Raw genomic sequence first — 140,192 nt, 5'->3', positions numbered from 1 at the left:
TTGACTGTATATGTTTAGTCAAGTAATCAACTTAAACTATGAGAGCGCATACTCATTCCTGTCTTTTCATTACCTGTCCATCAGTATCACTGCCTCTTAAGTTAGGACCTCACTCACTCTAACTCAGTTTTCAATAAAGGCGCTGAGAGAAATCAAATAAGCAGCAGTCTCACTTTCCCCTGAGTTTCTCCCCCCATAGATGGATCAGACAAAAAGGGCATGGAGCGGAATACTAAGTCAGATGCTAGCAGGACGGGTTTGTGCGGGAGAGCTCGAGACACATCACCCAAATGAGCTGTCAGCTTTTCACGCGCTCCGCTTCAGCGGCCACCTCTGAATGAAGAACATTCTTCAATCTGCCAAATTGATGAGAGTGGTGCTCACCAAAACCTAATTTGTTAAGCCCTTTTAAGATCCCCCAACGAGGTTATATCCAATACTCTAATCTATATATCTATCTTTCTCATATACGTTAATTAACCTATCAAGGAATGTGGTAGGTTCACACAGCCCTGTGTGAATAATTTAATTACATATTCATCTTTTAATTATATAATTACCAGTGTAACTGGGGGAAATCTGACATAGATTCTTTAGTAAGTTCAGCTTTTGTGCAGTGTAGTTGAGAACAGTGTTTACGACACTGTGGATTAGCAGCTAGTTTGCACATCTGGACAAACACATTCAGGCCCCAAGGCCGGGGGTGGAGTGGGGGGGCTGGTTGTGTCTCATTTTGGCACATTAAAGGCAAGCTGTGCACAGCAGCCAGATAATGAGAGTACACATGCAGCCTGATCTCCCTCAGGTCCTGTCTGTTTCTGTGATAATCAAATAGACCTCTGCCTTCTGTGTGCGTATGTGTGATACATTTGAGTGTGAGACACCAAACCAGGTGATCCGTCATGCTGTCTTAAGACAGTGTATGGAGATTAATGGAGAAGCAGAAGGGAACACCAGGCGAGGTTGAGTCATGGGCGTGAATTTGACTTATTTTTTACATTTGTTTTTCAAACCCAGACTGACTGTCTGCACTGTCATTTTACAAGTAATAAAACCAGATCCATATTTTCAGACAGCGTATATCTGGTATATATACATTGATTGCCACTTAAGTGTCAACACAATGCCAACAGACATTAGACAGTAGCTACGGTAAAACTGGATTGACAAAACAATTTGAAATCAAGTCTGACTGTTCAGATTAAAAGGCATTTACAAACATTGTATACCACATGTTTATGTAGTTCGGATTTCTAATAGTTTCTGTGTTTGTGTTTTTCTATGTATTTATTTATTGCTGTTTAGTCTACACACAACTTTTTTAATCAAAAAATTTTAGTTTGATAAACCAAAACAATCCGATTTTTGCTGCCTGTTTCAACAAAGCCTAATATCTTCGAAAAATGGATTATGTTTTCAGTGGAGTGCTAGCCTATTTTGCCTTTTTTTATTAATACAAACCTATCGATTTGTTTCAGAAGACATTAATTGATCGACTGGAGTTGAGTGGTTTACTTTTATGCTGCCTAAATATGACTTTTGGACCATCAAACAGCCAGCAGCCTCATGGCACCTGTTTGCTTGCATTGTATGGACAAACTAAGCTAAAAACTGCTTATAAAAATCTTTACTTTAGAAGGAAAGTCATACACATCTGGGATCTGGGGCTTAAAGGTAAGTAAATCATGAGAGAATTTAAATTTTTGGGTGAACTAACCCTTGAAATTGATTACATTGATTTCTGATCCCCCCCCCCCCAGCCTCTCTCTCTCTCTCTCTCTCTCTCTCTATCCACCATATAGCCATGGTTTCATATGGGCAATAATATTCTAATTCTAAGAATTAACAAGTTCTTGTGAATTTAACTTTGATCATGGAGGCATTTTGGTCAGTGTGAGTGCTCCGATATGTTCACCTGGGGTGCTCATGGGAGACTTGGGTTCGTGTCCAGCCTGGGTTGTGTTCCCATCCCATTCCCCTCTCTCTCTCCTTGATTTTCTGTCTTCCTCTATTGTTGTGTCTATCAAGAGAATGTGCAAAAAAAAAAAAAAAAAAAAAAAAAAAAAGACTAGACACTGATAGATTTAGGTAGATGTGTAATTACTACAGACACCTTTATTGCACAAAATGCATCCTTAGGGTGCCTACACACTAGAATTTGTGCTGCTTTGGAGAATGCTTTGAATACATCGATTTCTATAGGGATGTGGGTCATTACGACGTACGGGAAAAGCAAATTGTAGCATTTGTGAAAGAGATGCTCTTCCACTCTTCTAGGCTACGGTATACTTTGTTTTTTCGTGTGATGTTCCGTCTCACACATGGTTGAGAGCTCAGCCTTTCAAAGTATACTCTAATACAACCCAGTGTGCTGAATTCCAGATGAGCGCCACCATGCGGCGATTGTTCATGACCCAAAAATGGCCAATGCTGTGTCTCTGACGTCACATCCCTTTTGATCTCCGGCTAGTGAGATACTTCATTTGCAGAGAAGTAAGTAAAATTACACAGTTTTGGTCTCCATAATGTTAGGGTTTGGTTAAGGGTTACAGTTAGGGTTTAGATAAAATCAAGTTAAAGGGATTGTTCCCCCAAAAATGAAAATTCTTTCATCATTTACTCACCCTCATGCGATCCCAGGTGCGTATGACTTTCTTTCTTCAGCAGAACACATTTGAAGAAAAATAGAAAAATATCTTTGCTCAGTAGGTCCTTAAAATGCAAGTGGATGGTGATCTGACCTTTGAAGCTCCAAAAATCACAGACAATCACCATAAACGCCATCCATATGACTCCGCTGGTTAAACCAATGTCTTCTAAAGCGAAACAATCGCTTTTGGTTTGAAAAAGATCACTTTTTAACTATAAATTATCGCTTCCGGTCACCAGCAATAAGCACGTACAAATTACACATTTTACGTGTCATACGTGTTATTTTTTAACGTGCATTTTAATTTATGAGTAATCAGGTACTCGTTTTTTGTGGGTTAGAGTACTCGACTACAAAATTACTCGAAAATGCCCATTCCTACCTCCTATTCGACGATTTCACTATTCTGATCTTACAAATTCCTATCCATTTAACACACCATCAGAGCTTCCACTTGTGTGTAGGAACTCTTAATAGATAGGAAAATGGGACAATGTAAAGAAAATAACACTAGATGAGGATAGTACATTTTATATAAATCAAAATTATTCCAAACACATCTTAACCTTTTGCATCACCTATATTGTCTCAACCTAAATTGCAAGAAAAACCACAGAAGAACTGATGATTATGAAATATGAAAATAATTTACATGTTTGTTTTATCATCACCAAAAATAGAGTTGTCTCATCCAGTCTGTTATTCAGATGTGTTTTGGATCTCTACACCTAAACTTTAGTTTTGCCATTATTATACCCTTTATTATGGAAAATAATAAAGGAGAAAGAAAACTGAACTTCAAATAGACAAAGTGGTTAAAATAATGACCCAATTCATCTGTTCTGATAGGGTCGCGTGAGGCCAGAAGGGGAAAAAAAAAACAATGCTAAATACAAATATAAATTGCAACTAATATAATTGTGCATTATTAAAATAGTTAATTACAGTTGTTATTATTAAATTGTTTAATTTCTATACACATTTTACAATCGTATTTAATCAAACTACACAATGATCACTAAGACTTTATAGATATTACAGTATCATTTTTTGTTAATGCATGATTTCCTGTAAAGCTGCTTTGAAACGATGTGTTGTGAAAAGCGCTATACAAATAAAAATGACGACTTGACTTAGCTAAATATATAGGCTTTTAAAAGGGGTTAGAAAGCACTTCTCATTTCTTTTGTTGCTGATGTCAAAAGCTGCTAATCCAATCAAATTCTATAGTATTTTGGCTCAAATTCATGTGTCTCTTTGTAGAAGCTAGACAAATTAGGTAGATGCCAACATGGACAGGTTGCTTGACATCCCCTCTTCCGCAAGGCATAAACAAAACTATGCAAAAAAAATAAAAAAATAAAAAATAAATTGTGACTCAGACTAGATTAGATACAGGTTCACTTGCAATAAGGACAAATGTGCAGACCACAATGTATTTTGTTGTTGTTGTTTTTTTTTTTTTTTTTTTTTTTTTTTTTTTTAAGCTAATAATGGCAAAGCTTTTTTGTTTGTTTGTTTTTGTTGACTTTTCTTTACGATAAAAACAAAATTAGGTACTGTATTGATCGCTACTTGATGTCCAGTGTAAATTCTGTGTCCTGAAGTAAAACCAGTTGAGGACCACTGGTTTAAAGGACAGCTTACGCTACAGTATCTTCCTGTCTTCAGTAAATTATTGATGTTCCAGGTTTTCTGCATTTGCTTACTTACATAACTGCTGCAAGTGGTGCGCACAAACACACCACACATCAATGACATGTTCCCATAGAACACACACATACACATACTTCATGCTGTCTATTCTGGCCATCTCACATCCCTGTTAAGTTACAATAACACCCAAAAACTCACTTATGATAGTCACTTATGAATTCTCCAAATATGGATGCATGACACATTATATGCATTCACTTTAATTTACACTGTACGAGAAACCACTTTGTAGGACTTTAATGCCGCTGATAGCATCTATAACCTTTTAAAATAGTTATGATATTGAATTAGGGTAATATAGGGCTTTGGTATTAATGTGGGACATCTTAGTGCAAAAAAAAAAAAAAAAAAAAATTCCCATATTACTCTAATGTAGCCTACTACTTTTCTCTTATCTGAGTTACAGTAATTTCAGCACTGGCCTATTCATATCAGACTATGAATTATGCATGGATTTTTAAGGCTGCCTAGCAAAAATTATGCTGTCTCACTAGAACCGCCACATGGAATTTTCTATGCTCTAAATGACCAAAAGACTTGCGTCACATTCTAATAGCATTTTATACTTTTACTTTTGTTTGTATGCTTGTGATTGGTCACCCACAATGGTTTTAAATTGCTCTCACCCTGATAGTACACGTACTTCACCCAGATGTCTATTTGATGTGTATACATTTGGAGGATTTATTTTTTAGGTTGTTTGCTCATCTGTAAGATGTCTATAAGACATTTCCTCTTTAATGTTATTAAGGCATTCATCAGATGTCTTTGAGATGTATTTGATTTAAAATGTTTGTAAATCTAATCTTTTTAAGATGTTTAGCAGATGTTAATTAGAATGCAATGCTTTCTAAATGAAACGCTCTTAAACAGACATTTCTGAGACATATGTGTGCTATCTGGGCAGAGTTCACTGTCACCATGTTGTTACTCTGCAGAATCGGCTCCAGGGTGCCCCCAGCCTGCTAATGCTGACACTGCAGCAGCAGCTCAGTGAGTTGAGGGTGGATACAGGACTCGCATGTGAGCAGAATACAGAGGAGGATTTGGACAGTCCCAGTGCATCTAGTTCAGGTATTCCAGGAGAGCAAAAATAATGTTTTCTCAGTATTGTTTTGAAAAATTTCACAGTTCTGGATAGTTATTCCTATGCACAGAATTTCTGCACTACATGAAAAAATCTAATAGCAAATAATTATTTTAACCGATATGATGGCCAATATTCTAAATATTCTGTATGTTACAATGTATTGTACCTCTTTTGTGTTAAATAACAGAGCTCAGACTAAAGGCCAAGACACAACTTAAGGAAAGTACGTCAACGCAGATGCTTCTAGCTACGCAAGCTCGATTTCATGCGTTATTGCATTTCAGAATGTATCAGAACACAATTCATAACACAACGCAAGCATGTGTTGCAATTTCAACATTGCCATGAGTAAGTTAAAGTCTATATATTTATAGCAACTTACCTGAATAATAACATCTAATTTAATGGCACAGAGATTCTATCTCTGTTCTAACTCTATCGCCCCCTTGAGTATTGAGGTTTGTAACACAAGAAGGCATGTTAACCGCGCGTTGGCCAAGCGCTCGAATCTGCGTATGTGTATTTGAATAAAGTATGTTTCTGAAATTATTCTAATGCATGGTAGAAATTATGGATAGGTGTTTAGTACTTTTATAACCTTGCATAAAAAAGATGAGTTTAACCTAGTTTAACCCTACATTATTTGCTTCCAATATGGGCCTAATCAGACTGGGCTGAATTAAAAAAATGACTGATCGTGATATGGTCATCATCGATATATTGTGCCTCCCCAGTTTTGTCTGGAGCTGGTGTTTGTGTTAGGATGTGTGTTGCCATGCAACAGTATATTGTAATTGCTGGCTAATTGCTGTTTATGAATGTGTGCAAAGCATACATCCAAATGAATGTTAGAATGAAGGCTACAATAATTGAAAAAACAACCTTTTAAAAAATCCAACTTACCTTCTCTAAGGGTTTTACGACCAGAGTGAGAGTCTGTCTCCACTGCATACCTGTTCCATGCCAAACCTTGCAGTCTCCTTTCACAGGCCCAGATCAATGGGTGAGTGTGTCCTGTAATCATACCCTACACCAGGGCTCTTCAACTACTTTCTTGCGGGGGCCAGATTATCCAGATGAAAACTTTGCGGGGCCAACATTTTTTTCAGTATTCATCTTAGCTAGCACTTTCATTGCAAGTAACATGTTACTTAAAAAACACCTATAATACTGTGCATTTATTCATATTAAAATAGTCACAGGGTATACTGCATTTTAAATTATATTTTTTTTAAGGTCTGGTCATAAATTCCTTCATAAGATCCGGCTGAAAAATAAACATAACTTATACTCTTAACTGACAAATAATTTTTGATCAACTTTACTTTGAAAAAATAAAATAAAATAATAATAATCTTAGCGCTATTGTTGACAAATTATGAAAACCGAGGAGAAACATATGAAAACAATGGTCATATAGACATGTCATGTTTACTTAAGAATGCATTTAAATTCAGTTTTCTTTTTGGGAAAATTCTAAAAATAAATCTAAAAAAAATCTATTTTTATGGTGTGAAAATGTACAACATGCATCAAATGGTTGCTGATATACATAAATGTATATGACCAAAATGGTAAGCACTAACAATTAGCTCTATTTTGAAAAATGAATAAAACCATTCACTACCATTTACTACAGAAACCGTACTCTCCTCTGCCATGTTGACTCCTCCTATCTCGGAAACTCGGGTATCAAAATTATCTCTGAGTTTCCCAGTCATAATTATGACTTGAGGGGTCGTTCATGTGTAACTTCCGAGTGGGAAACTCGTATTTATGATAATTCCGATAGCACTTAAAGGCAGCATAATACCAGATGTAAACGGGGTCTCTGTTATGATTATGTCCTTAGCCATGTACACACTGTTTTAGGAGTAAAAATAATATTAAATGTGGGAGCGAATCCCCTAAAATTGTCACTGTATGTGTATGAAATACAGGAGTCAGTCCTGGACAACGTAAACAAGAAGCATGCGTGCAAGTTTAACTGTTTGGTGTTCACTATTTTTGACCAAAGTAATATTAGGAGACAAATTATCACCTCACAGTTTTTTTCCACTCGATAGTCTATTCTTTCATTTTCTCTATAAAGTATCATCCTTTTCTGATTCTGATATTCAGTGAAGAAAATTATTCTTGCAAATATTGAGTGCACACAATAGCCAGTGCAGGAGCCAGAAATGTGTGTAGAGTTGGTGCTGTTCGTGATTGAGAGGGCTGACTCACAGCTGTATAGACCAAATAAAATCAGGACCTTTGCAGGTTCAGCTTCACGTATCACTGTTTTTATGAGCACTACCGACACTGAACTGATGAGACACACCACATTCAAGAACAGTGAATAAAAGTGAACTTTTCAGCACATTCTCTTTGGACGTTCAGTTTTCATAATCGATTTCTCTTTTGTTGCCTAATATGTGCCCATGTACTGATAACATTTCTGTAACAACTGCGGTGATCTTTTTTTACATCTGTAGATTTGACCGCACTCCACACAACTAAGAAATTTATATAAATACATTTGTTTGAAAAAGACGCAATCAAAGCGGTCGCAAGATCGCACTCTACACGGTGCAATCCACGTTTAGCAAAGCAGAGTAACAAAACTATCGCCAGAAAAGTTTAAACAGTCTGGACAACTTATGATGGCTGAATGCTGTTGCACATGCCAGTGAGCGCTGTTAAACCAAAGTCTTTCTAGCAAGTCAGTCCACTGGCAGCCATCTTTGGAACGCTTCCGGGAGGCTATTTCCAGTCATGCCAGTGCAGCTCCTATATACTTGAATGAGGGAACACCAAAAGCTCAAAGACAGTTGGTTAAGATTACGATCAAAGAACATATTTCAAATCAGCAGTAAAATCTGACAATGCTGGTATCATAAATTGTGCTTCTTTACCTCATATTACCCTAAACATTTTCCCAATTTTCCCGGCTTGTATAGCTATTACGCATACACGTTCTCGAGATGATTGACAGGTGATGTCTGTATGTAAAAGGTGATTGGCTCTTTTACCTGTAAGGCAGGACTTCCTTTCAACATCTGATGATTGTTGTGTGCTAGAGCATTTTGGTTGTGTGTTCCAGTTTCTCCCATTCATTTTAATAGCAGTGTCCCGTCTCTGCTAAAAAGTCTCTGGTTAAACTCACCGTTAATTGTTGAGGCTCAGCCTGCGAATGCTGAGTTTTGCACAGAGAGCGCTCTGGTATTTCAGATGGTGAGGCAATTTTTATCAACAATCAGTCAGAGGGCCAGGCAAAGATGATTGATTAACACAGTTGACTAACCCTGCCCTACACCCACCATCTGTTTATACTCTATCAGTTCATTCATTCTTACCCTCAATACTATGAATTATTTATTATTATTATTATTATAATTATTATTGCTAAGGCAAACATTACTAATGCTTATTCTTAGGGTTAGGGATTTTAAAAAATTCCAAAGACATATATTGAAACTCACATTTAAGCAATGTTTAGAATTAACTCTATTTCTCAAATATGCTTCTAATAAGAGTTATTTGCCCCCATGTGTTGACAGATGCCTACATGCTGGACTGGGAGGTTCATATGGAGCCCCCAATACATGTCACCCTCCCCCGCTCATTTTCTGCCCCATACCCCACTCTAGAGGGTATTGCTGAGGGAATAGAGGAAGAGGAGGAGGAAGAAAGCTATCAGTGGACTACAGATCAGATGGTGGCAGTAGGGTCAATGGCTAATGGTAATGGAAAACTTACGCCTAAGATTAGCATCACTACTGATGCTGAGGCAGACCCTACAGAGAAGATAGATGATGGCCCAATGGCAGAAGACATCCAGCAGGCCATGCGTACAGAGGCGTACATCCTGGGTCTCCTGCAGCATCGACACCTTAGATCTACACCAGAACTGGACTCTGATCCCAATCAGTGGCAACACTTACACACACACCCACCCAGTTACCCTAACTGTCCAGACCTTCCACTTGATCAACCAGAATGGCAGAATTGGGCAGCTCTCTCAGAGGAAGAGAATGAGAGGGAAGCTCAGGGGGGATATTACAGGAACCTTACTAATGTCCAAATTGGACCAACTTCCATGAGCATTGAGGAGCCAGAATCCTCTTTAGAAATTGATCAGTATAGAGTTGCAGAAGTACCCACCAGCAACGATGAGTTGGACTCACCTCTGCATCAACGTAGTTACCTTGAACACAACCCCACAAAGCCACAATACATTCACACCTGCTGCAATCATACCTGCACATCTATGTCATCAACTCCAGAGTCTTGTGAGCAACACCAGCCCCTCACTTCTCAAGAGTGGACTCTTCTTCGGCCCCTAGTCAGAAGGGGTTCAGAAGAAAGGTGGACATCCACAGGACACGAACACACCAAGACAACCAGCCACTCTCGGTCAGAGAACAGTGGCCTCTCTCCAGGAAGGGCCACCCAACCTGAGCACAAATACTTTACAGTGGGACGAGACATGGGCAGTCACCGCAGTAAAAAAGTTTACCCATCGAGTCAGCGCCTCTGGGTCTCCTCGTCAGATCTCAGTCAAGAGGAGGAGGAGGGAATATCTAGAGAGGAGGCTTGTGAGCTCAGACATAACCGTTTACCTGTTCACAGCCTCAAACACGCCTGTGTTAAGTTCAAGGAGCAGGACCATAGGTTTGGGAAGGGGTTGGAGGCAGGTATTGCACCAACCGATGATTCAAACTCCAGTCTAAGTGAGAGTTTCTCCCCAGGGACCAGTTCGGTGTCTAGTGACTCAGATGAGAGTGGAGGGCTGGTCTGGCCACAGCAGTTGCCCCCTCGTTTGCCTCCTCCCTCCTCCTCACAGAACCCTTCCAATGCTGTGGTCAAGATTAAAGCCTCGCATGCACTCAAAAAGAAGATCATGCGTTTTCGCTCAGGCTCGCTCAAACTTATGACCACTGTCTGAGTCTGGCAACCCCATGTAGATCAGGTTAAAGAAAATCTCTGCCCTTTTCTTGGCACATGCTGACATTTTTTTGTATTACATTTTTTACAGCTTTATAAGAGTGCTCGATCTTATTTGAAGGAGTTGTGCACCACCATTCATCAAAAACTTTAGGGTTAGCATTTGTTCACATCATTATGTTACTTTAAGTTATGATTTGTTGCCCAACCTCAACTCTGACCCCGTTTACACCTGGTGTTAAGATGTGTTTCGGGTGATCCTATCACAGGTGGTAAGCGACCCTTTAAGCAACCAGGTCTAAACAGCGATTTGTCTCACCTGACCACATGTGATCGGATCACCCGAGATGCATCTAATGCTGCCTTCATGTGCTATCAGTATTATCATACTTCCCACTTCTGAAGTAGTTATTATGAGTACGTCGAGTTCAAGTGCTTTGTTGTCGGAAAAAACGTTCATTCATATGTTTCTTTTATTTTGGCACCATAAAAAGTATTACTCCGCTTGCTGACGATAATGGAATTTTGATCAAATACAATCTATTTTTATGGTGTGAAAATGTACAACATGCATCAAATGGTTGCTGATATACATAAATGAATATGACCAAAATGGTAAGCGCTAACAATTAGCTCTATTTTGAAAAATGAATAAAACCATTCACTACCATTCACTACAGAAACTGTACTCTCCTCTGCCATGTTGAAAGTTTAGGACTCCAGCCATCTTGGAAACTCGGGTATCAAAATTATCTCTGAGTTTCCCAGTAATAATTATGACTTGAGGGGTCGTTCATGTGCAACTTCCGAGTGGGAAACTCGTATTTATGATAATTCCGATAGCACTTAAAGGCAGCATAATACCAGATGTAAACGGGGTCAAATCATATAAAATCAAATCCCTTTATTGTCACTCAACCATATACACAAGTGCAACAGAGGGTGAAAGTCTTGGGGGCAGTTCCAAGCAACATAGCAGTATGACAATTACAATAAACATCTGATTTACACATAACACAGTTTTCACAATATACAGTATACACAAAATAAGAAGACTGCATACAATAAAAATACACTGACCCCCCCCCCCCCCACACACACACACACCACCCCATGTAATCAATGGAAATAAATATGAAGTGGTGTGCTGACATTCAGCTGTCGGTTGATAGTCAGTTGCCATTGTGTTATTAAGAGAAGTATAAAATGTGAGTCCAATCTGAGGCTAATAAAGTGCAGTGCTGATATATGTATCGTGAGCGATCAAGAGTTCAAAATCAGATTGCTTGGGGAAAGAAGCTGTCATGAAGTCAGCCTGTGTGGGTAGTGATGCTGCGATACCGCCTGCTTGATGGTAGCAGTGAGAGCAGCCCATGGCTCAGGTGGCTGGAGTCTCTGATGATCCTCCGAGCTTTTTTCACACACCGCCTGGTATAGATATCCTGGAGGGAGGGAAGCTCACCTCCGATGATTTGTCTGGCAGTTCGCACCACCTTTTCAGGGCTTTGCAGTTGAGGGCGGTGCTGTTGCCATACCAGGCAGTGATGCAACCAGTCAGGATGCTCTCTACAGTGCTGGTGTAGAACCATGTGAGGATGTGGTGGTTCATTCCAAACTTCTTAGCCATCTCAGGAAGAAGAGGCGCTGGTGAGCCTTCTTCACAACGGCCTCAGTGTGGATGGACCATGTGAGTTCCTCAGTGATGTGGACACCGAGGAACTTGAAGCTGCTGACTCTCTCCACCGGTGCTCCATTGATGGTGATGGGGCTGTGTTCTCTGTCTTTTCTCCTGAAGTCCACAACAAGCTCCTTGGTCTTACTGATGTTGAGGGAGAGGTTGTGCTCCTGACACCAGAGTGTCAGAGTGTGCACCTCCTCTCTGTAGGCTGTTTCATCATTGTCAGTGATCAGAGCTACCACCGTCGTATCATCACATTCCCTGTGGGGCTCCAGTGTTGAAGGTCAGTGATGAGGAGATGTTGCTGCCCATTCTAACCACCTGGCGTCTGCTTGACAGGAAGTCCAGGATCCAGCTGCACAGCGAGCTGTTTAAGCCCAGAGCCCGGAGTTTCACATCAAGCTTGGAAGGCACTATGGTGTTGAATACTGAGCTGTAGTCTACAAACAGCATTCTCACATATGTGTTCCTTTTTTCCAGGTGGGAGAGAGCAGTGTGTCGTGTAGATGCAATGGCATCATCAGTGGAGCGGTTGTTGCAGTAAGCAAACTGCAGTCCAGTGAGGCATGCAGCACAGAGCAGATGTAATCTCTGATTAGCCTCTCAAAGCATTTGCTGATGATGGGGGTCAGAGCAACAGGATGCCAGTCATTTAAGCAATTGATTTTGGATTGTTTTAGTACAGGCACAATGGTGGACATTTTAAAGCATGTGGGGACCACAGACAAGGAGAGGGAAAGGTTGAAAATGTCCATAAAAACACCAACCAGATGACGTGGCCCAGAATGCTGTCTGGACCCGCGGCTTTACGGATATTCACCCGTCGGATTGGATCGGGTTACGTCCGCTACAGAGACGGAGAGTGAACTAACCTCTGTAGCTTTGGCTGCGGGAGCTCTCTCCATGAGGGCAGTGTCGTTTCCCTTGAAACGAGCATGAAAAGTATTAAGCTTATCCGGGAGAAAGGCAGCGGTGTTCACAGCGGAGTTTTTATTCCCTTTGAAGTCTGTGATGATATTAATTCCCTGCCACATGTTTCTAGAGTCGGTGTTGAACTGTCCTTCAATCTTGTCCCTGTACTGGCGTTTGGCTGCTCTGATAGTTTTGCGGAGGGCATAACTGGCTTGTTTACGCTCCTCCGCGTTCCCGGAATTAAAAGCGGAGGTCCACGCATTAAGTGCCGCACGAATATCGCTATTAATCCACGGTTTCTGGATAGGGTAAATCCGTATTGTTTTGGTCAGCACTACATCATCTATGCACTTCCTGATGACACATGTTACGGTATCAGCGTAGACCTCGATGTCTTCCTCAGAGGCGGACCGGAACATCTCCCAGTCCACGTGATGAAAACAGTCCTGTAGCATAGAATCTGACTGGTCCGACCAGCACTGGATCGTTCTGAGGGCAGGTGCTTCCTGTTTCAGTCTCTGTTATGATTATGTCCTTAGCCACGTACACAATGTTTTAGGAGTAAAAACAATTAAATGCGGGAGCGAATCCCCTAAAATTATCACTGTATGTGTATGAAATACAGGAGTCAGTCCAGAACAACGTAAACATGAAGCATGCTTGCAAGTTTAACTGTTTGGTGTTCACTATTTTTGACCAAAGTAATATTAGGAGACAAATTATCACCTTACAGTTTTTTCCAAGAGAGGTGCAGCTTTTTGTTTTTAATAATTAACAAACTTAAGCTTTAACAGTGTGCTCTCTTTGGGACGTAATATATGCACACAGAGATGGTGAGAGAAATTATGTTGGAGAGAGTCAGACTAGAGTCTAGTCACATTTTCCTTTGCACAGTGAAATTATGTTGGCGAAATACAGTAATTTCCATGGGAATCCGTGCAGTCAGGTTTTTCTCCTGATGGACTTCTGATGGTGAAGAATTTCATTTTAAATTGCAAGTTTAAACATTGAAACTTTTGAGCGTTGACCAATAGGAAGTTATGTCAGAAGTGACGTCTGCGTGTGTGCTTTGTAAATCGCTTTCACTGAATAATATGAATTGGCAAATACTTATAAACTGAATAAATAAACTGGGAAATAACAATGAATGAGGAAATAATTTAAGCGATGAGTTTCTTTATAACTTTACTCTCCCAGATTATAAAGTGCAGCATAAAAAAGGCTGCTTGACAAGTATTTTTTGGGGGGGTTTACAAAAACCTTAACATGCGCCCATGCCTCCTTCACCTGCAGAGTTACGCAGTGCAAAGATCAATGTGACCGTGCCCTCAGAAAGGAAATGATGGCCGTATTTGGCCACACTGTATACATGGCCTAATTGTCCAATGGGAATATGGCTTTTAAATTATATTAAACTACTTCCTTCAACCATTAGATCTGCTCCTAAATCTCTTTCTTTTACTTTTCTTATTAAGCAAACTAATTTTTTAGCTTTCTTTTTTCTCTTTAATGACTACACAGAACTAATACCTGAATTAAACCATTTTAACACTGCCCTGCTGCTGATGCTGTCGCATGTTGTCCACAGTTAAATACAGAATGGGAAGTCAGGTCCACAGATATATACGAATGCACATCTTTTTGCCTTGTTTACGTCTCTTAACAGGCAAACAGTAAATTACTGTTAGTAAATTAGGTGCCCTCACCGAGCTAATTAAAGCATAAAAGGTGTCACCTGGATTTAATTCTCGTAAGGGCAGCATTTTAAAGAGGAAAATTTACACAGATCAACTCACACACATATATGACAGGATTGCTAGGGTAATTGAGGCATGCTTATTAGTACTATGTACCACTTTGCCTGCTATGTCCTAGGTGATCACATGGGGTGTCTAATGATGTTAGAATTAGACAAGACTGAAGTCCGCTTGAATAATTCATATTTTATAGCATGATTGTTCAAACACATTTGTAGTGTCCCAACTGCAATTTTTTGACATGTATAGTTACTAATTAGTATTTATACTTTGATTAAAAAATATATATCATGTAGGTTCTACATTAGCACCACCTAGTGCATTGGAGGACAGAAATATTTGATTTTCTTGCTGCTGCACAGCACATTGATAGCACTGGTAAGGGTGCTTTACCTGGCTGTGCCTGACATGTGAAGTGGACACACCTGTAAATATTTCCAGTGTAAAGTATATCTTATAAACTGCCTTGCCTGCATGTAATATTTCACCACCTTTGATCTCTCTGCTGCAGTGTATTTTAGTGATTATGTTATAATCTTTGAAAATGTTTCTGTTCATTGCGTGTTGTTATAAACTCCTTTGAACTCATTCATGTGCATGTTTTTCTTTATATATATAATCTGGGGAATCCAGCTTATATCTGCATAGTAAACATGGATTTCTGTGAAAATTAATGTCCTGTATCTATAGGTGACAAAACATATGTGACAGCAAGAGTTTTCACCTGGGTGTTCATGGCCCCTGGGGGTTAACCCTTATGTTGTGTTCCTGTCATTTTTAACCGGATTACTTTTTCTTTATTTTTTCTTACAAAATTTTTGTTTTACTGAATCCAGTGGTTCTCAAATTTATTTGGTCACACCCCTTTTGAAACATCAAAACCTTTTTGTCTATGTTATATGTATGTTTCAGGAAGTAATAAGGAATAACCTGACAAAAAGACACTCCTGTTTATTAAATTTATTTGTGTCAGTGGGAATTTCATACACTGATACTCCGAGTTTGGCCTCTGAGTGAATCAAATTTGCTCATTGCATTCTACTAATTGAACCCTTTCCAGCGATATATAACATGGCTATCTCATCTTTTTTATGGTTCTACCAACTCTGAATATATTTGTTGTGATATTGACATTTACAATTACAAAACCTTTCATAATTACTAAAAAGAAGTTGATAAAAAGATCTAATGCAATATTGTATGATAATATATGGAATATGAGAGATTTATAAACAATCTTAGTGGGCCGGGCATTTTTGAAAGATATAATATATATATATATATATATATATATATATATATATATATATATATATATATATATATATATATGGGGTGGAAATAGTGCTGAAAAATTATACTCAAGTAGAAGTACTGTTACTTCCCAAAAAATGTAGTGTGAGTAGTGTAAAAGTACCTGTCCAAAAAACTACTCAAGTAAGAGTAAAAGAGTAGCTCATTTAAAAGTACTCATGAGTAGTGAGTATTGAGTACAGAGTTGCAAAATCTATGCCCCATTATAATGAACACTGTATGCTGCAGTTTCAAAATGTAGCACACATACTGTAATTTACATTTCCTTTTATGGCTGTTTGCCAGAAAGAATAAAAAATATAGGTATTTTATAGGTGTTTTTGACTGCCAACTTTTAACTATCTATGATAAGTACTTTGTACTTCCTTCGCCAGTTGAGGAAGTTCAACCTGCCACAGGCGCTGCTGATACAGTTTTACTAAGCAGTCACTGAGTCTGTCCTCTGCACTTCAATAACTGTCTGGTTTGGTTCAGCTATGAAATCGGATATCAGGAGACTACAAAGGACAGTTTGGACTGCTGAGAGGATTATTGGTTGCCCCCTGCCCTCCCTTCAAGAACTATACACTTCCAGAGTGAGGAAAAAGGCATGAAAAATCACCCTGCCCACTACCTTTTTGAACTGTTGCCTTCTGGCCGACGCTTCAGAGCTCTGAGCACCAGAACCGTCAGGCACAGAAACAGTTTTTTCCCTCAGGCTATCCATCTCATGAACAGTTAAAACTGCCCCATTGGGCAGTAATTAATGTGCAATATACAGCTTAGTATTTTTATATTATCCAACACATCCTACCTCTTCTGCCATTACATTCCCTTGCACTGTAAATAACCGATTTGTATTTAGATTTGCACTACGTATATGTATGTGTGTGTGTGTGTGTGTGTGTGTGTATATATATATATATATATATATATATATATATATATATATATATATATATATTGTCTATTGTGTATTCTTTATATACTTTCTTTTCTTTTCAATATTTATTTATTTTTTATTACATTTTTAAATATTTTTTAAAAGTCTTGTAGCTGTTTTGTATTGTTGTGTACTGGAAGCTCCTGTCACCAACACAAATTCCTTGTATGTGTAAGCATACTTGGCAATAAAGCTCATTCTGATTCTGATTCTGATAAACACTACATGAATCTGATTCCAAAATATAAAAATAAAAGGGCGACATGATTACAGAAATTAAAAGATGAAAAAGTTATTTTCAATACACTGATCACCATTTTTTTGTTTTTTTGTTTTTTTTTGCAATTAAAATTTTTATTGATTCATAAGTTAACACAAAGACAAAACAATATATATATATATATATATATATATATATATATATATATATATATATATATATATATAATGAATAAATCACTTTTAACATTAAACCCCCACTATAACCCTTCCCCCTACCAATCCCCCCCCCCCCCCCCCACAAACACCCCTGCGGTCAATAGAATATAGACACACACACATAAATAAACACAAAACAAAGAAAATACAATAATCAAGTATAATTAAAAACTAAACTCTAAATTACTCTCTCCACTGCCCCTCCTTGAGAGTCCCCCAAAAACGATAAATAATTGCCCCATTTCTTATTGAAAAAATTCTTAACTCCCATCATTCTGCTCGACCCCTCCTCGAAGGCAGCCACCCTCCCCATCTCCGCACACCACTCTGGGAATGAGGGTGCTCCATCTGACTTCCTTCCCCTTAAAATAACCTGCCTACCAATCATCACACTGGTCAAAACCCAATTTTTTATGTACTTATCCTCCCAAAATACAGAGTCTGGGGCAGAATGAGATATGAGTGTTCAACACATCACATACAAAACTTTGCACCTTACACCAAAATTCCTGGATCTTAGACTTTCAGAGTTTTCTGCTTTAATGTTTTATTTTGGCCACTAGAGGCCCTCATTGTATTTCTTTTCAGTTTCCCGCCATTTTATCGTGTTATTGTTTTCACCTGTGCCTGGTTCTGGACTGTGTATTTAAGTTGTTCACTTCCTTTGTTTCTTTGCTTGGTTATTGATGTTCCTAGCCAGTTGCTGCTGTAAGTTTGCTGTAGTTCCAAGTACTAAACTTTGTAAGCCTTTGTAAGTTTTTTGGAGATTATTTTTCCTCCTTTCAGATCCTTTTCTGGACTAAAGATTTTTCTATTTTTTGTGATTGTCAGTAAGAAATTGCTTTTTGTACACTCTTGCTATTGTTGTTAAACTCTTCTGAGTTCTTTTAAGAGCGTGTTTGACTAATGGCTTCAACTCCCTTCTGTGGCTCAGTGGTAGAAATTAAGACTCTTGCGCCAGAGACCCAAATTCGATTCCCGGCTCTGACAATGACACCCCCAAAAACATGGGTGGTGTCTCCATCTTCTGAATGGCATTGCCAGCAGGTTTGTGTGTCCTTAAGGCCAAGCTTATACAGTTTAGAAGGGGTTCAATAAAATCTATGTAAAATCTTAAGTTGCATAATTCACACCCTTGGATCTCTAGATGCAGACTTGATGTTTTTTAGAATCCTAGCCCACACTCCCTCCTCCAATAACAAATGTAAGTCTTCCTCCCATAATCTTTTGAGAGAATTTAAAGCTCTGTCCCCCAGACTCTGAATTAGCAGGGAGTAATACACTGATGCCTCATGACCCTTCCCAAAAGCAGCAATCACCACTCCCAGAGTATCTGCTGCTCTAGGGGGGTGTGTGCTACTCCCAAAAACAGTGCAGAGCAGGTGGTGCAGCTGTAAATACTTATATAATTTAGATCTGGGAATCCCAAAATGTTGAATCAAATTTTCAAAAGATCTCAATACTCCATTCTAATATAGGTCACCGAGTGTATTAACCCCCCTCACAATCCAATCTGACCAACAGAAAGGGGACTTATTAATACATAGTTTAGGGTTAAGCCATATGATCGAGGCTACGTTAAAATAAATATCCGAGTTAAAAACTCTGGACACTTTTGTCCATATCGAGTATAAATGCAAGATAACGGGGTCTGACTTAACTTCGGTTAGTTTGATCGAAAGGCTTTGCAATGGTGAAATAGGGGCAAGAACTTCCTTTTTAATACAAAACCAGGGAGGGGCTCTCTCAGGTGGAAGCGACCAATGAGCCAAATTTCTGAGACCGAATGCATTATAATAAAACAAAATCTTGGGTAGGCCTAACCCACCTTTGTCAGTCGGCCTATGTATCTTATTGAAATTTAACCTGGGACGCTTACCATTCCAAATGAAGGACTTTGCTCTGCTATCAAATTGCTAAAATAAGAGAGGGAAAGATTGTAACAGGTAGTTGAATTTTGGAATACAGTTCATTTTAATAACATTAACCTTCCCAATCATAGATAAATGTAATGAAGCCCACCTGCCCACATCATTTGAAAATCTTTTAATTAAGGGATCAAAATTAACTCTGACTAAATCAGACAGATTTGCTGGGAATAAAATACCAAAATACTTAATGCCAGCTAGAAGGCCGTTACTGGACAGTACGCTGTCAGAGTCAAAGCTTCGGATTTAGACCAATTGACTTTGTATCCTGAGAACTTGGAAAAGGAATGAATAATTCTGTGGAGGCAAGGCATAGATCTAGTAGCGTCAGAGACGAATAATAAAATAGCATCTGTGTAAAGCAGCAGCTTATGCACCAAACCTCCCACCATCACCCCTGGAAAATCATCCTCCTTTCTTATCGCGGCTGCTAATGTTCCAGGGCAAGACAGAACAATAATGGGGAAAGAGGGCAACCCTGCCGAGTGCCCTTATTCAAAGTAAAATAATCTGAAATTAATCCATTTGTGTGTACTGCTGCTACAGGTTGTCTATAAAGTAACTTAATCCAACCAATAAATGTATTCCTGAACCTATACATTTCCAAAATCTTAAAAAGATAATCCCATTCTACCATATCAAACACCTTTTCGGCATCAAGTGAGATGGCAGTGACCAGAGACTGCTCATTCGTTACTGACCACATAATATTGATGAAACGCCTAATGTTATCAGAAGAACTACGGCCCCGAATAAACCCCACCTGATCTATATGTATAAGATATGTCATAACTTTACTTAATCTGTTAGCCAAAAATTTTGCCAAAATTTTTGCGTCTAGCTGGATCAGGGAAATTGGACGGTAACTTTTACACTTGCTTGAATCTTTGTCCTTTTTGAGAATCAGACTGATCCGGGCTTATGTCATGGTTGGGGGAAGCTTTCCATTCTTTAATGATTCCGTATAAACTTCTAACAAAAGTGGAGCCAATTCTGTAGCATAAGCTCTAAAAAATGTAGCCGCAAAACCATCTGCCTTGCCTGTAGGTAAGGTCTTAATTACCTCGTCAAGCTCCTCCAAGGTTATCTCAGAATCAAGATAATTTTTTTGCTCAGTCGTCAATTTAGGGAGTTCTAATGGTTCCACAAATTGTCTAAAATCCTCATCAGAAGACGTGGAACTATAAAAATCAAGATAGAACTCTTTAAAGACATTATTAATATCAATGGCCAAAGTAAAAATTTCACCACCAGCAGATTTCACTGAGGGAATGGTAGAAAAAGATTTATATATCTAGCCAAAAGCTTCCCTGCTTTGTCCCCCAACTCAAAGTATGACTGTCTTGCCCTGAATACCCAAAACTCCACTTTCCGCGACAAAATAGTATTATATCTGTATTTCAATCAGGTCAATTCTCTGAGGCCATCAGATGACATTCGGCGCTTCAGCTCTGCCTCTGCACTTTTAATATTCCCTTCCAACTCCACAAGTTCTCGTGCTTTGGATTTTTTGGTAAATGAGGCATACTGTATGATCCAAACCCTAAGAACCACCTTAAGTGCCTCCCAAGCCACGCCCACAGAAGATACTGAGGACCAGTTGGTCTCCATATAAACACTGATTTCAGTCTTTAACATTTGTTGGAAATCAGGATTTCGCCAACTATGATTTCTTTTTCTCCGTATGTGGCAACACCTCTAAACTCACCAGGGCGTGATCTGAGACTAAGATGTTTCCAGTTGAGCAATCCACAACAGATGAAATGAGGGACTTAGATATATAAAAAAAATCTATTCTAGAATAAATCTTATGGACTGATGAATAAAATGTATAGTCTCTACCAGATGGGTTCAAAAGTCGCCAAATATCTGCAAGACCAAGATTTTTACACATCCTGTGAAGCGTCAGTGTTGCTCTAGGGGGCTTACACACTTTTGCTTCGCTATGATCAAGGACTGAGTCCATCAAAAGATTAAACTCTCCTCCCAATATTATATCATGAGGGGTGCCAGTGAAAGAAAGGCCTGTTTCCCTCAGCAGATCTGCGAGATGGGATTCTGTGAGCTCGCTCGATTTCCAGCTTATGGCCTGTTATGTCGAGCAGACTCGGGAAGAGCTCGTCTAGGAATTTTACCATAACTCTGCCTTCTGCATGCTCAGGAATTCCAACACATTGTTTCTTCGGTTCCTATTTTTGAGATCTTCCAGTTTTTCCAAAAAAATGTCCATGTCTATTTTGGTTGCGAGCGGATTAGCAGATAATTCCCTTTCCGATGACTCCAGATAATCAACCCATTTCTCAACATCTGCCACTCTTGTAACCAACTCAGAGAATTTTGTTTCCATTGCCGTAATCGATTGACGTATTACAGCGAGATCCTCCAAATCAGCAACAACCTTCATCAGCATCACCGACATGTTGGACAGTTGACGCTGAATATCCCTCCGGCCACGCCGTCCAAATCGAGTCGCCGGTCTGCAGGCCCATCAGTGGTTTCATCTTGAGCACGTAAGTGTCTTTTTATATCTCCAGAGCCTGATAATTTTGACTTCTTTGCCATGTTTACCTCAAAGAGCAAATAAGTAACTGGGTGTATTGGATCTCCCCGGATTATAACATGAAAATAATAAAAAAATTATCACTTGGACTGTCATGTCCCGCACAATAGAGGAGGTAGAGCGTGCGTGGAAAAAGTTGTTTGGTACAGGGGCTACACAGGGGCTTAAAAAGGAATAATTTACCCAAAAATGAAAATTCTCTCATCATTTACACACACTCAAGCCATCCCGGATGTATATTACTTTTTTCTTCTGCAGAACACAAATTAAGATTTTTAGAAGAATATCTCAGCTCTTTTGGTCCATACAATGCAAGTGAATCGTGCCACAAGCTCCACAAATCACATAAATCAGCATCTTTATAAAGGCTAAGCATAATTTTAAATTATTTTATCATCTATACTTTCCTGGTAATTTATTATACCAATTAACACACTCTATATCAGGGGTCGGTATTATTAAAAAATGAACAATATTTAAAAAAATATTATTATTAACAATGCCACTGTTTGATTCTATTACATGAATACTTTTAAAGCTACTAAAGTTATTCAGCCAAACGCAGTGAGGGGTTTTCTCGTTTTCTTGTTATTGTTGTTTGATTCTTAATGATATACTAGACAGTGGTCTTTTCGGTTACACTTCAAGTCAGACGTTTTGGTACAAATACTCTTTTTGTACCACTGTTTATGTTCACTTTAGACATAAACGACTGCGTTTACATTAATGCCTCACTAAGACGGGCATTGGCGGAATTATAAAGTGTATTTGACCGTTTAGGTGCGTTCCCGCAATAGCGCTCTCGGAACACATACACATGTAAAGCGTACAAACATAAGCTGCCTATCAGTCAAACAGTGCACAGCTACAGACACCAGGAAATAAAAAGTCAGTCTTTTATATTTTATCTAGATCAACCAACCAGTGGTGCTCTTGCCATCGCGATCGACGTAATGAACACCACTGGTCTAGAACATAGACTAAGTACAGAAAATACTCAAAAGTTTATCATCGATATCGAGGACATCTCTCTCTTTTTTTCTCCCGATAAACATCGAGATCGTTTTATCACCCAGCCCTATTGATAACATTACGTTAATCTCTCACAGCAACCCAATAATCTCAGTGATAGCTAAATTACAGGCTACGCTATACACACATAGAATCTTGTAAGCAGAGGTATGAAATTTACCTCAATATGTTTCTTCAAATTAGAGGCAGAATTAATGCTGATATCTGGCTTGAGCAAGCTAAACTTTCATGACACGATCAAGCAATTGGCCTTTTTCACTGCGAAAATCCCTTTCAGGTGCGGCCGTGAATGTCCAGGTGTTGAACTGTGCTTGAGGCATCCTCCACATCCATAAAAGTTGGAGCCCAATCTATACAGCTGCCGTTCAAGTTTTTGTGTGATTGATTGTGACTGGAGTGATTTGACGGGAGTCATGAGACTCTCCGTAGCTAGTCACGTTGATGGATAACAATAAAATCAGGACAGTGTAGTAGTGAACACAGAGGCAGGAAAAATAGCACAGTGAAAGTACAGTTACAGCACTTAAAATGTACTCAAGTAAATTTAAAAGTATGCCATTTTTAAACTACTTAAAATACAATTCCTTGGAAAAACTACTTAATTACAGTAACGTGAGTATTTTTAATTCATTACTATACACTGTGTGTATATATATATATATAAATTCAATGTATATTTCTAGATGTGATTAACGTTTTATATTGCTTTATTGTAAAAATAAAAATGAGTTCAATCAACCTCTTAAATCATTTTTGATTGATTTGATTGCTTCTATAGACCAGGACCTGGTTAAGCTAGTACACTGAGCTACTAGTTCAACATAAGTTTAGCAAAATTTAATAATATTTGTCTAATGTTATTAATGGAAGTTACTGTAAAGTGGTAAAATCTTTTTTATATTGGCGGTCCCATGGTTGGCTCTTAGCTGAGAGTCTGAGTTGGGGGGCCCTTGGTCCTGGGCAGAATGAAAAGTGGACACAATGCCACACACAAATGTCACCCTTTCTAAATAGAAATAATTATTCCTGAGTCATCATAAGGGCCCTGCCTAGTTACATGAATGTGTACTAGAAACAACACTAAATCTCCAAATGGGTGTTTCAAAATCTAAACTTTGTTGTGTTTATTTGATACAAAAATGCAAAATGATAAAAACAAACATCAAATGTAGATTATATCCACAAGTGAATTTTGATAAGCAGTCAGATTTGAATGGTTAAGTCCTTAGTTGCCATAGACTGCTGTTATATTTAGCCTCTAAATATATTTATATTTATACCTCTAAATGCAAGTGCAATTTGAAATTTAATTTAAAGGATTAAAGTCCATATGGGTATTTGCCAATGAGCTTTGGAGAATTTTAACATCAACAACAGAAACTAATGCTCCTGATGCTGTAATAGGGCCTTAAGTGGTTTCTAAAATAAACCTTTAACACTTAATGAATACAGAACAAGTGGATTCAATTTCTTTCTGGAGAATTCTGTCAGAAAAAAAATAAATATTTGTCACACACACACACAGTAATTTTTATGATGTATTAATGCACATTTTGTACCAGTGTTTCCTGCAGATTACTGTTTTTGTGAAATCTTAATCTTAAATAGGTTAAAATAGCTCTTGATTCATTTCTGAAAATAACAGTAACTTAAATTCAGTGAGTGAGTCAAATGTTTATTCAGTAAACTTTCTGACTGATTCAGTGCGATTTTTTAAGACTGATTAAAACCAGTAACTTGCGAGTCTTTTAAAATACTCGGTTCAAAGAACTGTGAATCAGACAACACTGGTCATGCTGTCTTTGCGTGCATTCTGCGAGGACAACTCAATAGAAAGACATTTGATTTTGTGCTACATGGCTTTTTTAATCTCAATGCATTCATTTTAAACTTCTATATTACAGCTCTTGTCAAATTTCTTTACAAAACAATTAAATTTGCTGTTGATTAAATAGTGGCGGAGCACTGCTGCTGGAAAGTGGTGCAGGAAACACTTTTTTACAACCCTGATTCTGAGATCGCAACAAAAAAGGAGAGGACGAGCATAGTTGCGAAAAGTAACAGTTTATTTAGACAAAACACATGATGATAAATTTTTTTTTTAAAAATGGGACATATTGCTTGAGCAAGAATGGCCAGGTAGACGGACACAAGTGATGTGAGTTGAATGGAGCCCAAAGAGGAATGAGACTCAACAAGTGCTTTTCCACCATCGGGCCAAACGGTCTGAGCACGATGAGGAACCGTTCCAAGGGAAAAAGCATTCCTAAAAACTGGATTATGTGATTGGCCTCCATAGCACACTCATGCCAATCTTAACCTCTTTTGTCAACACCAACAGACATGTTTGCTACATATATTCTGATCCCACAGTGGAAAAAGAAATGGTAACCGTGCCAACTAGCCCGGAACAGCATGGTTTTGCAATGAGAACCATTCGGCCCGATGGTGGAAAAGCAGCTAATGACTATGGGCAAGGAAGTGGGTTAAATAGGCTGGGAATCCTGCATGCTGGTATTCTCAATTATACTTCAGCCCAGCATTCAACTGCAAACACAACACACATTATAGAAAAAAAAATAAAAAGAAGCTGGTAGCGGACTGATAGAGACATAACACTGCTTTGCACTAGTGCCTGGTGTTTTTGGAAAATTAGTAACAGAAAGAAATGGACTTGTAGTTCTAATATAGAGTCATGGCATTTACGGCTTAATGTTTCTGGAACTGAGTGTCCTTAAAGCAAAGATGTCAGCATCAAGGTCGCACACTTTCAGGATTAAAATGCACTAACTGATCAACCGGCAATTAAATGAATGGGAATGCTAAAACACTGATCTCCCCAGGTATATTAGAACTTCTTGTTTGCATCCACTTGTCTTGGCAAGGTTTCACAGGGGCTTCAAATTAATCCTGCCAGTGTTGCCATCTATGGTTGTCTTACTGCTTGCAGTAAAACTCATTCCACTCTCTGGTGCCTCGGAAGCAAAGTGGAGCACACTACGCAGCGAGCTGATCAGATTTTCCTTAAAACCACGTCCAAGACATACGTAGAGCAGAGGATTGAGGCAGCTGTTAATGTATGCCAAGCAGAGTGCCAACACATGGGCTAGATGCAGGTTGGCTTGATGAAAGCTTCCTGATTTGTGGTGTGTAAGCAATTGAAGAAGATCGACGATGTGTATAGGAATCCAGCAAATGAAGAAGCTTATCACCAAAATAAGGATTACACGCAGCGTGCGGGCAGATTTATCATTGCCTTTTTTCCCACGCCCATATCTTGTTGTCTGGAACACCTTCCAATGGCTGACACAGATTATCAAGAAAGGTAGCAGAAAAGACAGAAAAAAACGGACAAGGGTCACAGCCCAAGCGCGACCATGGCTATTGACACTAACACACTGTGTTTTGTGTGTGTCTTTATTTTCTTTTTGCTCCATATAGGCAAACTGAGGAGAGCTTCCTATGAGTGCCAGAATCCAAACCACCAAACAGGTCAACCTGGCTGGCCTCAGATGCCTCCGGTTCTGGCACCACACAGGTTTTGTTACCAGTAGAAAGCGGTCTAAGCTGATCACGACCAGGAGCAGAACACTGCAGTACATCATCATGTAGAACAGACCGTGTAGTACTTTGCATGCCAGTGGACCAAACGGCCAGTGCATGTCCTGGGCAAGTGGTACCATCAGCAGTGGCAGGGATAAGCAACACAACAGATCTGCAATAGCCAGATTCAGAAACCACTGTGCATTTACAGAGCTGGGCATTCGGAATGCAGTAACCCACACCACGAGTCCATTGCCGGGGACACCTATCAGGAAGACAATGCCATAGCAAATCAGAGCGATCCAGTGGCGAGGACCTATCACAGGCAAAAGTTCTTCAGGGAACGGTATAGGGGTGCAGTTTTCATTCCCATCACAGTCAGTATAATTATAATCTTCATAACCACTTTCATTCATTTTAGCTGTGAAATGTAAAAGAGAGAGAGAGAAATTACATTAAAACTGCATAAAACTGTCAAAGCAGAGTGATATGTTATATAACTAGTTTTATATTTTATGGAGTCAAACACTGCAACATCAACTTTGTTGACAACCAATTGTGAGGACATTGCATTATAATAAATAGACATCTTTCACAAAGTTATGTGATTTCAAGGCATAAAAACCTCTTTTAAGCTTAAATTTAACCTTATAATGCATAAAGACTATTTTGGTACTGTTAAGATTAAGAATCTATGAAAAATTTACCAAAAAATTACCTCTAAGACTTTGTGGTTCAGTAGTTGCCTCCTACACCAAATGGAATATTCAGGTCTTTAGAAATAGCTTGTTTTTAATTGCCTCTCTTGAAGTATTTTCATCTCAGCCAGGAAATGATTGCAAAATGCTGTGTGACAAGCCTTTTCCTTAACAATGTTGTGTAAGCACTTTTTGCATGATGTTTGATGCCTCAAACTTTTTGGCTACGCTGAATTTTTTTTTTTTTTAAACTAAATAATGTACTACGTGTGGTAACATCTAAATTAACTGGTTTAATTCAAGTCAAAAATATTTAAGATCAATCTAAATACATTTGGTTGTTGTTTAGAGTTAGATCTGGTAGAAATTGCTCCTTATGGTATCATTTGCAGGTTACCACTATTTATAGTGTATCCAGCTACTGTATTTGTATGTGTAGATACTGGCCTTCTCAATTAATTTCACATTCTTACATTAAATTGTTATTGGATAATGGACATAAACTTAGAGACTTGTGACACAGAATTATAAACTATAAACTGATTTTAAGTAAATATATTAATGCATTTTGCTTTTTAATTAAATGCCTGACATTTTGTAATTATCATTGTGGAAAAACACTGTATGAATGTACAGTACATATTGTGAAAAGAGATGTGCTTCAAGGATTTAATTTTTTGTAGTTTTGTAACACCTAAAATAAAGTAAAATTTTAAAAGGTTAGTGTTGGGTGTACAAAATAATTAGATACAGTTACCGAATTACTTTTATCAAAAAGTTGTGTAATATACTACATTTTAAATGCTTGTAATCAGATGAGATTTACTGACTTTCAATTACGTAAAAGGGATAGTTCACCCAAAAATGATTATATTTCATTATTCACGTACCCTGATGCCATCCCAGATGTGTATGACTGTCTTTCTTCAGAACACAAATGAAGATTTTTAGCAGAACACAGAGCACTGTCAGGTCTTTATAATGGATGCACACGGGTGCCACGACTTTGACGGTCCAAATGTCAATTTAGGCAGCATAAAAGTAATCCATGAGAGTCCAGTCGATCAATTAATGTTTTCTGAAGTGAATTGATAATTATGTAAGAAACAAGTCGATAATTAAAACGTTTTTAACTTTAAATCAGCACTTCCATCCAGGACTCTGATGCTGCTTGAAATGGTCGAACTCTTGCATGACATTCGTTCTTCTGTTGTAAATAAGCGCTGCTTCCGAATTCTACCGTGAACTTGCCGGCGTGCTTATGTCACGTGACGGCTACATGATGCGTCAGCTGCTGGCAGGAAGAGCTTTTTAAAAGTTAATAACTTTTTAATTATCTATTTATTTTTTACACAAACATATCGATTTGCTTCAGAAGACATTCATTGATCAACTGGAGTTGTGTGGATTACTTTTATGCTGCCTAAATATGACTTTTGGACCATCAAAGTGCTGGCACCCATGGACATCCATCATAAGGACCTGACAGAGCTCTATCTTTTAAAAATCTTCATTTGTGTTCTGCTGAAGAGAGAGAGAGTCATACACATCTGGGATGGCATCAGGGAATGTGAATAATGAGAGAATTTTCATTTTTGGGTGAACTATTCCTTTAATTACTTTCACACACATCTTTTTTTAAATAACATTATGTAGAATACTTTAAAAAAATGAATTACTGTATGTTAATATGTACGTCTTTTTGTGTTTCTGTGCCAGCTCAGTCATTGTAAGGGAGAAACGAGTGTATGACTTGTGTGCAACAATGAACGAGGAAACAGACATTTTGAATGAATTGAGCAGAAAAAAAAAAACGTTTCTGTTAAAAGTGTTTAGAAAGTAACTTAAAAGTAGTTATTTACATGATTACTTTTCCGATTAAGAATTCAGTAATCTGATTACAGTTTGAGAAGTAATTAGTAATGTTTAGTGGATTACTTTCTTTGAGTAACTGTAACAGTATAAGGATGAGCAAGGATGAGGCGGGAACTGGCTGAACAGTCAACATATAATGATATAAATGAACTTAAAACAACAAAACATAAGGACACAGACACACATGCAGTGCGGCTGTGTGCATCTCTCTCTCTCTCGAACCAGCGCCTCCGGCTCCCCTTTACCTCGCTCTCCCACTGATCAGCTGATTCAGCGTCGGCCCGGCCACGCCCTCTTCCTCATCACACTCCTTCCCTGCCCGATTCAGACTGGGGCACCACTGGACTGACTTACTCCCCTCCACCTCTGGAGGGGAGATGCTGCCCTTCCGGCCACTCTGGCAGCCGGTGGTCCATCGGCCTCCTGGGAACCTGGGGGAGAGGCGAGAGGAGGCGTGGGGAGAGGGAAAGGGCGAGCGGAGACACAGAGAGAGAGAGAGAGAGAGAGAGAATAATTTGCTCGCCGGCTCCTGGACGTGCTGTCGCCCGGTCCTCAACCGCTCCTCCACCCTCTGGCAGACTCCAGCTCGCTCCTCCCCTGGTGGACGGCAGTGAGTCCTCCTGCCCTGGTGAATGGAACTGCTCCTGCCCTTCTTCGGTGGACAGCGGTGGTTTCTCCGGCTCTCGGCGGCCGGCAGCGACTCCCTCCATCCCCAGGCAGACGGCCGTGGCTGCTCCCCTGCTCCATTTTACTCAGTGATACACTGAAGTCTATATCATGATGTCTTACAGCTTGTTTAGCTATCTGATCAACTTCCTCATTTCCTTCTACCCCCATGTGAGTAGGTACCCATAAAAAGGAAATGACTGTTCTTAACTGATGTATCCTATACAGACTTTGAAGTATATCTAATAAAATATCCTGCCTTGAAGATGATTTTCCACATTTTAAACTTGATAGAGCTGAGTATGAGTCAGGATATACCACCACTTCAACTGGATGGACCTCTTCAACCTAATGAAGAGCCATTATGATAGCAAGCATTTCCGTAGTGCAAACTGATAGATGATTTGATGTCCTTTTTTCTATTTTGTACTTGAAATATGGTATGTACACTGCTGCAGCTGTATTGCCTGAATCAGGATCTTTAAATCCATCTGTGTATATTTGAATTGTTGAGAAAAATTTCTGGTCCAAATACTGATGCACTATTGTATCTTTTGAAACTTGTCTGTTTTTTTGTCAATTATTCTGTCTAGCACCTGAAAGTCAATTGTTGGCATTAGGAAAAGCCATGGAGGTGTTACTGACAAGACAACAGTTGGACTAACTTTGATATTACTTATTCCTATTTGTTCGGCCTCCTTATTTGCTTTCCATCCAAAGCTATTCAGGTTCATATACTCATATTCCCAACAGTTCTCAAGAACTCTTTTGACTGGATGTGATTCTAACTGTCCTTTTATAGAAATCCAATATGCCATTTCCAGCTTGATTGGCATCTCACCCATTTCCACTTGTATTGCTGATATTGGGGATGTTTTAAATGCACCACAGCAAATTCTCAATGCTTGGGATTGTATAACATTTACCTTATAATTTACCTTATGATACTGTGGATGTTCCGTGGAAAGGAGGAGGCGGGAGGCATGTTGCTCTACTCACAGGTTAGGTTTTTTTAATGACCACGCTGCTCTCAACTTTACAATAATAACTTCCGTGTTAGAATAACAATCTCTGCAACTTAACTATAATGAACTCTTAGCTTCACAAACATAACTCTGGGGACCCAGGCTCTCTCTCTCTCTCGTCTGCTGGCGGTGTGGCTCTTTTATGCCGCTCTCCCCGTGCTCACTGTAATTAGAGACAGGTGTTAGAAATAATCTAGCTCAGGTGCAAGCGCCCTTACCGCTCTCTCTCTCCGGAGAGATGCTTGATCACGCCACCGCTGTCACACATCCCCACCGCCTGACTCGGGCCGGGGGAGGCATCCGGCCTGCCTACTACTCCCCCCCCCCCCCCCCGTTTCTGGAAAGGAAATCGGCGGCAGCCATCTGCGCCCCCGGTCTGTGGACCACATTTAAATGGCTGAAGAGCCAGATACCAACGGGTGATCCGCGCGTTGGTATCCTTCATGCGGTGGAGCCATTGGAGTGGGGCGTGATCCGAGCAGAGGGTGAAGGCCCACCCCAACAAGTAGTATCAGAGAGTGAGGATCGCCCACTTGATGGCAAGACATTCTTTTTCTACGGTGCTGTACTTAATTTCCCTCAGTGAGAGTTTGCGGCTTATGTACAGCACCAGGCGCTCCTCCCCCTCCACCACCTGTGAGAGCACGGCCCCCAGCCCTCTGTCTGATGCATTTGTCTGTAAAACAAAAGGGAGAGAGAAATCGGGTGAATGTAAAAGCGGCCCCCCGCAAAGTGCGGCTTTAACTTGCGTGAACGCCTGCTGACACTGCTCCGTCCACTGGACCGGGTCTGGAGCTCCCTTTTTAGTGAGATCAGTCAGCGGGCTAGTGACGTCCAAATAGTTAGGTACGAATCTTCTATAATAGCCGGCCAGCCCCAGGAACTGTCTCGCCCCCTTTTTGGTCTTGGGCCTCAGGCAGGTCGCAATCGCCGCTGTCTTATCAATTTGGGGACGCACCTGCCCTTGGCCAAAGTGGAACCCCAGATACCGTACCTCCACCCGCCCAATCGCACACTTCTTTGGGTTTGCTGTGAGTCTAGCTCGGCGCAGCGATCTCAGAACTGCCCTCAGATGTTGCATGTGCCGCTGCCAATCATTGCTGTAAATGATGATGTCATCTAAATAGGCAGCGGCGTAAGCTGAATGCGGTCTGAGAATTCGGTCCATGAGACGCTGAAACGTAGCCGGAGCCCTGAACAAACCGAACAGATGTGTCACAAACTGGTGTAATCCAAACGGTGTGGAGAAGGCGGTTTTTTCACGGGAAATTAGTGTCAAGGGGATCTGCCAATAATCCTGCGTCAAATCCAATGTCGAATAAAATCGAGCAGTGCCCAACCGATCGAGCAACTCATCAACACGAGGCATTAGATATGCATCAAATTTAGACACCGCGTTGACTTTCCTATAATCCACACAGAACCGTACAGACCCATCGCTCTTAGGCACTAGAACCACTGGGCTGGACCAATCACTGTGGGATTCTTCAATTACCCCCATTTTGAGCATTGCGTCCAATTCTTCCCGAACGATTTTCTTTTTGTGTTCGGGTAATCGGTAGGGGCAGCTACGTACCACGACCCCCGGCTTGGTCTCGATGTGGTGGTGAATGAGGTTTGTACGACCCAGTAGAGGAGAGAACACATCCGCAAATTCCTGTTGCAACCTGGCAACCTCTGCGTGTTGGCTCGGTGAGAGGTGGTCTCCGCAAGTGACCGGGGTGAACTGTTTATGTTTTGAATTCATCTCTGGTCCGAGCTCCAACTTCTCTGGAATTACCGTAGCCAAAGTCACAGGGACCACCTCCCTCCACAATTTCAGGAGGTTGAGGTGGTATATTTGATGTGTGCCCCCTCTATCAGTTTGTTTAACCTCATAATCAAGATCCTCTACTCGTCGTGTGACCTCAAAGGGCCCTTGCCACTTGGCGAGTAATTTAGAGCTCGATGTGGGAAGTAATACAAGCACTTTATCTCCCAGTGCAAATTCCCTTAGCTGAGTTCCCCTGTCATACATTCGGCGCTGTCGTTCTTGAGCTTAGAGCAAATTCTCCTGTGTTAGTTGTCCCAAAGTGTGGAGTTTAGCTCTAAGATCAAGAACATATTGAATTTCATTCTTACTATTTGAAGGTCCCTCCTCCCAGGCCTCTCGCAATAGATCTAGCACACCGCATGGGCGTCGCCCATACAGCAACTCAAATGGGGAGAAGCCAGTGGAGGCTTGCGGGACCTCTCGTACTGCGAATAACAGGGGATCCAGCCATTTATCCCAATTTCTAGCATCGTCGTGCACAAACTTACAAATCATGTTTTTAAGGGTTTTATTAAATCGTTCCACCAGGCCATCTGTTTGAGGATGGTACACGCTGGTGCAAATCGATTTAATGCTCAATAATTCGTACAGCTCGCGTAGTGTCCGTGACATAAATCGTCCGTGACGATTGTGCCTTGATCGGTGAGGATTTCTTTCGGAATCCCCACCTGGGAGATTATTTTGAAGAGTGCCTCCACAACACTGCATGCTGAGATGTTGCGAAGAAGCACTGCTTCCGGATATCGTGTTGCATAATCCACTAGGACCAAAACAAAGCAATGTCCGCGTGTCGACCGTTCTAATGGCCCAACAAGGTCCATTCCAATTCTTTCAAAGGGGACCTCGATCAACGGAAGAGAGCGCAATGGCGCTTTTGGGGTGGCCAGTGGGTTAACCGGCTGACATTCGCGGCATGCCGCACACCACCTGCGGACATCGCCGCCAATGCCCGGCCAATAGAAGCGGGCTATTAGACGGTTCAGTGTTTTCCTTTCTCCTAAGTGACCCGCCATGGGATTATAATGAGCGGTCTGGAATACCATTTCCCGATGGCTTTGTGGTATCAAAAGTTGGGTTGTATCTTCTTTAGTCTGAGCATCCTGTGTCACTCTATACAACCGCTCATTTATAATTGCAAAATAGGGGTATGAAAGGGTGATGTCCGGCTGGAGTAGTTAACCATCGATGACTCTCACTTGGTCGAAGGCATGTTTGAGGGTTTCGTCTCGTGACTGCTCCAAAGGGAAATCTCCCTCGGAATTCCCTGAGAAGGGGAGGGGCGGCAGCCTCTCCCCCTCTCTCGTCATTATGACGTGGAGCTGTTGAGGACGGCCCCGGCTCCGCCTCCCCTGCCAGAGCATTGCACATTGCACATCTCCCTAATTTATTGCAGGACCCATCCGCACAAATTCCCTTCAATAAATCTCTAAATTCAGGCCAATCCGTCCCCAAAATCAGTGGATGGGTGAGGCGGGAACTAACCGTGGCCTCCACTCTATGCTTTTCCCCCCGGAATTTAATAGTCAGAGTCACCAAAGGATACTTGTGAATATCCCCGTGCACACACTTCACCCTCACCGTTTTAGCTGTGCCCAAAGCCTCGGGTTGAACCAAGCGTTGGTGGATAGTGGTTTGATTACACCAACGCTTGGTGAGTACCCCCCTTGACACTTACCTGTAGCCGGTACGCTCCGGCCCAGTCGGGGGCAGCCTGCGGGAGGTCGGAGACCCGTACTACCATCCCCAGCTCAATCAGAGGACACTGATCCCGGCAACGGTGTGTGGGTGTCCGGGGTTATGGCTGGGGACGCCTCCTGGCTGAGGAGGCTCTGGATCGCCTGCTGGTCCTCTGCTTGAGCGCGTAGGAGCTCCACAAACCGGCTATCTTGATCTTGCCGGAGCTCAAGCAGGGTTTGCTGGTGGTTCCGATGTAGGCCAGCGAGGGCTTGGAGGATCTCAGCCAACTGGGAGGACTCTACGGGGCGACTTCCATCCATCTTCAACCAAAAATATTTCCAGTGTTTCAGCACCAGTGTGGATGTTCCGTGGAAAGGAGGAGGCGGGAGGCAGGTTGCTCTACTCACAGGTTAGAATAACAATCTCTGCAACTTAACTATAATAAACTGTTAGCTTCACAAACATAACTCTGGGGACCCAGACTCTCTCTCTCTCTCTCGTCTGCTGGCGGTGTAGCTCTTTTATGCCGCTCTCCACGTGCTCACTGTAATTAGAGACAGGTGTTAGACATAATCTAGCTCAGGTGCAAGTGCCCTTACCGCTTTCTCTCTCTCTCCGGAGAGACGCTTGACCATGCCCCCGCTGTCACAGATACCAATGATTTGCATGCTGAGCCATACACCATACTTCCATAATCTATTCCATAATCTGGTTTTCTTCATTTTTGAGAAACACACCACTTTGGTCTTTTCCACTGACAGCTTAAAACTCCAATTATTTGCCCAGTCCTCTACTTCTTTAATTGCTGTCTCCATCCTTTTCACCACATGTTACATTTCGTCCTCTTTTCCATAAGGCACTGTCATCAGAATATAATGATTTTCCTATTCCTAGATCAACTTTTATAACTAGGGCTGAAACAATTAGTCGACGTTATCGCCAATGTTGACAAAAATTGTTGTTGTCGAATAGTCGTTTGATCTCATTTAACGTAACAAGAGATCAGATATTAAACTAATGATGGTGCACGAGAGCAGCACTGCAGCTCGCACCTGACTGAGGAGAGGAAGAAAACACAGCTTACAGTCCAGATGCACTCCAAACTTTCCAAACAGCTTCAGGTGATGTAGATCGCAAAGTATGAGGAAATTATATAAAATAACTAAATACAGAAGTATAGGCCATTGTGAAATACAGCAGAGCTGTCTTTAAAGGAAACACCTCGTTATATCTTTAATGCATCATTTATTCAAGTTCAAATAATAAGGAAGCAGGTCATGTAAATAAGTATAAACTCTGAAACTGGCATATCTCTGTGCAGTCAGCGCCACTTCTATGAGTCGCATGAAGTGACCCGATCTAAGGGGGAGAGATTGAAACTACACCCGGCTGGTGTACACTCTGGCGCAGGCATGCTCATCCCTCGCACACGCTGGCTCCAGTTAGATTATAACGTGATGGCTCGCCACAAAGTGAATCATAATACATATGTGTTGCGGTGTGCATCTTATTGTGAAGAAAATCTGCAATATGCAGCTCTATTAAGAAGAGAGAATTTGTTTTTTGAGAGTTAAAGATGGATCGATGTGAACAAAAAGGTGAGAGGGTGGTCTTCGCTCATTGTCTACACTGCAACTAAATACTTTTTTGATTTGTTGTTGTTTTGGCTTGTTTTCCAATATAAATATCTAAAACTCCTTTAAAATAAGGTACATTTACAATTGACAATTTGTTGTCTGAGAATGTTGAATATAATATTAAAAAACATTTCTCTCCCCTTTTCTCCCCAATTTGGAATGCCCAATTCCCAATGCGCTCTAAGTCCTCGTGGTGGCGTAGTGACTCGCCTCAATCCGGGTGGCGGAGGACGAATCTCAGTTGCCTCCACGTCTGTGACCATCAATCCGCGCATCTTATCACGTGGCTTGTTGAGCACGTTGCTGCGGAGATGTAGCGCGTGTGGAGACCCACGCTATTCTCCGTGGCATCCACGCACAACTCGCCACACACCCCACCGAGAGCGAGAACCACACATTATAGCGACCACGAGGAGGTTACCCCATGTGACTCTACCCTCCCTAGCAAGTGGGCCAATTTGGTTGCTTAGGAGACCTGGCTGGAGTCACTCAGCACACCCTGAATTTGAACCTGCGACTCCAGGGTTGATAGTCAGCGTCAATACTCACTGAGCTACCCAGGCCCCCAAATATAATATTAAATATTTTAATATTTTAAAATATCTAAAAATCCTTAAAACAAGATACATTTACCTGAAGCAACATATAATATATTTAGACTTGCTTTCAGAGAATAGATCTTGAATATAAGTATATTTTGACTTTACTGCACTGGCAGATGAATAAACAAGTGAAAAATACACATATATACAAAATTCACTTACATTCAAGATACATTCTCTGAAAGCAAGTCTAAATATATTATATGTTGTTTCTCAGGTAAATGTATCTTTTTTTTTTTTTTTTAAGGATTTTTAGATATTTTTGAATGGAAAACAAGACAAAACACTTGATTACAATATGATTTTTTGCAGTGATTTTTTTTTTTTACTGAATTAAACTTTATAAAAAGTCATTTTTTTTCCCCCTTTAATTCAATGAATGTCATTTAGAGGTATTTTTAAAAGATGATTTTGTCCACTTTATTATTAGTAAGCACATTTATTACAACCTTTTAAGTCAAGGTACAAGCTGAATAGTCGGTTTAGAGCTAATGATTAATCGTTGCAATAATCGACTGAATAGTCGAATAATCGTTCTAATTATCGTTAGATTAGTTGATTATCAAAATAACCGTTAGTTGCAGCCCTAGTTATAACAGAAAAATACAGGAACATCCACTGACAATGTTTTGCTTTCAAACAGCACATAATTAGACATTAAAGTGAGACATAATGTGCTTTTTAAAGTGATCCTCTGAATCTACTGGTAAAAAGGCTATAAACTAACCTATGAGAGATGCAAACTGTGTTTAATGAGCAATGTGAGCTACTATTTCACAAAAGTAAAATGTATATTTTCATGATGGCGCAGGTTTCTATTGCTCTTTTCTCTCTAGTATAAAGGTCAGTTGAATATCATCCTGTGTTGATGACAACATTCAGATCACAGTCAGAGTATGGGCCCCTTAGTTCATTTCATGAAGTGCCTCTTAATCAGATATGTCAGCAGGGTTTAAAAGGTCGTGGTCTATGGTTAGGCCCTGAGAAGAGGAAAGTGTTCAGTGGGCTTCAGTTCAGAGCAGGAGCACTCACCGGTGGTAGAGTTGGGGTGTTGTCTCTAAAGTCATCTGTTTGAAGGTCTGCAGAAAGACAATACAGTAAATTGATAGATAAAGAGATTGAAACTAGATAAATTTTGTATAGAACATTGTAGAAATACCTAATAGTGAAGTGATCTGCTGGTGGTTTTCAATGACAGACATCTCTTCCTCTTTTGTGTTTGCATTACATTGGTACTTGTTTGAGGCTAGTCTGTTAGCCTCACATGATTGAAGAAACCTCAGTGTGAAATTTCAACATGTTTGTGCCACAACCTGAGTCATCTCTTCCTTTTCATCATCTCTGTTACTCAAAACCAATGAACTGCCATTATTAACAAATAAGCACAAAATGTGGGTGAGCATAGATATAATAACAGAGAATTCACTGAGAGCAATACATTTATAGAACATGTACAAGAGGCAAATTTAGAAAAATAGTGTGGCCTTTGGAGACATGAAACATTAGGGGCAGATTTATGGGTATGTAAGCAAAAATTCATTTTCTATGTATTATTGTCATATTTAACCTCAACTGTAGTTTCTAGCTTCTTTCCCATCTGTGTTGTTGCATTACTATGTGCTAGATGTAAGACTTCTAAGAGATACTGGACTAACTGTACCAGACATAGCCATCTCCAAACTTGATTGATCGTCTCAGCTTGGGTAAACACTTAGAAGTGAGGTGGCATAGGCCAGAATATCAGTAAGCCACAAGGTCAACCTGACATAGTGACATAATATGCGTTTATGCGGAAAAAAGTAACCAGTCAGAGTCTTAAATGGATGGTGAGTCAGGGGGTGCACCAGTCTTCCTCAAAGCAAAGTGCTTACAAGATACCAGATAGATACTGTACAATTATTTTTCTAGAGGAAGAATTATTCACTGGATTAAGTAAAATTTTCCAAGTTTGTTCAAGGTGCATAGCAGCAAGTAAACTAGATATCCACAAGCAATATAAAACTGTATAATCCGCTTTGTTGTCTGAGTTATATCTGGGAAACAGTCTGCATATATTACTTTCGAATAGACAGAAGTTGTGGTTACCTTAAAGTCTACACACATTTCCAGTAATTTCTTTGGTGTTTTCCTTTTCCTTTTTTTATATATTTTTTTTTACATCAGACTATTTTTGATATTAACTATTGCAGATAAACCTGACCCTAAACAGTAGGGATGTCATAAAATACTGATATATTGATTATTGATCGGCATGCTATTTTATCGATATATTTTTGAGTCATCGACATATATTAAAATTAGCCTACATTTAAATAAGATGCCTAATTTGCGTGCTTTCCAATTCACTCAGTTGGCCTTTTGTTTAACAGTCTGGCATAACAACATTGTGAAGAGGGTGATATAACATTTACTAAAGCCAGTCAGGGGTGGGAAAGGCACAGGTATTTCACACACACACGACGAATTAATGCGGCGCAGCAGATGGCAGTCCAGTTACGAAGGTTTTTGTACTTCAAGAATGAACACAGTGATGTTGATGAGTTTGCAGGTTAGTGTATGAAACTGGTGTAACTGTGTAAACTGAACGATTAGAATGGCGACGTTTATTACGAGCAGCCCTATTTATTTCTGAAAAAAACTTCCTATATATATAGATAATCATCTTCAGAAAATTGGACAGAGCTGTACAAACAACAGCAAAATAAGTGATAAAAAGAGAAGATTTCAATATACAATCCCCATAAAACAAACACCGTACCCAGCAGGACACTATATCAGCAGCAATGTGATACTAAACATGCCAAGTCATTTTTATTTGTATAGCACTTTTCACAATACATATAGTTTAAAAGCAGCTTTACAGACCCTTTAGACAGACCCAATGAAGCTTTACATGTCCTTTTGGTGTGAAATTGGCAGTGATGGGCAGTAGTGAAGCTATTAGCTTGACTAAATTTCTGAGTAGCGAGGTGGTAGCTTCTCAAGTTTTTAAATCAAGTAGCTTTTCATTAGAGAAGCTATATTTTTGATTAGGTAGCACATAGCTTTGACAAAAGCTACACCATACATCACATCGGTGTTTACTATTGCTAGTTTTGAATCAGAACTAAAGATGTCCGACTCACAAATGAATCACTCATCTGAGTCAGTTCTTTACAATTAATTATAACGTTATAACAAAGTGGTCTGAATCGGTTCACGTTTAAATCTGAATGACTCAGAAAGCTCACGCTTGTGCTGCTGAATCACTTGGTGCGCGCTCTCACTTGCCAACACAAAATATTTTAAAATATGGAAAATAAATATAATGCTGGTTGCAGTGAATCTACAATCAATGGAATCCAAACCTGCAAATGCCAGTGCCTCGTTTGCCAGTGATGAAGAAGGTATTAAGTTCAACATGTGTACAGCTTGAATGGCACTGAAGGTAAAGATTTTACCACTAAAAGAGTATCAAAAGACTTAGTAGCCTACACGAAAACACATCAAAAAAGTACCATGGCATTACCAAGTTTTTTGGACATGTACCATTACCTGGGAGCACCATGTTAATACAGTGGTATATGAATAATGTAGTCATGTAGTGAAGTACCATAGTAGTTAATAATGAAGCACCATGTACATTCAATTTTATATGAATGTGGTAATCATATATCAAATTACCATGGTAGTACAATGGTATTCTTTGAAGTACTTTGAAGCACCATGTTAATACAGAATAGTACATAAATATGGTAATTGTATCTCAAAGTACCATGGTATTACCATCAGATATCCAATTTCAATTGCCCAGATGTGCTCACACACACATAATGAATTTGACCTCTGATCAGAAGCTTCCAGTACATACGGAAATACCATATAAGATGAATAGTATATGTACAGAATTTTTATACAGGAATGTGTAAAGGAAATTATGCTCAAATGGGTATGGGTTTTTGGAAATTTGTAGAACACATAGAAATGAAATGAAAATAAAGTTTCTAAGGAGCATAGCAGTAAAGTGTAGAACAGCAAAGTGGAGCAAATGTATATGCAGATTTAACTGTCGATACCCTTGTAGTCGACCACTGTCAGGTTCTTTCTCCTGAATAATTTCACTTTCCTACTTATGATTTAACTAAATCCTTCACATCCATTTCTGGTTGAAGCTGCTGCCTCGACGGCCTATTTTTTTATTGTGATAATCATACCTTTTCGCATAAAACTGTGATTTTTGTTTTTTTGTTAATCTCCCAATTTTGCAACATTTCCTAAGACTATGACTTTATTCTTAAAACATAACTACTTTAATCTTGTAATGCTATGAATTTAATCTCGTAATTTTGACTTTTATCTCAAAATATTACTACTTTTATCTTGTAATTTTATGACTTTATTCTCAAAACTTCATGGCTTTATTTTTGTATAAGGCCTATTATGACATTATTCTCAAAAGATTATAAATGTATATATGAATTTTATTTTTCTAATTTTCATAATGTATTATAATGTGTAATGTAATGTGTGTGTTATGGGAATGGTTATCTTATCAATTTCCCCTACAATATCAGTTGAGACACTTGCATGAATTGAAATAAAATGGATGGCTGAATGGAGGAAATAAATGCACAAAGGCAGAAACTTGGATAAGATAAACACACAAACATAGAAGCAACAGGAAGGATGGGTGGGTGGATTAGTTTAGCTGAAAGGGCAGTCTGTCCCCTTTTTTTCTGTTCAAGAAATTCATCCATGGCCTGGGCGTCTAGTTCCCCCATCCCTCTGTTTCATTAGGAAATTGGGAGAAAACAATTAAAAGCTTGGTAAAGCAATGCAACAGTTACAGCAACTACTCATGCATGGGTTTGTGTGTGTGATCTACAGTATTGCAATACTAAGCTGCCCATCACATAAAACACAAGGACAGCTGTTGCACATTTAATGTTGTCAGTTAAATTTTCCAATGAAATGAGAATGACACTCTTATCCAAATAAAATTTTAGAAATACAAGGCAGTGTTCTTGAACAATGTGAAGAAACAAGGCTTTCCGTTTGGTGCACATAGGATTTGCTAATAGCAGCTGCTCCCCAATGACCTGTGAGTAATCGTTGTGAAAAAAAAAAAAAAAAGCATTATGCAACAGGAAACGTTTCAAGCAGTGGTATACTTCATAGTTGTCACTTGACTTGTTGCATGTTAGTGGTGTTCAGTTATCATCTCAGAAATAAATATGTTTATTTTGCATTTTTATTTCAATTTTGTGTAAGAATGTCTTAACTTTAGTCTTCAAATAAAGAGAGATGTTAAAAAAATGGTAACACATTAAAATAAGGTTCCATTAATCAACAGTTAATGCATTAAGTATCATGAACTAACAATTAACAATATATTTTTACAGCATGTATTAATCTTCATTAATGCATAAAGATACAATTGTTCATTGTAAGTTCATGTTAGTTCATAGTGCATTAACTAATGTTAACATATATGCTTTTTAATTTAAAAAATGTATTACTATATTTTAAAATTAACATTAAACAAGATTAATAAATGTTGTAAAATATAGTTCATTGTCAGTTCATTAACTAATGTTAACACATGGAACCTCATTGAAAAGTGTAACCAAAACAATTATGATAAAATGATGATAGTTAATTTGTCACACTAGAAATGTTTTGAGTTGAGCACATTGCATTGCGGGATATAGTATGCTGTACAGTGCTCTTTTTGTATACTGGTCATTTTTGCAAATGTGGTAGATCAGCAAGGTATTCCATGCAAACAGAAAATTTGCATCCTCTGTTAAGTATACAAACTATATTCTGAAGAAATATCCAGTGGCGGAGCTAGGGGGTGGCCAGGGGTGGCCGTGGCCACCATGGACCGAAGCCTGGCTATGTCCCTCCTGTTCCAAATCTGTTTATTTTCTCCCAGAGGGGCTGGGCAAGGATTAAAGGTTCCTGTAGATCTGTTAACAAAATTAACAAATGCCTCTTTTTTTACATCCTGTCCCTATGAAGAGAGTTTGTCTGAAACAGGAAAGTGATGAAATGAACATTCAGATTTCTCTGAAAGCTGCAGCCTGCAGATGGTTTATGCTTTATTTTTCTATCAAAATGAAAGAGTAACAGGAATTAACACCCACTGAGGTGTGGGCTGATGTATATCTTAATATTAGCTTTACCTCACACTTTTGCCTTTCTAACTGGGCCATGAAGAGACCATATGACATTTGTATAATGTACAGTCAGTCTGAATGGGGTTTATTTAGCTAGAATGACCAGCTGGCTGTACATTAACCTGTTATTACATGGCTTATCACCAAATAAATAAATACATTAAAATTTTGATTTGAATTTGAATGATATATGTCAGAGGAAAGAGAATGCAGTTGCAAAATGTTTGAAGTACAGTATCTTAATAATTAATAAAGAGATATACTGTTATTTAAGGAAGTTCAGACTGCAATTAAAAGCCTACACTATTCTCACTTCTTTAAATCAGTTCTTTAAAAGAACTAAGCACTGAATTAATTTTAGTAATACAACCAAGACAAGGTCTCTATGACGACAGCTACCTGGCAGTATTTGTGTAATCCAGCCAACCCCTCCTGCTGTCAGTGGTAAATCATTTACAAGCAAACGAATCAGATTTATCTCAGGCACGAGGCAGCAGTTACTCGTGCTATAGACAGCTTGGCGCATAGATTGAGGATATAGACAGGTGCCAGTGGGAATCATCTAAGCTGCAATGAAAAGGGTGTGTTTATCTGGAAGCTTGTATGTGATGTTTGCATCTCTTTGCCAGCAGGTGGTTTGTAACACACCTTAGGCTATTGCCTGTGCACACTTGCACAAAGGCATAAAGGCATTTGCACAATTTTTGGCGTACTTACACGACGTCATCCTGAGAAACAACTTGCTATATGTGGCCTCCAGGAGGCGCCATGCACACACACTTCTGTGATTAAGAAAGTGATTGATTAATTTCATGTCTAATTTTTAAATCCTAGAGGGTCTTGCGCAAGCTATCCTAATCAAAGGGCTCAGATGATGGCTGATGTATCAAAAAATTGCATTTTATTTATAGTACACTTTAAAAAAATTACATATCTATATAAAATGCATGAAGGACTATGAGCAAATACACAACACTCAACCTCAAGTGTTACAGCTTTTTCATTTCACACCATATATTTAAATTCTCACACAGTAAGATATTGATCACATCACATAGTTACCCAAAAAGAACTAGACACACTGCAAACAAAACCAACCCCCAACACACTTGTACACTTGGTTGTCTTGATATGAAGTATTGCACTTTGCCCAATATATATATATATATATATATATATATATATATATATATATATATATATATATATATATATATATGCGATACTCTCAGATATAATTAATAATACAAAACAAACAAACAAATACAATGATCAAGTGCCCCTTCCCCTTTTCTAGTAGTATACCCGCTCGGCGCTAAGCTGGACACCTTAACAAAAACACAAATGGTGGTAAGGCACACATCATTAAATCTTTCTAAATCAAATAAACACCAACAACAAATAATAATAAGATAAACAGTAGCTGTACCTATAGTCAACATGGGTTTTCAGGACAGGTGGTTGAGACCCCATACTTTTTTGGCAGACTTCACATGGTTGATGTATTTCCCATGAGCCAACCTGTATGTTTCATGAGGAAGTCGAACATGGCCTGACTACCTTTATTCAGTCAGCAGAGGTAGTGAGCCACCCTGTCCCTGGGTTGGCTGACGTATTTGCCTAAGTTAGCACCTTCAGAGCATGAGGAAGCTAAGGCCCTGTTGAAGAAATACAGTTTAGTTTTCAGTCAAAGTGATGGAGACTTAGGCTGTACCAACTTGATAGAACGTAAGATCACCTTGGTAGATGAGATCCCCTTGGTAGATGAGATACCTGTTCGCCAATGTTATCTGTGACTTCCTCCATCCCAGTATGATCATGTGAAGGCCCACATTCAAGAATTGTTAGAACAGGAAGTAGTATGGGTGAGTTGTATTCCTTAAACCTCACCCATCGTGGTGGTCCAGAAGAAGGATGGGTCTATCCGCCTGTGCGTTGACTATCGTCAACTAAATGTAAAAATTAGGAAAGATGCGTTTCCCGTGCCACATATTGAGGAATCCTTAGATGATCTTACCGGTGCTTGTCTTTTCTCTACATTATACTTTGCCAGTGGCTATAACCAGGTGCCTGTAGCTGAGAAGGACCAAACCAAGACCGCTTTCTGTACACCTTTTGTCCTATTCAAGTTCCAGAGGATACTCTTTGGCCTTTTTAATGCACCAGGGACATTCCAGTGGCTGATGGAGAGAATCTTTGGGGACCAGCAGTTCCACTCTCTCCTCTTGTATCTGGATGATGTGGTTGTCTTTTTGTCATCTTTTTGGGATCATCTTGTGTGGTTAGAGCTGGTCTTACACGGGTTGCAGCAACATGGCCTGAAGTTTAAACTCCATAAATGTAATTTCTTTCAGCCAGAGGTGAAGTAGCTTGGGCATGACATTTCCGCATCTGGGGTTGCGATTGACCCTGAGAAGATCAGTGCTGTTAAGGAGTGGAAGATACCATCTACGGTCACAGAACTGTGTTCTTTTTTTGGGCTTTGCCTCATATTATCGGAGGTTTGTGGAGGATTTTGTTAAGTATGCAGCCCCTCTAAACAAGTTAGAGCAAATTTGCAGCCCTCTAAAAAAATTACACTCCAGACTCAGTGGCTTTTTGGGTGATTATTGGGATTGGAGTTGTGAACAGGCTTTTAATGGCCTTAGGGAGAAGTTAGTTGGTGTCCCAGTCTTGGGGTATGTGGATTTTACCAGACCATTCGTCATTGAAGTGGATGCTAGTAATCTGGGTGAGTGGGGTCCAGAGTGATTTTTCCAGCCTTTTCCTCACTCTGGAAGTGTACAGTTCTTGAAGGGAGGGCAGGGGTAACCAATAATCTGCTCAACAGTGCTGTTTAGAATGGTGAGAATTGGTGGGTCAGTGTTGGTGTGTTCCTCCTAAAGTCCACTATCATCTCCACTGTTTTTAGTATGCTTAGCTCCAGGTTGTTTTGACTGCACCAATGAGCCAGCCGTTCAACCTCCCTTCTGTTTACAGACTCATCGTCATCTTGGATGAGGCCGATGACAGTAGTGTCGTCTGCAAACTTCAGGAGCTTGACAGAGGGATCCTTGGCAGTGCAGTCATTTGTATACAGGGAGAAGAGTAGTGGGGAGAGCACACATCCATGGGGGGCACCAGTGCTGATCGTACATGTGCTGGAAGTGAATTTCCTCTGATTCACTAGCTGCTGTCTGTCCATCAGATTAATTTTAGTAAAAAAACTGTGACAGATTCACATGTGCAGCCTTTGTATGTCACATATCTCGTCATGTCTCTATGATGACAGCTGCCTGACAGTAGTGGTGTAATCCAGCCTACCCCTCCTATCGTAAGTGGTAAGTCATTAGCAAGCTAACAGAACAGATTTCTCTCAGGCATGAGGCAGCAGCTACTCATGCTATTGACAGGTTAGTGCATAGAATGAGGATATAGACAGGTACAAATGGGAATCTTCTAAGCTGCAATGAAGAGGGTGTTCAGCAGACAAACTACTCAGCCAAGAAACTATAGCTGCTTGCACTTAAATGGGCCATAACGGAAAAGTTCAGAGATTATCTCAAAACATATCCACTCGGAACAAGGATGCAATTTTGAGAGGGAGTTGCTTAAGTGTATTTGCCAGTTGTATGGAATTGAGAAGTTGCATAAAAGCTCTTACCATCCAGAAGGTAATGGGCAATGTGAACACTTCAACCAGACCCTACATGACTTGTTATGCACCCTACTTTCGGAAAAGGAGATGGCCCCAACATTTGCCTCTGTTACTTTTTGCCTACAATACGTCAGTACACCAGTCTACAGGATTCTCCCCATATGAGTGGTGGTGGCATAGTGGACTAAAGCACATAACTGGTAATCAGAAGGCTGCCGGTTTGATCCCCACAGCCAACACCATTGTGTCTTTGAGCAAGGCACTTAGCTCCAGGGGGATTGTCCCTGTAATAAGTACACTGTAAGTTGCTTTGGATAAAAGCGTCTGCCAAATGCATAAATGTAAATATGAACTAATGTTTGGAAGAAAGCCACTTGTTCTTGTTGACTCACTTTTGGGAACAACAGAGGATACAGTATCAGGTGGGACAGTAAATGATTGGGTTCAGAAACATCATAGACATTTAACATCAGTCTACCTCCAAGCACGAACCCAACTGGAGGCAGCAGCAGCTTACCAAGAACAACAGCATTCTGTTCCCTTACCCATTCTGCCTACAGGTTAATTGGTGTATCATTGAAGCCATCCACTTGGCCATCATAAAATCCAGGATCAGTGGGAGTCAGTTGTTTATGAAGTGCTTAGATGAAGTTGGTGTGCTCTATAAGATAAGCCCAGGGGTCAGTCTGGCCCAGAGAAGAATATCCATTGACAAGAGCTGTGTCCACTACCTATCTACCCATGTCCCCTGTGCCTCCCTATGGCTTATTTGGAGTCAAGTTCGGAAATGTCTTTGGAGAGGATGGCAGCTGACCCTGACCTCGGTATACATTCACCCTCATCAAGTGAACAACTATCTGACTAGCTTGTTCAATCAAGTTATGACTGTGCTGGACGTACAGGTGTGGTATTGCCTTGAGAGAGGATCAAGTACAAGTTCTAGGATTAGGAGAAGGCCCTGTGATACGAAGGACTGCTATTCTAACTACAGGCCAACATTCTAACCTTTTTCATCTTCCCCGTACGACAGCGGGGAAATTGGAGGGTGGGGAGGGGGCTGCAGCTTAAATAAAATTATATTTTTATTTAAAGTACACTTTTAAAAAATTAAAAAGGCATGAAGGATTATGAGCAAATACACAACACTCAACCTCAAGTGTTACAGCTTTTTCAGTTCACACCATATATTTAAATTATCACACAGTAAGATAGTGATCACATCACAACACACAGTTACCTAAAAAGAACTTGACACCCTGCAACCAAAACCAACCCCCCCAACACACTTGTACATTTATTTGTCTTGATATGAAGTTAAATATCCTAACAAAACAAAACAAAACAAAACATAAATTTAGTGATACTCTCAGATTTAATTAATAAAACAAAACAAAAAAAATACAATGATCAAGCACCCCTTCCACTTTTCTAGTAGTACACCCGCTCGGCGCTAGGCTGGATGCCTTAACAAAAACACAAATGCTGGTAAGGCACATGTCATTGAATCTTTCTAAAACAAATAAACACCAACAACAAATAATAATAGGAACAGTGGCTGTACGCTCTCTCCCTAAAAACTGGTGGAAAAATTGTAAGGTCAGGCTTAGTTATAAAATAAACTTCACAGGGGTATTCATTCCTGAACTGCGAATGATGCATTTTGATGTAATTAGGGATCGTTGACCTCTCCGTCCCATGCCACTTTACAGCTACACAAAGGCAGCAGATGGTCAAACAAAAATAGACACAGACCCAAAATCAGTATACACAGTCATTATTAAAACCTGACAATACACATAATACTAAACTCCCTACCTGCAACTGTTTGGCTGCAAGCTTCAATCGATTGCAACCATGATGGCCAAATTCAAGCTTCAGAAGGCTTACATTAATGCTGGTTTCAAACACAGACCACTCTATGAGCCATAATTCAGAAGAACAAACAGATACGACATCTGAAACAGACAAGTACAATGTAGAAAAGTGCCACTTACTAAAAATTCCAAAAGCTTTTCAAAAAGCAACATATCAAAACCTACCATGTTTTCATTCCCCCATGCTGCGCTGGTATGCTGAATTGGCTTGTCACTCTATCAATTATGTCAGGCTTCATAAACAGTGAAACTAAAGTCGTGTTCAAAGGCATCTAATAAGTTCTAATGCCCTGCAAGTGGTTTTAATGTTGTGGCTGATCGGTACAACGATCACCCACAACATTAAAACCACCTGCTTAATATTGTGTAGGTCCCCCTCGTGCTGGCAAAACAGTGCCAGCCCGCATCTCAGAATAGCATTCTAAGATGCTATTCTTCTCACCACAATTGTACAGAGCGGTTATCTGAGTAACCATAGACTTTGTCAGTTCGAACCAGTTTGGCCATTCTCCGTTGACCTCTCTCATCAACAAGGCATTTCCATCCACAGAACTGCCCCTCACTGGATGTGTTTTGTTTTTGGCACCATTCTGAGTAAATTCTAGAAACTGTTGTGTGTGAAAATCCCAGGAGATCAGCAGTTACAGAAATACTCAAACCAGCCCATCTGGCACCAACAGTCATCCATGCGATCATCTAATCAGCCAATCATGTGGCAGCAGTGCAGTGCATAAAATAATACAGATACGGGTCAGGTTAATGTTCACATCAACCATCAGAATGGGAAAAAATGTGATCTCAGTGATTTGGACTGTGGCATGCTTGTTGGTGCCAGATGGTCTGGTTTGAGTATTTCTGTAACTGCTATTTATATACACTGGTGGCCAAAAGTTTGGAATAATGTACAGATTTTGCTCTTATGGAAAGAAATGGGTACTTTTATTCAACAAAGTGGCATTCAGCTCATCACAATGTATAGTCAGGACATTAATAACATGAAAAATTACTATTACAGTTTGAAAAAAAAAAAAAACTGTAAAGAGTTCTCATCAAAAAATCCTCTATGTGCAGCAATGAGAGCTTTGCAGACCCTTGGCATTCTAGCTGCCAGTTTATCCAGATATTCAGGTGACATTTCACCACACACTTCCTGTAGCACTTGCCATAGATGTGGCTGTTTTGTCAGGCACTTCTCACGCACCTTACAGTCTAGCTGATCCCACAGAAGCTCAGTGGGTTTAAGATCCATAACACTCTTTTCCAATTATCTGTTGTCCAATGTCTCTTTTTTGACCACTCTAGCCTTTTCTTTTTGTTTTTCTGTTTCAAAAGTGGCTTTTTCTTTGCAATTCTTCCCATAAGGCCTGCACCCCTGAGTCTTCTCTTTACTCTTGTACATGAATATGGTGTTGAGCGGGTTGAATTCAATGAAGCTGTCAGCTGAGGACATGTGAGGCATCTATTTCTCAAACTAGAGCCTCTGATGTACTTATCCTCTTATTTAGTTGTACATCTGGCCTTCTACATCTCTTTCTGTCCTTGTTAGAGCCAGTTGTCCTATGTCTTTGAAGACTGTAGTGTACACCTTTGTATGAAATCTTCAAGCATTGTATAGCCTTCATTCCTCAAAACAATGATTGACTGATGAGTTTCTAGAGAAAGCTGTTTCCTTTTTGCCATTTCTGACCTAATATTGACCTTAAGACATGCCAGTCTATTGCATACTGTGGCAGCTCAAAAACAAACACAATGTTATGCTTCATTTAACAAACCAAATAGCTTTCAACTGTGTTTGATATAATGGCAAGTGATTTTCTAGTACTAGATTAGCAATTTAGCATTTTTACTCAAGAATAAGGTATTGGAGTGATGGCTGCTGGAAATGGGGCCTGTCTAGATTTGATCAAAAATGACTTTTTTCAAATAGTGATGGTGCTGTTTTTTACATCAGTAATTTCCTGACTATACATTGTGATCAGTTGAATGCCACTTTGGTGAATTAAAGTACCAATTTCCTTCTGAAACAGCAAAATCTGTACATTATTGGCTACCAGTGTATGTGTGTATATATATATATATATATATATATATATATATATATATATATATATATATATATATATATACAGGTGCATCTCAATAAATTAGAATGTCATGGAAAAGTTCATTTATTTCAGTAATTCAACTCAAATTGTGAAACTCGTGTATTAAATAAATTCAATGCACATAGACTGAAGTAGTTTAAGTCTTTGGTTCTTTTAACTGTGATGATTTTGGCTCACATTTAACAAAAACCCACCAATTCACTATCTCAAAAAATTAGAATATGGTGACATGCCAATCAGCTAATCAACTCAAAACACCTGCAAAGTTTTCCTGAGCCTTCAAAATGGTCTCTCAGTTTGGTTCACTAGGCTACACAATCTGCTGATCTGACAGTTGTCCAGAAGACAATCATTGACACCCTTCACAACGAGGGTAAGCCACAAACATTCATTGCCAAAGAAGCTGGCTGTTCACAGAGTGCTGTATCCAAGCATGTTAACAGAAAGTTGAGTGGAAGGGAAAAGTGTGGAAGAAAAAGATGCACACCAACCGAGAGAACCGCAGCCTTATGAGGATTGTCAAGCAAAATCGATTCAAGAATTTGGGTGAACTTCACAAGGAATGGACTGAGGCTGGGGTCAAGGCATCAAGAGCCACCACACACAGACGTGTCAAGGAATTTGGCTACAGTTGTCATATTCCTCTTGTTAAGCCACTCCTGAACCACAGACAATGTCAGAGGCATCTTACCTGGGCTAAGGAGAAGAAGAACTGGACTGTTGCCCAGTGGTCCAAAGTCCTCTTTTCAGATGAGAGCAAGTTTTGTATTTCATTTGGAAACCAAGGTCCTAGAGTCTGGAGGAAGGGTGGAGAAGCTCATAGCCCAAGTTGCTTGAAGTCCAGTGTTAAGTTTCCACAGTCTGTGATGATTTGGGGTGCAATGTCATCTGCTGGTGTTGGTCCATTGTGTTTTTTGAAAACCAAAGTCACTGCACCCGTTTACCAAGCATTTTGGAGCACTTCATGCTTCCTTCTGCTGACCAGCTTTTTAAAGATGCTGATTTCATTTTCCAGCAGGATTTGGCACCTGCCCACACTGCCAAAAGCACCAAAAGTTGGTTAAATGACCATGGTGTTGGTGTGCTTGACTGGCCAGCAAACTCACCAGACCTGAACCCCATAGAGAATCTATGGGGTATTGTCAAGAGGAAAATGAGAAACAAGAGACCAAAAAATGCAGATGAGCTGAAGGCCACTGTCAAAGAAACCTGGGCTTCCAAACCACCTCAGCAGTGCCACAAACTGATCACCTCCATGCCATGCCGAATTGAGGCAGTAATTAAAGCAAAAGGAGCCCCTACCAAGTATTGAGTACATATACAGTAAATGAACATACTTTCCAGAAGGCCAAGAATTCACTAAAAATGTTTTTTTTTATTGGTCTTATGATGTATTCTAATTTTTTGAGATAGTGAATTGGTGGGTTTTTGTTAAATGTGAGCCAAAATCATCACAATTAAAAGAACCAAAGACTTAAACTACTTCAGTCTGTGTGCATTGAATTTATTTAATACACGAGTTTCACAATTTTAGTTGAATTACTGAAATAAATTAACTTTTCCACGACATTCTAATTTATTGAGATGCACCTGTATAATATATTAGGGGTCGCAACCTTTTTGACATGGAGTGCCATTTTATATTTTCCTGGTCAATGGCTGTGCCGACAATCCCCATGTTTACTCATGCGATTAACAGAAAGTGAAGCGCTACCTGCTCGTGATGTGCAAATGGTTTGCACACGCTTCACGAGTCTGTTGGGTATACTGCAGTCTCGTCACATTTTAACTTTTTGTTTAGCCTCACATTCAGCTCATTAAAACATACTGCGTGATCATGAGGAATGATTATATCAAGATGTAGATAGTCTAGGCTTATTCCTCTCTCGCTGTTGCTGGCATGCCAGTGGCTGTCTTCTTCCGAAAGTCGCATTTCTCGGCAGCATACGTCATCGAGGCTGTCTCATTTCAGAAAAGCGAGTAGGACACTTCGAATGCAGCCTTCGAATGCAACCTTCTTTCACGAGAATGCGGAGGATGCATGAGGTGTATCCTTTGTGGGCACTCACAACCCACAATTCTTTGCTTCAACGGAAATGTCTAAAAAAAAATAACACCAATTTGCCCATAAATATGATGTTAAAATACAAGGAATGTTAATTCTGAAGTTGAAGTACCTCAGTAGATGGGTGCAGAGTATATAATATGTATTATTATATTAATATATAATTAAAATAAAGTATTAGACTAAAAGTACACCTGTAAAATCTTTTTTCTTTTCTCTTTACATCTTTATTACTCTCCTAAAATGTACCTCATACATTCCCTTCTAAAGGGACTTTGTTACCATCTCACTCGAAGCGCTCGCGTTTGTTAAAGAGTGGCGTGCTGTCATAGCAACCATGTTACGTTCCGTTTCCATTTGTCCTATGAAGGCCGTCACGTTTAAACAAGATTTGTTTAAAGGAGGATGCTCGGTATACTGCAGCCTTCAAAGGATGTGTCCTACCTAGCACGCAGCCTTCGAAACTAGACACCTAGTGATTACCCCTCCACGTGCCAATGCTGGCATGCGTGCCATAGGTTGCCGACCCCTGTACTATATAAACAGTATAATCACTAAAATCACTATCAATGCATGATCATGATTAATTTTTCTGTAGCTCAGTTGTGTATGGTGCCAATAATGCCAAGGTTATTGCTTTGATACTCAGGGTATATATACTGTATTGATACTATGTATACTCGAAGCTCCTGTCACCAAGACAAATTCTGTGTATGTATAAGCATACTTGGCAATAAAGCTCATTCTGATTCTGATGTATGCGAGGAAGACTGACCCCTTCTCAAATCACTTCACACGCATTCAACAAAATTAGTGACAATACACACAAGAACCAATGTGTGTGATTTCTTCCTTGTCAGGGGCCGGTTGCACAGCTATACATAAGTTACAACTTAGCCTAGTTGTGGCGTAAATGGGCACTAAGTCACAGTTTACGTACTACTAAATATTTGAGCGTTGCACCATTAAACTTAGGTAGGACGTAACCCTACGTATCAACTAAATATTTATGGAAGCCTCTGACCAGGAGTAAAGGTTGGAATAAAAAAGCAAACTGATATTTAATTACATCAATGAGCTCATGTTTTGCGTGACAGGCATCAATCATTTCGACATACATGATGTTTACATTTATGAGAGAGAGAAAAAACTTACTTTTAAGCTGCTCTTCAGCATGAAACCGTTCTAACAGTGCAGTTTTCAGGGTGCATCGCCCGGTGTAAAGTTTCAACACATTCAAAATATATATGATATTAAAATGAATAAATGTCTATTTTTCCAGCCTGTTGTATTAGTATTTATTTATGTCCCCTTATTTATTTGAGATACAGTTCCTATATTGTTATTTACACAGGGCAAATATACTATTTATTAAATCTACTTTTATTACGTATCGTATTTTAATGGGGATATAATTTATTACAGTTGACAGTTACGTGAGCAAACCAAGTTTGAACATCAATCATAACAAGATCAAATTGAAGTTCACAGATTTTTAACACTTCTGTGTACAAATGTGAAGGCTTTTTTTTTTTTTTAAAGAATAACAAATTTACAAACACAAAAGGCATTAACAAACAATGTTAACCATTTACAGTTCTCAAAAGGCAGACATAGTTAACAATTATAATACGTGACAGCAATGTTTAAATTAAATATAAAGTAATAGAAAAAAACAAACAAAAAAAAACATATTGAGAGATACATTTTTGCAAAGGGGTATCAAAAAGCTATAGGGTACTTAACTCGTTGAAAAAGTTGGCTACTGTAATAGCTTTTTCATTTGAAAGGGTACCAAGAGATGTGGCAACTGCTTTAAGTTCATTAACAAAGTAAGGAAAGGAAGGAGGGGTTTTTAAAAATCTGCATTTGTGAATAAAGTATTTAGCAAGTTCAAAAAGGTTATTCATCAAATAGTGTTGTGAACAATCTTTCTTAAGTACACCAAACTTAATTTGTTTGTATTCAAGAGGATTTACACATGTAATAATACTTGACATTTTACTATATAATTGGGACCAAAATCGCTTGGAGTAATTACAATCAAAAAAGATATGCTTAGTGGTTTCAATATCAGTTTCACAAAATTGACAAGTGTTTTCTCCAATATCAAACTTTGATTTAAGGAATTCTTTAGATGGGTATATGTCATTCATTATTTTGAAATGAAGTTCTTTCACTTTAGGGAGACTTGGAAAAGTAAGATAATTCAGTCTCATTTCCTTCATCTCTTTCGGGTTAATATCTTTGAAAATATAGTGACGTTTAATTCGATTTGGATTAAATCTACCAATGAAAATACTTCTAATATATTTGTTGTTACACTTATGATCTCTAATAGACAAATTACCCAGACAAAGAGATGGGAGAGCGAATGTCACAGAATAGTGTGAAAGAATCCCTTTTATCAGTAGTATCATGTTTTTTGGTATGGCATTTATAACTGTATAAAATTCTTTAGGGTGACATACAAATCCATGTTTTGAACAAAAATCTTTGTAATTGAACACATTACCATAATTGTCCATCATATCCAACAGGGAATAAATATTATATTGAACCCAGTTTTCATAAAATAAAGACTTGTTATGGTGTACAATGAAGCGATTGTTCCAAATACAAGTTTTATGTGGACTAAAATTGTGAGAAAATGCTAATTTCCAATAAAGGAGAACCTGCTGATGGAATGCAGATAATTTAAGAGGCAATTTGGACAACTCAAAGTCACATTTAATCAAAAATTCCAAGCCACCTACTTTCCCAAATATTGAAGAGGAGACCGTAAACCATAGGCTGTTTGTATTACAAAGAAATGATCTTAACCATTGAGTTTTTAAAACACTATTCATTATCTCTAAGTCAATAACATTTAATCCGCCTTCTTCGTAACTATGAACTAAATCATTTTTTTTGATATAGTGATGCTTATTTTTCCAAATAAAGTTCAATATTGCAGTGTTACATTCTTTTACTAAGTGAGGTGGAATAGCTAAGGAGGAGGCTGGATAAACAAACCTAGAAAGTAATTCCATTTTAGTTAACAAGATTCTTCCATAAATTGAGATATCTCTTTGTATCCAAAAATTAAGAATATTTTTTGCTTTTAAAAGATTGTTTGCAAAATTTTCTTGGATGTTTTGATTGCTATCTCTAGTAATAGTTATCCCCAAATATTTTACAGATTTCTTTATTGGTATATTACATAAAGAGTCTAATTCACTATCATGAATTGCAATTAACTCACATTTATTTATGTTTAAGTATAGACCTGATGCCTTGGAGAACAGATTAATTAATTGGATAACTTTTACAATTTGATGTTGGTCCCTTAAAAAAATCACCGTATCATCAGCTAATTGGCTAATACCAATCTGTCTTCCAAATACATTCAATTTATCAAAGTTACTGTTTTTATTTATCAAGACAGCGAGCATTTCTACTGCTAAGATAAATAGAAGAGGGGAAATGGGACATCCTTGTCTAATTCCTCGAGAAATATTAAATCTTTGGGACGTCCCAAATGAAAGTGAGATAGAACTTTATATCTTTATATAACATTTTTATAAAAGAAATAAATTTACTGCCAAAACCGAATTTTTCAAGAGTGTAAAATATGAAATTATGTTCAATTGTATCAGATGCTTTTCTAAAATCTAAAAAAAGAATATAGCCGTCATCCTCAATCCATTCATGATAGTCTAAAATATCTAGAATTAATCTGATATTATTATGTATTGATCTGCCTTTCAGGAAACCAGACTGCGATTCACTAATTACCTGGTTTAATTTATTCTTGAGTCTATCGGAAAATATATGAGCTAGAATTTTGTAGTCACAGTTAAGTAGAGTGATGGGGCGAAAGTTATCTATATGTCGTGTGTCTTTACCTGGTTTAGGGATAAGAATAATTAAACCTTGTTTCATAGTTGAAGATAGTGAATTATTTTGGATACACTCAGAAAAGGCTTTAAATAATAGTTCTCTCAAATCTTCCCTAAAGAATTTATAGAATTCGGAAGTGAGGCCATCAGGGCCTGGAGATTTCCCTGAACGTAATTTATTTATTGCTTTATCTACTTCCTCTATTTTGATATCAGCCTCACATAAGTCTCTAGTTTCCTGGTCTAACTGTGGTATGCTAGTGTGTATACTGTCAAAAAAAATATTACAGTCTGATCCAGAGAAGGATGAGCTATATAAAGAACTATAGAATTGAAAAATTTCTGAGGAAATAATTTTAGGGCTGGTATTTATCTCTCCATTTACGTAAAGAGAATTTATAGCATTTTTTTCTTGTCGCTTTTTTCAAGCCTACAATAATAATTATTACTTTTTTCCCCTTTCTCTATCCATCTTGCTCTTGATCTCACATACGCTCCTTTAGCTTTTTGAGTATATAATTCATCAATTTTGGATTGTAAAGATAGAATTTGTAACTTAGTTTCATTGTCCATTTCACTTTTATTACATAAATAATTTAATTCTCTTGTTAATTCTAACTCCAATTTTGCTCTGGCCTTACTTAAATTTTTACTAAATTGTATAGAAAACTCTCGAATCTTGTGTTTTAAATATTCCCATTTACTTATGAATGACATAAGGTCTTTACACGGTGCCACATTTTTAATTAGGGATTTAATTTGCAAGCAAAAGTCTTTATGTTTTAATAAATTAGCATTGAATTTCCAGTAACCCTTGTTACGTAATTCTCTTTTGCCCGAGTAGAAGGATACAGAGATACAACAGTGATCTGTTAAAGGTGCTGCGGATATTGAGATATCTTCAATAAAATCAATTAGGTTAGATGAGGTTAACCAATAATCAATTCTTGATTTAGAAGTACCATTATGTTTGAACCAGGAAAATTGTTTAAGATTTGGATTCCCAGCCCTCCAAGAATCTACTACATTATTTTTCAAACAAAAGTTAAGAAGGTTAAGATTGGGGTGAGAGGCATCAAATTTAGGTGGAAAGCGATCTATCGCTTCATCCATAACCATGTTGAAATCCTTCATTCCGATGACTCTGAGGTTCCATCTTCTTTTATAGCGTTCGAGCTCCGACGTGCGGCTTATCAGATCTGCGTGTGATGTGCTAATAGAGGAGAGTTGTTTGTCGAACAAGTTTAATTTTGTTTTACAGTCCTTTATTTCCGTCGCATTAAATTCCACGGATCTTGTCAGGTTAACGATAATTAAACTGTTCTCATTGATCTTGCACTCAATGCTGCTTAATTTCCCATCTAGTAGATCAAATCTGGCAACTAAAGTTTCCAGGAGAGCTGCATTGGAAATCTCGGAGCTCTCGTCACCTTTCTGCTTCTTAGCTAAGGTTTTGGTTGGGGTATTCTGCGAGGGAGAAGATTCTTTGCGTTTCTCTTTGTGATCGTTGTAGTCGATTTCCATGGCATATTCATGCTCAGCAAGAGTACCCGAAGTTTTTGTAGCCACCACTTTGTGTCCTGGAATAACTATTTTCGGATGATTAGAAGCTTTTTTTGCTGACATTATCCATATACTCACTGATACGCGATAAATGGGATTATAAAAGGCTGAATATTAAGAAAAACTTAAAGGTTTGCTGGAGAGCTGAGAAAACTACATGTGCTTAGCCCGCCATCTTGTTGCCTCCCACAAATGTGAAGGCTGCTTATTGGATCAATACAGGTAAACCTCATATTATACGACTACGCATTACTTTACGGAGAGCTTACGACCTACTAGTTAAGTCTTGCCTTAAGAACAGGTAGTGCAACCAAATTAAGCACTGACTTAGTTACAAACTAGTAGTTACTAAGCCCTTAGTGTGAATTTTACGTCCTAACTTACGTGAGAACTTACGCACAGCTGGTGCAACCCTACCCAGGTGCGCTCACAGCTGCTCTTATGCAAACAAAGATGTCTCACTCGCACCAGTTTCAAATGGGGGAAACAATGAATTGATACTTAAATTTAGGCCTGTTCCTCACAACACTATTCAATGGCTTCAGCAGAATTTAAATATAAGGTACGAGTGATATGATTGACTTTTTTGAGATGGGTGTGAGTACGCGCGCAGCAATTTTCTGAAAGAGAAGTGCGCAGGAGCGGTCGATCGTCTGGCGGAGAGTGTGTCCCGCGACTGCTATCTGCCATTCAATAACTTATAACGTGTAGAGAAGGGCAGTTGGTGGACCTTTTGGTCTGGGCTTAGGCATGTACTCAGGGACACCACGTGACGGCTTTGGTCTCAGGTACATTTTTATTTCAGTGGTTATTAGAGTTTTTCAAAATTATTAATCAGGGGTAAATTATTGTCCAAAAGTCTGCTTACAAAACAGCGTGAAGATGGCACTGTCACGGGGTACCTGTTACGTTTCTCCGCGCTGGCTTGGATAGGCCAATCACAGTCATTTATTTTTACTGCAAGTTTACTGGGCAGGGTTGTACCACCTGTTCGTAAGGTCTCACTTAAGTTGAGACGTAAAGTTCACACTAAGGGCTTAGTAACTAATAGTTAGTTTGTAACTAAGTCAGTGCTTAATTTGGTTGCACCACCTGTTCTTAAGGCAAGACTTAACTAGTAGGTCATAGGTTATTATGCATAGTCGCATAATATGACATTTACCTGTATCGATCCAATAAGAAGCCTTCAAATTTGTACACAGAAGTGTTAAACAGCCGTGAATTTCAGTTTGTTCTGGTTACGGTTGATGTTCAAACCTGGTTTGCTCATGTAACTGTCAGCTATAATAAATTATATCCCGATTAAAATACGATAAGTAATAAAACAAGATTTAATTAATGATATATTTAGCCTATGTAAATAACAGTATTTAATAACTGCATCTAAAATGAATAAAGTGCAATAAATAAATAAATACTAATACAACAAGCTGGAAAAATAGACATATATTCCTTTTAATATCTATTTCGTATGTTGAAATTTGACACCGGGCGGCTTACACAGGAAAGTGCACCGTTAGATCGGTGCAACGCTCAAATATTTAGTAGTGCGTAAATTGTGACTTAGTGCCCATTTACGCCACAACTAGGCTAAGTTGTAACGTACGTATAGCAGGTGCAACCGGTCCCTGGAGTTTAAAAATGCTTTTAAAGATACTGCTGAGGTGGATTTCCATTCACAGGAATGAATTCTTGCAATTATTAGTTTTTTATAAAAATATATAGCCAGTGAAAAATGTCTCCAATTTTGCAATTTTTTCATGCCCGGGAGTTTGTCCTGTAGCAGTATCAATTTTTGTTATTTTTGTATGTATTGAAAGTATATTGGTATAATTAAAATGTTTAATGTATTTATGTAACACAAAGCATGCATTAAATAACAGAACAATGTTGTCATTATGACAAATGTTCAATGAAGTGTAACTCTTCATTTAGTTTTCGTAGTATTTTTAAATAAAACTTTTGTGAAATAAAGTCGAAAGACAATGCCGTTTGTCTTGTATATTTCAATAATTTTCGATTGCATATTTATTTATTTTTTTGGGGTGGGGCAAAGTTTCAAAGAGAACCACTTGATTATGGGATGGCATTTGAATCACTGTATATTTTTTATACTGTTTACTTATTAAAAGCATTATTGTAACAATATATTTTACAGTAAATGATATGTATTGTCTTTTTTTAATTATATAATTTTCCACTTACAGTTAACCAATCAAAAGGTTTTTCACTAAAGCTTTTTTCAGTCTTTTTCCAGTAAAATTTTTAAATATTTAAATCTTTTTTTACAGTGCAGGAAAAGGAGTTTTACAAACACGCCATAAATCCATCATGCTTACCGCATCTTAGTGTATAAAGGCATAATGTTGTACATACACTTGAGTGTTTATCCCCAAGAACGAATACATCATTTAAACATAAGCCATCTGTTTATGCATACAAACATGCATACAGTAGATCACATGGAGTCCTACCATTCTGTGGGAAGACAATCATCCTCTTGTGTGGTGCAAAACTCCACGCTGGCCATGCCTGGTATAATAAAAGGGAGCAGAGGGCGGAAGCTCCCACATCTCTGCCCCTCCGCAGGCCCCATGGGGAGGCAATGTCCTTCCAGTGCGATACCTGGTCAGAGTGCAGGGCACAATAAAAGCCTGAAGTCTGATGTATGTAACTGCAATGGGTTAATGCTGGGTGCGATAGGAAAGATACTGCAAGGTGATACTCCAATCGAGCACTGACATAACACACCACTGTCCGTCAAACTGCCATGTCACTATACATTTTTTTCCATTCCTTACTGCCTAACTTCCCTCCCTTCCCTCTCTCTCTCCTCTCCCCCCGAGCAGAGGAGAAGGGCTTTAGAGAAGAGCTGGATTAGTGTCTGTGTTGATTAATATGGCAGGGCTTGTAACATCAGAACAATGAGTTGTTGGGTGGTGAAGTCAACACACCTGGCACAGGCAGGCACCAGGTGTGCACTCACTACTGCATGGTACTGGCATCTTATATCGGCTCGATCCTGCCTGTATGTTTAAAATGGGGGTCACCTGGCATGCTTAAACATGCATTACACTCTTTGTGGCCTTCTAATAGCCAAAAACAACTGTCTCGCGGAAGTTGATTTGGACAATTCTGGGAATTAAGATGAATTCAGGTAGGGAATTCAGGAGTAGATATATATAGCATGAGATAGGGCATTTGTCCGTACACTTACACTGATGGAGGGTAAGACAATGTGCAACTAATCAAAAACACACTGTTCAAAATCATGGCCAGTTCTATGGTCACTGGAAATTTGGGGCTTAGCCCAAGACTCTGTGTATATGTAATGGGGCCATCCTTTGATTACATATCGGAATATAATACACTTTATAATAAAAGTTTAAATGTTACATCCGTGATGTGCATTTATATAGTGAATCTTTTAATATTACTGAAACTAAAACTAAAAGGTCCTACTAACTTTTGTCTCAGCCTCAGATATGCTCAAAGATCAGAAGTTTGAACACTATGTACTTTTTAACGTGTTTAAAAAACAAACACTACTTTGTCCCTTTTGACTTTTTGTAGTTCAACGCACAGCCTATTAATGATTCATTGGGTGTTTTAAGTTAGTTTAGAAGATGATATCAGACTGTAAATAGGCTAAATAAAAAGTTACTCTTTGTTATCAGGGTTATATATCTAAATATTTGTTACAGTACTTACTCCATCTGGATGAATCAACTCAACACAGTTTTAAATATCTCACCAAGAAAGGCATTTTAACCATTCACACTAAAATACACAGCCGCAACTGTGAGTTGTGAGTGCTCTTCTTGCATGCATGCACATACACATGAGTGATGGAAAGCAGCCACCAACAAGACAGCACATGTCGGTATTTGGTGTTATCGATACTGTAGAAAGACTGGTATCATTAATGTATATATCACTTAATATCAAAATATATTTATATTAAGTACCAACTTTAGATACCAAAGCATTGGTACTTTTAATTTCCCTACAAGATGATAAAAATATTCAGAGCTTTACTGAAGACATTCAGGGCTTAAGCCCCAGTAGCCCACCTCTAGCACCACTCATGATCATAATCAACCTACTGCAGGGGCGTAGCAATCATTTCAAAAGTGAGGGGGAAAGAACGATTAGCGCAAGATGAACATAAATATATAAGATATACTTTTAAGGCTCTCAATCGATTAAAATGTTTTATTGAATTGATTGCATGATTGACTAGTGAATTTTAACTTTTGAATTGATACATTTAGACATTTGCTGTATGAAAGACACAGCGTAAACACATTTGCCCTGTGAAAAAGTACGAGGGATGAACTTTGGTTTTATTGAAAGTGAGGAGGACATGTCTCCCGCATTCCCCAGCGTATTGTACACACATAACCTACTGTCATTTTAAGACCTTCAGACATTAACCTGGTTCCCTAACCTGGAAAGGGTCACACTATGTCTGAGATTTAGAGTATAACAAATTTAATATGAAATTGCAATAGAGGTATACTTAGCTCACAACATTGTCTAGATGTCAAAAATTGTCTTTGACTCTTGATACAAATGTATAATATTACAAATAATGCAATTTCAGTGCTGAGTAATATAAAGACAAATATTAGCAGTAGTCAGACAACCCTTCTCTTTAATCAGAAATGCTATGCAACTTCCTTTGTAGATTCAGCATGCAACCTAAACAGCAGCAGTTGCAGACCTAACCAGAAATAGAAAGACCATTAGTTTACTTCTGGAGGTGGAGGAAGTCTGTAATTGCAGATATAGTATAATGAATCACTGTAAATTATGATAAAATGGAATTTTCCAGGAGCTTGCTTTAAGTAATGATGGCTTACTGTGAATATAAAATTTCTACAATGGCTTCTGAAACTGAAAACTATTGATTTTAAATTATGCTGCATCCAAGCCACCAAGTGTCCATGTAAAGGCCTGTTCACACCAAATCCGTGATGATTTTGTGAGACAAATGTCTGAAGGAAGGTTTATTCATATTGAGTCCGTCAAAAAATGAAACTAAAAACTATTTCATTCATGTACAATAGGTGGCGCTATTGCGGTGCTTTTATTATACCAGCCTCCTGTCCACGCTCTTCTACGGAGCCCCTAAAGGGCCATGGGATGTGGAAAAAAATTTGTGGTGTTCCCCCGAGAATTTTTGCGTGCACTCACAAAACTTTTGCATTTCCCCGAGAAACTACAGTGCATCCGGAAAGTATTCACAGCGCTTCACTTTTTCCACATTTTGTTATGTTACAGCCTTATTCCAAAATTGATTAAATTCATTATTTTCCTCAAAATTCTACAAACAATACCCCATAATGACAATGTGAAAGAAGTTTCTTTGAAATCTTTGCAAATTTATTAAAAATAAAAAACGATGTACATCACATGTACATAATTATTCACAGCCTTTGCTCAATACTTTGTTGAAGCCCCTTTGGCACCAATTACAGCCTCAAGTCTTTTGAGTAAGATGCTACAAGCTTGGCAAACCTATTTTTGGGCAGTTTCTCCCATTCTTCTTTGCAGGACCTCTCAAGCTCCATCAGGTTGGATGGGGAGCGTCGGTGCACAGCCATTTTCAGATCTCTCCAGAGATGTTCAATCGGGTTCAAGTCTGTACTCTGGCTGGGCCACTCAAGGACATTCACAGAGTTGTCCCGGAGCCATTTCTTTGTTATGTTGGCTGTGTGCTTAGGGTCGTTGTCCTGTTGGAAGATGAACCTTCGCCCCAGTCTGAGGTCCAGAGCGCTCTGGAGCACGTTTTCATCAAGGATGTCTCTGTACATTTCTGCATTCATCTTTCCCTCGATCCTGACTAGTCTCCCAGTTCCTGCCGCTGAAAAACATCCCCACAGCATGATGCTGCCACCACCATGCTTCACTGTAGGGATGGTATTGGCCAGGTGATGAGCGGTGCCTGGTTTCCTCCAGACATGACACTTGCCATTCAGGCCAAAGAGTTCAATCTTTGTTTCTCATGGTCTGAGAGTCCTTCAGGTGCCTTCTGGCAAACTCCAGGCGGGCTGTCATGTGCCTTTTACTGAGGAGTGGCTTCCGTCTGGCCACTCTACCATACAGGCCTGATTGGTGGAGTGCTGCAGAGATGGTTGTTCTTCTGGAAGGTTCTCCTCTCTCCACAGAGAAATGCTGGAGCTCTGTCAGAGTGACCATCAGGTTCTTGGTCACCTCCCTGACTAAGGCCCTTCTCCCCCGATCGCTCAGTTTGGCCAGGCGGCCAGCTCTAGGAAGAGTCCTGGTGGTTCCAAACTTCTTCCATTTATGGATGATGGAGGCCACTGTGCTCATTGGGACCTTCAGTGCTGCAGAAATTTTTCTGTACCCTTCCCCAGATCTGTACAATACAATCACAATACAATCCTGTCTCGGAGGTCTACAGACAATTCTTTGGACTTCATGGCTTGGTTTGTGCTCTGACATGCACTGTTAACTGTGGCACCTTAGATAGACAGGTGTGAGCCTTTCCAAATCATGTCCAATCAACTGAATTTACCACAGGTGGACTCCAATCAAGTTGTAGAAACATCTCAAGTATGATCAGTGGAAACAGGATGCACCTGAGCTCAATTTTGAGTGTCATGGCAAAGGCTGTGAATACTTATGTACATGTGATTTTTTTTTTTCTTTTTTTTTTTTTTAATAAATTTGCAAAGATTTCAAACAAACTTCTTTCACATTGTCATTATGGGGTATTGTTTGTAGAATTTTGAGGAATATAATGAATTTAATCCATTTTGGAATAAGGCTGTAACATAACAAAATGTGGAAAAAGTGAAGCGCTGTGAATACTTTCTAGATGCACTGTATGTATTCTCTCTCAAATTATTTTGCGTTCTCTCGCAAAACTTTGCGTCCCCTCACAAATTATTTTCCGTTCTCTTGCAAAACTTGTGCTCTCGTAAATGCATTTCTGCTCCTGAATGCTCTGCAGGCTATTGCAATTATGAAAGATACATGACAGGTGCCTACTTTTTGTGGAAAAATATATCTTGTAAACATGTAAAAAGTGAGAAGGTACAGTGACTCCTTTCTGTATTGCATCATCACATCATACATAAATGTACTGAGCCCTTAAAGGGTCAAGGTAGTGGGGAAAAAAAAAAAGTAAATGCTTTTGTGTTTATGTCAGTTTATGTATGTGTGAAAATAAAGACAACACAGTTAAAATTACATTAAATGTGTGTGGTCTAATTGAAATGCAATGCTGTGGCGCACAACTGAATCGCATATTATTATTGTTTTGTTGTTGTTGTGATGCCGTTTCCCTCTCCATTAATAAAACAATAAATGCTTCATTATGTGTGGTGACTGAAGGTTTTGGGCTTTAAAATAACTGCAATTCGGAACTCACTTTTAAATCATTCGTATTTGTGTTTGGAACAACCCTTTAGTTTGGCCACCATGATTGCTCTCCCTTTGGAGTGCCCTGTGGAGACATCATTAATGCGGTTTGGTATGTGTCAGTGTTGAATGATTAACTCACTCATAACACAATTGTCGCCATCTGCTGGCGCATGATAAATGGCCACATAAACATACATATGTATAAAACAATAGTTGATATTTTAACATATGATATTCAAATTCCATTAGGCCTGTAGTTTGGGAAAACATGCTACATATATAAAAACATATATATATATATATATTGCATTTTGAATTGCATTAAAATCATATATTTTCTGTTTTTGCATTGCCATATATCAGATATATGTGTGAGCTATGGATGTTTTTGCTTTCTGCAACACAGAAAGGAGTCACTGTATCTTCTCACTCTATACATGTTCACAAGATACAAGAAAAGTAGGCACCGGCACCTGTCATCTCGACTTATCTCTCATAATTGCAATAGCCTGCAGAGCATTCAGCAGCGGGAATGCATATACGAGAGCAGAAGTTTTGCGAGAGAACGCAAAATAATTTACGAGAGAATGCATAGTTTCTCGTGGGAACGCATAGTTTCTCGTGGGAATGTAAAAGTTTAATGATAGAACACAAAAGCGTGTGTGCTTATTTTTTTTCCCCACGCCACAAATTTTGTCCCCACCACCTTAGCCCTTTAGGGGCTCCATATATTTGAGAGGTAACTTTGAGAAACTTCCATTGATGCCGTGTCTCGTTAATAAGGGGTTGTTCACACCAAACTCATTGTTGCGTCCATACCATGCTGTTTTTCAGTTGTTTTTCTATGTAATCATGCTAAATGGATGTCTTTGGCCGCTGCATTATTATCGCTGTGTTTTTGGCGTCTCGTGCAGGAGCTCCACAATTTATTTATGTTCTTTTGTCAAGTTAAAAAGAACATCAACTATTAAAAACGTGTCTCGAGACACCTATGTTATACTCTTCCCTGATAGCACACGTACAACACCCAGGCGTCTATTTGATGTGTGTGTTTACATCTGTACTGGAAGATGTCTATTTTACGTTGTTTGCTCATCTGCAATACGTCTATAAGACGGATGCCAATAAGTATGTCTCGGATGTTAATAAGACATTCCACAAATGAGACTTTTATGATTGAGAATGATTGTAAATCTGATCTTTTGAAGATGTTTAGCAGATGTTAGATGCTTTCCAGATGAAAAGATCTAAAACAGACATAGGCTACATGTGCTATCTGGATTTGTTGCACTCTGTTGGTCTGAACAGCCTCTAGTCTTTTAGAAATGTTTTGGCAATAAGTTACATGAATGCTACACATACTGATGAAAATGTCAAAATACTTCTCTCAGTGTGTCATCAGAATTTAATGGTTTCTGAAAAAATGAAAATAAAAAATGTTTTCTGTGCGTTTTTCTGCGTAAACACTGTCATATTTAATACATTATTGTTTGATTTTTAGGCCCATTTTAGTTTTTGTACAGTTATACTGTATTTTGAAAAGTAGAAATGTTAAATGTGAAAATAATAAATTAGGTTTATTTGATATATGCGCCTATAGTTCTTTAAACTATTTAACACATTTATAAAAAAAACCTTGTCTTAGTCTTAGCCTTTACTGGTCTGGGTCTCAACTCGGCCCTCACCGGTCTTGGTCTTGAGTCGTACTCGACCCTCTTCTGGTCTCGGTCTTGACTCGAACTCAACCTACTCTGGTCTCAGACTGCACTTGGACTTGGATGAGCTGGTCTCGACTTCAAAACTGCAGTTTTAATCGCAGTCCGAAGAAGAAAAAAATCGGAACACTCTCCGTAAAAAAAACCTTCAGATTGTCGGCAGACAATTTGTCGGAGCTGCTGTGAATAAAGCCATAGGAATCCATTGCTACCATTTAAAAGCTCATTCGGAACTAACAATCACACCGAAAAAAAACGGTTTGGTGTGAACAGACCTTAAGTCCAAGATGACACAACAACAGAAGTTAAGGCCTGTTCACACCAAACCCATTTTTTCGGTACGAATGTTCGTTCCAAACAAGCTTTTGTACGGTAACAATGGATTCTGATTCATACCAAGTCCTACAAATCATCCTATTCATAAACCCAGCCTGTTTTTGAAAGTCTGCTTATGGTGTTTTGTCTTAATGTGCATTATTTTTTTTATTTTTTGGGGGGATTTTTCCCCTTTTTCTCCCAATTTGGAACGCCCAATTCCCAATGCGCTACTAAGTCCTCGTGGTCGCATAGTGATTCGCCTCAGTCCGGGTGGTGGAGGACGAATCCCAGTTGCCTCCGCGTCTGAGACAGTCAACCCGCGCATCTTATCACGTAGCTTGTTGAGCGCATTGCCACGGAGACATCGCGCGTGTGGAGGCTTCACGCCATCCACCGCGGCAACCACGCTCAATTCACCATACGCCCCACCGAGAACAAACCACATTATAGCGACCACGAGGAGGTTACCCCATGTGACTCTACCCTCCCTAGCAACCGGGCCAATTTGGTTGCTTAGGAGACCTGGCTGGAGTCACTCAGCACACCCTGGGATTCGAACTAGCGAACTAGCGAACTCCAGGGGTGGTAGCCAGCGTATTTTACCACTGAGCTACCCAGGCCCCTAATGTGCATTATTTAATACGTATATTACTGTGCCTGTTATATTCTCATAGCATTAAAAATAGCAGCGAGTTTCAGCGATTCGTTTGAACTAAGCTCGTAAAATATCCCATAAAATGATTTGTTACATGCAGTGTTTTAGACAAACGAATTGCAGAACCACACTGCTATTTTTATTGCAAGGATAATATAACAAAGTATTGCAATATTTAAAAAAAAAAGAAAAGGCAGTGAGCCAGTATTTTCTTTTCTATTATTTTTAATATATGCATCCTATTTTATACTAAACTGTTATTCTTAATATACATTATTCCACATGTATTTATATCACTGTACCTTGTGTTATATTATCCGGGCATTATAAAAAGAGAAGTTGGGTTCTGGAGTCTGTTTAACAGCATTCATTATATGAATATCTAACAGCTGAAGGTGCGGGAAGGAGACTGGTATAACATATTTAGAACAGCAACAGAGCATCCTACTGTAGAGTGGTGAAATAGTTTTTCTTTTCATGTTTTTAAGGACTCTGTGTGAATAGACCTTCTGTCAGAGGTTCGTCTTGCAAAATCGTCAAGGATTTGGTGTGAACAGGCCTTTACTGAGTGTACCTTTAATTTGCTCAACCCTTACTGACCTTTGATACAAAACAAAGGGGACAATCACTTTTGTCAAATTTCTGTTCTCATTTTGTGTAGCTACTCACTGGCACTAGTTTGGCACTTGAAGATGCAGAATCGTTGTGCAGTGTCGTTTTTTAAAGGAGTCATGACATGAGTAATCAAATTTTCCTTGATTTTTCTGACATATAAGAGGATATTGTACTATAAAAACAACATGCACCCTTGGCCCCACCCACTGGTTCTCGGTCTGTCACACAGGTGAAGAGAAGAGAGACTGGACCTGTCATGAGAGATTCATCCTAAGTAGACTTACACAAGACACTTTCATGTGCCTGTCTGGATTTAAGTGTTTTTCTACATAAACATGCACAGACAGATGTCTTTGACCACTTGATACATACCTCAGGCTGCTTTTAAAAGATGCAGTGTTAAGTTACAACTCTAAAGAGGAGAAGCTCTCTGTCATTCAGCTGCTGCTCTGCTGTTTTGAGCACAAACGCGTCATGGACCCTTTTTTTTGCCCATCTGCACTATTTTTATTTGTTGGTACAATTCAAGCTTTGCAAAGGAACTGTTATTGAAGGATGGGGCAGTTAAAAACACACACAAAAAAAAAAAAACATGAGTAAACAGTTTCATTCATGAATATTTCATATGTGATCATGACTCACGTGCTGACATCCTGTTTACACCGGGCGCATCTGTTGACAACACGAACTTTCTAAACCATTTATTTGTGTTGTTGGCAGTAGTAGCGCCAGCGTGTGCAGCACAAAATGGAATGGGACATCTGTTTACTGTCGACGCGCTGCAACATATGCTTTTTAGTAGACAATATCATTGATTAAATTGGGTTCTGTTGCTTTTGATACGATGCGACTCTCATGTCCGGTGTAGACAGGGTGTGAGTGTTAACAGTTGTGCTTGAGATGAACAGTTTAATATATTCAGATGCAATGTGTTGGATGTGCTGGATGTGCGTTTTGTGTAAACCCTGACATTTAATATTATAATTTTTTGGTGCTTATTCAGTTTCTTCCTATTGAGTTTAAAAAATGGCTCTATTCGAGGGGCTGCATGATGTTAGCCAATCATAACAGTGGGCATTTATGTTGAAGTTCTAAGGAGTCGCTTGGGCCAAAACTGAGCGTTTCAGACAGAGGGCCAGAGACAGGGTGGAAAATGATCATATTTTACTAAATTATGACTGTTTCAATGCAAAAAAAAAAAAAAAAACAACAACAACTTTACAAACATTATCAGTGGACCTCAGGGAAGATAATAAAACTATAAAAAAAAATAAAAAAAATGTATGACCCATTTCATTTATGAGCATTTCATGACCCCTTTATGACTGTATGGACATTGACTCTGGCGACATTACTTAGAATTCTGCACTGTGGGCGTAGTGTTTTAAAGTCCAGGGATTTTCAAACTTTTTAATGCCGAGGACCCACAACTTAAATATGATGATCCCCTTGCGAGAGACCCTATTTGTGAGAAAAATAGTGATATTATAAAAACATGTTTGCAAAACTAAATAATTGGCTTTAATTTTGTTATTGTAGCCTACCAAAGCCAAATTAAATTATTAAAATATTATTTGAAATAATTGACTTTTTATTAAGTTGGGTTAGATGTATAAACGTAAAGAGAAACATTTTCACAATTCTTTTCGAATGTATTTGTATAGTGCTTTTCACAATAAATATTGTTCCAAAGCAGCTATACAGAGACTGGTAATATATCAAACCATGGTCTTCAGTGTCATGTGTCCAGGAGGAGGCGCTATTGTCCATTGCTCGTGTACTGGTTTCTAACATCTGTAATAGTTCGTTGCAATTTTCTTTTTGTCACTGTAATTGGGTCATTCTACAGAACCATCCACTTTTGAGGTAGCAAAATGTCTAAAAAATAAATTACATTTATAAATCCACATAAATGGCAGCTTAAAATATTTAGTTTTCAATATACACTATATTGCCAAAAGTATTCGCTCATCTGCCTTTAGACGCATATGAACTTAAGTGACATCCCATTCTTAATCCATAGGGTTTAATATGACGTTGGCCCACCCTTTGCAGCTATAACAGCTTCAACTCTTCTGGGAAGGCTTTCCACAAGGTTTAGGAGTGTGTTTATGGGAATTTTTGACCATTCTTCCAGAAGCGCATTTGTGAGGTCAGACACTGATGTTGGACGAGAAGGCCTGGCTCACAGTCTTCGCTCTAATTCATCCCAAAGGTGCTCTATCGGGTTGAGGTCAGGACTCTGTGCAGGCCAGTCAAGTTCTTCCACACCAAACTCGCTCATCCATGTCTTTATGGACCTTGCTTTGTGCACTGGTGCGCAGTCATGTTGGAACAGGAAGGGGCCATCCCCAAACTGTTCCCACAAATTTGGGAGCATGGAATTGTCCAAAATCTCTTGGTATGCTGAAGCATTTAGAGTTCCTTTCACTGGAACTAAGGGGCCAAGCCCAGCTCCTGAAAAACAACCCCACACCATAATCCCCCCTCCACCAAACTTCACAGTTGGCACAATGCAGTCAGACAAGTACCGTTCTCCTGGCAACCGCCAAACCCAGACTCGTCCATCAGATTGCCAGATGGAGAAGCGTGATTCGTCACTCCAGAGAACGCGTCTCCACTGCTCTAGAGTCCAGTGGCGGCATGCTTTACACCACTGCATCCGATGCTTTGCATTGCACTTGGTGATGTATGACTTGGATGCAGCTGCTCGGCCATGGAAACCCATTCCATGAAGCTCTCTACGCACTATTCTTGAGCTAATCTGAAGGCCACATGAACTTTGGAGGTCTGTAGCGATTGACTCTGCAGAAAGTTGGCGACTTCTGCGCACTATGCGCCTCAGCATCCGCTGACCCCGCTCTGTCATTTTACGTGGCCTACCACTTCGTGGCTGAGTTGCTGTCATTCCCAATCGCTTTCACTTTGTTATAATACCACTGACAGTTGACTGTGGAATATTTAGTAGCGAGGAAATTTCACGACTGGACTTGTTGCAGAGGTGGCATCCTATCACGCTGGAATTTACTGAGCTCCTGAGAGCGGCCCATTCTTTCACAAATGTTTGTAGAAGCAGTCTGCATGCTTAGGTGCTTCATTTTATACACCTGTGGCCATGGAAGTGATTGGAACACCTGAATTCAATTATTTGGATGGGTGAGCGAATACTTTTGGCAATATAGTGTGTATATATATATATATATATATATATATATATATATATATATATATATATTAAAGAAAGCTTGTGTCATCTTTTTGTCACTGGTGTTACTTTATAACTTTTACTTTTTTGGAACATTAAATACATTTTAAAAATACATTTTATTCTGCACATGTAGTTACAGGCACAGAAGGATTATTATGTTAAAAAAAATAACAAATTAAGCTTTTATTAATTTCAGTTATGTTTGTGAAAAGTGTGATTGTGTGGCATTTGCTTATTTACATCATATATTTTATTGTTAGACCATCGTGAGACAGGTTAGTTAGTCACAACTGATGATGTGTTGTTGCAATAGTAATCCTGTTCAGTACGAGAGGAACTGCAGTTTCAGACATTTGGTGCATGTGCTTGGCTGAGGAGCCACTGGTGCGAAGCTACCATCTGTGGGATTATGACTGAACGCCTCTAAATCAGAATCCCCCCTAAACATAACGATACTGCAGTGCTCGTTATCGGACTCCGATTTGCCTGTGATAGCCGGCCCTCGAGGGCCCGGTGAGGAGAGCAACAAAGGGATATACCAAGCTTAGATGAATCACAGCCGAGCACAGCTGTTACCATGATCAATTGTATATTCATGTAACTTTTCAACATAGATGCAAATCAACATTTGATTGGGGAAAAGCCCCGCCTTCATTCAATAAGTACAATACAAAAATCTCCAGAACTACACACATATCTTACGCATGACTTGCTGATGTGGGGGTCAATGTGGGAACCTTCCATTTGATTTTTCATGGTTTTAACCACTGCTCCACTCAGACTTTGTATTCATGTAACTTTTCAACTGAAATCAAATTCAGAATCAGTTGAAATGCCTACTTATAGGCAAAGCATCTTCCTTAGGTTAAAGTCAGCACACAAGTGTAGGTTATCTTTTGAACTATTGGTGGCGCTGTCTACAAATTTATCAGTTATCCTCAGGACATGATGTCAATGATGCATACCAATTTTTCTAAAGATTTATCACTTTTTTATAAAATTCAATATAGTTGAGAGACAATATGGCTGATTATTAGCATGCTATGCTAATGTTGCTTATGGATAGCATTGTGATCAAATAGCCTAACACATGTGCTAGTTAGAATGCTAACAGATTAGCAGGCAAGTTGATTAACATGTTAAACTAATGTTGCCTACGGATAACATTTTGATTAAATAGCCTTACAAATGTGTTGGTTAGCATGCTTGTTACACAGGTCTTTTGACAGTTCTTTTCTGCTCCCCGTGGCTCAGTATCTAGCCTGCTCAGTGCATCCAAGTGAGAGCTTACAAACTCATTGACAATTTATACACAAGCACTAATTGCAATTTTAAAAACCACAGGTGTGGGAAATTAATCTTTAATTGCCATTTAAACGTGTGTGTGTCACCTTGTGTGTCTGTAACAAGGCCAAACATTCAAGGGTACGTAAACTTTTGATCATGCTACATGCTATGATAGCTTAGCATTCTAACCGATTAGCATGCTAAGCTAATGTTGCCCTACGGATAGCATTGTGATCAAATAGCCTTATAAGACAGAAAACTCAACAGTTAGCATGCTAACCGATTAACATGCTAAGCTATCATAGCATGTAGCATGATAACCATGCTAAACAGACTATGTTCTTTTTAACTACATATCTCCAAACTTCTCAATCCTTTCAAAAGATATCACTCCCATATACAGTTGTGCTCAAAAGTTTGCATACCCTGGCAGAAATTGTGACATTTTGGCATTGATTTTGTAAATATGACTGATCATGCAAAAAAACTGTCTTTTATTTCAGGATAGTGATCATATGAAGCCATTTATTATCACTTAGTTGTTTGGCTCCTTTTTAAATCATAATGATAACAGAAATCACCCAAATGGACCTGATCAAAAGTTTACATACCCTTGAATGTTTGGCCTTGTTACAGACACACCAGGTGACACACATAGGTTTAAATGGCAATTAAAGATTAATTTCCCACACCTGTGGCTTTTAAAATTGCAATTAGTGCCTGTGTATAAATAGTCAATGAGTTTGTTAGCTCTCATGTGGATGCACTGAGCAGGCTAGATACTGTGCCATGGGGAGCAGAAAAGAACTGTCAAAAGACCTGTGTAACAAGGTAATGGAAACAAAAAAGATGGAAAAGGATATAAAAAGATATCCAAAGCCTTGAAAATGCCAGTCAGTACTGTTCAATCACTTATAAAAAGGTGGAAAATTGAGGGATCTCTTGATACCAAGCCAAGGTCAGGTAGACCAAGAAAGATTTCAGCCACAACTGCCAGAAGAATTGTTCAGGATACAAAGAAAAACCCACAGGTAACCTCAGGAGAAATACAGGTTGCACTGGAAAAAGACGGTGTGGTTGTTTCAAGGAGCACAATACGACGATACTTGAACAAAAATGAGCTGCATGGTTGAGTTGCCAGAAAGAAGCCTTTACTGTGCCAATGCCACAAAAAAGCCCGGTTACAATATGCCCGACAACACCTTGACATGCCTCACAGCTTCTGGCACACTGTAATTTGGAGTGACGAGACCAAAATAGAGCTTTATGGTCCCAACCATAAGCGCTATGTTTGGAGAGGGGTCAACAAGGCCTATAGTGAAAAGAATACCACCCCCACTGTGAAGCATGGTGGTGGCTCACTGATGTTTTGGGGGGGTGTGAGCTCTAAAGTCATGGGGAATCTTGTGAAAATTGGTGGCAAGATGAATGCTGCATGTTATCAGAAAATACTGGCAGACAATTTGCATTCTTCTGCACGAAAGCTGCGCGTGGGACGCTCTTGGACTTTCCAGCATGACAATGACCCTAAGCACAAGGCCAAGTTGACCCTCCAGTGGTTACAGCAGAAAAAGGTGAAGGTTCTGGAGTGGCCATCACAGTCTCCTGACCTTAATATCATCGAGCCACTCTGGGGAGATCTCAAACGTGCGGTTCATGCAAGACGACCAAAGACTTTGCATGACCTGGAGGCATTTTGCCAAGACGAGTGGGCAGCTATACCACCTGCAAGAATTTGGGGCCTCATAGACAACTATTACAAAAGACTGCACGCTGTCATTGATGCTAAAGGGGGCAATACACAGTATTAAGAACTAAAGGTATGCAGACTTTTGAACAGGGGTCATTTCATTTTTTTCTTTGTTGCCATGTTTTGTTTTATGATTGTGCCATTCTGTTATAACCTACAGTTGAATATGAATCCCATAAGAAATAAAAGAAATGTGTTTTGCCTGCTCACTCATGTTTTCTTTAAAAATGGTACATATATTACCAATTCTCCAAGGGTATGCAAACTTTTGAGCAAAACTGTATATCAGAAGAACAACACTAAGACAAAGAAGAACAAGTAAACCTTCAAACAGAAATTATCTGTGATAAGCCCTGCAACTATTCAATAAACAATACAAAGACCTCCAGTATAATATAACATCAACTATAACACTAGAATACCTGGGAATCAAACCCATGATAAATTAAACAATACATCAGTGCTTTAACACACTGAGCCACTAAGTTGACATGCCCATTGTGTGGCAAAGAGACCTCCTGAGATGTCAATGATGCATACCAATTTTCTTAGAAATCTGACAAAGTATTTAAGATATATCATTTTTAAATAAATGTCAATACAGAGGAGAGGCAGTATGGCCGATATGGAAAAAAACTGGAATCCACAGATACCAACCCCATGATTTTAGGACATATGGTTAAAAGGTTAAGGGCAAAAAAAAAAAATAAATAAATAAAATTTCACAATTCTTGACCTATAGGTGGATGTGCATGTGCCCTCAGACCATGGTCCACATGAGGCATACCAAGTTTTGTTTCGATAGAACACAGTGTTGTCGAGATACAGCCTCAAATCCGTTTTCACAGCCACCTTGTTAACTACGTGTTTGCATACGTTTTCAGCAAAGTCAAATATCACATTTCTGTATAATTCATTCGGTGCGGCTCAGTGTGTAGATTATTTTGAGCCATTTTATGTGCAAATCAGGCAAAGTTTGAAGGAGCAGAATTGAAAAAACAATGAATGACAGTCCAAGAAGGTGGCCACTGTAATGGGCAGAGTTTAATGTAATGGATTAATCAAGAGGAGAGTAATCAGACAAAACTAGAATTGTGTATCTAGGACAAACAGTTCAAAAGATATGCACATAAGAAAAGTGAAATTTTGACATGGTGGTGGCGCTATAGAGTATGTCCTATGTGCCAGTTCTTTACTGTTTTTTTGACGGGAAAATCTTTAAGAGTGTGCAATCCTGTAATATTGATTACTTGGATGAGTTTAGAAACAGAGTTATTTGTTATAAAACCAAATATTATCAGTGACACTTAGAAAACATCTTTAACAACTTTAAGGCTTTAAGTCATAAAAAAAAAAAAAAAAAAAAAAAAACGCTAAAATCTCAAAAAACAAAAATCCTTTTCTGCATATCGCGGCCCCCTTCAGCATATTGCGGTGCCATTTTGTGGCCCTCTTCAGCCAGTCGCAGTGCATTTGGCATAACACAGTGGCCCGTTCCAGCTCCCTGGTAAGTTTGATGGTTCTGCTGAAAAATGCCGGGTTTTTTTACGACAATGCAAAGTATATTTCTCTAATCAACCTGAATCATTTAATCAAGATGCAAAGAAATGTGCTTTTATGATGTTGCTGCTTACCGGTAAATCACTCGATTGGGCTGCCTCATTTGATTACTTCATTCAACAAATCCACGAAGTCTTCGAGTATCCAGTGGGTTGCCAAGATATCTCTGTTCAACTGCTTCATCTACGCCAGGGTCATCGATCAGCAGCGGAATATACAGTTCTGTTCAGGACACTAGCAGCACAGAGTGGGTGGAATGATGTCGCTTTGAAAACTGTTTTCCGCGAAGGGCTTTACCTAAAACTCAGGACAGAACTGACCTGCAAGGGTGAGGGTACTACTCTTTCTGAATTCAGAACCATGGCTATCAAGATGGATAACCTGCTTCAAAATGCTCCACGGCCTCAGTTTCACTCTGCCTCTAATTCTACAGTCTCAGTACAGGCCCAGGCATCCACTGTATCACCTGAACCCATGCAAGTTGCTTACGCTTGTGTTTCTATGGCTAACCAGGTCATATGCTTTGCTATTATTGTGGTTTACCAGGTCATCCCAATGCTGCATGCCCACACAAGAAATAAAGTTCCCCTGAGTCAAGGCAGCACGTGAGTACCACGAACATTGTTTCACCCATCTTACATAGTTTTCTGTTACCTGTAGAGGTCTCCATTGGTGATCATGTAAGATCTTTTACAACATAATTGGATTCTGGGGCTGCTGTGAATCTCATAAATCAAGAGATCATATAAAAACTCAAAATACCCACCATTCAATGCTTCCCAATGATTAACATCACCACTGTTGACAACACTCCAACTGATACTGTCATAACCCAACAGACTGTTCCTATAACCATCAAGATTGGACTTTTTCATGTAGAGAACATTTCACTATATGTCATCAACTTGCCCAAGCATGCTCTTATCCTGGGTCATACCTGGCTGGCCGTCCACAACCCATCGATATCCTGGAACCAAAGTGAGCTCACGCAAATGTCAAGTTTCTGTCATAAACATTGTCTCCATGTTACTGTTTCCATGCCTTACCACCAGTATTGAGAGCCCTGAATCACAAAAGGAGACCATGATATCCAAGGAGTATGCAGAGTTCAATGAAGTGTTTAGTAAGGTCAAAGTTACACAACTTCCTCCTCATCGTCCATGGGACTGCGCCATTGAACTTCTGTCCAATAGAGCTCCACCGAGAAGCAAGGCCTACGCATTGTCACGCCCCGAGACCCTCGCCATGGAGAATTACACTGAAGAAGCCCTTGCCTCCGGTTACATCTGTCCCTCCACCTCCCCAGCAGCTGCAGGTTTCTTTTTGGTGGAAAAGATGGTCTACGTCCCTGTATCGACTAACGAGGCCTGAACTCGGTCACCATTAAATACCGCTACCCACTGCCACTTATCCCCTCAGCCCTTGAACAACTCCGTGAGGCAAAGATCTATACCAAGCTTGATCTAAGAAGTGCTTATAACCTCATCAGGATCTGAGAGGGAGATGAGTGGAAAACTGCCTTCATCACCACCAGGGGGCACTATGAATATCTGGTCATGCCGTATGGACTTGCTAATGCCTCCTTGGTTTTCCAGTCTTATCAATGAGATATTCAGAGACTTACTGAATCGTTGTGTGATGGCCTACATTTACGACATCCTCATCTACTCAAGACAAGGAACAACATATACAGCAGGTCAAGGCTGTCTTATCACGTCTCCAGGAACACCAACTATGTCAAGGCAGAAAAATGTGAGTTCCATACCTTCCATACAACATTCCTTGGTTACAATATCAGCCACCAAGGTGTAGAAATGGATGTCTCTAAGGTAACAGCAGTCACCAAATGGCCTCGACCTTCCACAATCAAAGAACTACAGTGGTTTCTGGGCTTTGCCAACTTCTATAGCCGTTTTATTAGTAACTACAGTATCATTGCCGCACCACTTGCCTCATTGCTCAAGAGAATGCCCAACAAGTTGCCATGGAATGATGTCTCATACCAGGCCTTCATCTCCCTCAAGTCAAGCTTCACAACCACTCTGATACTGAAACAACCTGACCCTAATCCTCCCTTCGTTGTTGAGGTAGATGCTTCAGCTTGCGGTATTGGAGCAGTCTTGTCACAACCAAGAATTTCACCAAGCTCATCCTAATCGTCCAGCAACACAACCAAGGGGACGTCCCAGCAGAAGAACACCAGTTGTTGTTCATGGGGGGGGGGGTTCTGTAACATCCGAGGCTGTTACCCATCCTACCAACCACCTGAGGGAGCCTTCTCCCGAATACTGATCATCACCCATTTCTTCTCTGCTTATTTCCTGTTTACCTCATGTATAAATGGTCATGCATCTCCATTGTTCATTGCTAAGTATTGCCAGTTAACCCTGTCTTACCAATAATTTTTCCATTGCTATTGCTGATCGTTTTTCACGTTTTGACCATTGCCTGTTCTGGAATTACTGCTTTTTGGATAACCCTTTGTTTTGTTTGCCTTGTTGGACTCTCTGTTTGGTATATTGGATTTAACTGCCTGCTTAATGACTACGTCTATCTGCCTGCCAGTTTGGATTATTTGCTTGTGTTCTTTAATAAACTTCCTATACATGGATCCTAACACTGTCTCCATGGCCAGTTCAATACAGAAAGAAAAAGTCATACACATCTGGGATGGCAAGAGGGGGAGTAAATGATCAGAATGTTTTTGTTTTTTTTATTATTATTCCTATAACCACTCTGTTGTGAGGTTCATTTTAGTTCCATAGCACAATACGTTAATTTTATGACTAATCTAAAATTCAGTGAAACACTAAGTACAGTATAGAAGTACAGTATACACACACTCTGAGCCATATGTATAAAACAAAACTGGACTCTAATTGGGCTGTAGTATGATACTAACATTTGGGTGTGGTGTACAGATCATGACTGTCTTAACACCCTGTACATAGAAATCAACACTTCTAACTGAAGATATTAAACTGGTTGGTGATAGTGAAAGAGAGCAACAGTAACAGCGGCAGTCACAAAGATGTTGCTGGAGCCAGGTACTAAGACAGTGCAGTTGTCATGGTAACCACCAGGAGGAGTAATTGAAGAGGAGATTGTCATGAAAGTAGATTGTGAGGGTGGCTAGCCATGAGCCCATAATAAACACCCAACTCCACATCACAAAATGCTCACAGTTCATCGTTTTAGGGACGTAGGGAGTGTTATTCAATGGGAAGGATGTTTAGAAAGGTATTTGTGTCTTGTATGCTTTTACGCTAAAGGACATTTACTGTACAGTAATTGGCTTGTGTTGTGAGGGCTCTGTAGGTGTTGGATAAAATGATGTATTTTTACTTACATGGGACTATGGACCTAAAAAGCAAGCTGTTTACTGACAAGAATGAGACTCTTGCCAGAGTGTTGCTATGGTGTTCTGAGTCATTTTTAGCATGTTGCTATGCAGATGCTAGGGTGTTATGGGTTGTTGTTAGGTTATTCATGTTAAATAACTGTATGCATTTGGCAGACGCTTTTATCCAAAGCAACTTACAGTGCACTTACTATAGGGACAATTCCCCTGGAGCAACCTGGAGTTAAGTGCCTTGCTCAAGGACACAATGGTGGTGGCTGTGGGGATCGAACCAGCAACCTTATGATTACCAGTTATGTGCTTTAGCCCACTATGCCACAACCACTTAACCCATGTTTAACCATTCAGCATGGTTAACCATGTTTAAGTAATATTCTTGTCCTCATGGCTAGGGTCCCTGATTTAAGTTTTTTTTTTTTCTTTCTTTCTTTTTATTTTTTTTCTGATTGCTTGGGAAAAGGGAAAAAGAAAAGTCCCTCACAGGCATACCTCACCTGAACAAACCACATCATTTGAGGGGTATCAGTCATGTTTGTAGCACAGGTGGTGCGGGGCAAGCTACGAGCTGAAGTTGAATAGTTTGGGTTAGGGGTACAATGTCACTCTCAAACATGTCTGAGTTATTGTAATAACCGATATCTCTGTTAGGCAGATGTTAGGGACTGACAACCTCAGTCACCATTCACTTTTTTGTATGAAAAAAAAAATTTTTAATGAAAGAGAATGGTGACTGAGGCTGTCAGTCCCTATCCATAGACATATAAATACATAGATGCCTCACTGGCTGCTTTGGCCCGTTGCTGTGATACGACAATGCGTCCACCATATTGGACCAGGCAAGACTGCACTGTAAACAAATACAAGTAAACGGGGGAGCTGCAGTTTTTCTGGATAAAAAGCACAATAATGTTTACATTTCTCAACCGATTTCAATGGTTTATGATCTACGTGGAGTACAAAAAAGTTCTATCTCCAGTTACTTAGAATCTCGATAGTTAAACTTGGAAAATGATTCATTGTCATCAGGAATTGTGAAAACTCAAGCTTGTCAAGCATAGATTTAGCTTATTTTTCTTGGTTAATAATTGTGGAGATGTGCCTAATATAATATAATGTACATGAAATTTGAATAAAGTTTTTTCATTGTGGAAATGGCTTTTTCTGTCTTCAACCCAATCATTTTAGCTTATCTTGTGCTCCAGGTCAGAACACAGCTCGTTCACTTTGAAATACTGAAAAAAAAAAAATAGAAATAGTGCATCTTTTAGTAATAATAATTGATCATCATTGAGAAAAATGGAACAATATCGGCAAATACAAATCAAATAGTGAGACACTGACAGTCAGTCTGCTTTCTATATTTTTATAGCAATAAAAGAAATTGTAGAATATACAGTAAATAAAAAAGAAAATAGTAAATAAAATAGTGAGTAGTGAATAGTACAATAATATAATAGTATAAGTAGTATAATATAATACAATAGCATAATAATAATAATTGATAATAGCAAATAGTATATGTAATATAAACAGTAGGGAAAGTGTAAACATAAGTTGTATATATAAAGTTAAAAGTTTTAATTAAATTTTACCGGAGTAGAAAATTCGCCTCTTCATTTATGAGGTTCTTCTCCTTCAGATCCTCTAGAAGATCATGCACTGTGTTCTTTGCCCTCCGTTCTCGGTCCTTCATATTCCTCATCTCTCACTCCAGACTCTCCACCCTAACCAAGTCTTCACGGAGTCTGGCCTTTAGACCAGTGGGAGATGCAGGCAATGCATAGGAGTGGTCCTAGTAGAAAGAAGGTTGAAAATGTTTTGAGTAATGTTTATATCACATCACTCACAGTCTCAGCTGTTTGGTGCATAGTTAGTACAATGTACTATCAGCTGATTGCATTCTTAAAGGATTATTCCTCCCTAAAATGCAAATTATCTCATCATTTACTTGCCTCCATTCCATCCCAGATGTGTATGACTTTCGTTGTTGATCTGAACACAAATGAAGATTTTTAGAATACATTTTTGGATGGGTAAATCGATAGAATGGAAGCATCTGGAGCCATATATATGGATTACTATTATCCTGCCTAAATGTGATTTATGGACCTTCAAAGTGTTGGTTGCTATCTCCTTCCATTCTAAGTCCCTCCACATCTGAAAACTTCTTCTAAAAATCTTTATTTGTGTTCAGATGAACAACAAAAGTCATACATATAATAATCCTTTGATCTCATCACCCCTCAATCCCACTGCCATCACCGTGGGTTTGTGTGTGTGTGTGTCAGGAAGCATATTCAACACAAGCATGTTTCAATGTGTGCATGTGTATGCATGAAAGTGTCTGAAAATAGTGGCAGAGAGAGAGAGAGAGAGAGAGAGAGAGAGAGAGAGAGAGAGAGAGAGAGATTTGAATATGACCAAGGCCATGATTCTCACAGTTGTTCGGGGATTAACTAGTAAAAATACTCACAATATTAGGCAGAGGGGGTACAGTCTCTTGGAAATGTAGAGAACAGTCCACTAACAGGGTCTCTTCAGCCTTCCTTGAGGCTTGTGTTGTCCTGGTTGCCACTGGCTAAAATTAAAAAAAAAAAAAAAAAAAAAAAAATATATATATATATATATATATATATATATATATATATATATATATATATATATATACGAGCCACGATTTGATGACAAGCGATCAAATCATTATAGCCTACTGATACACCAACTCTTTGGAGATGAGTCGGGAAACTGAAGACTTAGCTCCATATCTAATCCTGAGAGTCTGACCTGTCCTGTCAAAGTCCTCCGGCTTGAAATACTCACTTCATAGCAAAGAGAACTCACTGGCGGGAAAACCTACTTCCCACCTCAACTGTTTCTCTTTGTGAAACCTTCAAAAAGTTTGAGAAAAGTTAACTAGCCATCTAACTACAGTTAGACTCACAATATGTCAGTCTCTCAGCCGAAACGAGTAGCTTGTCACTAAAGTCGGTTTGGAGAAAAACGCAATATAGATGAAAATCTCGATTATGGGCACTTTAGTTTATAATATAAACTATAATATAAGCTGAGACTTTATAAGAAATCATGTAAACTTTATAAGCCCCAGCTTTCATAGCTAACTAATGTTATCGCTAGCTATAGTCCGACTCTGGTGGCCAGCTAGTTAGCTTTCAACAATGTTATAATGACCAAATACAACCAGAAACAACTGTTCAGTCTTACCTATGAAAGGTAATTCCCCGAGATCTGGTTTGGATTGTGCAAGAGTCAGGCATCTTTTCTCCAATACAGCTGCCTGAGTGTTATGGCAAGTTGCCCGGTCCAATATGGCGATGAATGCTCCACACTCCATCCCAGTAGGTGGCGGAATATGCACCAAAAGCTGGTTTGCCAACCGCCATAAAATGTCAAAGAAGAAGGAGGATATGGCGACGACGTTGACGTACGATCCAGCGGCCAATGAGGCGTCTATGTATTTATGTTCCTATCATTCTGCTTAACATCTCCATTTGTGTTCCATGGAAAAGGAAAGTCATACTGGTTTGGAATGACATGATGACAGAAAAATAGTTATATTATAATGTATAATATTTAATATGTATGTAATGTTGATTACCACAAAAAAAAAAAAAAAACAAAACAAAAAAAAAATAATAATAATAATAATAATAATTAAATAACTGCAACTCGAAGAAGCAAAAATCACAGTTTCAGTAAGGCACTTACAATGGAAGTGATGGGGTCAGTCCATAAACATTATAATACACTGTTTCAAAAGTATAGCCACAAGACAAAAACATTATACGTGTTAACATGATTTTAGTGTGATAAAATCTTTGTTTTACATTTTTGTGTGATGAAACAGGGTTTACTGGTGCTACATTTTCAGCAGGACAACAAATTTGTAACTAGAGTTTGGCTTGAAAAAGCCTAATCTGAAAGTTTTAGATTGATGGATTGATAGATAGATATGATACAATGTTGCTAGCATGTTTTAGCACTTGTTTAGGCATTGTTAGCATAATGATAGCATGTTGGTAGCATGTTTTCAGGCACTGATAGCATGTTTTATCATGCTGCTAGCAAGTTGATAGCATGTTTTAGCACTTAGCTAGGCATTGCTAGCATGTTTTAGCACTTAGCTAGGCATTGCTAGCATGTTTTAACATGTTGCTAGCATGTTTTTTAGCATGTTTTAGTGCTTAGCTAGGCATTGCTATCATGTTTTAACATGTTGCTAGCATGTTACTAGCATGTTTTAGTGCTTAGCTAGGCATTGCTAGAATGTTTTAGCATGTTGCTAGCATGTTTTAACATCTAGCTAGGCATTGCTAGCATATTTTAACATGTTGCTATCATGTTACTAGCAAGTTTTAGTACTTAGCTATGCACTGTAGCATGCTTCTAGCATGTTGCTAGCATATTTAACACTTAGCTAGGCATTGCTAGCATGTTTTAGCATGTTGGTAGCACTTAGCTAGGTATTACTAGCATGTTGCTAGCATGTTGCTTTACAGCATACGTCAGAACAGCCTGAAGGGGTGTGATGAACTTGGTGGATGTAGCTTGAATCCTCTAAAGCAGGGTTTCTCAAACTGTTTTGAACCAAGGACCCCTTTTATAACCTCAAATTCTTCAAGGACCCCTGCACCACCACCACCAACACAACAAATATGATATTATTTACAAGAAGTATAAAAATAAGTTTAAATACATATGATAAAATGCATTGGGCACTGCTGTCCTTCTGTGTTGGGCCTCTGTGTGCAAAGTGTTTAAATTACATTTACATCCAGCGATTGTACAGCAAGTTACAAATGAGAAAAACAACAATACAAACAATTCATATCAAAGACAGCAAAAACAAACACCATAAATTGAAGTTAGAGAGACAGTCCATTGCTCAGCTGAGGTTTTAGCGCTATCCGCAGGAGGAAACATCACGAGAACACTTCAAAGCTCAAACAGTACTGATTTTTTATAAATTATTATTATTTCCCCCTATAGTCAAAGCATGAGTTTACACGAGTAAAGCACCATATTCTTCTGATGAAAAATAATGTCATACGCAAAAACTCTTGTAAACAGTCATTTCATCTTGAAGCGAGATTCATTCACCAATCAGAGAAGTCGCTGTTACGATGAGAATAAGCTGATTTTCCTACACTTAAATTTGAGGTCCAGAATCTACAAATTGTTTATATAGGCTGTTTGAATATATTGTTCAAAACTTCTGTTATGTCAAATTTTTATACTAGTCAATAGCTTTATATCGAGTCACTATTTGTATAGCTTTTTATTGCCTATTAGCTTACAACATTGCAACACAATGTTCAGGGATTTTCCACGGACCCCCTGGCTTTTCATTACAGGAAATAGTTTTCACACCTGAATGGGTGTCAATGAGAATTTGGGCCTGTTTGGAAGTCCGCTATGGGAATTCCATAATTCTGATCAGTTAGAAAAGATAGAGTACACTATTCCAGATCAGTTTGAAGATCTGTGCAAAGTTTGGTGCATGTAGCTTGAAAGCTGTAGGATGAGTTAGAGTTAAAAATCTCAGACTTTTAAGGTAAGTTGAAAAACAAAATAATATAAAGATGAGTATTAATATTGTAACATTATGCTGCAAATGCTGTATATTGAGCATAACTTGTATTGAACTTGTAACATTTAACAGACATTTTTCAAGTAAGGGCAAACTCCCTGCAGAAAACAAAAATAGTTCTTTCAACAACACAGGGTGCTGGTGTTTCAATAAGGCTTTTTTACTAACTTAACCAGCAATACTCTCTTGGTTAACCAGCAGAAGCATTATAACCATTCTGGTCATCCATCTTCATCAGATAAGCTTTGCTAGTGAACAACATACTGTAGCTATGCTGGTCCACTAGTACCAAACCAGACTAGACCAGCATGGCAACTGCATGCTGGTTAAGCTCGTCTTTTCAGCAGGCCTATCTGTGATGAGACTTCAAATTATGTTTTTGTGTGATTGTACCTCAAGAAGACTGACGCAGCAGAGAGAGTATACGTTGAAAGCTTTGTGTCCATTTCAGAGATAAAGGTGGAGCATGCGAGTCTCGTCACCTGTCGTCACAGCGTGAGTATGCTCCCTTCCACTCTCTCTCCCTCAAACATGCTCAGTACCTCCAGTCCAACAAATTTCCTCTCTCTCATACACGCACACTCGCATTCAAGCTGCGGCAAGCAAACGACTGTAATCCATTCAGCTGCTCTAAACCAGCATTTGCGAAACAGTGGGACTGAGAGAATCGGAATTTTTGACGAGGACAGGCGCTTTTGATCGCTCTCATGCAACGCTACATATTTCCTCTCCTCCTCCTCAGTGTGAGGGGGGGACTTGGGACCCATCTATCTCCGAGCCCCAACCCTACTGAGACCCCCAGCATACTGCCAGACCCCTGCGAGGGCAGACCCTGTCTGAACGGGGCCGTCTGTAGTCGAGTGGGAGATGCGGAGGACAGTCAGAGCACCCAAATGCAGTCTGACTTTTTTGCGTACACCTGCATCTGCAGTCAGGGTTTTACTGGACAGAACTGTGAGGTGAGAGTGTGTACTTGTTGTGTGTGTGTGTGTGTGTGTGTGTGTATGTGGCTGTACACTTATTTGTAGAGTGCATATCATACTAAATAATGTCTTAATGTTTGTGTGAGGTTTAGGGGTAGGGTTAGGGGATAGAAAATATCATTCGCTCAGTATGAAAAAACAATAGAAGTCAATGGAAACTCAGCACCATGTTAAAAAAACTAATTGTGTGTGAGTGAGTGTTTGTGAAAACGTCTGTATGAGCTCATGTGCTGTCGGTGAGATGTGAAGGAGAGTGCTGCGTTGCTGTGGCAACAGGCAGGCGAGGAGAGGTGGCTGTTAGTGTGTGTGTGTGTGTGTGTGTGTGTGTGTGTGTATGTATGTGTGTGTAAAGATCACAGCATTACTGTATGTGTTGCAGTTTGTATGGTATAGCCTGGAAAACCTTTATATCTTGAGTCCTTTATCACTGTATTTCTAGATGATCAACACCAAGACAGCAAAAAAATTATTCAGTCCGCCACCTTTTTTGCTTCATGCAAGTATGCAGTGTTGACCTCCTTACATCCTCTCGGTTTTGTAACCTGCAAGTACAGGACAATTACACTTTCTGTAAGAGTGGTGATGCAATCCAAAATTTAGTTTACATAGATAGGTCATAGTTCTTAGAAGTGCATATGCCCATCTTAGATGTGTAGATGTATAATAGTTCAAGATGTGCATTCGGAAAGAGTGAGGGAGTCCTTGTAGAAGACAGAAGCAAAAGATTGTTAAATGAAAATTCTGGGTTCAATACAAGTTAAGCTCAATTGACAACATTTGTAGCATATTGTTAATTACCACAAAAATTAATTTTGACTCGTTTTTTCTTTTCTTTAAAAAAGCAAAAATCGAGGTTACGAGGCACTTACAATGGGTGTGAATGGGGCCACCTTTTGAAGAGTTTAAACAGAAATGTGAAGCTGATAATTCTTCTGTTAAAACTCATGTTTTATTTTAACTGTAGAGTTGTTTAAATTGTGGTTTTTACGGTTGTTTTAGGGTTTTAGTGTTTATGCCGTTATGTCGTCATCAGGGTCCGAAATGAACTTTTTATCCCACCAGCCATGGTGGCTGGTAGATGAAAAAATGTACAAGTCAGTCAGATTTCATTTTTTAATTTTTTATTGCATTTTACAAGTGATTTTACAGACATATGAGACAAATAAATAATACTGAATGCATGTTTAAAAGTGAACTGCATTTTTAAAGAATTGTATTAATTTATTATTTATGAAATATTTAATTGCCAGATAGTCCATTTAGAATATTTTTTTAGATATTCTATGTAAAAGCATAACTTGTATGGGGCTGGGGCTTCACTTATTACAACAAAACTAAATTTGCATTTTAAAGTACATGTTGTCATATGAAGTAGCTCTCATAAGCCTAAAGTACACACAACAGAGTAGCAATTCTTGGTAGTGAGTCAGTTTATTAATTCAGCTCCAACAGATTCATAAAACTTTTTGATTCACTAAAATGAGCCAGCTCAAATGAGTAATTTCTTTGGGATTCGGTCTACTGGTAGTGCTTTATGTCTCGTCTCACACTGTAGATTCAGAAGCAGTGTTGCTGTGGCACTTAATAGTAATACAGGAAAGACTGTCTGAGTATTTTAGTCTGGTTTTCTGTCCGCATCATCGGAATAATGCACGTTCAAGAACAGTGGCAGGGCTAGAGGGTGGCCAGGGGTGGCAATGGCCACCATAGACCAAAGCCTTGCCACCCCGTTGGCCACCCCACTTGCAATTGCCATTTTGGTAATTTTTTGACTTGTGCACAATTTAGTTTTTTAGAGGTGGAGCCATCTCTGTACAACTGCAACACACAGGAGACTTAACATGTGTGCACACCAAGGTCGCCACACCTCTATGTCCCGGGTGTCACTGTATCCACTCCCCTCTGTTTTTGTATCCATGCGCCTCTGTTTTCAACACTAACAACCACCATATCACCATACCCCCACCCCCCAACACTGCCTGAAAATATCTGTGCCATGACAGACTGATCGCTGGCCTCTGCCCGGCCACCTCTGTGAAAAACTCAGAACTTTGCCCTGTTCATAGACCGTTAAGGAAAGCGAACGTCATGAAAATCATTCAGATTTTATTATAATGCAATCATTACTAGAGAATTTGTATGTGTGGTGGTGGGTAATTAAAGCTTAGTCACAAATCCACTGTAAATCCAAGAGTGGTCTTCCCTTCATCCTGAATCCCGATGGCATGAACGCTCCTGTACATACTTTCATTTTGCATCATCGTACTGCTAATTGTACGTGCCCACTGACGCGGAAGAAATCCGCTCAGCTCCACTCACCGCACCAGAGAACTGCCGAGTTTGTAATACATGAAGCCAGTGTGTATTTTCTACTATTAGCTTTCAGTACACAAGCAATGATGTCATCTTAAATATGCGCGATTACAGTTGGAAAAATGCCAGTTTCATTTTCAAATGCCCAAAGTATACAAACAGTGTTGATTTTTAAATGTTTGCTTACCCAGCCACAGAACTGCCACAAAGAATGCTTGCAATCATCATTTGAAAACTGGATTAAAAGCACTGAATCCACGTTCACTCACCACGTGCCACGTGCTAATAAGAGCCGTTCTATGTCTACGCCTGTGTTACTGACTGTTCTGTAGGCCTACAAAGCCCCCCTGAGGACAAAATTAGAACATGTAAATAATTTTACAAGCTGACATAAACTGATAGAAAGCAAAAACCATCCACCAGAGTGGCTTGTGACGCTGCAAAATTCACCGGCCAAACAGAAATTTTACCCGCATTTGGCACTTGGTGGGTGTTAATTGCAGACCCTGGTCATCATGGCAACGAAGTTGTAAAATTGGATATAACTTTACACAGAAAAGGTTAGCAAGTGATTTCTTCACACTAAAATCATGTTAACACGCACATTGTTTACATTTTGTGGCTATACTTTTGAATCAGTGAGAATTTTAACGTTTACGGATTGGCCCCATTCACTTCCATTGTAAGTGCCTCATTGTAACCTCGATTTTTGCCTTTTTTAAAGAAAAGGAGGGACGAGTTTAAATTAATTTTTGTGGTAATCAACATTGTGCCATAAATGCTGTCGATTGAGCTTAACTTGATTTGAACCCTAAATGGTCTCATTGAATCATGTTGCAATACCTAAACATTTTTCTAAATTATTTTTAGGATGCTCGTTGTATGTATCTCGGCACTTTCCTGGTGAAATGTACACTAGAGGCTCTATAACAACAATGACTTTTATTTCCTTTCAAATTTATCACGAGTAAAACGGAAGATTACCAGTTAATAAACACTTACTTTTCACCCTGTTCCTCACACAATGCTATCTTATGACATCTAAACACTTTTACTATAGTGCATCGCTTGTAAGGCGATACATTTTAACGTTTGCATTGTTACATTACTAACTACATTTACAAGCTTGTTCAAGTACCAGATGAATTGCGCGGTAGCTCAACTGATATCGCGTTTCACTTGCGACATATAGAACTAGGGTACGAGTCGTATGAGTTGCGTTTTTCATCTCGCATTTGCTTTTATGACACTATCTGTTAGGTTTAAGGTTTAGGGTAAGAGGTAGGTTTGTGTATTTAAATCCCAATAGAGCATCAACCTTAACAACCTCATCTTTTTGGGAGAACATTTAACTCGCCTTTAGCGCTACTCAGTAGACAATCAGCTTGGAACTGCCGCAATATCATGTATAATAATTTGGCAAAAATGTCATTTGAATCCGGCTTCACAGTCAGTAAACTAATTAGAACAGAGCCTGAATCTGAACAACACAGCTAGACACAGTTTGGGCCTCTGACCTAAATAACACCAAAGTGTTCTCAACAGAAATGCACAGGAGAGCTGTCTTGCTGAGTGCACATGCAGATTCTCTGTGAACGAGGTGACCACATTGCAAAACAACAGGTGGAAAAACAACATTGAATATCAAATTGTGTTTTTTTGTGTCGATTATTTGCCAGCCTTGCGTATGTCTACACTGAATTGTGAAGGATTTACAATTGTCATTTTAGTACAACAGCCTGTTAGGCACTTGAGCAAAGAATGCAGAGCATTTGCTTTTTGTGTGTGAAAGTGTGCAAATGCATCATTCTTCACTGTGGCATCAGGGATTTTTGTCCTTTTTCAACCTTAATTAAGCCTTGTCTCTAACCTGTGTCTGTGATGCCATACTGTTCAGTTACATGCCCTTAAATGCAGCCAGAAAGGTTGCTGCTTTGTGATTGGTTAATGCCACTGACAAGGTTCACTGTGATTGGTCGGAGAGACTCTTGAAGTCATTGTGATGTCACTCAGTGTTCCATTTCCCCAGGCAAGGCTGGTGCTCTTCATTCACCCTGTAATGAGACAGCCATTTATCAAAACATCAATAATGGTGCGGGCAATATGGTTGATGCTGAAGAAATTGGGTGTGGGAGATTCAGAAGAATCACTTTTTTGCTCAGTTTCAGAAATGAAAGTATATTGTAATCACAAAGTGTACATTTTGTCAGAGAAACTCAGTGACGCAGTGAAACTAAGGGTGATTAAGGATGGGTTGACATAATAAATGTGCGTTGTCACCCTTGAGGGACTCCGTTAACCCCAGTCTCAGGTGTTGTGCAGTGGCTGTTGCAGAACAATTGTGTATGAGTCACCTGTCCTTTCTGAGAACTGAAGTTTAAAAGATAGGTCAGTTTGACAGGGAGAGAGATTGTGTACTGAAAGAAATCGATGTGTGTACGTGCACTGGCATACTAAAGAAATAGTTCACCCCAAAATTACAATTCTGTCATCATTTACTCACCCTCATGTCATTTCAAACCCCTATGACTTTTTCTCTTCTTTGGAACAAAAAGATGAATTTTTGAAGAATATCATGTCCTCTTTTTCCATATGATGGAAGTGAATGAAGACTGGAGCCATCAATCTACAAAATGACACAAAGCACCATATAAGTAAATAAAAAAAGAGTCAATTCTACTCATGCTATATAAAGCCATACAGACTGAAATTTTGTCATTCTTTTTTGTCATCAAACTGCAGCAGAATAGCTCTGCAATGAACACTTACTTCCACGATGCACTATGAATGACACAATGGAGTCGCTCTCCCTACACTCTCAAACTACTTATTGTATTTTTACATAACTGAATAATTTGCAATAAATGTAAAATATATTGTGACTATTTTTATTATCAACAACTTTAATTAAACATTTTTTTTTTTTTTTTTTTTTTAATGGCATAGGGAAAGTGGAGAGGTGACAGGAAATGGGATCAGGAAGGGACCTCAAGAGCCAGGACTCAAACTCGGGTCACCCACATTGCATCAGCACCATTTGTCATGAGCGTAGCCCGCTAGGCTACAGCTCTAATTTAAATCAACAGTTTTGTATTTTTCCATTGTTTTTAATTCAATATTGTCATTCGCAGTGCTTCATGGGATTGTAGTTCATTCCCTCATGAAAGTTAAGTACACAGTCTTGTACCTTTTTTGTGTGTCAGATTTTCAAATACTTATTTTTTGCTTCAAAAACGTTTGTAGTGGTGCAAATCACCTCAGAGCTGGTTAATTTGGTTCATGGCTTAGAATGTTTTTATTAAGGATTTTGTGTAATTACTATTGGAAAAAATGAATGGGAAAAATTCTTCCAGTACTAACACTGTTTGACACATTGGCATGCAAGTTTTGTAGTCCCCACAAATTTTGTAGTCCATTTCAGAGCTTCGGTAGTGGGTAAGATTATCAGTAAACAAAGTCTTGGTCTGTTCTTCGTGATCATATGGATATTTTAATATCTATTTTAATGATACGTTTATTGTTATATTGGTTTTATGTATTTATTTATTTATATTTCGTCTTTTGTCATTTTGGAGCTTGACTGCCCCAGTCCTCATTCACTCTCATTATATGCTAAAGAGCAGCCATGATATTAATTAATGATTTACCTTTTGTGTTCCACAGAAGACCGAAAATCATACAGGGCCTTGTTTCCCAAAAGCATCGTAAGTCTAAGTAGATCGTAGAATCCATCTTACAATTCATCGTAGTTTTCCGGCCCATTTCCCAAAACCATCATAACTTAAGTAGTACTGAAAAATGTTCATAGATTTACGAGTGCTCTGAAATAATCGTAGAGTGCTTAAGAGCATTGTAAGAAGACAGACTAATGCAGACACCTGCAGAAAAATTGCAATAGTACACTTAATACAATTTAATACATGCAGGTAATGTCATGATGATTAAAATGTATGCACTTTAATATCAGCTACTTTTATTTATTAATAAAAACCATGTTTTATTTATTAATCAGCAATTAAACATATCATGAATAAATGCATAAAACAGATAAATGAATTAGTAAATAAACAAATGACACTGAATTGTGTGGATGTCCAAGTAGCACAACAAATGCTATATTGTACATGTCTTTGCTCATCATCCTCGTCTCCTCTTCCTCTCTGTTACCCAAAAGCACTCTCGCCCACACCACAGTGCTGTGCAACATTGACACAAATCACTTTGGGTAGCAAAGAGCAGATCTTTGCTTGATTGGTAAATGTTTATAAAGCACAACCTCCAGCCTCCTACTTTGCACTCTGCTAACAACATGGTGAACCTCGTTATATTCAATATGTGCTTGATCATTGGCAGAATCATTCACAGGGCCTCAGTGGCTAACCGCAGTCCATCAACATACTGTATGTCTTTACTGACCCTGGAAGCAATTGCCCCTCACAGAATTTGTAAAAACAAATCTAATGAATGAAGTAGTGATAGATTGTTCTGCACAAAATGATCACAAAGCTACATTTAATTTTGTAGTTAGAGTATTTAAGAAAATAAATGTAAGCATTTACCAGCAAGGTATATTTTACACAACTTACACACAGATATAATGAAGTTACAGTTATGTGCAACACTACACTGTCACATTTCAGCACTTCACCTATATGGACAGCATCTCTATTAAGTAGCACTTAAAGCGCTGGAAAAAAAAAAGTTCTTCAAATTGCTCATAGAAAACGAGTTACATGTAATCTGGATTACATAATCAGATATCAAAAATAAAGTACTTGTAATTAAATTTTGAAATACTCGTAATCGGACTACAGTTACTTTTTTATAGATTACATGATTACATATTAACAAGGCAAGGCAGTAAATTGTTAATAATTTATTGATCATTTTCATATCAATATCATCATATTCCTACCCTGAAATGCAATAGCCTAACAGATAAACAATTTGAGCATGTGCTCCTTTTACATTACAACAGTTAGATATGCACCTAAGCTAAGGAATAGGTGATAGACTTCCTAAGTAATAAGGGTTAAAAGTAATTGTGTCAGAGTTTTGAGCTGTTTGCTTTGACCTTGCAATGTCATTGCTGTTGATTTCAGGTTCATTGAATGAACTAGATATGTTTAAAAAATATATATACTGTATATACAGTATATGTTATTTCTTACTACCTCACCAATGGTGTGTTCACACACTGAACTTAATTGCTTCAAAGGATCTAGTGGATGCCATCTCTAAGGGTCCTGCCTGCAGGATATCCAAGTTCAACTGCAAAATGTGCAGCAATATGGAACAAAGCACACCGCTCTACTGTTGCTGCTGATGCAGTGGAGTCCACTGCATGAAACTTGACATAAAACACAACTGTTCCTTGTGTGACACAGTGGAACTCTGCTGTTTTACATTATTCAGCTCTTTTAGAATAGTCTTGCTGTTCAAGTTAATATCTTGCACCTCAGCTTTGGAATAGGTGATGGACTATCAGTAAGCAGTAAGGGTTAAAAGTGTTTCAGTGTTTTTAGATGAAAGCTTTCACCTAGGCAACGTCATTGCAGTTGATTTTATGGTCATTAATTTTTGTTCATTTTATGATTGTTTTATGTTAATTTTATGGTCATTAATGTTCAGATTGCTGCTATTGTTTTATGCACTTAAAATGAACTTGATGTCTCAGCGTTTTTAGTTATAAACTTTGGCCATGCACTGTCATTGCTGTTAGATTTAATGTTTATTTCATTAATGTAATGTCTAATGCACTTTTTAAAAATTTCATAAGGAGCTCTTTTTGTCAGGCTCTTTTTGTTAGTATAATGGAATACATTTTCTTCCTCTTTGTACTTTTATGTTAAAATTATTATCCTACGAATGCATGTGACATAAAATAAAACAGAATTAGGTTGAAAGTAATCCAAAAGTAATCGGATTAGATTACCTCAAAAATGTAATTTATGAGATTAAGTTACTGATTGCATTTTTTGTTATGCAATTTGTAATCAGTACCTGATTACAAATCAAAAGTAATCCGCCCAGCACTGCTCATCACAGCTAAAATGGGGTCTAGATTTGGAATGATAAAAAGACAGGTAAATGATTACACAGTTTTCCTTTTTGGGTGAACTTTACTTTTAAGGAAAGCACTAAAGTTCTGGTTATTAGCCATATCACCTGGGAAGCCTGTTTAACTGGCTGTGTTCTGCTTTTCTCTTCTACTCTTTGGTCTCTTGGCTTTGATTTCAGCCTGTTAAGCAGCCATGGGGAACACATGCAAGAGATCTTGACTGACCACTGCTTCTTCAATCTTTCATCTTTAATATTTATAGATACAAATTTAGGCACACTACAAATCTACAGTATAACCAGTGTCTTAAGCAGTTGCAAGGCTAACTAACCCTGTAACAGAGTGAGTTTCATTAAAACAGGGATTTGAGCATAGATTAAATGAGTCAAATGGGAATTGACGGGATAAAAGGAAAGGATAGATATTTTGGGGACATCAAAGGTTCAGTGAGGTACACAGAGATTGACATTCTAGAGAAATGTAGATAATAAAGGAACAGTGGGAACACAAAAAGAGATGTTTGAATATTCAAACTGCTACTTATGCACAAGTGCGAATGAGATTTGAGAGCTATGGAGAGGAATGTTTTCAGAAAATAATGAACATAAGATTTGGAATATAGCACACTACTTATGGACAATTTTTGGTACGATAATTGTACCGTAACAATGCTTCTGTGTCCTTTTTTGAGCTTGGCAGCATACAATATATCACCCTTCACTTTCATGTACAGAAAAGTGTGGCTTTACATTTTATCAGTTTGTGTTTTCCCTGGGAATTAAATCCACAACTTTGGCCTTACCAGTATCTGTTAACTCTCATCGATACTGTATGGCTTCCATCTGCAGACTAGTTAATATTGATTTAGGGCATCCTTGGATCTGTGCCTGTTTGAGACAATTACACACTAATGATTAATAATAATTATACAACAGAATGGTGATTGATGAGCTCTCTCACATGCATGCACACTCACACACCCGTTTTCTCTATTAATAGTCAGATGACAGTGGGTTAGCAAGCTGGCTGTGGGTGTATATCGGGAACATTTCCTTCTGTCTGCGCTCTGTCTTAAACACATGCATGTAACATAGCTCTTTTTAAGTGGATGTGTGATTATGCCATGCTTGTGAGAAACCGTGCCATGAAACAATGGATGGTACAAAAACATCAGCAGGTAATTTCTCTCCAAGTAATAATGATCCATATCTGAACAGTGATGTTTGATGGTTAAGAAACACATAAGTTCAAACTAACAGTTCACGCTGGTATCACATGGCTGTGGATCAGATATGTATTGGATTTGGGATCACAGAGGACCCTAAAACTAATTTGAAAAGATCAGATATTTTGTGTTTACACTCCTTCGAAAACAGATTTAGGCAATAAACTGGATTTGGGCCACATCCATCATAGTTTTAACACTAAATTAAATCCTAATAACATAAGTCCTAATAACAATCAGACCAGTAAAGCATAATGCAAACTTTATCAAAAGTGAAGTGTGATCATTTATTAATTAACAATTGTAATCATTTTTTAAAGTTTTTTTTTTTAAAGTTTTTTTTTTACTTAGATTAAGATGTTTCCTTTTAAATCTGGGGAGAGATTTTAGGCTTGCAGGTAGCATTCTGAGCTTCAACAAATATAGAAAAAGAGATTAATTGGAGGAGGTCTTTGTTGAGAGGTAGAGGAGCTTGGTCTTGTAAAGTCAGAAATGAAGAGTAGAAATCCAGGGATTTTTGAGAGGCAGGCTGAGATACTGTCTGCAATTGCAGAGAGAGAGAACGGCATGTCTTCCACAGGGTAAACACCAGGAAAGTGTAGATCAGTAGATGGACAGCGCTACCATTGTAAAGATCAGTCTGAAGGGGAAAGGGCTATTTGGCTGAACAATTATCTTGTGACAGCTTGAAAATCAAGCCTCAACTGATAATATCAGAGAGATTGGACTATGTCAGACTCTTGGAGCAGCAAAGTTAGGGATACAATAATGATAGAGGAAAGTTATGGCAGCAGGTCAGGTCCCTGCAGAAGTACAAATATCCATTCTGGATTATGTTGGTTAGTGCTGGTCTAGCATAGCCAAAAAAATGCCAGTCAACCAGCATGGTCTTCCTGGTGAAGCTTGTTGACCATGGAACTATTGCTGGTTCAAGCTAGTTAAGAATCCTGGAGGGGACACCAGCACACCAGCATCCCATGCTGGTGACCACCATCCAAAACACAACGTACTCTACTGTATTTTGGTTACCAGTAATGCTGATCTTTTCAGCAGGGGTGAGATGTAGAGAGATGAGAAGATGTAGAAATAAAACCGATGAGTCTGTACTATGTTTTGGAGATTATTTCACAAGGTTCTGGGTCTAGATAAGGACCACATTTTGTTGTGTGAATGCTTCATCCTTTATTTCTTCTCATATTGAAAATCTTTGTTTCTGTCTTCTTGAGTATTAATTCTCTAATCTCTCAAATCTCATTGATCTTCGAAGGTGCAAAGCCCCTATTGTATCTGTTCTTATTATTGTTAGTCTTCCTCTGACTGAGAGTCAGCCCAGATCCATATGGTAGCTTGTTCAAACCCTCTAGCACCACCAATTGTTCAAAGTTGCACTCACGTTTATGCTTATAACTTTTGAACCAAATGGCCTAGAAATTTATTTTTTCCCTCTGATTCATTGGCTCATGACGGTTACAATGTTTAGCAAGGTTACAATTTCTGCTTGATGTTTTAGAAGTTTTCAGAAAAACCCACTAGGCCGTATGTCAGATTTGCATGAAATATGCCTTGTATCATCTAGGGACAATCTAGAAAAAAATAATTTAAAGCTTTTTTATAGACCTGACTGTATGTTCGCATTTAACGCTTCAACAAATGTCATGATGAGCTCACCAAAGTGGTTGTGAAGCTATATTTTGGCAACACTTTAGCGTGAAACTTGGTATATGTCATCATAGCCATCATGTCCTCAGAGTACCTGTGAAGTTTTGGTACATTGCTTATAAATGAATAGTTTGGCCTAAAATTATTAAATTAGTCTCTTTGGATTCATTGGGGTATACGGAGACAGATGATACCCAATTGTCACATGTAGGCCATATTGGCCAGCGGCCATTTTTACATTTGTTGTAAAATGCTGTATTTAACAAATGCATTGGCATACTGTTATGAAAATTGGTAAGCATCATTGGCACCATGCTCTGAAGGTAAGTACAAATTGTGGGGCCAGTGTCACCTTGTGGTCAAAAGATATATCAACATTTTTTAAAATGCTTATAATGTTTGATTTTTTTTTACTCCTCCTAGGTCGTCTGTCTGATTCACATGAAATTTGGCATGTATCATCTAGTGACACTCAGGACAAAAAGCTATTAAAAACTTTTGGATATACCAAACGGTTCTCGAATAGTGCAGCAATGAACTAGATGGCAAGACGCCAAAAAGGCTGTATCTCGACAACACTTTGGCAAATTGACATGGAACTTTGTATGACTTTGACTGCACCATATGAATTTGGTGACAGCACCACATATTGATCAAAACTTATTTGTATTGTACAATAAACAATTCCACTTATGTTTTGTATACCGCTTTTCTTAAAATCAGTATCAGTGATGTCCAGTCATACTTGCTTACATGCCATTGGTCTGCTTGGCCCCCTAATTGCTGCTTGAAGCCATATTTTGAAGGTTGTGTTCTTTGTTGGTATTGGAGTGGCTAAATGCCTTCTCAACAGACTTCTTATTATTTTTCTGCAACCTGTGGTGTAAGAAGGGAGAGCAGAAATCAGAAATACTAGAAATGAAAGCATTTATACACACAGAATAAGTTATGTAAAGAATTTATTTCAACAGAAAAAAGAAGGAATACGTAAATGTAAATGGTGAAATAAAAGAGACCCTTTACTATGTAGCTCTCAAACTGCAGAGGAAGTGGTTTAGTGATGTCTCTGTGAATGCCAGTAATATATAATGGGGGCTCAGAGGACAGATGTGTGATATGTTATGTATTCTGCAGTCTTATAGGAATTGTACTACTTTATTTACACCCTAATTATTGATAAGTATATACATTTATTGAAATATTTTACAGCTTTGTAATTGTGGTAAAGCCTATTCATTTATAATAGCTTAATTTGTATTTGTATCTGGAAGTGCTAGTATGTTGTTGTCACATCTGCTTCTGCCATTCCCCCTCTGTGCCAGCAGAGGGAACCCTCACCCGAATTCTGAACTCTCCACAACCCTGCTAGCCATCTCTGTTTAAGATCACTATAAATAGTCTTGGACTCACACTCTACCTTTGCAACATCACCAAACATTACTGAGAGTTATTTACCTGCCTGATCTGTTTATCCTGTGTATTACCTTGCTGCCCATTTCCTGTTTATTCTCTGTGACTCACGTTTTTAAATTGTTTGCCCGGTTGGACTGATTACTGTGTACTTGACCTTCTGCCTGCTTATGACCCCGATCTGCCGGCTGCATAATAAAAACTGCACATGGATATAATGAGCCTGACGAGTCTCCCTCACAGTGGCGGATTTAGGCATGGGCGACATGGGCAGTTGCCCAGGGCGGCATCTTGCGGGGGGGCGGCACAAGGCACCCACACAGACCACCAACCCACAATTTGATACGCGCTCACTCACCACTGGCATCAGCTCAATTCACTCCTTCATCCGAGACGCTCCCTGCTTCTGCTCCTGAACCCATGCTCGTTGGCCAAATGCACCTCACGCCTATGGAACATCAACGCCGACGCCGCCTGGGTCTATGCATTTACTGTGGCGAATCTGGTCATCTGCTAGCCAACTGCCCTCGTCGTTCAGGAGCCTCTACCTCAAAATGTCCACTGGTGAGTCCCATTGTTAACTCTCATCTCTCCTTACTGGTGACAATAAGCTGTAACGGACAGTCTGCTATAGTTACTGCTCTAATTGAATCTGGTTCAGCGGGGAACTTCATTGATGCATCCCTAGTTCACACTCTGGCTATTGAGACCATACCTTATATTCCCCCTTTCACACTGAGGCCGTTGTGAAGAAGGCTTATCAGCACCTCTTCTTCCTGAGATGGCTGAGGAAGTTTGGAATGAACCGCCACATCCTCACATGGTTCCACACCAGTACTGTAGAGAGCATCCTGACTGGCTGCATCTCCGCCTGGTACGGCAATAGTACTGCCCACAACGGCAAAGCCCTGCAAAGGGTAGTGCGAACTGCCAGACACATCATCGGAGATGAGCTTCACTCCCTCCAGGACATATACACCAGGCAGTGTGTGAAAAAAGCTCGGAGGATCATCAGAGACTCCAGCCACCCGAGCCATGGTCTGCTCCCACTGTTACCATCAGGCAGGCGGTATTGCAGCATCAGGACCCACACCAGCTGACTTCCTGACAGCTTCTTCCCCCAAGCAATCAGACTTTTGAACTCTTGATCTCTCACAATCAATATACATCAGCACTGCACTTTATTAATCTTGTTATCTCACACTGGACTGTCATAAATTATATTCTCTTAACAACACACTGGTAACTGACTATCAACCGACAGCCTGAATGTCAATACAGTACAATACAACCTACTGTACATTTTATATATACTATATATACTATTTTTTATTGTATAATGTGTATTCTATATTGTGTTTATTGTATAATGTACATTGTATGTTATTATTTGTATATTGTGTTGTGTATAATTATGTGTATATTAGATTTTAAATTGTGTTGTGTAAATTTGATGTTTATTGTAGATTGGTATATGTTTCATCACTGTCATGACTGCTGTGTTGCTCGGAACTGCACCCAAGAATTTCACACACTGTTGCACTTGTGTATATGGTTGTGTGACAATAAAAATGATTTGATTTGATTTTAGATTTTGATTTTGTGTATCACAGCGCTAGACGGATGCCCATTAGAGTCCGGCACCATTCAGAATATAATGAAAACTGTGTCGTTACAAGTAGGAGCTCTACACCATGAAACTCTTCAGCTATTTGTCACCAACTCTTCAAAAGACTCTCTCATCCTTGGATTTCCCTGGCTGGTCGCTCATAACCCCATAATATCTTGGAGGGAGGGAGATATAATTCAATAGATTCCTTCTGGTTATGCCGCATGTCTGAATACTCCTTGCCCTGTTTCTCTACAAACCTGCACAGAGAGCGTGAAGACCTCCCTGCCAATGTTCCTTATGAGTATCGAGACCTGAGTTATGTGTCCAGCAAAACGAAAGCCACCGAATTACCTCCACATTGCCCTCAAGATTGCGCCATTGATCTTCTCCCAGGTAAACATCCTCCCAAAAGCCGTGTATATCCTTTGTTTCTTCCAGAAACCAAGGCCACGGAGGAGTATGTGGAGGAGGCTCTGCACCTAGGCTTCATCCGACCCTCTACCTCTCCTGCTTCTGCAGGATTTTTCTTTATTGAAAAGAGGGATGGCAGTCTACGCCCATGCATAGATTAATGTAAGCTCAATGACATCACAGTAAAATTCACGCATCCATTGCCATTGGTAACTGCAGCTCTTAGACAGATGAGAGAGGCCAAACTATTCACCAAGCTGGACTTGCGCAGTGCCAATAACTTGATTCGCATCTGTGAGGGAGATGAGTGGAAGACTGTGTTCATAACCAACATGGGACACTATGAATATCAGGTCATGCCATTCGGGCTTTCAAACTCACCTTCTGTATTACAAGCATTCATGAATGAGATATTCAAAGACATCATCAACAAATTTGCTGTGGTCTACATAGACGATATTCTCCTTTGTTCGCCTTCTCTAGAAGCACACAGAGAACATGTACGCATACTACAATGTCTGGCAGAGAATCTGTTGTTCGTGAAAGCGGAAAAATGTGTGTTCCATGTCCCCACTATTTCCTTCTTAGGATACACACTGAGTGAGGAGGGCACTCGTATGGACTCTGCAAAGACCCAAGCAGTGGTGGAATGGCCTACTCCAACGTCTGTGAAGGAATTACAATGTTTCCTAGGATTTGCAAACTTCTACAGACGGTTCATCCGCAACTTCAGTCTGGTAGTCGAACCTCTCACTTCTTTACTCCGGGGAAAACCACGTTCTCTGAAATGGACTCCTGCAGCTGATAAGGCATTTGCAGACCTCAAAGCACGCTTCACCAGCGCTCCCATACTCAAGCATCCTGATCCTTCACTTCCCTTTGTGGTCATGGTCGATGCGTCAGACACAGGTGTGGGAGCCGTTCTCTCTCAGTGTCATAGTTCACCTGCTAAACTGTTCCCTTGTGCATTATTTTCCAGGAAACTGTCAGCTGCTGAATGCAACTACGATGTGGGAAACAGGGAGTTACTGGCCATGAAGGTGGCTTTCGAGGAATGGAGACACTGGCTAGAGGGAGCCAAGCATCCGTTTGTGGTTCTAACTGATCAAAAAAATCTCGAATACATCTAGGGCGCCAAACGACTCAATCCACGTCAAGCCAGGTGGGTATTGTTCTTCTCCAGATTTAAATTCTCTGCTTCTTATCACCCAGGCTCCAAGAATGTCAAAGCAGATGCTCTGTCCCGTATATATGCCGATTCCGTTCACTCTGAGACAACTACTTCCATTCTACACCCATCTGTCATCGTAGCTCCCATTCACTGGAACATCATGGAAGAGATAGCAGAGGCTCAACATACTGAACCATCTCCACCCAGTGTCCTGATAATCACACTTATGTGCCATCTGCCCTTCGGTCCCGTGTCATTCAATAAGTTCACACTTCTCTAAGCTCAGGACACCCGGGAGAGAATCGCACACTCAATTGGTTCAGAATAATTTCTGGTGGCCCAAGTTAACTGCAGAGGTATCTGCTTTCATCCACAACTGCGCTACATGATTCCTCACCGACCATGGTCACATCTTGCAGTTGACTTCCTAACTGACCTCCCGCCATCACAAGGTAATACTACCATCTTGTTTCTCATCTGCTGTTTTTTAAAGCCTGTCATCTCATTCCTCTCAGCAAGCTTGAAGCCGCTGAAGCCTTGTTCAATCATGTGTTTTGTCTCTTTGGCTTGCCTGAGGATATTGTGTCCGACCGGGGCCCTCAGTTCATCTCCCGTGTCTAGAAGACATTCTGCGAGAGACTGAACATCAGTGTGAGTCTCACATCTGTTTATCACCCTTAATCCAACGGTCAAGTTGAATGTCTCAATCAGGAAATCAGCTGCTTTTTACGTACATACTGCCATCAAAACCAATCTGATTGGAGCCAGTTTCTTCCCTGGGCTGAACATGCACAAAACTCACTTCACAAACCATCCACTGGCATGACTGGTTTCAACCTCCATTTCCGTGGTCTGGAGAACCCACCAACCTCCCTGCTGTCGATCACTGGCTTCGGAGAAGCAATCAAGTCTGGGATGCTGCACATGTACATCTGCAACGGGCCATTCATCAACAAAAGATTCAGGCTGACCGGCGTTGTCATCCCTTCCCTCCGCTTTGTCCAGGGCAAAGAGTCTGGCTGTCTACCAGCGATCTCCGGCTTCATCTACCCTGCAAGAAACTCCCAGGTATGTCGGGCCATTTAAGATCATCAAACGTATTAATCCTGTCACATATAAGCTGCAACTTCCTACTAACTACTGCATACCTCCCTCATTCCATGTATCCTTGTTGAAACCTGTGGGCGGCACTGGTCAACCTCCGATGGATGATCTGGTTCCTCCACCCCTGCTTGAGCTTGACGGCCAGATCGCCTACAGCATCCAATCCCTTCTTGACTCCCGACATCGGGGCTGACAAATGTTCTACCTTGTTGACTGGAAGGGATACGGACCGGAGGAGTGCTCTTGGGTGGCAGCCGATGACATCCTTGACCCTAACCTCATCATGGAATTCCACGCAGGTTATCCTAACCGCCCTCGTCCTAGACCTCGAGGTCGACCATGGAAAGCGACGATTACCCCTCATCGAGGGGGCCCTGGGGGGGGGTGATGGGGGTACTGTCACATCTGCTTCCGCCATTCCGCCAGCAGAGGGAACCCTCACCCGAATTCTGAACTCTCCACACACCTGCTAGCCATCTCTCATTAAGATCACTATAAATAGTCCTGGAATCACACTCTACCTTTGCGAAGTCTTGTCTCATCACCGAACATTACTGAGCGTTATTTACATGCCTGATCTGTTTATCCTGATGTGGCGGGGTGAGCAAGAGACAGACACAGTGGGTGTGGCATCAAGCCTTGGAGAGGCATTTATTGAAAATAATAATAAAAGTAAAATGCCCATAAAAGGGGAAAATAAAGTGTCCAAGGGGAATTGTGTTCTAAACAAAGGGGGAATCTGGCATCCTCACAGTGAGACAGGGCTCCGTGAAGGGCGGGGAAGTGTCTGAGGAGTGGCCCAGGCATGAGCTGGGTCCGTTGGCTGCACACACTCTCCTCCAGGGTCCACAGTGCAAGGAGCAGCGGCGTCCTTGGCAGCCTGTCTTCCCAGGCCCACGGCAGGTGAGAGGGGAAGGCGGCCTGGCCTCTAGCCCGTCGGCCGCGACGTGTGCTGTTCTCCCCGGCGACTCATTTAATCCGTCCAGGGGTCCAAGGAGCGGGTCCAGTGGCACATCCAACTCGTCCGAACCCTCCCAGCTCTGGTCCTGGGCGTGCGAGTGTGTGCACACATGGAGATTTGAAGCCGGCTCCCTGAGAAGAGGTGCGCTCTGCGTTTTAAAGACACCGGTGATGAAGCATTATTCACATCAGGTGTGCTTCATTCACCGCTGTCAGTACGAGGTTTATTAATTATGCACCTCTTCTCCCTCTCCTGCCCAACTTCCATCATGAGTCTGGCTGAAGGGAAGCCCTAAAAGTCGGGGCAACGATAATGAGAGGGAGGGGTGGATCATTCCGCCACACTGTGTATTACCTTGCTGCCCGTTTCCTGTTTATTCTCTGTGTCTCACGTTTTGGATTTGTTTGCCTGTTTGGTCTGATTAGTGTGTACTGGACCTTCTGCCAGTTTATGACCCCGATCTGCCTGCTGCATAATAAATACTGCAGATGGATCTTAATGAGCCTGATGAGTCTCCCTCATTACAGTTGTGGCCCATGTTATATATTTTTTGATAGTTTTGAAATGTGTTATTCACGGCAGTTTTTAATCAGTAAATGTGTTTTATGTTAGATTAATGTTAGATTAAAGGCGAACACACACAGGATGGCATATAACCTAATGTTTATGGATGAATACATGTGCAAATAAAAGTGTGCATGTGCTTTACTGTATGTCTGCATTACAGGCCTACTTCATTAATTCTTTTAGAAAAAAGGTATCTCCATGCTAAAGGAAATGAAAACATAATCAGACTAATTGGATTAATGTCACTAATCTAAGATTAATAATTCCCATAGTAGATTTGATTGCAGGTATTTCTGTCGTGTGGCCTGTGGAAAGTGACTGCTGCTGTTGTTCATATTCATAATGGCACCCTGTGGTTTCAGTACATTAATGCATCTCAGTTTGATTTTTCAGCCAATGTGATTGCTATTATCGGTAGATGCTGTCTGAAATTAAGGTTGCAGTCTGTATTGCCATTTTTGTTTCCTCTCCATGCTGTGTGATGAGAGCAATTTGAAAGATTGAATGTTGTTATTATGCTTTTTCACCTTTCCTACTTGTTATTTTTATTGGTTGCAGTTTTTTGCAGATCCCTGCACCAGCAGCCCTTGTCTCCATGGAAACTGTAGCCAGGACGGTGAGGGGGATGGGTTTGTATGTGAATGCAGCAAGGGTTACAGTGGGGTCCTTTGTGACCTCGCAACCTTGACCTTTGACCTGTCAGAGTCCACCTGGGACCTCACCGATAGCCTTGTACCGGAACATGCCACACCAGCCACTCCAGCCACACCTGCAACCACCACTCAAGTCTTTCAGCCAACCACAGTCCCCACCACTACTCAAGCTCAACCCACCCTGGAGTTATGGCAACCCAAACCAGGGCAAAAAGTGGTGGAGATATTATGGGAGGATCAGCAGGTGAGCAGGTGTGCGTTTGCATGCATAAACTAATAAAGATGAAGCATGTGCTGGGGGAGGAGGTTTACTTTGGTCATTTTATTCAGTTTTACTGATTGAATAAAGATCAAATGTAAAAGCTCTCCCTAGATGGATTTGAGGCAGAAAGCAATTTGATCACCTCAAGTGACTGTTTGAGACTCATACAAGACAAACCTCAGCCAAGTGTAAAGGCTACATATATAAATTGTATTCCTCCCAAGCGGAACTACATCAGAATAAGGAAGTTTGGGAGGTCCGCAAGCCACATGTGAGCGAGCAATCACGGAGCAACCATAAAACAATCACTTAATGCCACATGGGGCGAAGAGAGCGTCCAACAAAAACTCTCTCAAATACAGTATACTGAAACTAAATGAGCTATATAATCATATCAAATTGTACTGCATGGCATTAGCATAATCATGGAATTGAATTCCGTTGTATTTGCATGTAGTGCGTGAATAGTTGATCTGATTTGTACCCTTTTGCAGAGACACATTTACAGTATATGGTCAAGTGTAAATGGATTGTGCATAACCAATCGTATAGCCATCCGATCGATCAAGACACATGAAGTTATGTAGATAGGCCCTTTGAGTAAGCATGTCATGATTATCCACATAAAAAGGTCTTCACTAGAAGGTAAAATTACTCCTATGGATAATTCATTTATGTGCATGTACTGTATGTGTGTGCACTGTAGATTACTGATGAAGCCGAATGTGTGAGTACCGCAGGAGGTGAGTCTGCCGGAATGATGACTGTTTCTTTGGAGGTTGCAGAGGAAACAGCTGTAAAGTAAGAAACTTCCTCCTGTTCTTTTTATCTTGGAAAATGGAAATAAGAAATAGTATAAGGAGAGAGTTATGTTTTTGATTTTGTGTGTGTGTCTGTTTAGTCTTGAGTGTGCAGTTGTTAGGGGGAAATGGCAGCTTTCATGTTTTTTCTCTGTGGTATATAAGGGGCATTCAACATTAAGTGCTGAAAACCACGTCTGAGCAATTCCCCATTTCAGAAATAAAAATAATAGATTACATTTTCAAAACAGGGATGGAAATGTATGTGATTACTTCTTTTAAGATTAAGTCATAGAAAAACACATAACATAGTTTTCACACAATAAAGATTTTAATGTCAACAGAAAATTAGGATAGGGATGCTTAAACAAACAGATCAGTGGTTTGAGTAAGTATTATTGAAAAAATAACAAACTTCAGCTTTAATCACATAAATTAAAATGTTTGCTTTTCTCCGTTATACACAAAAGTTATTTTTCTATTAAATCACATGGGGTAAAGGTTAGACTTTGTGGTTAGGTTTAGGTTTGGGGTTTGGGTTAGGGGTTCAACTTAGGACAAATTGTAAGAATGCTAGTTCAAAACCGAGATGTTTCTCTATTTACAGTGGTACACAAAAGTTATTGTCCTATTAAATCATGGTTAGTTTTACATTTTTGGTTATGTGTTAAACAGTAACATTATTTGTTGATTTGTTTTCTTGTTGTTCTCAATGGGAGTAAAAGTTGTGCGTTTTTGTACCAGCCAACTTGTACGATTTCTTATGATTTTGCAATCTCATTCTAATTATTATGACTTGTCATGAGACCGGGTTGGAAATTAGAGTAAATGTGATTGATTTTTTGAAAAGATCTGTGTGTGTGTGTCTTTGTGTAGGTTGGTGGGTAATGTGAGTGGCTCTGCAGTCCTGTGGCGTGTAGGTGAAACTGGTTATGAGCAGTGCTCTGTTGCAGATGGCACAATCATGTGGTTTCAGCAGAGCTCAGATGGTCTGGTACTCCCTGACCAGTCCCTGCCATTCGGACACAACTACTTCATAAGTAAGTGTGTGTCCTTGCATGATTGGCTGTGTGTACTATATGTATCTGTTACCATAGTCACGGAAAACCTGGAAAATCTTGGCACTTTCTACAGGGAATGTATTTTTTCTACTTACTGTACCCTTAGCTCTACATATTACTGTATATATTTCATCGGCTAGAAATTGCGCTTTGTGAGTGCAATATCTATACAATTATTTTCTAGTATTCACACATGTAATATAGAGAAAATGTTGCAATATAGAATTTGTGAGTATTGCAAGTCTGTGATCTGACTATATTGATTCTGTGAGCAGAACATCATCAGCATCTACATCACGCTTGTGATGGTCTGTCCTTGAGGCATTGCAGTGTGTGTGTGTGTGTGTGTGTGTGTGTGTGTGTGTGTCTGTGTGTGTGTGTGCAGGCACGTGTTTACTTGTGTGACAAGAAGCAAGAAGATATAAACTTCATAAAATATCAGCCAAAAGGAAATTGTATTTATAGGTTTTGTCCTGTAAAAATGTATTTATTTATTTGCTAAATTGTATTTGTATGGTAAATATTGCTTATCTAAATTTTGTCTGTGTCTTAATAAATATGTAACGTAGTGTTCATTATGTGTATACTATTTATTCACTTTTATTGTCTTTGAATAATATTATAAAAGGTATATACGGGTATAAAAGGAGCTGGTATGCAACCACTCATTCAGATTTTCTCTTCGGAGCCGAGCGGTTGTATTCTGTGCACTGAATTCAATTCCCTCCAAAGATGCACCTCAAAACTGCTGGATTTACGGCGCATTTCAGCGGCTTCTCCCCCTCTGCACCCGTGGAGTGCAGAGAATGCCCCTGGGCGCTTCAGCAGAGCGAAAATAAGAGAGTATTTTCTAAAAGAGTATATTTTCATTCACAAAAAGAGCGGCACACACACGGAACATCTTTTTAAAGATGCCTTTCCATTTGTGTGTTATTCCTGGTTGCGGTCGTTATCTCTCCGCTTCTGACAGCCACGATCGCTGTCTTACGTGTCTGGTCACTGCCCACGCGGAGACCTCGTTCGTGGATGAGTCATGTCCTCATTGCGAGAACATGACCATGGCAATCTTGTGGTCGCGGCTTGCTTTCATAAGAAAGCACTGGCTTCAGACTCAAGTCCTGAGATGGGCATGGTGCTGCGGGACACATCGCGTGACAATCACGCTGACCTGTCACCGCCTCTTCAGCCCTTGGACCGACCTTGCATTTCTATTGGCAGGGATCATCTCCAGGCAAATCGTGGTAACAACAGACACCTCCAAGATGGGCTGGGGTGCCGGATGCAACGGGCACACATCCGCCAGCTCCTGGACTGGCCCGCGGCTGTGTTGGCACATCAACTGCCTAGAGTTGTTGGCAGTACTGCTCGCCCTGTAGAGGTTCCAGCCATTGATCCAGGGCAAGCACATGTTCAGCATTGTGGCAAGAGGGACACAACATCTCGTTCCCTCCATCAGGGAACGGAGGTTACGAAAGTGACCATGACGTTCCCTATCTGTCACTCACTCGACGTTGTGTCGATGTAGTGACACTAGGGGTCCCTATACAAAATGCCACAACTATCTGAACTGTGTTATGTGAACTGGTGGTGTGCGACGGGCAGACCACTGTGTGCCTCATAGCCAGCACATCAGGTCATCACGTAACCTCCCCCAACACTCTTATGAACGTCGAACGGTCCACCAGGAACAAGTCGACTGCCCAACTATAGTGACAGGCTAGCCCAGCCGAGGCCACTTTCCCTCTCTTTTCTCCCCAAAAAGAGTGGAATTTGTTAACTGACTGGGAGCCATAAGTGTCTGCGTCGGGGGATGTCCCTCCCAAGTGGAAGACACCGCGGAGACTACACCCCACCTAAAAAGAGGGGGGTATTTTGAGTGGAATACGTCATATGGTCTTACCGAGTCTTGTCGGAAGTATGTCATGTGGAGAGGTCCCATGGTAGGTCCTACCCAAAGGGGGAGGAGTTTCTACTTGCCAATTCTCATTGGCCTTTTTTCAAAAAAGCAGAGGTGTTTGGGGCTCCCAAGAGTGACCCCTAGTGTCACTACATTGACACAACGTCTTGTTCCCTCCATCAGGGAACGGAGGTTACGAAAGTAACCAGGACGATATCCTTTCATCCAGCTATGTTTTAATGCAAAAACTTGTCCGTTCTCATCTTGTTCTGTCACTAGTGTCAAGCAAGCCTGAGTGTGGTTTTTTTTTTTGTGTTTTTTTTTTTTTTTGTCTATACGGTTGCACATTGCCTATACAGCAGGAGTTTCACTTATTTCCCCCTGCTGAAAACAGGTGGTACTTCAAGATTGAATTGCTCAGATGGTAGTAGGTGCTTCTCATTTCTAGTATGACTACAACCCCCCCCCCCCCTTTTTCATATAGGTGTACTGCATGTTGGCACAGCCTCTGGTCCGGAGGTCACTCTGAGGCTGCATCTCATGGTGAAAACCAATAACTGCATGGAGCCCGGCAGCGGTTTCAGCGACCCACAGTGCTCTGGGAAAGGGAAATGCATCACTCAGTCCTCTGTGGTAATGATCACATATCATAATAAGCATTATCATATTTGCTGTTTCAGACAACAGACATGACAATAGTACATTCCACATACCTGAATCTGTGCTGAAGCAGAGCCTCAAAGGTTAACAAAAAAAAATAAAAGAGAAAAAAAGGTGGCTTCGGCGGTATCGCAACAGGGAGACAAGGCCGTTCTGTTTGAATGTAAGTCAATAGAGGAGATGCTTCAGTACACTAAATAAACTGCCTTTGTGAGGGATATTTCATGCAATAAGTACAATTCTGTCATCATTTACTCACCCTCATGTTGTTCCAAACCTGTATAACTTTCTTCTGCAGAACACAAAATATTTTTAAATGAATATTCCGGGTTCAGTACAAGTATAGCTTATCAACAGCATTTGTGGCATAATGATGATTATTACAAAAATGTATTTAAATGTATCCCTCCTTTTCTTTAAAAAAAAAAAAAAAAAAAGCAAAAATCTGGGTTACAGTGAGGCACTTATAATGGAAGTGAATGGGGCCAATCCATAAATGTTAAAATACTCACTGTTTCAAAAGTATAGCCACAAGACATAAACAATATCCATGTTAACATGATTTTAGGGTCACAAAATCACTTACTAAACTTTTCTGTAAAGTTATACCCAATTTTTGTTGCCATGACGACATGACACCGTAAACCTTAAAACTATTGTAAAACAATCAGTTAAACAACTTTACAGCTCTAATAATACACAACTTTTGATTGAATGAATTTTGTAATTTTTTGAATAAAATTATAAGCTTCATATTTCTGGCTTTATACCCACCATTCACTTCCATTGTAAGTCAAATGTTTTTTGTTTTTTGTTGTTGTTTTTTTGTTTTGTTTTTTGTGGAAAGCAACATTATGTCATAAATGCTGTCAATTGTGCTTAACTTAATATGGGTCAATGACATGACGCAAATGTATTTTTATTTTTTTCCAGATCTACTAAATTATTCAAAAATACATTTAAAAAAAAAATGCAATTAAAAGAAAGATAAAAAACATTACGCAAATACATTTTATAAAAAATTTTGTATCAATTTCTGAGTTCAAAGTCATATATATATATATATATATATATTATATATATATATATATATATATATATATATATATATATTTGTGCTTAAAGTAAAAAATGTCATGTGGTTTAACCATCCAGGAACAGTAAAAAAAAAAAGACTCATTAAAATCTTTAACTCTTGAATAAATAAATGTTGACATAAGTAGTCCAGGATAGTTTTTTAATTATTTTGTTTTTTTCTTAAAAAAATAAATAAAGTGACATTGATATTTATGATTAATATTGAAAAATCTTTTGTTCACCAAATCAAAGTCATGTGGTGTAACCAACATGCAGATAGCCATTTTGTTGTTTATGTTGAAAAAAACAAAAAAACACAAAACGGAGAGCACCCCTTTTGACGCTCATCACTCTGTACATTTAGAAAAAAAAAATGTTTTTATATATTTTTGATATTTTTATGACAAGACACATTTTGTTAAGATCATATGGTGTAACCCTAAAAAAATATTCTTGTCCCAAAAATCCATGATATTTGTAAAAAAATATATATTTTTATCCTTGAAAAATGTGTCTTAAAAACGTTTACAATTAATGACTAATTGTGTACACATGTATTCAAGGTGCAAAGAGAGGACCGTGTTTTAATGCCTTTTACTTGATAGTTACACCACATGACATTTTTAAAGTCATTAAATATTTATTTATTTATTTATTTGTAGAAAATGCTATAAATGTTTTTTCAAAAATGTATTAATTATTACAAATTATTATTACAAATTTGACACAAAGATTACATTTCTACAAAATTCTTTAAACTACATTTTTAAAAGATTTCTAACTTTTATCACCTCAGACAACCTTATTTGTCAGTGACCCATTTCTTTCATTTTCAAGGGAATGGCAGTTGAAAGGGACTCACTTAAAAGCTTTAAAAAAGACCCAAAAGTATCATTACAGTAGTCTATGCAACTTGTGCATCATATAGCAAGTCTTTATGCCTACAATGTTTTTTCTTTGAGAAACAACTCTAAAGGGAGGGAGGTGTGACAAAGGAGAAAATAGGGAGAGAAGATGAGGTCATTAATATTGAAAGCTCTTTACAAAGTACTGATATAACAGTTACCCTTGTATGTGTGCTTTATGCTCCTGAGAATCTATGTTCATCTGATTGTGTGTGTTAAAATGTAAATCACAGGACACATTTTACTGCCAGTGTGAGGATGGATATTCTGGAATCTTCTGTGAGGAGTTTGACGCATGCCACCTAAGGCCCTGTGAGAATGGCACCTGCACTGACCTCAGACAGAGAGATGAAGGACAAAACTACACCTGTACCTGCCAACCAGGTGTGAGCTCTGTGTGTGTGCATCATTCTCAGGAAATGGCACCATTTGTGTCATAATGTTTTTCGTTTAGTTTTGTTTGTTTGTTTTTAAAGGTATGTCAATTTAAAAGGAACTTTAACTTTTTAAAACTCTCGAGACACCTGCATTCTGTTCTACTCGTTGTGCTGCGTCTTTTTTAATGTAAGAATGCATTTGGTCTGAACAGCCCCTTAAATACACAAGAGAGTATCATCCAATTTGTGTGTCCCCATTCATCATCATTATTTACAAATGCAATTGTTTACAGAATAAAACATCCAATTCTACCTAAATTATTTTATGTTACCTAAATGCTTTATGCATTTTTCAAGAAAATGCAGGATAAAATAATGTAGCATTTTAATGGTTAGGCATAAGACATTAACATGTCATAGTTTAAAAATTGGCCATTGAATAGACCCATAGTGGTTGATCACTAATCTGAATATCATCCTGGAAAGGGAAAATATTATATGATTTCTTGAAAGTTCAACAATAACCTTTTACATTTTTTTTTTTTTTTTTTTTTTGCCAGCATAGCTTAAATGGCATCATTCCCTGAAAACAACCCTTTTGCATTTGCGAGTATCTTCTGGTTTATTGTGAAACTACTGAAAAGCAGAATATAAGAACATTTAGTTGCTTTGCAGTGTATATTAAAAAATTAAAAATCATTCACAGTGTGCTTTATTCCTTTAATTAAATTATTTGTATTATAGTCTTTGCTTAATTTTGATCTTAAAGGTGTTTGCTAACAAAGAAATACCTTTATGAATACTCTGCAAATATTTATATGCAATTTAAACTCTCTTTTACATCTGCCCCTAATGTCAATGTATGTGCATGTTTGTGTGTGTGTGTGTGTGTGTGTGTGTGTGTGTGTGTGCGTATATTCTGTCTTCAATGTGTCTGTTTACAAGTGCATAACAGAGAATAATTGTGGTTAACCTTGTGTAGTACACAGTGTTTTGAGCATAAATGCTCTGAAGCTGCTTGAAATGCAAAGATCACACAGAGAAAGAGAGTAAATGGGAAATTAACACATGTGAGAGAGACAGAGAAGGTCATTGATTCATGCCTTTGATCTTGTAAATTAAGATTATTTTGAGCCTTGAGTTATTTAAAGACATACCTTCCGGGGGGAAAAAAAAATAATAAAAAAAAAATTGCCTTTTAAGAAATGTTGATTTGGGCATGTTGATTGCAAGCCATATTAAACTCTGTTGGGAGGCAGGCAGATACACCAACAAATACTGTTTGCTGTTCAGTCCATTTTTATAAGAGGATTATGGAGAACACTAGGAGGGCATAAATGATGTTAATTAGCTCTTTTGTACGAAAGAGCACTGCTTTGCCTAAATAATTCTAGTTGGTTTGTTAGGCATTTGTTTGTTAGAGATTTGTTTTGTCTTTTTAATAATTTATTTTTCTTTATTTGAAGAAAGGAACAGAATTTACTGTGAGGCGTTCCTACTTATGCATACAAATTGAATGTGCTTGTAAATTTGAAGATGTGTTCTGGCAGATTGAGATAATAATACAATGTGTGGTTTGTATGCATGTTTCAGGTTTTGAAGGAGACCGTTGTCAGTCTTTGGTGGATCACTGTGTTTCTGGACCCTGCAGGAATGGAGCCACGTGCACCAGCAGCCTAGAAGGACATCACTGCTATTGCGCAGAAGGTACACACACACTTATTTATAGCCTACTCCAAGGAAATTATGTCTAGAAATGCACAGTAACAAAGGCACAATAAAATCAGTTGTGTGGAGGTGTGCATGTTAAAGGTGCATTCAGTATTTTTTTGTTTATGTTGTGCTGCTCTTGTACTTCTACTGACACCTAGCGACATCAGTGCAGCATTATGCAAATGTTTTTAGTTACCATGATTCCATTGCTATGATTAATTTATTCAATGACCAAAACAGCAGTCTGGTTCCAGAAGTAAAAATCCCATTCATTTTCACCATAGGCAAATGTATTTTTTAACGATAACTTTGAAACATTTAAAGATAGACCTACCGTGAGCTATGAGGTTGTTAGGTGATGGCACAGTATACATTCACTAAGTACCTTATAAGGAACACTATGGTCCTAATAAAGTGCCTGACATGGTCTTCTGCTGTTGTAGCCCATCCGCCTCAGGGTTTGACATGTTGTGCATTCTGAGATGCTATTCTTCTCACCACAATTGTACAGAGCGGTTACCGTACACTTTGTCAGTTTGAGCCAGTCTGGCCATTCTCTGTTGACCTCTTTCATCAGCAAGGCATTTCCATCCACAGAACTGACGCTCACTGGATGTTTTTTGTTTTTGCCATCATTCTGAGTAAACTCTAGAGACTGTTGTGTGTGAAAATTCCTGGAGATCAGCAGTTACAGAAATACTCAAACCAGCCCGTCTGGCACCAAGAATCATATAATTTTTCCCCATTCTGATGGTTGATGTGAATATTAACTGAAGCTCCTGACCCGTATCTGAATGATTTTATGCATTGCACTGCTGCCACATGATTAGCTGATTAGATAATCGCATGAATAAGTAGGTGTATAGGTGTTCCTAATAAAGTGCTCAGTGAGTGTATGCTTCTGTTGAAGACATCAGTCTACATTATTTCAATGTAATTTTTTTAGAAATCGTGTTTAATAGCGCAATTTCTGGCAATAAACTACACTAACTATGATCCCGAAGGAAAAGATCCACTAATCAGCAAATCGCAGCAAAACAAAAGTGTGCCAAAAGAACTCTGCAGTCTCAAACTACTTATATATTTGTACTGTTTATATCATAATATTTTGTAATAAACTTAAAATATATTGTTTATGCACTTATAATCAACAGCTTTAAATAAATATTTTACATTTATAATTCAATTATGTAATTCCCAGTGCTTCATGGGATTGTAGTTCATGCCCTCATGGTAGATGATAGGTACACAGATTTGTACCTTTGACTTTTTGTCTGAATTTCAAATACTTTCTTGCTTCAAATTAAAGTCTGAAATGGCGTGATTCACCTCGAAGCTGGCTGGTTTGGATCACAGCTTAGAACTCTTTTATGAATATAATTAGGCCACTGATAAGACTGGAGTCTTCATGTCTTGTAAATGTGCATTATTGTAAACATATTTGTGAACAGTACTATTCTATCTCTGCATGTTAAACATACTGAATGAGGGAAAAAAGGAGTGTGCCTTTAAGCTTGAATTGTCCTGATTCAAACTCCATTTCTGTTCCCTCTCCACTTGCACTCTCTAAGTGTGTCAGCGAGTTGCTTATTTTAAACTTTCTTCCTTTCTTCCAATTAAATGTGAAACTCAGCACAGCTCCTCCCTCACTCTAAGGAGGACACCTACCTCTAGCGATGGCTCTCTCTCTAACCAGGGCACACACTCTGTCAGCAGATAGAACAGGGACACAGTGACTTCCATAAGAAACCTAAGAAAACAGTTAAAGGGATAGTTCACCCAAAAAGGAAAACTCACTATCATGCTGTTCCAATCCCATATCACTTTCTTTTTTCAAGCGGGTTTAAATGACAGAATTTAAATTTTTGGGTGAATTATCCTGTTAAGTTGCAACATTTGAAAAGAGTCTCCTGATTTTTGGTTTTGGGGGAGCCAGAAATGCATTCATAGGCTAAAATATGAATCTTGTGGGTTGAACTGGCACCGTAAGGCACTGTTTGAAACAAAAGGAACGCTGAAACCATTAGCACATTTTTAATTAGTGTAGTAAAGCTCAGGGTACTGCTTTTAATATTTCAACAGCTATGTGAGGCAGTTAATAGCTTATTTCTGCATCTCAGGGCCAACACATCCATTCAGACTCTAAAAGGCGAAAGAAATTGCATGCAGTAATGAAAAGCATGCAGCTTGAATCCAACCTTAATGTCCTTTGTTACTTCCAAAGAGTAGCTTTGCTCAAAATAAGGCGTGAGATTAGTCCATATTACTTTAATACAGAGAGTGAAACATATTGATGTTGGCTCTGTCAGGGTGCATAAGTTTCATTAGGATAATGTATGAAAGAGCTTTCGTAAGGGAAACTGCGGCAGGTGGATCAGTGCACAGAGCTGTATTTCTCTGTCTGCGATTGACATTTATTGTAGGGATCATAGCAACGAGGCTTGTAATCTGATGAGGTGACATGTAACTGAGAGAGGAGACTACAATTACACATACTGTAAAAACAAACAAACACATATACTTGCATCAAACAAAGACATATGCCTGCAAGCAACACGTTCTCTCTTTATCAGTAGGTGCGTAATGAAGTATAAACTGCAAATTCTGTTTTATATTCAAATTGTTTATTTATTCCTGAAGGTGCTCTGTGTTTGTTAAATCCAGTAATTTGGCAGAATAATAATTGTACTTTATCTAAAGAAGTCTCTCTCTTTATAGAATTGGCAAAACACTGGCAACTATACAATGCAGACAGGTAAAAAGGCAATGTAAAACAAGCTTAAATAAATACTGACAGTGATAGTTTTGGTCATAATGTCTTGAGTGACATCTTAACCCTAGGCTTGCATTATAAAGAAGATCATCATACTGTCATATTGTATCATATTGCATTATTGCATTTTTCACCCATCTTGGTTCAGGAGTATTTTTCCCATTCATTATTTTCATCAGGATTTTATAAAATACTTCATTAAAGAGTTCTAAGCCGTAAACCAAAGCAAGCAGCTCCAAGGTGAATCACAACATCACTATGATTTGAAGCAAAAAAAAAAAAATATTTGAAAATCGGACAAAACGATAAATGTACAAGAATATTGAAGCAGGTAAAGGACAGGCAAGGAGGAGGCGGGAACCAGCTGAACATAATATTTAATGATAAAACTCAACATAAAACAAACATAAACAAACACAGACACACATGCAGCGCAGCCATGTGCATCTCTCTCTCTCTCCCGAACCGGCATCTCCGGCTGCCCTTTATCTCGCTCCTCCGTGTATCAGCTGATTCAGCGCTGGCCATGCTCCATCGTGGCCCAGCCACGCCCTCCTCCTCGTCACAACTATGGACGTACCGTCTTTCATGGGGGAATGAATTACAATCCCATGAAGCATTGTGAATGATGTAATCAAATGAAAAACAATGGAAATTAAAACTACTGATTTAAAGTTATTGATTATAAGTATATAAAAATATTATTATTGCAAAATACCCTGATATACACACATAAGTAGTTTGAGAGTGTAGGGAGAGGAAGTGGATGGTCGCTGCAGAGCTCGTTTGCTGCGATTCTCTAATTGGTGAATCTTTCTCTTCAGGAATACGGCTAGTGTATTTCTTCACCAGAAATTTTGCTATTAAACACGATTTTTAAAAAATGTAAAAATGTTGAAATGATGTGAACTGATGGATTCAGCAGAAGCATATACTGTAACATCGATTAAAGTGATAGTTAACCCAAAAATGAAAATTCTCTCATCATTTACTCACCCTCATGCATCCCAGATGTTTATGATTTTCTTTCTTCTTCTGAACAAAAACAAAGATTTTTAGAAGGATATCTCAGCTCTGTTGGTCCATACAATGCAAGCTTCAAAAAGCACATAAAAGCAGCATAAAAGTGATACATATGAGTACAGTGGTTAAATCTATTTTTAGTCTTAATAAGCGACATAATAGGTGTGGGTGAGAAAAACAATTATTTGATATCCTTTTTTACTATAAATTTCCATTTACAGTGGAGATTTATAGTAAAAGATTATTTAAATATTGATCTGTTTCTCACCCAGAGAGATTGATAAATGTATCAGAAGACATATATTTAACCACTGGAGTCTTATTGATTACTTTTATGCTGCCTTTATGTGATTTTTGGAGCTTGAAAAGTCTGGTCACCATTCACATGCATTGTATGGACCTACAGAGCCGAGAGATTCTTCTAAAAATCTTTGTTTGTGTTCAGCAGAAGAAAGTAAGTCAAACACATCTGGGATGGCATGAGAGTGAGTAAATGATGAGTGATTTGTCATTTTTGGGTGAACTATCCCTTCAACAACCTTGGAGCTCAAGATATGTCTGTCTTTAAAAGTTGTTGTTAATCATTTCCCCTATGGAGAAAATTAATGGGATTTTTACTTCCAGAACCAGACTGTTACACTGTTATTGGTTGGGTTAGCTTTGTGTGGAATGGAGGAATTATGCAATAAGGTACAAGGGACTGTGCTATATTGTGACTATAGTCATGTATATTGTGAATATAGCATTGCTAGGCACGATACAACTATAATCACAACAAGGCCTGTCCTCGAGTGCTTTATTGCTCTTATAAAGCTGTTACTACATAATACAAATTAAAAAGGACACCAATTTCTATTAAAACATTCTTTTATCAGCCAAATACATAACGTGCCATCCTTCCTCTAGAAGATATAATCCTTAACACAGTATGTAAATAAGATTAATAGTTGGTCTCTATGTGTGCTGCATGGTTAGCAAGGTAAACAGGTGTTTTGGATCATTACTGCTATATCATGTATTTAAGCCTTTAGCTTGAACACTATACTGACCAATCAGCATCCAGGATGGGAGCTATCCTTTTTAAAATTTGTTTTTAAAATTCCATTTGGGTACAGAATACTGTACCAATGCACAAATACTTCTCTTATAGTGTGTCTTTTAGTGTGACATATTAGTGGTTGCTTTTATGTTACCTAAATGAAAATTAGAACCATAGTACTGTTAAATAAAATGTGTTTTTATACAGTAGAGGATGTCAAAGTCTCTAGTTCTTTCTCTCTTTCTCTCACTTAGGCTATCAAGGTGCCATGTGTGAGCAGAAGATTGATCCCTGTGCTTCAGGGCCATGCCACAATAATGCCAGCTGCTCTCCACAGGGCACAGGTTTAGGGTTCAGCTGCACCTGTCCTGCAGGTTTCACTGGACCTACCTGTGGCCAGCTTGTGGACTTCTGTGCCCTCAACCCATGTGCTCACGGCATCTGCCGCAGTGCTGGTACCAGCTATAGGTGCCTGTGTGTGCCAGGTGAGGATTGGAGTGTGTGTGTGTGTGGGCGGGTTTGGGTGGTTTACGAGGACATATTTTTTTAGGTTACAAACTGGTAATTACAAGGCTGTTATGCTATAAATGTGGTTTATGAGGACATTTCTAGTGTCCCCATAATTAAAATAGCTTAAAAAACATACTAAACTATGTTTTTTTGAAAATGTAAAAATGTAGAAAGTTATATGTGAGGGTTAGGTTTAGGGGTAGGGTTAGGGGATAGAATCTATAGTTCGTACAGTATAAAAATCATTATGTCTATGGAGAGTCCTCATAAGGATAGCCGTATCAACGTGTGTGTGTGTATGTGTGTGTGTGTGTGTGTGTGTGTGTGTGTGTGTGTGTGTGTGTGTGTGTGTGTGTGTGTGAGTTTTTGATTCAGATGCGGCTTTAGTTGGTGGTCCAGCATAGCCAAAATGTTTACTAGCAAAAAATGCAGAATGATCTTTCTGGTTTGGTTTGTTGATCAAGGAAGTCCTGCTGGTTAAGCTAGTTAAGAAGCCTAGTGGAGACACCAGCCCACCAGCATTCAAAACACTTTCAACAGGGTGCTTATAGCTGTGACTGTATCTCTTCAGCCCATACACCCCGCTCACATCCCTCCTACTCTGTCTGGTTGTCATGGCAACTGCCTCCTGTGTATTGCGTGCTCAGACATCATTGTCTGTGAAGTGTGACTGTAGCAGCTGTGTCTATCCACTGATATCAGCCCACTCTGATAAGAGGAGTCTGATGGGATCACTGCGTTTTCCACTGGGATTGTAAATAATGTTCAATGGGATTGCAGTATGAAGACGACAACTGATCCTTCCTAAGGGATTTGTGTACTTAGCACATTCACTAAGAGGAAAATTATATTCAGCAAAACAAATTAGCAAATTATTTCTTACCAGAAGAATTGTTCGGGATACAAAGAAAAACCCACAGGTAACCTCAGGAGAAATACAGGCTGCTCTGGAAAAAGACGGTGTGGTTGTTTCAAGGAGCACAGTACAACGATACTTGAACAAAAATGAGCTGCATGGTCGAGTTGCCAGAAAGAAGCCAATGCCACAAAAAAGCCCAGTTACAATATGCCCGACAACACCTTGACACGCCTCACAGCTTCTGGCACACTGTAATTTGGAGTGACGAGACTAAAATAGAGCTTTATGGTCACAACCATAAGCGCTATGTTTGGAGAGGGGTCAACAAGTATTGTGCTCCTTGAAACAAACACACCGTCTTTTTACAGAGCAGCCTGTATTTCTCCTGAGGTTACCTGTGGGTTTTTATTTGTATCCCGAACAATTCTTCTAGCAGTTGTGGCTGAAATCTTTCTTGGTCTACCTGATCTTGGCTTGGTATCAAGAGATCCCCGAATTTTCCACTTCTTAATAAGTGATTGAACAGAACTGACTAGCATTTTCAAGGCTTTGGATATCTTTTTATATCCTTTTCCATCTTTATAAAGTTCCATTACCTTGTTATGCAGGTCTTTTGACAGTTCTTTTCTGCTCCCCATGGCTCAGTATCTAGCCTGCTCAGTACATCCATGTGAGAGCTAACAAACTCATTGACTATTTATACACAGACACTAATTGCAATTTAAAAAGCCACAGGTGTGGGAAATTAACCTTTAATTGCCATTTAAACTTGTGTGTGTCACTTTGTGTGTCTGTAACAAGGCCAAACATTCAAGGGTATGTAAACTTTTGATCAGGGCCATTTGGATGATTTCTGTTATTATTATGATTTAAAAAGGAGCCAAACATCTATGTGATAATAAATGGCTTCATTTAAATTTCATTTAAATAAAAGACAGTTTTTTTGCATGATCAGTCATATTTTCAAAATCAATGCCAAAATTTCACAATTTCTGCCAGGGTATGCAAACTTTTGAGCATAACTGTATATATATATATATATATATATATATATATATATATATATATATATATATATATATATACACACAGGTGCATCTCAATAAATTAGAATGTCGTGGAAAAGTTCATTTATTTCAGTAATTCAACTCAAATTGTGAAACTCGTGTATTAAATAAATTCAATGCACACAGACTGAAGTAGTTTAAGTCTTTGGTTCTTTTAATTGTGATGATTTTGGCTCACATTTAACAAAAACCCACCAATTCACTATCTCAAAAAATTAGAATACATCATAAGACCAATAAAAAAAAACATTTTTAGTGAATTGTTGGCCTTCTGGAAAGTATGTTCATTTACTGTATATGTACTCAATACTTGGTAGGGGCTCCTTTTGCTTTAATTACTGCCTCAATTCGGCGTGGCATGGAGGTGATCAGTTTGTGGCACTGCTGAGGTGGTATGTAAGCCCAAGTTTCTTTGACAGTGGCCTACAGCTCATCTGCATTTTTTTGGTCTCTTGTTTCTCATTTTCCTCTTGACAATACCCCATAGATTCTCTATGGGGTTCAGGTCTGGTGAGTTTGCTGGCCAGTCAAGCACACCAACACCATGGTCATTTAACCAACTTTTGGTGCTTTTGGCAGTATGGGCAGGTGCCAAATCCTGCTGGGAAATGAAATCAGCATCTTTAAAAAGCTGGTCAGCAGGAGGAAGCATGAAGTGCTCCAAAATTTCTTGGTAAATGGGTGCAGTGACTTTGGTTTTCAAAAAACACAATGGACCAACACCAGCAGATGACATTGCACCCCAAATCATCACAGACTGTGGAAACTTAACACTGGACTTCAAGCAACTTGGGCTATGAGCTTCTCCACCCTTCCTCCAGACTCTAGGACCTTGGTTTCCAAATGAAATACAAAACTTGCTCTCATCTGAAAGGAGGACTTTGGAAACTGGGCAACAGTCCAGTTCTTCTTCTCCTTAGCCCAGGTAAGACACCTCTGACGTTGTCTGTAGTTCAGGAGTGGCTTAACAAGAGGAATACGACAACTGTAGCCAAATTCCTTGACATGTCTGTGTGTGGTGGCTCTTGATGCCTTGACCCCAGCCTCAGTCCATTCCTTGTGAAGTTCACCCAAATTCTTGAATCGATTTTGCTTGACAATCATAAGGCTGCGGTTCTCTCGGTTGGTTGTGCATCTTTTTCTTCCACACTTTTTCCTTCCACTCAACTTTCTGTTAACATGCTTGGATACAGCACTCTGTGAACAGCCAGCTTCTTTGGCAATGAATGTTTGTGGCTTACCCTCCTTGTGAAGGGTGTCAATGATTGTCTTCTGGACAACTGTCAGATCAGCAGTCTTCCCCATGATTGTGTAGCCTAGTGAACCAAACTGAGAGACCATTTTGAAGGGTCAGGGAACCTTTGCAGGTGTTTTGAGTTGATTAGCTGATTGGCATGTCACCATATTCTAATTTTTTGAGATAGTGAATTGGTGGGTTTTTGTTAAATGTGAGCCAAAATCATCACAATTAAAAGAACCAAAGACTTAAAGTACTTCAGTCTGTGTGCATTGAATTTATTTAATACACGAGTTTCACAATTTGAGTTGAATTACTGAACTTTTCCACGACATTCTAATTTATTGAGATGCACCTGTATATATATAAGGTCACATGCCCGTCGGCAGTGACTTATTAATATGTCTTCAGTATGTATGAAAACTTAACAACCCCACATGGTGAAGACCAGATGGGAAGTTAATCATAGTCTGAGTATGTTTATGAATCATATAATACACACAGTATAATTAACCCTTCGTACCCAGAGGTAGGGAGGGAGGTTTATTTTCATTGGAAGTGCTTATGATGTCTAGTGGGAGTAAATTGGATAGCGGCCTACACAGGCGACTGCATAATTATAACAGGTAGCCTACCCATAATAAGGAGCTTGGCGTTACATGCCAGGTGTTGGAATGGTAAACTCTCTAAACAGAGAGGTCTCGCAAAGCGATGGACACCACTTCTAGGTTATAAAACCTCGTGAACGTGTTCTGCGAAGACCATCCTGCTGCAAAGCATATATCCTGTAGGGATACACCATTTGTCCACTCCCACGAATAGGCCATGCCTCTAGTTGAATGTGCCTTCACGTCAATAGGGCATCTTACACACTGTGATTCATAAGCGAGGGCGATTGCATCAATGATCCAGTGAGATAGTCTTTGTTTGGAGACGGACAGTTCCTTTGTGCATCCTCCATAACAAACAAAGAGCTGATATGACAGTCTAAATTGGTGAGTACGTTCCACATACGTGTGCAATGCCTGCGCAGGGCATAATAAATGCGCTAACTGCTCCTGATCTGTATTAGACGGTGGAGAAGAGAAATCTTGCAGGTGTGGAAAGCACCTTAGGCACATATCCTTTTTTGGGTTTGATGGTGGCTTTTGAAAACCCCAGACCACATTCCAGACATGAACTGTCGACCGACAGCACCTGTATATCACCAACCCATTTGACTGAGGCCAGAGCCAACAGCAGTGCTGTCTTTAAGAAGAGCACATGTAACTCAACGGATTCCAATGGTTCAAACGGGGGGCTCGTGAGCACCCTTAGCACCAGATTTAGGTCCCATGTTGGAACTATAGCAGGGTGAGAGGGGTTCAAGTGCCTCGCTCCTCTAAGGAGCTTTATGATCAGATCATGTCTACATATAGAGGAGCCAGCCTCTGGGGCGTGAAATGCTGATATGGTCACTACATTGACCTTAAGCGTTGATGGAGTAAGACCTGCATCCAACCGCTCTAGAAGGAATGTAAGAATCTTCGTTATGGAGCAATTCACTGCATCTTTGGTGCGTGAAAAGCATCAATCTGCAAACATACAGTTGTGCTCAAAAGTTTAAATACCCTGGCAGAAATTGTGAAATTTTGACATTGATTTTGAAAATATGGCTGATCATGCAAAAAAACTGTCTTTTATTTAAGGATAGTGATCATATGAAGCCATTTATTATCACATAGTTGTTTGGCTCCTTTTTAAATCATAATGATAACAGAAATCACCCAAATGGCCCTGATCAAAAGTTTACATACCCTTGAATGTTTGGCCTTGTTACAGACACACAAGGTGACACACACAGGTTTAAATGGCAATTAAAGGTTAATTTCCCACGCCTGTGGCTTTTTAAATTGCAATTAGTCTGTGTATAAATAGTCAATGAGTTTGTTAGCTCTCACGTGGATGCACTGAGCAGGCTAGATACTGTGCCATGGGGAGCAGAAAAGAACTGTCAAAAGACCTGCGTAACAAGGTAATGGAACTTTATAAAGATGGAAAAGGGTATAAAAAGATATCCAAAGCCTTGAAAATGCCAGTCAGTTCTGTTCAATCACTTATTAAGAAGTGGAAAATTCAGGGATCTCTTGGTACCAAGCCAAGGTCAGGTAGACCAAGAAAGATTTCAGCCACAACTGCCAGAAGAATTGTTCGGGATACAAAGAAAAACCCACAGGTAACCTCAGGAGAAATACAGGCTGCTCTGGAAAAAGACGGTGTGGTTGTTTCAAGGAGCACAATACGACGATACTTGAACAACAATGAGTTGCATGGTCGAGTTGCCAGAAAGAAGCCTTTACTGCGCCAATGCCACAAAAAAGCCTGGTTACAATATGCCAGACAACACCTTGACACGCTTCACAGCTTCTGGCACGCTGTAATTTGGAGTGACGAGACCAAAATAGAGCTTTATGGTCACAACCATAAGCGCTATGTTTGGAGAGGGGTCAACAAGGCCTATAGTGAAAAGAATACCATCCCTACTGTGAAGTATGGTGGTGGCTCACTGATGTTTTGGGGGTGTGTGAGCTCTAAAGGCACGGGGAATCTTGTGAAAATTGATGGCAAGATGAATGCAGCATGTTATCAGAAAATACTGGCAGACAGTTCTGCCATTCTTCTGCACGAAAGCTGCGCATGGGACACTCTTGGACTTTCCAGCATGACAATGACCCTAAGCACAAGGCCAAGTTGACCCTCCAGTGGTTACAGCAGAAAAAGGTGAAGGTTCTGGAGTGGCCATCACAGTCTCCTGACCTTAATATCATCGAGCCACTCTGGGGAGATCTCAAACGTGCGGTTCATGCAAGACGACCAAAGACTTTGCATGACCTGGAGGCATTTTGCCAAGACAAATGGGCAACTATACCACCTGCAAGAATTTGGGGCCTCATAGACAACTATTACAAAAGACTGCACACTGTAATTGATGCTAAAGGGGGCAATACACATTATTAAGAACTAAGGGTATGCAGACTTTTGAACAGGGGTCATTTCATTTTTTTCTTTGATGCCATGTTTTGTTTTATGATTGTGCAATTCTGTTATAACCTACAGTTGAATATGAATCCCATAAGAAATAAAAGAAATGTGTTTTGCCTGCTCACTCATGTTTTTTTTAAAAATGGTACATATATTACCAATTCTCCAAGGGTATGCAAACAACTGTACACCATTTTAGTGCATAGAGGCGTCTCGTAGATGGCGCTCTAGCCTGTAAAATGGTGTTTATTACAGACTGAGCCAATTCAGGCTCGTTCGCTGTGCTCCGTTTAGGGGATGCCAAATCGTGCCCTGCACTTGAGAGAGCAGATCCCTCCTCAGCGGTATTTCCCATGGAGGACCACCTAATATCTCCATAATTTCCAGAAACCACAGCTGGTTTGGCCATTTTGGCACAACCAATATAACTATTTCCTTATCCTCTCAGACTTTGCTGATGACAGAGTGGAGAAGACGTACCGGGGGAAACGCATATTTGCATTTCGTCGGCCACTTGTGGGCTAAGGCGTCCACTCCCAGCGGGGCTTGGGACATGGAGCCCCAAAGAGGGCAGTGGGCTGTCTCTGTGGAGGCAAATAGATCAACTTCCGCTTCGTCAAACATTTCCCAAATCCTCAGAACCATCTGAGGATGAAGTCTTCATTCCTCCGCTATCGGTCCCTGGTGCGACAGCATGTTTGCTCTGCAGTTCAGATGGCCTGGAACATATGTTGCGCGCAGGGAGAGGAGATGGTGCATGCTCCACACAAGAAGGCATTGCGCGAGGCTCATCATTGGTAGCGATCGAGTGCCGCCTTGGCAATTTATGTACGCCACCGCTGACATATTGTCAGTCCGAATCAGAACTTGATGATTCACAATGTCGGAATGGAAAGCTTTCACCGCTAAGAATACAGCTAACATTTCCAAGCAGTTGATGTGTAATGCACGTTTCGTGTCCACCCAGGTGCCGAAAGTCGGGCGTCCATCACACAGCGCGCCCCAACCCATGTTGGATGCATCTGTGGTCACCACTTTTCATCTGAAAACCTGACCCAGAATCACACCCTGCTGATAAAGGTTTGGAGATGTCCATGGTGCTAGAGCAGTGACGTGCGCAAGCCCCCGACGCCAAGCGTGACGCGGTATGTGGTGTTTGAGCCAGTACTGGAGAGGTCTCATGTGTAAAAGACCTAAAGGTATGACAGCGGATGCTGCCGTCATAAAACCCTGCATTTTCTGAAAAGACTTCAGTAGAAATGCTTTCCCCAGTTTGAACCGAGACAGACACTGGCGAATGGTCTGGATGCGCTCGCTCGTGAGGTGTGCGCGCATGCTCATCGAGTCGAGTGGAACCCCCAAAAAGGAGATTTGCTGGCTGGGAGAAAGTGTGCTTTTCGCCCAGTTGACATTGAGACACAGGCTGTTTAAATGGTGAAGTATTAAGTCTCTGTGCTTGCATAGCAGAGCCTCTGATAATTGGCCAGTAATAGCCAATCGTTGAGGTAATTCAGAATGCTTACGCCATTTATTTTCAAGGGGGCGAGCGCCACATCGACACATTTCGTGAAGGACTTTGAATTGATATGTCATACCCTCGAACGCGAATCTCAAAAACAGCCTGTGGCATGGTACAATTCAGATATGAAAGTACGCATCCTTTAGATCTACTGACGCAAACCAGCCCTGTGGGCGGATGTGCAATAAGATCTGTTTTTGAGTAAACATTTTGAATGGCCATTTTGCAAGTGCACGATTCAAGTGTCTCAGGTCTAAAATCGGCCAAAGCCCGCCGTCATTTTTCGGAATGAGAAAATAGCAGCTGTAAAATCCTTTGCGGGCCTGGCAGCCTGGAACGATCTCTGTTATGTCTAATGCGAGGAGATTGTGAATTTCTGCATGTAACAGTCTCGGGCCCGTCACGGTACAATGGCGTTGAATCGACGCGGCCGGCACGCAAATTGGAGTGTATAACCATGCTCGATTGTTTTTTGTACCCAGACTGACACACCCGTGAGAGCTTGCCATGCATCTGAAATAAAGAAAAAAAAGCAAAGTTTGAAACCTCTGTTTTCAGTTTCCATATGTCATTTATTCCAAAGTATACGGTTATGGAGAGCGTTTTTGAAAGTCTTAGTTTTCAGTGGAGGAAAACACCATTCCAGTGTGGATAAGGGGTGTGAATGTTGTGAAATCAACACGTTTTTTAAATTAAAAACGGATTTGTGTGGATGTGGCCTTAGACAGATGGTAGAATGTTTGGCTGGTGAAAATATCTAGTTAACTTCCTGTTAAGTGCCGCAAACAAAGATTTGATGCTTCTATCTTGGCGAACTTCAGAAAATCTTGTGATTATTTCATTCTATAAAATGCTTGTTGTATTAACCTGGTACCAGGGACCACACTATCATAGTGGGCTATTGACTTGGGCCAGTAAAAAAGCACCTAGTAACCACCTATCAGTGCCCTGGCAACCACCCAGAAATCAAACACAACCGCAAACAGATACTTCTCTGTAGTGATCATGCACAAACACCTTGCAGACGTTTTTCACTAAACATGTTAGTCTGTGCTGTTATTTCACAGTTGAAAGTTTTTATGTATACACACATACTTGAAGATATCTATGGATCAATAGATGCACAAACACACACATTCATGATTTATTCTTATGGTCATCTCTGTTGATCTCAATTGGCTCATATCTCTTATCACTCCTTTCATGTTGTGTGTGTGTGTGTGTGTGTGTGTGTGTGTGTGTGTGTTTGTGTGTGTGGGTATGTTTATGTGGTTTACGAGGACAATTTTTTAGGTTACAAACTGGTAATTACAAGGGTATTATGCTATAAATGTGGTTTATGAGGACATTTCTAGTGTCCCCATAATTTAAATCACTTAAAAACATACTAAACAATGTTTTTTTGAGAATGTAAAAATGCAAAAAGGTTTCTGTGAGGGTTAGGTTTAGGGGTAGGGTTAGGATTAGGGGATAGAATCTATAGTTCGTACAGTATAAAAATCATTATGTCTATGGAAAGTCCTCAATGATAGGTAGACCAACATGTGTGTGTGTGTGTGTGTGTGTGTGTGTGTGCGTGTGTGTGTGTGTGTGTGTGTGTGTGTGTGATAGAAAAACCACATCAGGACTAAACACTGCTCTCTAGTGGAAAAAATGCATAAAGCACTGATGCGTGTAATTTTTTCCATGTTAAAATACTTTCTCCTACCCCAGCATAATACATAAACACACAGTATATAATGTATCGTAGTAGACTATTTAAAGGTTGATTTACCTGATAAAGTGTAAATACTGCATCTCAGTGATGCTTTCAAAACGTTATACTGTTGCTTCAAGGTGTATTTTGTTCCTCATTAAAAAGTTTTTAAAAGTTTTACACAAAGAAATTCAAAGTACTTTTGAAAAATATGTTTACAGTCATGTACACTCTACACACACATGATATCAAGACTCCAGTTATATCAGCCTAAAAAAGCTGTCTTGTGCTCATGGATCATGGCTGATAAAAAATAGTGCATTTCCTCAGTGACATTGTTGACCTGAAAACTTTTGCTTTTGCATGATGCTGCATATTTTTGCAATAAATTCCCTCTTCTCTTTTCTATTATTTTCTTTTCTTCTCTACTTGTTCTCTTAGGTTATCATGGTCTGTATTGTGAAGAGGAGTATAATGAATGTTTGTCTGCTCCTTGTCAAAACTATGCCACATGCAGAGACCTAAGCAATGCCTATGAGTGCATCTGTGCCCCACAGTTCACAGGTGTGTTCCCCAGAAGGACTGTCAATGTAATTAATGAACAATTGGTGTACAAAGTAACTTTAGTTAAAAAAAATAAAAAAATAAAATAAAATAAAAAGAAGCCAGTTAAATTACATGTAATTATAATGATGTTTACATGTTTAATGTGATATGGATGTGGGTTGTTTTTTCTCAGGGAAGCACTGTGAGATATATAAGGATCCATGTCAGAAGCTGAGGTGCCGGAATGGTGGACACTGTGAAAGTGGAGGCAGCAACGCATCCTGTCTGTGTCCACCAGGATACATGGGTGAATATCTGTTTTTGTTTGTTTATCAGAATAAAGTACCTATATCTGGAGTATGCAGGGTGGCTTACTAAATTTACCAAAATGCAGTATAAGGGATTAAGTGTATTTGTAATAGTTTTAGTCAGATGCATTTACATTGTGACAGTTGCTCAGATGCATTCAACGACATCTGTGTTTGTAAATGTGTTTACCAAAAGGCTCATGCAATCAGAATAAAAAAGGAGAACATTTGATGCTGCAATTTTAGTCTGCTTCATAATTCAAGACATTTTTACACAAATTGTGTGTCAAATGCAACAATCATTTTTATTTCTGATATGATAACTGGATGCCAATAAAATGCAACATAATGAAGTCACATGACAACAGTGTTGTATACTACTGTTTAAACATTTATCATTGCATATTTCATACTGTTTCATACACAATTCTTTCAGATAGTGGAAAGTACTGCACAGTATGCAACAAGCAGCAGACATCTTTTTGTCTTTTTGTAGGCGAGAACTGTGAGGTGGATGTGAATGAGTGTGAGAGTAATCCCTGTCACCATGGCGGCACCTGCATCGACCAGTCCAACGGCTACACCTGTCACTGCCCACCTGGCTGGGTCGGTGGAAGCTGTGAGATCCGTGAGTTCACCTTTTTTACCTTCTGAAATAAAGTGGGGTAAAAAAGAACAAATTGAAAATCTGGGATTGAAAATCTAATTTAAAACTGAAATTAAACAGAATTTTTTTTGGATTTTCGACAAATATGAAAGTAAAAATTCTGCACTTTTTCTAGGTCACCAGTGAAGTAAGCAAATTTGTGACATTGACCATGTTAACTCTTGTACAAAAGGTCAGGCTTTCTTGATTCAATTGAAAAGATGCTCTTTGGAACACTTACATATATTTTGCATAAACTTTTGTAATCCATGCCAGCATGTGAGCATGCTGTCATTAAAGAAAAAGGTGGACATACTAAATACTAAGCTTTCTGAATGTTATTCCCTCATTAAAAAAAAAAAAAAAAAAAAAAAAACCACACACACACATCGACATAAATAAAAAGGTGAATAAAGTGCTCATGGTGTCCTCTGCAGGAGGCAGTTCAGGTCATAGTCATGGAAAAGGATCCCAGGGTGTGGGGCCCGGTGCTCTTGTGATGGGCTTAGCTGCTCTATCACATAAAGAGTGTGGACTTCAAGGACACCATTATGCATGCACAGCAGGAGAGAGCGCAGTCCCCTGAAGAGTGACGAGCTACTGCCTTTTATGGAGGCTGTGATGCTGTGCCATTAGCCTTCTGTGCACCTCATCACACACTGCTTGCTCACACCATTACAGTGCCCCTCCTCTCACTACACGCTCCTGTCAGGAGCCGGACGATAGGAGAACGAGGGAGATGGTGACATGTCGTGTGGGGAGGTGGAGCCATTGTGACACTCTGAAGTAACTCACCTTTGAGAGCTTTTGACGAACACCCCACCATGTTTGTGTGTCCGTCAGTCCTTGCTAGCCGACACTTCGTCTGAATCTGTTAATAAAGTGTTTCAGCAGCTAGACTTCTTTTGCAAAGTATAAAAATAAACTAGATTTCTTAAGAAAATGTAAGAAGCTTGCCTATGCGAAACATGCTGCTGCCATGCTAGGGTGTTCTGGTTGGTTCCCATGGTGTTGTTATATGTTTCCTAACGTGTTCTGAATTGTTGTTAACGCATAGCTTAGCTAATGCTAAGGTATTGCTTTGTGGTTGCTAGGGTGTTCTGGTTGGTTTCCAGGGTGTTGCTATATGTTTCCTAACGTGTTCTGAATGGTTGTTAGATTATAGCATAGCTAATGATAAGGCATTGCTTTGTGGTGGCTAGGGTGTTATGGGTGGTTGTTAAGTGGTCAAAGTAAAGGGGCCTTCTGCAGGCAACTCGTCCCACATTGTTTGTGCTCAGGAATGATACCTCAAAATGGCTTGTTGAGAAAAGGTGTGCTATTGCTCTTCTAAGTGATCAGAAGTAAGTTTTTTTTGCCTGGTGGATAATAAAAAAAAAAAAAAACATTTACTTACATTGAAGATGGACCTGGCCCATATCTAAAGACCACTCGTAAGACACTTTTCCACTATCGGGCCAGTGCGAGCAAGGGCTATCAACTGGTCAGCCGAGGCCAATAGCCTTGGACCTCGAGCGACGAGACCAAAATCAATCTGCGTTCTCACCATCAGGCCAGTAGCCACACAGCGTTGCCCTAAAACCCACACTTAACACACTGCCTTGGTGCCAACATCACACACCCTGTCCATTTCATAAGCAAGAGGGAAGCTCAGGCTGAGGTATCATGTTATCTAGTTATCTAGAATACCGAGTTTATATCGTTTGTAAACATTAGCTAGTTAGCAAGATAAGTTAGCATTGACAACTCACCTACTGTGTCTGCTATGGTGTCCCAAATGGTCTCTCCAGTAACAGCGGGATGATGTCCCAGCACACCGTCCATGATCTCAAACCATGGAAAGTAATTTTTTTGGTCACTGGTTTGTCCATTGTGCTTTTAAACAGATTTGTACCATACCTGCAATTTTTGATTTTTTCCCGAACCTGTACCGTTGTGCATTGGATACAAAACCTGGCAAGTACGGCGAAACTCCGCCTTTGACATCGCCCCCACCTCACTCCCCAGTTGGCCTTGTTTGGCCCAAGGGTGATCGGCGGACCAAAGGCCATTGGTTGTTGGTCCTGAGAGAGCCCCGAGGAGGCATGATGAAGCCCCGGAAGTGACAGTGGGAATGCAACTGGCACTAGCATGCCCTCATTTGGCCCAATAGTGGAAACATGACTTTAAATATGCCTTTTTAACTTGGGTAACAACCTATCAACACCCTAGCAACCACCTAGAACATCCTAGCAATGCCCTAACCCACCTATATGTAGAAACCCCTAGCAACCATGTAGCAAGACCATAGCAACCATACATTAACACAATAATAATAACACCAACACAATAAAAACCTCACAGAAGACCTTAGCAATCATATAGCAACATCCCAGCAACCACCTAAAAACCCCTTGCAACCATGTAGCAAAACCCAAACAACCAATAGTAACACACAGAAGACCTTAGCAACCACATAGCAACATCCTGGCAACCACCCAGGACCTTCTAGAAATCTTTTAGCAACCACCAAGAAAACCCTAGCAACCATGTAACAACATCCTAGCAACCACATAACAACACAATAAAAACCTCATAGAAGACCTTAACAACCATATAGCAACATCCTAGTAGCAACTCAAAACACCCTAGTTTCATGGTGGTTAGTTTGGCACTGACAAGCGCCACTTAATGTATTTATTTATTTTTCATAAATTTTTTAAATCCAGTTTTTCTCTCCTTTTCTCCTTCTTTTGTTCTATATCCTCACTTTAATAGTTTATTCCTTTTCAACCTAAGTAATATTCTATATTCACACTGCTTTCACTCTTTCAGATCTGCAGTGGAAGATGACTCAGCCTGTGGACTCACTGACTAACATGCCGCGTCATTCTCTGTACATAATTATCGGTGCTCTCTGTGTTGCGTTCGTCTTGATGCTGATCATCCTCATCGTTGGCATCTGTCGCATCAGCCGTATTGAGTACCAGGGCTCGTCCCGTCACGCCTACCAGGAGTTTTACAACTGTCGCAGTATTGACAGCGATTTCAGTAACGCTCTTGCCTCTATTCGTCATGCAAGGTATGTTGCATTCCTGAGCATCTACTGTACATTGTTTGGGGAGACTGTAGTTTGTTAGGCTAATTAAAGGGATATTTCAACCAAAAATACAATTTCTCTCATCATGTACTCATCATCATTCCATCCCAGAATATCTGAGCTCTGTTGGTCCTCACAATGCAAGTGAATGGCGACCAGACCTTTGAAGCACCAAAAATCACATAAAGTCAGCATAAAAGTAATCCACATGAGTCCAGTGGTTTCCACATTTTGAAAGTGAAAGTGGAGATTTATGGTAAAAAAAGGACTTAAATATTTATCTGTTTCTCACCTACACCTATCATATAGCTTCTGAAGACTTTGATAAAACCACTGGAGTCTTATGGATTACTTTTATGCTGCCTTTATGTGATTTTTGGTGCTTCAAAGTCTACTTACCATCCACTTGCATTGTAACGACCAACAGAGCTCAGATATTCTTCTAAAAAATGTTATTTGTGTTCTGCAGAAGAAAGAAAGTCATACACATCTGGGATGGCATGGGGATGAGTAAATGAAGAGAGAATTTACATTTTTTGGGTGAATTATCCCTTTAAAGGAACTGTTCGCCCGAACGTGAAAAGAAAAAAAAAAAAAAAGAAAAAAATGTTAGCATTTACTCACCCTTATTTTAAACCTGTATGACTTCTGTTTCTTTGTGTGGATGTTTGTGTTACAGGTTTGGGAAGAAATCTAGACCAGCAATGTATGATGCAACTCCCATCAGCTATGAAGATTACAGCCCAGATGACAAGCCCCTGGTCGCACTCATTAAAACAAAAGATTTGTGAAGCAATATATCTGCACACTTACACATTTACACCACACATGCACAGTCACTGTTCCAGCCTTTGAAACGAGCCAATCATTCAGTATTAATTTCTAAAAGTAGGATAAAAAAATTAATCAAACATGAAGAAACATTTGAATTTAACATATTTTACCATTGTAACTCATAAATCTTTTAATACATATCAAGCACTAGGAGTGCTGCACAGATTTAGTGTTTAATGGGTTAGTCATGGACAAATGTGCTTTGTTTGCAGACGCAAATATTTTGTGGAATGTGAGTAGACGGATAAGCTATATTGCAAAATTTGTTTGTGAGGGGGGTGTTTAACCTAACCTCCCTACATCTAGACTCTGATTACAAGTATGATAGCAGCAGTTCAAGCAAAAGCTGTAGAATTAGGAATAATAGAGCTCTTTATAGTGCAGTAATACTGTAACTTTATACAGAAGATGAAAAACTTAGAAGAACAAAAGATAAGATGATGTATGTTGCCTTAACTGGTGCATGGATAGGATCAACGGTTTCGGCATTACTCTGTAACCTTATGTACATTGTTGTTTGCTGTTTATTTCTGATTGTTCATTGTGGACTATTTTGTGTCATCTTGGTAGTAGCAAAGTCTTAAGAAACCACCATTGCTATTGTAAAGGCAGCACAAGAAGTGCTTTTAAAAGTAATATTAAGTGGTGTCATTTCACTGCGTAAGTAATAAAACAGACATCCTGATCTATATTTCATATTGTTTTATTGAATTTAAAGGTATAGTCCACCCCCAATAAAAACAAAAATGAAAATGTTATCATCATTTACTCACCCTAATGTTGTTCAAAACCCATTTGACATTTTTTCTTCTGTGGAACACAAACAGAAATATTAGACAGAATATCATAGGTATTGTGTCTTAGTTAACATTCACATTCATTATATGAAAAAAAAAATGCAGTGAAAGTCAATGGTGACTAAGGCCTAATGTCACCTTTTATGTTCAGCGGAAGAAAGTCATATAGATTTGTAGCAACATGAGGTTGAGTAAATACACACACATACACACATACATACTGTATATATATATATATATATATATATATATATATATAAAAATCCAAACCTACATGGCCCTGTGTGAAAAAGTGATTGCCCCCTAAACCTAATAACTGGTTGGGCCACCCTTAGCAGCAACAACTGCAATCAAGCGTTTGCGATAACTTGCAATGAGTCTTTTACAGCGCTGTGGAGGAATTTTGGCCCACTCATCTTTGCAGAATTGTTGTAATTCAGCCACATTGGAGGGTTTTCGAGCATGAACTGCCTTTTTAAGGTCATGCAACAGCATCTCAATAGGATTCAGGTCAGGACTTTGACTAGGCCACTCCAAAGTCTTCATTTTGTTTTTCTTCAGCCATTCAGAGGTGGACTTGCTGGTGTGTTTTGGATCATTGTCCTGCTGCAGAACCCAAGTTCGCTTCAGCTTGAGGTCACGAACAGATGGCCGGACATTCTCCTTCAGGATTTTTTGGTAGACAGCAGAATTCATGGTTCCATTTATCACAGCAAGTCTTCCAGGTCCTGAAGCAGCAAAACAGCCCCAGACCATCACACTACCACCACCATATTTTACTGTTGGTATGATGTTCTTTTTCTGAAATGCGGTGTTACTTTTACGCCAGATGTAATGGGACACACACCTTCCAAAAAGTTCAACTTCTGTCTCGTCAGTCCACAGAGTATTTTCCCAAAAGTCTTGGGAATCATCAAGATGTTTTCTGGCAAAAATGAGACGAGCCTTAATGTTCTTTTTGCTCAGCAGTGGTTTTCGTCTTGGAACTCTGCCATGCAGGCCATTTTTGCCCAGTCTCTTTCTTATGGTGGAGTCATGAACACTGACCTTAACTGAGGCAAGTGAGGCCTGCAGTTCTTTGGATGTTGTTGTGGGGTCTTTTGTGACCTCTTGGATGAGTCGTCGCGGCGCTCTTGGGGTAATTTTGGTCAGCCGGCCACTCCTGGGAAGGTTCACCACTGTTCCATGTTTTCACCATTTGTGGATAATGGCTCTCACTGTGGTTCTCTGGAGTCCCAAAGCTTTAGAAATGGCTTTATAACCTTTTCCAGACTGATAGATCTCAATTACTTTCTTTCTCATTTGTTCCTGAATTTCTTTGGATCTCGGCATGATGTCTAGCTTTTGAAGATCTTTTGGTCTACTTCACTTTGTCAGGCAGGTCCTATTTAAGTGATTTCTTGATTGAGAACAGGTGTGGCAGTAATCAGGCCTGGGTGTGGCTAGAGAAATTGAACTCAGGTGTGATAAACCACAGTTAAGTTATGTTTTAACAGGTGGGGCAAACACTTTTTCACACAGGGCCATGTAGGTTTGGATTTTGTTTTCCCTTAATAATAACAACCTTCATTTAAAAACTTCATTATGTGTTTACTTGTGTTATCTTTGACTAATATTTAAACTTGTTTGATGATCTGAAACATTTAAGTGTGACAAACATGCAAAAAAATAAGAAATCAGGATGGGGGCAAACACTTTTTCACACCACTGTATATATATATATATATATATATATATATATATATATACACACACACACATACATACAGTATATTTTTATATATATTGTGTTCTGCAGAACACAAAGATTTTTAGAAAAACATTTCAGCTCTGTTGGCCCTTACAATGCAAGAAAATGGTGACCGGACCTTTGAAGCTCCAAAAATCACATAAAGGCAACATGAAAATAATCCATATGACTCCAGTTGTTAAATCCATATCTTCAGAAGCTATATGATAAATGTGGGTGTGAAACAGAACAATATTCAAGTCCTGATTTTACATATATCTTCACTTTCATTTTCAAAATGGAAAAGAATGTGAAAGTGAAAGAGAAAGTGGAGATTTATAGTAAAAAAAAAGAAATAAAAATAAAAAGTCTTAAATATTGATCTGTTTCTCACCCACACTTATCACATCACTTCTGAAGACATTGATTTAACCACTGGAGTCTTACGGGTTAATTTTATGCGGCCTTTATGTGATTTTTTTTTTTTAGCTTCAAAGGTCTGGTTACCTTTCACTTGCGTTGTATGAACCTTCAGAGCTGAGATATTCTTCTTAAAATCTTTGTTTTTGTTTTGTAGAAGAAAGTAAGTCATACACATCTGGGATGGCATGAGGGTGAGTAAATAATAAGAGAATTTTCATTTTTGGGTGAACTATTCCTTTAACTGAGAAAGATATCTCTGTTCCAATACATCTGCAAAGCTCCTTCAAAAGTTGCTATAAATAAATTACCTCAAAGTGTAACCCTAACTCTGAACAATCTTAAAACTAAGTAAAAACTATTAATTAAGCGTAGGTAAATTACTATGTAAGAATGTGTCATGATGGATGAGAAGCAGGGAAAATGTAAAAATTTAAATTGTTGCCTGCACTATAGACGTTTTAGATGGGAAACAAATGCGAATAGGGGCACTGAACAAACATGAAACTATGGAACTTTTCATGTAATCTCTGTAATATGTTTACTGGCATAGAGATGGATTTAAAAAATAGCCTCCAAAAATGAGCTTGGCTTCCTCATTAGTCTCTATTCAGACATTAGTGAGCTCATGGTAAGAGTATTGGAACAAGAGCAGTGTCTCAGCCAGGCCTTGGAGTCTGAGTTAAGTTCCCGGTGTATTTCTACCGTGTGCGTCTAGTGTTCCCACAGTGGGTTCCAACTTTCTCTTGCTCTCTTTTTCTCTTCATTTGGGACTGGCTGGAGTGGTACTCATAGTATGTTTTCATTCTTCCCCTTTACCATCTCCCTATCCTTCCTCCATATCTACTCCTCTTACATATACTGATTGCATTTCTCTGGTTATCCTCTTGCTTAGTATATAGACAGGTAGGAGCTGCCCTCTGCAACTAATCTGAAACCAGTGTTTGCTGTTTGTCTTTTTCAGTGCCTGCATTAAAGGAATTGTTTGCCTGAAAGTGAAAAGTGAAAATGTTATCATCATTTAGGCCCTACTCACCTTCCAAGCCATTCAAGAGAAAGAAAATCATATGGGTTTGGAATGACATAAGGGTCAATAATAACATAATTTTCATTTTTGGGTGAACTATTTTTTAAGGCTAGGTGTTAAAAAACGGTCCAAAATTAGTTCTAAATGGAAGCTTCTAGCCTAAGCACTATTTTTGGTAGATAAAAGATAACCAATTTGGTTATACAGTACAGTATATGATGTACTAATAAACGTTAAGGTGAAAGCCTCTATATTCCTTGCAGGTTTTCAATGCATGTATGATTAAAATATAATCTAAATGAACCTAAAGATATAATCTACTTTAAAGGGATGGTTAACCCCAGAATGAAAAAACTCATAATTTTCTCACCCTCATGCCAACCCAGATGTGTATGATCTTCTTCTGTAGAACACAAATGAAGATTTTTAGAAGAATATTTCAGTTCTGTAGGTCCACACAATGCAAGTGAATGGTAACCAAAATTTGAAGCTCCAAAAAACCCATAATGGCAACATAAAAGTAACCCATAAGACTCCAGTGGTTAAATCTATATCTTCAGAAGCGATATGATAGGTGTGAGTGAGTGAGAAACAGATCGATATTTAAATACTTTTTTACTATAAATTCTCCTCCCTGCCCAGTAGGTGGTGATATGCATGAAGAATGTGAATTGCCAAAAACAAAAGAAGGATGTGAAACTGGAAGTGGGGATTGATCATAAAAATAAAAATAAAATGTATCTGTTTCTCACCAACACCTATCATATCATTTGTGAAGATATAGTTTTAACCACTTGAGTCATATTAATTTTATGCTGCATTTATATGCTTTTTGGACCTTTTAAGTTCTGGCCACCATTCACTTGCATCGAGTAGACCTACAGAGCTGATATATTTTTCAAAAAAATGTTGTTTGTGTTCAGTAGAATAAAGAAAATCTTACACATCTGGGATGACATGAGGGTGAGTAAATGTTGAGAGAATTTTCATTTTTGGCTGAACTATACCTTTAAAACATGGATGTTACCCTGAATTAAATAAAAATTAATCTTGGTGGTATGTAGGGGCTACTGTATGTGCATGTGTTGAGGAAGATATTTACTTTTAGATAAGTGAGGACTACTCTGTAACTCTGTATCACAGAGAACAAGACGTTTTGGAGGATTCCACACGTATCAGTACTGTTTTTGTCTTTTTAAGCCAAAGAACAGATGGTAAGTCTCTCACTGTCTCTCTTACGAATACACACACACACGTTGGTGCAGCTATCATTATGAGGACTCTCCACAGACATAATGATTTTTATACTGTAGGAACTATAGATTCTATCCCCTAACCCTAACCCTACCCCTAAACCTAATCCTCACAAAAAACTTTCTACATTTTTACATTTTCAATAAAACATTGTTTAGTATGTTTTTTAAGTGATTTTAATTATGGGGACACTAGAAATGTCCTCATAAACCACATTTATAGCATAATACCCTTGTAATTACCAGTTTGTAACCTAAAAAAAAGTCCTAGTAAACCACCTAAACCCGGCCACACACACACTCACACTTGATATATCTCTGTTACACACAGAAACCACTTTCAGACTAGTACACAAAGCAAACTTGACATTTGTAAAAGCATTTAGTTTTGTAATCATGTCTCATGTCTCCGATGAGAGACACATGCACAGATACAGACAGTAAGCTACAGGAAGGATGCTTTTTTTCACAGCTGGAATGCTTTTGACTGTCTGCACATGGAGTGTCCCCCAGCTGGCTGTGCCCTTATATGGAGTTCAAACAGTGTCCTAGACCCTTTAGTGACCTTGTGTGGCTTCCAGATGTTCTGAGAGTAAAACTGGCGGGCTCTGACGATACTCTGGTCATTGGGATAACCGGGACTTTTCCCTGTGGGCCGGCCACGAAACGGGGCTGAATGGCCGAATTTTTTGGGCAACATAAAATTG

The 140,192-nt window shown here is 39.2% G+C and overlaps 3 protein-coding genes across 9 annotated transcripts in view; 2 read left to right on the top strand and 1 right to left on the bottom strand.

The window, feature by feature from the left end:
• LOC127456179 (dapper homolog 3-like) overlaps positions 1-11,425 on the top strand; it is a 13,405-nt gene extending 1,980 nt beyond the window's left edge. Inside the window, exons 1-4 of one of the 3 annotated variants that reach the window (XM_051724540.1) lie at positions 5,355-5,440; positions 5,644-5,804; positions 6,370-6,459; positions 8,999-11,425. In XM_051724540.1, the coding sequence (XP_051580500.1) occupies positions 5,777-5,804; positions 6,370-6,459; positions 8,999-10,386 (1,506 nt within the window). In that variant the 5' untranslated portion in view covers positions 5,355-5,440; positions 5,644-5,776 and the 3' untranslated portion in view covers positions 10,387-11,425. Of the gene's footprint in view, positions 1-5,304; positions 5,441-5,643; positions 5,805-6,369; positions 6,460-8,998 lie in introns of those variants that run through there. The other 2 variants (XM_051724538.1, XM_051724539.1) reach the window with 2 other exon arrangements.
• Positions 11,426-24,974: 13,549 nt separating this feature from the next.
• LOC127456189 (C5a anaphylatoxin chemotactic receptor 1-like) lies at positions 24,975-29,431 on the bottom strand. Of its 2 annotated transcripts, none has more exons than XM_051724560.1 (2): positions 29,288-29,431; positions 24,975-26,890 (listed from the first exon to the last, which is right to left on the bottom strand). In XM_051724560.1, exon 2 carries the CDS (start codon positions 26,883-26,885, stop codon positions 25,815-25,817), a length of 1,071 nt encoding a protein of 356 aa, XP_051580520.1. In that variant the 5' UTR covers positions 26,886-26,890; positions 29,288-29,431; the 3' UTR covers positions 24,975-25,814. The 2 variants fall into 2 exon arrangements, with proteins under 2 accessions (XP_051580520.1, XP_051580519.1); XM_051724559.1 differs by lacking the exon at positions 29,288-29,431 and adding an exon at positions 27,188-28,073.
• Positions 29,432-37,846: 8,415 nt separating this feature from the next.
• On the top strand, positions 37,847-134,944 carry LOC127456177 (delta and Notch-like epidermal growth factor-related receptor). 4 transcript variants are annotated; one of them, XM_051724535.1, is made up of 15 exons: positions 37,847-37,982; positions 91,463-91,683; positions 92,180-92,220; positions 105,256-105,594; positions 106,319-106,413; positions 107,289-107,452; positions 109,855-110,003; positions 112,246-112,396; positions 113,983-114,096; positions 119,192-119,422; positions 129,288-129,410; positions 129,586-129,699; positions 130,197-130,328; positions 133,161-133,407; positions 134,105-134,944. In XM_051724535.1, the coding sequence occupies exons 2-15, from the start codon at positions 91,677-91,679 to the stop codon at positions 134,214-134,216; spliced, it is 2,019 nt and encodes a 672-aa protein (XP_051580495.1). In that variant the 5' UTR covers positions 37,847-37,982; positions 91,463-91,676; the 3' UTR covers positions 134,217-134,944. The 4 variants fall into 4 exon arrangements, with proteins under 4 accessions (XP_051580495.1, XP_051580494.1, XP_051580492.1 ...); XM_051724534.1 differs by having other exon boundaries at positions 91,463-92,220; XM_051724532.1 differs by lacking the exons at positions 37,847-37,982; positions 91,463-91,683; positions 92,180-92,220 and adding an exon at positions 83,812-86,179.
• The last annotated feature ends 5,248 nt before the right edge of the window (positions 134,945-140,192 follow it).

Source organism: Myxocyprinus asiaticus, chromosome 18 (genome assembly GCF_019703515.2).
Source record: "Myxocyprinus asiaticus isolate MX2 ecotype Aquarium Trade chromosome 18, UBuf_Myxa_2, whole genome shotgun sequence".
Taxonomy (NCBI): Eukaryota; Metazoa; Chordata; class Actinopteri; order Cypriniformes; family Catostomidae; genus Myxocyprinus; species Myxocyprinus asiaticus.
Note: the sequence above shows the minus strand (reverse complement) of the source record. Positions and strands in the feature narration are given on the sequence as shown.

What these genes read in the sequence shown, in the direction of transcription:
- LOC127456189 (XM_051724560.1), bottom strand. Translation starts at nt 26,885, where the DNA reads ATGAATGAAAGTGGTTATGAAGATTATAATTATACTGACTGTGATGGG.
- LOC127456177 (XM_051724532.1), top strand. Translation starts at nt 85,928, where the DNA reads ATGCAACGCTACATATTTCCTCTCCTCCTCCTCAGTGTGAGGGGGGGA. An exon ending in CTGTGCCCCACAGTTCACAG is followed by an intron (nt 129,411 to 129,585) that starts GTGTGTTCCCCA and finishes GTTTTTTCTCAG; the next exon opens with GGAAGCACTGTGAGATATAT. An exon ending in GTGTCCACCAGGATACATGG is followed by an intron (nt 129,700 to 130,196) that starts GTGAATATCTGT and finishes GTCTTTTTGTAG; the next exon opens with GCGAGAACTGTGAGGTGGAT.